This window comes from Sturnus vulgaris, chromosome 9 (assembly GCF_052056855.1).
Source record: "Sturnus vulgaris isolate bStuVul1 chromosome 9, bStuVul1.hap1, whole genome shotgun sequence".
Taxonomy (NCBI): Eukaryota; Metazoa; Chordata; class Aves; order Passeriformes; family Sturnidae; genus Sturnus; species Sturnus vulgaris.
The window spans coordinates 207,131-348,018 of NC_142251.1; the positions used below are offsets into that span (position 1 = coordinate 207,131).

A 140,888-nucleotide genomic window follows, 5' to 3' on the forward strand; every position below is an offset into this window, starting at 1 on the left:
TGAAAGGAGTGTGTCTGTCAAATGCTGAAATAAAAAACATCCGTCATTTTGAAGTGATTAACATTCTCCAGATGTTTAAATCATCAGATTTCAGGAGTTTCCCTTTGTTGTGATAATGATATAGTATCCAGAACAAGAATGTTTACTTTTTTGTAGGGGTCAAACATAGATTTTTCACAATCCTATTAAAGAAAGCAGTTTATTGTAATTGTATGTGCAGATGAAAGCATACGCAGTTATTATTATTTCCCTTAATTGTAAACTGCTGCTGGTAATTTTACTGTAAAGCTGAAACAAAAGGAACGTACTTGAAAGGACCACCACTGCCCACTTATGTAATCAATTTATAGATGTCAAGTTCGTACCAAGATGGTTATCCCTGTCCCTCGGAGCCCCGGTGACAGGCTACCACCCTGCTCGGGGCAGCCTCTGCTGCGGGGGCTGCGGGGGAGCAGCAGATGCAGCTGGAAATGGCAAGTGACAGCTCCGAGCCCCAGCCCTGCGGCGTGCTCAGCTTCGGGCTGCAGGGCGGAGTGACACTCACTGCTGCACCCCGGGGCTCAGCCGGCCAGCCCACGCGGGGCTGCAGCCACAGCAGCTCGGTGTAAGGAGAAGGAGGGGTAGGACCTTGGGAAGGGTCCATGTGACAAATGGAGCATTTCCTTTCGCTCCGTAGTCCTCGCAGAGCACCCCCAGCAATTCGTGAAAGTGGCCAAGACACAGGACGTGTGTGGGTCTGACCAGTCACCCCTGGCAAACTCCTCAGAGCTGACAAAATACAACTGGAGAGGTCTCTGAGTGGGCTGATGGGTAACAGAAACTGGCCAACCTTTCTGAGTATTTAACAGAACCTCTCATGAAATATAAATTTAGCAAAAAAAAAAAAAAAAAAAAATGGAAAAATACTAGGTAGTTGTTCCACACAAATAACGGCAGCATCTACCACAAGATTTCCACTGAGCTGAAACTTTAACTAAGGATTGTTCAGAATATAACACGTTTTCAGTTGATGGAAGGTTCTTGTCAGATGAGCAGATGTACCCTGGGGAAGTGTTGCAAAGACAGGGGCGATCTGGCCCTGTGACCATTGCTGCTCTCTGCCCCCAGTTTCCCCTCAGGGATGGTTTTGGGCACCCATCCCCTCCCTGGCACCAAATGGGCTGTTCTCAGAAGGAGACACAACCCTTTGGTTTCTTCTGTCCTTTCTTCTGTGTTCCCCCCAGAGGAGCTGCTGGTGTGGCTGATGTGATGCACTAGACCCTCCAAGCTGACACTTAGAAAAACATGTCTGAGGAGCAGGTGAGTTACAGACACGCACTGAATATCTGTTCTGTTCTGCTACATTTGCAGCTCCCAGCACCAGCAAATATGAGTTTTGTTATTTTTCCACTGCCTGTTCTTGCTCACAGTCAACAGCACTAACCTTCTAATGCAGCATCACTGGACACTGCATCACATCATCACATCATCAATGATATCACATCATCACATCATCAATGATATCACATCACATCACATCATCACATCATCAATGATATCACATCATCACATCACATCATCACATCACATCACATCATCACATCAATGACATCATCACATCACACCAATGACATCAATGACATCACATCAATGACATCACTGACATCACATCACATCAATGACATCATCACATCACATCATCACATCATCAATGATATCACATCATCACATCACATCACATCATCACATCACATCACATCATCACACCAATGACATCACTGACATCACACCAATGACATCACTGACATCACATCAATGACATCACATCACACCAATGACATCATCACATCAATGACATCACTGACATCACATCACATCAATGACATCATCACATCACATCATCACATCATCAATGATATCACATCATCACATCACATCACATCACATCACATCATCACATCAATGACATCATCACATCACACCAATGACATCACTGACATCACATCAATGACATCACATCACACCAATGACATCATCACATCACATCAATGACATCACTGCCATCGCATGGAGCATGTGACATCCCGTTCACATGGCACAGCCTGGCTCCTGTGCTCCCAGGGCCTATCACACCACGGCAGTTGGGGTTTGGTGCTTTTCCATTCACGGTGGAAATGTGTTTTCCTGGGTTAGCTCACACACAGCTCCTCCCTGCATGCTCACTTGAGGCAAACTCAGCTATTTCAGAGCAGAAGCAATTAAAGGAAGGAGGTCGGTGCCTGTGGCTTCCTGCTGCTGAGTTCCTGACCCAAAGTCTGGTGGGTTCTGTGGCTGGGCTGGAGCAGGGTGGCCCTGCTGTGGCTCTGCTGCCTTTTCTGCACCAGCTATGGGTGAACCCTGGGCTCTGCCAGGCACCAGCCCCCTCAGCTGTGCTTGACACCAGCTTGGGAGGAGCTCTAAAATACCATATGCTAGCAAAAGAGATAATTTCTGGAAATAAATGGTATAAATGCAAATTCTTGGCTAAACTCTGAGTTTCAGGCAAACTAAACTCAACCCTAGCACCCAAACACCCATCAGAGCTTCTGGCTTACTTCAGTCATTGAGCAAATTACTTCAACCCTATTTTTTGTGTAACTGCAGATCTGATATGTGCATGGAGCCAGATGACAACCAGCCAGCTTCAGCTGCCTTTTTTCAACTTCATACTTGGAACTAAAGTTCACACAATATTTTCACAGACACCACACCAATCCCCCCCACCCCACCAAAAAAAAAAAAAAAAAAAAAAAAAAAAGAAAAAAAAGAAAAAAGAGAAAAAGCAGAAAAAGCATGAGGAAGGCAATGGGAGGATAAAAGACAAACACAAAATGCAGTTCACTTAAAAATATCTCTGCTTGATGGAGGCTAAAAGGTGGCAGCTGTGCCAAAGTAGTGGACCCTAAATCGCTGAGCAAAAAAGAGCAGGGAAGACTCTGATTGCTCCCAGTACTGTGGTGAATGTGTGCTCTCAGCCACAAATCAAGCAAGCTTAAAAAAAATAAAAAAACAACCCGGAAAAAAAAAGACTCAATCAAGGCAATAATGGCCTCCACTTCACAATCAGACAAGTGCTTCTACTTCAGAAATCCTACCATTTATGGCTGATTGCTAACCCTGGCCTCATTTCTAATCTAAAGGGCGAGTAATAATTTGGAAAAGGAATTATAACAACTTCCCAACCATTTGGTAAATCATCATTACTTTAAAGGGGTGTTGGGGAGCTGTTGCTGTTTGTCAGATTTTTTTCCTGCTACTGCTCTCCTACTTCCACCACCCCTTTTCTCCTTGATCTCATACTGGAAGGGAAGGGATGGACGGTGGAAATATGTAAGAAAGAAAAGTCTGGAGGGATCCTCTGACCGTGGGACTCTGACATGTAAAAGTTTACATGAAGCACAGAGAGGTGAAAGGTTTTCCCTTTGCTGCTTTTGGTGCCCAGAGATCCATGCAGGGCCCAGTGGTGCCCCGAGCATTGCTGCCAGCCCAGGGGCTCCTGCCTGGGTTCCCTGCACTGGGAAACCTTCTGCCTTGGCAGCTGCCCGAAGGAAAGGACGAGGACCAGCCCTGCAGGTGGCTGGGTGATGCTGGGGTGCTGGTGCAGCAGGAGCCTGCTGCCACCTCCATGGAGCCACGCTGGCCCTTGGCCTCCCCTGGCCAGGGGCCACCCAGCTGGGTTCTGCTCTGCTGGCCCAGTCCTGCCTGGGCTGGCTGGGGTAGGCAGAGACACATTGACCATCTCACCCATGGGTTATCCTGATGGGAAGTTCCAGGCCTGGAACCCTGGTTCCTGAGCTGCATTTATTGCATTTGGTTCCTGGTTCAAGCAGGCAGAACCGTGTCTGTAAATATCTGGGTATTTAGATAAATATATTTTCCAACATCTTCTGCAAGTCTGTTGTGGTTTTCGCATGCACATCAGAGTTGATCTTAGAGGTTATTTCAACCAAAGCAATTCTGTGATTCTAGGGTTTTCTAGGGAGAAAACATCGAAACAGAGGACTTGGACAGTGTTCCTTCTGGCCATCACCTGTGAGGGCCACAGCTGCCCTGGACAGAATTAGGGACTTTGCCTGGTGCTGCTGTTCTCAGTGACAGAGTGTTTAAAAACAGATAAAACTCGACACAGAAAAAAAGAACCAGGGGGGACCTGTTCCAGGGGAGACCTGTGCACAGCTTCACCTGGGTTATCTATTCTAATCCTGTGGAAATCATGATGGTGTTTTGATAATAGCAGACATTTGTGATCAAAATACCTCTTATTTCAATGACTCAAGGACAAAATGGGATGCCATTGTCTCCCTGGATGAATGTGAGATGTTTATGAAAGGCACGATCAGTGTGTTTGGAGAACGACAAAATTTCCTTCCTATCTTGGGAGGTAACTGCAGCACTGGCTGTGCAGCACTGAATCCCCACTCCTGGCTTGTGCTGTGAAGGGATCTGTGTCACAGTTATTTATGTCTGCATTATAAATATGATTTGAAAAGAGACAGATTCAAAAAATTTCAATGACCCAGTGAAATCTGAACTAGTTAGAGCAAGACAAGAAGTATAATGCTTCAATCAAAATAGCAACTTGGAATGTGTTTTATTAAACAGAGTTCATTTAATACTACCCCAGAGTGCTGTGGATGTGAAAACACATTCTTGAATTTGAACTTTCATATCTAGGTAATAGAAATGAAGGGAAAATGGTCATTTTTAATATTGAATATTTTGGGCCAAATTCTGATCCCATATAGAACTACCTACAGCATTCCTGTGTGCTTTCCAAAACTGGTGTGTTCCTGTATGTCACTATGAGGTGAATATGTTACAGGAAAAACAAGTAGACCCTGCACAGAGTTCTAAGTAAAATTCTGGTAGATTTAATTTTACCTTCACTCTCTGCAGTATTTTCAAGGTGTTTCAAGTGAGAGAAAACAAAACAAGGCACAGGCTAAGTGCAGTTGAAGAAAGCTCTGAAATAAAGCACCAAGGGATGCAAAATAACAGAAAAAAGTGAATTATATGCACAAACTCCTAGTGCAATTCCCTTGTAAATATTCCTTGATTTTTGCTAGCGATGTTATGCAAAAGTATTTAAATGAGCAAATTATAAAAGAGCAGTGCTGCCCGTGTAACATGCCGAATCTATCGGGGACGAGCAGTTGGGAAGCGATGGGAACATTTATATCTCCATTAGCGGAGAATTGCTGATCATCCCGAGGAAAGCAGGTTTTTCCTTGCCAGCCGTTCGGTATTTCGGGAGTTTAAAAGGCTCCTGCTACCAGCCGGAGCGTGAGCGGGGCGAGGCTGCTGGTTCCTCTCGGGACGGGCGCCGGGCGGGCTCACGGGCACCGGCAGCGGCGGCTGCGGCCGCTCAGCCTCGCTCGGTTCCGCCGCTGGGTGCCCGCGCCGGGTCCCGGTTCCGCTCGGTGCCCATGAGGGTCCCGGTTCCCCTCGGTGCCCATGAGGGTCCCGGTTCCGCTCGGTGCCCACGCGGGTCTCGGTTCTGCTCGGTACCCATGAGGGTCCCGGTTCCCCTCGGTGCCCACGCGGGTCCCGGTTCCCCTCGGTGCCCATGAGGGTCCCGGTTCCGCTCGGTGCCCATGAGGGTCCCGGTTCCCCTCGGTGCCCATGAGGGTCCCGGTTCCCCTCGGTGCCCATGAGGGTCCCGGTTCCGCTCGGTGCCGCCGCCAGGCACCCACCGGGGCACGAAGCCGAGGAGGGACCGGCGGACCAGGGCAGGCGCGGAGAGCTACGCTGGCTGTGCAGTGATAAAATACGATAAAACAGAATTTACTTGGTCCTCATTTAGAGAAACGAAAAATCCCGTTGCGTTACACACGGAGCGATCCGCGGTGCCTGTACGGACCTGAGCCGCCGTTAGCGCGGGTCGGGCCGGCACTTCCACCTCTGCCCGAACCCCCGAATCCCCGGGAGGGTCCCACCTGCACCGAGGGGATGCGCCGAGCATCGGCTTCTGCCCGAGCAGCACCGCGGCAGAGCACGGCGGGGCGGACAGAGCCGGGAGGGTCCGGATGGGACAGAGCCGGGAGGGTCCGGATGGGACAGGGTGGGTGTCCTCTGCCAGCTGGTCCAACAACCGGGCTCTGAGCTGTCAGAATTACTCAGCAAAAATAGCAATTACAACTATAAGATCTGATTTTGAGAAAAAATATTTCTCTTTTTTCAGGATCCTGCAGAAAATGAAATCAAGCTTTTCCCGTCCAGTATAAAATTGACCAAAATGGCATTATCAGGTACCATATATAAACTGCATCCACAAAGCAGAATAAGATCTTTAATGTAATCTCTGTATGGAATTTGGGTGTCATTCTCTGATTAAAAAAAAAAGACCTGAGGATTCTCTGACCTCAATCCCAAGTAGCTGTCTGCTGTCATACCACTGGCAGCAGGACACGTTTGACAGCAATTCTTACCAGCTTTATTTTCTTCTGGTGTGAAGAAATTAAGTGAGCAGCTCAGGATAAAATATATAAATTAATAAATTTATTATTAATTTATTAGAAATTAATTTTCAAAGGTTCTCTCACAAAACACTCAGCATGTTCCCCTGGGGTAGTTTCAACTATGGGTAGATCAGAACTGAAACATTTCTCATAATATCCCACTACGTAAAAACAAATTGACAAGATATTGTAAAGTAATTGAGTATTTTCAGTAACCAAAAGTACTGAAGAGCTGCTAAGCCTCCAGTGCATGATAGATTTTATATGATAAATTAAAAAAACTTGAGACTGGTTAAATTAAAGTTAAATTGAGACTTGGTTAAATTCAAGTGAAGCCTTGGCAGGAGTGGAAGCTGAGAGCTGCAAAGCTGCCCTGGTCCAGAGAGGTTTAACCCCCTGTGAAAACACAGATTTCACTGCACTCTGCAGTGTTACTGCCACGCTCTTGTAACCATTGTAAGTACCTGAATTTCAGAGGAAGCTGTTTCAAGCCAACTCTTGTGCTCCTGCCATCTGTGATTTGCATGTACAGAACGATCCCAGCGAATCGGCCAAGTGACTTTGTGCCCAAGTGCAGGGACGAGCTGGGGAGCACAACTGGCTCAGAACCTGTGGCACAACCAGCTGGGAAAGCTGCAGTGCTGATGGGAGCCATTTCCTGGGGTGCATGTGAAATGCTGTGGGGTGAGAAATGACACTCAGCCCCGGGAGTGAATGAACCCATCAGCCTCCCCTGAAACAACTGAGTGCACAGGGAGTAAAACTGTAATTTAAAAAAAAATTAACACCGTGAGAACAAGCACAAAAATACCTTTTAGATTAATTAAGTGGCTAAGCACACTGACAAATGCTAAAGATTTGACAGTTTTCGGAATCTTGTTGCTTATCAGTGAATTTCCTTTCAGCCATAACCCCTAGAATCCCATTTCCAGGGGTGCTGCCTGCAGCTGCTATGCCTTGGGATTCTCTTTCCAATGGCTGCACATTTACAGCCCATCAGAATCCCATACAGCAGTTGGAAATAAAACACAGCTTGACAAAATTAACCTCAAAATGAGCTGATGGAACTTTTAATCATTTTTCAGGGGAATGTGGGACCATACCACACATCAGTTTCTGACAAACTGTTATTTCTCAGAGTGTAAATAGTGCAGTGCTGTTACACAGGGTGAGTCTGGCTGTTAGTGTCTGTGGTGGGTGCTGCTGGTGTCAGTCCCTCCAGCCACGTCCAACAGAGCAGCACCAGACATTTCAATAAATGTCACATGCAGAGGAGGGTTCAGACTATTCTGAACAAATTCCCTGAAATCCACAAGCAACAGCTACCTCCTCTGTGTACAAGATGTGCCCCCCAGGTGGCGAAGAGGGACGTGCAGGAACAGTGGGACTGCCAGCAGTGGGGATGGCAACAGGCACTCCCTGGGGCTTAGCTAAGGCAGCAGGCTGGGGAGGACCCTCTGCATGGAGGCAGACGTTGCTTTTCATCTACAGAAGCCCTGGGGCTTCAGTTCAGCCCAGACAGGCTCAGAGGCTCAGACTGGAGAGGAAGGTCTGTGAAAACGGTGACTGCAAAGGTGTGACACAGGCCATGTCCCCACAGCTGAGGAGCCACTGTGCCCTGCCCTGCTGTGGGACCTTGGCTGCTCCCACCAGCTGCCTGCTGCCCATGGGCTCTGGGACTCAGTTTTGTTCACACAGCTCCTGGCCAGCACTGTGAGAAATTATGTCCCTGGGTCGAGTCCTACTTTAACCAGTCTGCCCAAATGCACACAGCGTTACTTTGGAAAGTTTCTGTGCAATTTCCACCTCATGTATTGGCTGTCTCACGAGTGGATGGTCTTCAGTCTTCAGTGCTTGTCCCCAGCACCTCTCCACCTCCCTGAGGGAGGAACCTGCAGAGCCAGCTGTGGCTCTGCAAAACCCAGGAAGCTGGAAGTGAAATGCTGCCACAGAGAACGGCAAAAGGCTGCAGCAAACCAGCTCTTTCTGGGATAACTGATGGAGTACCACTTTGTTAATTCAACAGTACACTTAAAAACTCCCCAAACATTCTACAGCTTTGTTCTCTGTGTCCTGCAGCTACACCTGCTCACTGTTCTGTTAATTACCTCTTTTCTGGTCAACCTCCATGAGAGTATTACTACTTGGAGCACAGAAGTATATAAATGTCTTTAAAAAAGCATTACCAACATTTTTCAGTTCACCATTTGCTTTCAAATGTCTTAGTCTATATCATGATTTCAGCAAACAGACCAAGACTGCTTTCAGTATCATCCTGGGGTTCCAGCTCTCTGCTGGGATCAGTCTGTTCCTGAGCAGTTTGTCTCTTCCTTCTGTGCACGTACACAGAGTGGCTCTTCTCTGGCCCCTCGGGAAACAAGGTGTCTGCAGGGACAGCAGCTTCCAGAGCCAGCTCCAGGCCTTTCTGGAATCTAGGCAGAAACAATTCTGTAGTTATTGTTTTTATAGATTTGCTCAGGATCTGCAAATTACTCTGAGAAACGAATGCTTCCAGAATGTAATCAAAACATGCAAGGGGAAAAAAGTGGCTACTAATGTCTTACTTAATACTGAAGAAAAATTAGATGTCATGAACAGAACTGGTGTATTCTTACAGACCTGTCAATCCTCCTTATGTTTTCTTCCATTTTCTGATTAGCCACATGTACCAGAAATTCAATATATTCTTCAGAGACCATCAACCTCCCTTTGTGGCTCAGTGGAACTTCTAAGCAGTGAGTGCTCCGCACAGCCTGAAAACACACACATGATTTACCTGCAATAAAGTGTTTTAGTTTATGAAGGTTATTTAAATAATGTAGGGAGTTCATTACAGTAAAAAACCTGCTTATCTACACAATTGCTGTCACCCAAGGCAGCGAGCTATTTCTTTGCCATAGCATGCCCTGTGACAGCTCTCAAGCACCAGTAAGGTCTTGGCTTGCACAAAAATCAAGGTTAATGTAACAATATGACTTCATCCCTTACAGAAGCAGAGTCCTTACCATTGTAATTTTTCCTCCTCTGCCAACTGTAATACCAGAGTTCCTGAACCCAGAGTCAATAGCCACTGAATGCTGCAGAAAAAATAAATGCTTAAACATGCCTTGTACAGTTTCAGAGAAAAAAATATTTATGGATGGGTTGCAACACAACACACAATCTCGGTTTTGTAAAAAACTTATTCAAATTATCTACCCAGACTTATCTAGAAATAGTTACATTAAAATACTTTTTGTGCTCAAAGCCACAAAGGGCGGGTGGTTTTCAGAGGCCCACAGTGGATCCTGATTGCCTGAATACATCAGTGCAGAAGGGATGAAAGGTCTCTCCAGGCACTGAACTATTTTATCCCAAGCAGCTGCACCACGAGCTCCTCAGCTCTCCTGCACTAAGGACGAGGCCAGCCCAGCACACACTGCTCCCCACAGCCACGCTGGAAAGGCAGAAGGCAAAGCCATCAGTCAGTGCACTGAAAAGGGAGCCCAATGGCCTGGCTGCTAGCCAAGCACCCTCTAAAATCCATCCCTTTCAGACATGAGAGCAGCCCAGGCCCCCCAGGTGTTTCATGTGCAGTCTGCTTCAGCTCTGACTCTGCAGCTGAGTCATTTTTCTAAGTACAGTAAAACCCTCACCAAGTTCAAAGCTGTGTTTTTTCATCTGTTTACTTTACAACCCTAATTATTAAACACACAGCATACCTGGGATTGTCTCTAAGCACTACTGCTTACCCAGGAGCCAGTACTTTTATTTTTACGGGCAGGAATGTAACAGAACAATGCCACATTGTACTTGGTTTTACCAGCAGCTGTGCATCCTGCAGCTCCCGACACAGCACGTGAAGAACAAATGGTTCAAACTTGAACACAGCATCACCTGTGGCTTTCTCCAGCGCTGTCATCTGGAAAATACACCAAAATATTTAAATAAAAATCAGAGCATTTCCTCTTGTAAGAGTTAGCAACACTCTACTGCATCCCCCTTGACCTGAAATTTTCTCATAGAAATTTCAGCAAGCTTTGCTTTGCTGGAACAAATACTAGTGAAAACAAATATTCAGGAGGAGACTTTTGTGCATGTGTGAGAATGTACATGTAGGGTAAAGTGAACTATGAATTGAGTGAGAAAATGTTGACCTTGTGACTGCTTCTTTTGTGGGACAAAGCAGCGTGTGCAAAGAGTAAATTATTTTGAAAGCATACCAAAAATGAAAAACCCTGCACTATAGATGCTTTTAATTTCAAAGGATTTAATTATACTAAATTAACAATACAGTATAAGACAGTCCCTGTTACACCACTTTCAGATGTCTGTCTGCTAGCACAGCAAGCTGGGCTCAAGAGTTTTTTTAACTCAAGAATTTTAAATACGATTCCAGACAGTAAGAAATTATGTAAGTTTCTAGAATATCAGCTGCATTTATAACTATGCAGAGAATTTGATATTGAGTTTAAAAGCATTCTCTTAAAATGGGTCTGAAGAATTTATTAAGCAACACATCTAAGGAAAAGTCAATTTTGAGAGCAGAATATCAATTCATCTCAGTAGCAGAAATAAAAGCCCTTTGACACGATGTATTTTCCACGGCACCAGAAGCATTTCCACGAATAAATACAAAGGCTGTGGCACACGGTGCCCTTACCACATCGCCTTTGGCACACGGCTCATGCGTGACCAGGAGCCACGTGCAGTTCTTCTTCTGGATGCCCGTGCCGTCCGTGTCCTAGCGATGGACACAAACCACCTCAGCACCGCCGCAGGCTGAGCGGAATCCGCGGCTGCTGCAAAGACGCTCCCCGGAAATAAAGGGCGTCCCCTTGGAGGATGAGCCCGTTCACACCGCGACTGAGCTGGGCTCAGCTGGGCTGGGGCCCCAGCAGCCGGCCGGGCAAGGAAGCACCGGGAACGGCGGGAGCTCCGGACCCCAGCCCGTGCCGGCAACATCCGCGGGACGGGCGGGACCCGCATCCCGGCATCCATCCCCCGGGTGACCCTGCCACCCCGGCCCCACCGTCACGGTGACCCTCCCGGTCCCAGGTGACCCTCCCGGTCCCAGGTGACCCTGCCATCCCGGACCCAGGTGACCCTGCCATCCCGGACCCACCGTCACGGTGACCCTCCCATCCCGGTCCCAGGTGACCATCCCGGACCCAGGTGACCCTGCCATCCCGGTCCCAGGTGACCCTGCCATCCCGGACCCAGGTGACCATCCCGGTCCCAGGTGACCCTGCCATCCCGGTCCCAGGTGACCCTGCCATCCCGGACCCAGGTGACCCTGCCATCCCGGTCCCAGGTGACCCTGCCATCCCGGACCCACCGTCACGGTGACTCTCCCATCGCACGAGCTCGCGGTGCAGAAGCGCTCGCGCGCGTTCAGGATCCGCGCGAGCTCCGCGGCTCGCGCGTCCAGCGCGCGCTTCCGGCTGGGGTCGGGCCGCGCGAGCCGCTGCGCCTTGCGCCGCGCGAACGCCGCCATGGCGGGTGGACGGCGGCCCACGAGGGACCAACCTCCGCGCGCGGCCGCGGGACGGGGCGGGGCTCGGGGCTGTACGGCCCCGTCCGGCTCCTCCCCGCCCGGGTCTCAGCCCGCCCTCCTGTGCGCTCCGCCGCGGGGGCAGGTAGGCCGCAGGTAGGCGGTGGGCGCGGGGCTCCCCGGCGCTCCTCCGGTGGGGCGGGACGGGAAGGCGGCGGCTCTGCGCTACCCGTGCCGGGCTCCATAGCGACTGCGGACGCGGCCGGGCCTCAGGCGGTGACGGTGACAGGGGCGGCCCGAAGGGGCGGGGCCTGGTCGAAGGAGCGTTTCCGGGTCACGGCCGGACAGGGGGCGGATCAGGGGGCGGGGCCTGGAGGTGCGGGTGGTTTTGTGGGCGGGACCAGGCGGCGCAGGTGTGTTTGTGGGCGGGGCCTGGTGGCGCAGGTGTGTTTGTGGGCGGGGCCTGGGGCGCAGGTGTCTTTTGGGCGGGGCCTGGAGGCGCAGGTGTGTTGTGGGAGGGGTGAGAGCGTGTAACGGAGCGCATTCAGCCAGGCCCGGCGTGCCGGGGCCGCACCGTGCTGGGCACGGCCCCGAACAGTGTCACACGATCCACCCGCACTTTGACCCCGCGCTGTGTGCCGTGCTCCAGGCGGTGTCCGCAGGGCATCTGCTGGTGGCTCAGGCTCCCCGGGACCTGAACACGTAGCAGGGATCTCCTTATTTCTTTTAGCAGATCCTGTGGTCGCCATGGCAGCCACCAGGAGTGTGATGAGAGCGGTCCGAGTGCTTGAATTCGGTGGCCCTGAGGTGCTTAAACTCCAGTCAGATGTGTTAGTTCCTGTTCCAAAAGAAAACCAGGTATATGTGAGCTCTGTGAAGGGAATTAGTGATCATGAATGCTAACAGGTGCCTGCAGGACAGAATGAGTGGTACAGCCCAGAACCTTACACCTAGAGTACGTGAGTTTTGATCAGTATGCTCATACTACCTGAGATACCATGCTTAACTAATGTGGGCTGCTCTGCGGTGGGCTCTATATTCCACATCAAGATTTGCCTGAAATTAGCTTCAGTTTGACACTGGCTTGTCACAGAGGCTGATTGAGAATTCAGTAAAAATGCTACAACACCGTGCTGTGAATTCAAGGGGTAAATCTTTTTAGTTACTGCTTAAGAAGTGTCTTCTCTTTTAGGTATTAATTAAAGTGCATGCCTGTGGGGTAAATCCTGTTGAGACCTATATTCGATCTGGGACTTATGCCAGGAAACCAGCTCTACCCTACACTCCTGGCTCGGATGTGGCTGGGGTGATTGAGAGTGTTGGGGAGCACGTGACTGCATTCAAGGTATTTACACACCGGGGTGTAATTCACTACTGTTTAATGGCCCTTTTTGGCCGGTTGCTGTGCTACTGTACCTGGTTTTGTTGCTTATAATCATGTAATCTCCTCGAGGGAGGAATCCCCTGCACGGGCTGGTAAAAGCACACAATGGGATCCCATTGGCAAACCAGTCTGCTGGTGGGACTGTGAGGAATGCTGTGCCCTCCTGTAGCTCAGGAGTCTCAGAAGAGCCACTGGCATTGCAGAAAAAGTTGAGATTGAATGCTTCTTCCTGGGGGTAGTAATTTCAGGCAGAACTGAAAAATTTTCTGTAAAGTATTTGAGAAATGGAAATTGCTTACTTATAAAGCTCCATAAATTCTGTTATTTGTTGGTAAAACTGTTCAAATACTGTATTGCTCCTGTCTAGTAATTTTACTTGGATTTCTCAGTGGGGAAGTCTCAGGACAGGAGAAGGCAAATATCAATTTGCTAAAAGGTATCTATGACATCAATTCAGTTTTTAAATTGGTTCTCCCATTTAAGTCATCGTGGTCCCAAACAAACATAAAAATTGTAGGAAAAATTGGGCTGGAATTTCCTGATTTGGAATTTATGTCACAATTTTGGGATACCTGAGAGACTGGGTTATCAAAAGAGAAGAATCATCTTTGTTCATATCTTCTTGTCAGCAGTCTGCTATCTTCCATGTGTGACTTCTTGCATTGTCTGACAATTGTGATGCTCTTGGCTTGAAGAAGAGAGAGATGTCTTAGGGTGTATTAACAGGCTACATTTTCCCACATGTAAATAATTTAGAAGTGTTTCTTTTGTGTTTGTAAAAGCTTTTGAGTTTTTGCATTTGGAATCTGTGGATGGAATTCCTGACTTCAGTCCAAGTTCGTTAAGGTTCATATTAATGAGGCAGTAGGTTTGTGTGTTACACTGCAGGGTGGGGTTATAATTATGATACTTAGATGTAAGTAGAAGAAAATATACAGTTTGTGTTGCATTCGTGGTATGTATCAGCATTTATAAAAATTTCTTTGACAAATGTAACTGGTTATTTCTGACAAGAGAGCTGTCAAAATAGCCTAAACCTCTGTAAATTTCTTCTTAATGTTTATTAAGGAAGAAGTAAGGGAAATAATTGGTTTCTCTGTGTTCTCTCCCTCCATTCTAGAAAGGTGACAGAGTTTTCACCCTTGAAACGCTTTCTGGAGGATATGCAGAGTATGCAGTTGCTGCAGCCAATAGAGTGTTTCCTTTGCCAGACAAACTGGACTTCAGGCAGGGGGCAGCGATTGGAGTGCCCTACTTCACTGCCTACCGGGCCCTGTTCCAGAAGTAAGGCACCAAATCCATGCTTGTGCCCTTTAACCTTTGGTATTTACAATACCAAAGTTCATGTTTTCACTGTCCTGTAAAATGGGGAGGTTGATGAGTGGGAAATGTTTAGAAACATTACACTGATGGAATTGTCAGATAATTGTGACCTAGAAACTTGTGACTGCGTTTTCCTGTTGAGTCTTGTTTCTTGAGAGAGCCTACCTGGAAAAGCTTGATGGAATAAAATGTGTGACTCCCTTTCAGTGCTCACTGCTATTTTGTCTGAGGAAGAAAAAGGGCAGTAGTTCTAGTTTTGTCAGTAAGCAGACAGGTGCTGTGCAGCAGAACCACTGCTTTCCTGTGCCAGGCCAAAGTCCTCAGCTGAGGCTCAGTGCCAGGCTCTCACTGCCTGCTGGCTGAATTTTGCTTCAAGTCATCAATCACAGGATTTATTTTGCCTCCTTGTTCTCCCAGAAGGGCTTATGATATCTGTTTAGCCATAAATTGGAATATAATTGGAACATAAATTGGAAACAATGCTGTGTGAACAATGAGATTTGATGTCAGTGTCTGCAGCCCCACGCTCAGTCAGCATGTGCTGCAATCACAGTGCCAATATTTCTTGTGTTTTCACCTAGAGGCCGTGCCAAAGCAGGGGAAAGCGTGCTGGTTCATGGTGCTAGTGGGGGGGTAAGTATTCCAAGGAGGAAAGTGGTCTCTGGCCTTGTATCTGCTCTTGCTGGGATATGAGTTATGGTCATGTTTGAATCGAGTCCTGGCTGCACCAGGAAAGGTACTGGAATCCATAAACCTGCACCTGAATACTTCAGGAAATTGCATTTCTCGTTTTCTTTTGATTTTCATGACAAACTTATTTTAGATCTCCCACACTCTGCACTTGCTCAGTTTCTGGTGGTGTACCAAACAGCTGCTGTGAACAGGCCAAGTTTCCTGAATTCTTTGTTAGACAACAAAGAGATGAATTCGTATTTTATGATGAGATACTGGAATAGCACTTAGCATCATAAATATTTTTAAAAATTTTCATAAACTAAATGTAGTGATTCTATTCTTACTGGACTGCAAAGCTGGTAGGAGACACTGAGAATTTACTTTGTAAAGAAGTAGTGTTAATAAAATTTGTACCTGCAGATTTTCTTTGCAATGTATAATACTGGTATTAGTAGCAGATGATTCTGTGAAGAGAAGAATTTCCTTAGATTTGTATCAAAAATATATGGTCCAGCTTTGACAGATAACTCAGCATTCTACATTGATGTATGTCAAATGTTGATAGCTATTAAAGAACCTCAAAAATGAGCCATGCCTCTGTAAGTATCTTTTTTAAAGAGTATTTGGCTTTAAGATCCAAATCATTGGCTAAAAACACATTACCAGACTAGCTTTTTAAGTGGGGAAGTTCCAAGTCACTGGTAGACTATTTAAAATTTAACATTCTGAGAAAGGGGTAAAATAATTTTCTCTCTTGTTTTTGTTTTTTTTTCCTCTCCTCAGGTGGGACTAGCAGCATGTCAGATTGCCAGAGCTTGTGGTTTGAAGGTTTTGGGTACAGCAGGAACTGAGGAGGGCATGAATGTGATCCTGAGAAACGGTGCTCACCAAGCCTTTAATCACAGAGACCCGAATTACACTGAGAGAATTAAGGTAGGCATGTGTCTGGGCTCGAGAGTGCAGGTTGTGTTGTTCTTAACAAAATCTGAGCAGTTGCTTGCAGAAGACTTTAGAGTAGATTTATGTAGGAGCAATAGTGTACTGTCCATTTCTTCACAAGGAAAATCTTTCTCAGGCTGGAAGAGCTGAGCTTTCCTCACAGGCAGTGGCATTTAGAGCTCCTTACATTCAGCAGATTCCGGTGTGGGATCACATCATAAGTTAGCACAGAAAACGTGCTACAGTTCAGCTCTTAGCTGCCAGCTGCAGTGCAAAGGCTGGAGTGAAAATTTAAACAATAAGCTGTAGAATAGATACTTTCTGTAGTGTTTGAAATCAAGGGTGGTACCCAAGCACTGCAATGACATCCTGTGTCCTGTACAGGCGTGCACAGGGCCGGGGGGAGTCGATATCATCATAGAAATGCTCTCTAATGTCAACCTGGATGCTGACTTGCAGCTGCTGTCCTGTGCAGGGAGGGTGATGGTGAGTGTTTGTGTCCTGACCCAGCAGGGTGACAGTGGGTGTTTGTGTCCTTGAGCAGGGAGGTGGTGATGGGTGCTCGTGTCACTGATTTTGTGCATTCAGCCTCACTCTGAACAGCTCTGACTCGATGCTTTGGGCTCCTTTGGGCAGGTTGTGGGCTGCAGAGGACGCATCGAGATCAACCCGAGAGACACAATGAGCAAGGAGTCCAGCATCATTGGAGTGGGTCTGTTTCTTGCAACTGAGGTAAGAAACATTTCTATTTTAAAGTAAGCTTTGTTGGCTTGTTCCAGCACCCCTCTATTTACAGTTGAAATTATTTGTAGGAAAGAAAGAATAATTTCACTGTAACGAACCTGTTAGTTCATTCCTTTATGTTTTGATTCAATCTCCGAACATCATAAAATATATTCAGGTTTGGAATTTGCTTTAATTCTTGTACAAATTGTCAATACTATTCCAAAATCAAAGGCCTTGTCATAAACGCTGTGTTTGTTACATGCAGGAGGAAAGGCGTGAATGTGCCACAGCAATCCTGGATGGCATTGAAGCTGGCTGGCTGAAACCTGTTGTGGGCTTGGAATATCCCCTGGAGAAAGTAGCCCAGGCTCATGAAGACATTATTCATAGCAGTGGTGCCCGAGGGAAGATGGTGCTCCTTCTATAAAGGAGCACCTTTTTCCATTTATTTTGTAGCTGTTCTAACTGCACCTTACGTGGTTCACTGATTGTATGTTGTAAACATACCTTGGATCATGTTTGACAGTAACAGAAAATGCTCACTTAGATGAATTAGTTACATTTTTCTTTTTGTAATGAGCAGAGTTGCATTTACTGTAAAGTAATTTTGGTAGCTTTTTTGATTAATGTGGAAATAATAAATTTTCTCTGCTGGTGTGCTTTGTGCTGCAGGGGATGGTAAGGTTTGGTATCATGGTCCGTGTGAAGGCAGTGAGGCCTGTAGGTAACACAGAATGAAGTTGCTTTTTTTACAGATACACAAAACTAAATAACTCACTAGGCATGTTAATTAGAACTGTAAATTCTTTTAGCCACAAAATTTGTACTCAAATTTTGTCACATAATTTACTTGAAATAAAAGCTTTTACTGACAAAATAGTTTACTTTCCAGCTCAAAATATGGGCAGAATCTCTCAAACATGAACTGCTTGGAGCAGAGGCAGTTCTACTCGTCTGTGCCTCTAAGCTGAGGTGGCAGTGTCCTGGCTCATCCATAGGGTCTGTCACTCTGGAGCTGCATGCTGGGATTTTCCCCTTTGGAACTGATGCTCATCACCAAAGCAGCTGGATGTAAATGGCTGGTTGTGAAGATTTCAGTTCTTCCTGTGACCTGTATTAAAGTCTCCTGGATCCCTGGCTGCAGGGAGAGCAGAGGCTGCCTGGATTCTGTGGCATGGAGAGTTGCTGTGAAATTGCTGAGGAGGGCAGGGCACAGGGGGCTCGTGTGCAGGTGTCTGTGTGGGGTCACTGCCATTACCCTGGGCTCATTTCATTGTGTCTTGTTCTCAAAACCTTAAATCCATTGCACAACAGATGATGTTGCCAGGAAAGAAGATGGAATGTTCCTAGAGTTAATGATTTCAATGTAGTGTTGCAGGGAGTGGTTTCAGAAAGCTGCCTGGGGAGAGAAGGATGAGGCCAGCTCAGCTGTGGGAAGGCAGGGACCCTGTCTGCCAAGGTGCAGTGGGGTCCTTCCTCCCTCCAGGCTGCCCCAGGGGAATGAAGCTGGTTTCCTGGTTTGTAGCACTTGCCACAGGAGTAGGGAGCTGGTTTTTATGTGAAGATCTTAGTGATTCACCTGGTCTAAGTGATGTGTGTAGGCAGTGTCTGAGCTGATGATCCAGGTGAAAGGTGCTGAGTGTTTCTGTTGTCTCAAGCAGAACGTGGCCTGAGCAGTGGTGCCATGTTGGGAACCTGCTATTTCCTTGACAATGCTGTTAGAGAAAGTAAAACATCTTTTAATATCAAAGTACTAAACAGAGGTTAAAGGTAGTGATTAACAACGGATGTGATTGTGGAGATGATGTGCATATAAAATGATATATCTTTTTTCTATATTCTGTGTTCAAATATTACATGACTTTTAGTTCAGTCCTAATTTAGTAGGGGTCTGTGACATGAATGAGAGGCTGATGGTTTGCAGTGGCTCCTTTCTTGCTCAGTGCTGCCACTGCATCGTGGATGATGCTTAGAGGAGAAATTCAGAGCAGGTCTCTGGTCTGTCCTCACCGCTGCTGTCCCAAGGGCTGTAATGGAGTTTGTCACCATTCTGTGTCACCAGAAGGTGTCAGAGCAGTTCTGTGTTACCACATTGTCGCTGCTCTCTGCTAGCTGACATGGCAGAAAGGCACAGCAGGACTGGGACTGACTTGTTGGGAATATCATATAATGTTTATTCTTCTATCCATTTCCAATGTGTTCTACAAATGGAAGGGTTTTTTTTAATTTTGGAAGAAGTAGTGTGAGTAGAACTAGTGAGGTAGGAGTGAGCTGTGCCTGATTTGTGCAAGCCATCCATCTGGAGAATGTATCATCCTGGAGAGTCCCTGGTTCTGCTCTCTTTTTGGGACGAGTTGCCCCTTGGCAGTGCAGAAAAGGATGGAGGAAGAGAATGGGGCCACAGACCATTGAATTTGGCAGAATAATTCTCTCATTTTGTTGAGAATCTTCTCCTGATTTGGCTGGATGGGATTTTGGAGGCAGTGGTTCCCAGTTGCAGCCTGCTTGGTGCTGCCACGGGTGGTTGGAAGGGTTGAACAGGCTCTTGTATTTGTGCTGACTTTGGCATCGGCAGGAGAGGTTTGGGGTTCACAGTGAGTTGTGTACAATGCAAGGCTCTGGGAGCTGCTGTTCTCTGTGTTTCTAAAACAGAAAAAAGCGGATTGTTCTGAAAAGCAGCTGCTCTTTGTTATTCTCATTAGGCCCCAAATAAATGCTGCCTACCTTTTCTAGTCATTAGAAGTGTAATTGCCTCTCTGTTGTAATTGTCCTGTGCCTGTTCCTGACTTCTCCTGTGCTGCAGGATGATACAATAAGTTACTTTGAGACTTTAATTACAAAGTTGGGGAGATAAAATATCAAGAGAATAATGGTGGCCTTAGTAATTGCTCCCTTCACAGAAGGCAGATCAATATTGAGTGTGGGTGGATCATGCCACATAAAACTTGAGGATGGTGAAGTCTAACACTTGGAACAGATGCATCAGGAGGGAAGGTTGTCCCTGCTCTTCCTCACTGCAGGGATCTCTGCTCAGATCAGTCACTCTGGCCCCTGGAAGCATTACCTTGTGAGTTTGTACTTCAACTGGGACTCAAAAGAACTGCAGGAAGAAAGGAAAAACGAGCATGGAAAGGTGGTTGTATCTCCTTGATTTTAGTAAATCAGGTGTCCGTTGCCAATGCACACTTTTGGTGCTTCCTGTCATCTGGACTGGGAGATGGAAATCAGGATTGATACTGGAAGTGCATCCTGTCACTTCATTATATATTTTTATGTTCTTGGGTCTGTGTTGTATGAAAATGCCTTCTCTATAGTTCTATTTTTAACTTTCGTTTTATTTTCTTTTGTCCTCACATCTCTCTCTCCCCCCTCCCCCACATTTTTTTTTTTTTTTCATTTTTCCATCTTTCTTTTCCTTCCCCTCCCCTCCCAGTCCGGGGTTGCTGCAGCCCCAGGCCAGCCCCGCCCAGCTGGAGCCTTGTGGTCAGTTCTGGGCTCCTCAGTGCAAGACAGACGAGGAGCTGCTGCAGTGGGTCCAGCCGAGGGTCGGGAAGATGAAGATGATGATGATGATGTGTGCTGCATCTGGAGCATCTCTCTAATGCCGAGAGGCTGCCCAGGATTAGTGTGCAAAAGCGACAGCAGAGAGGGGATCGCACCAATGCATACAGATATTTCCGAGGAGCGTCAGAGAACGGTGCCAGGCTCCGTTCAGTGGTGCCCAGCGACAGGATGAGGAGCCAGGGCCACGAGCTAAAGCACAAGAAGTTCTACCCCAACGTGAGGAAGAGCTGCTTCCCATGGAGGGTGGCAGAGCTGGGAAAGAGCTGCCTGGGGACGTTGTGGAGTTTCCCTCTCTGGAGACATTGCAAACCCACCTGGATGCGTTCCTGTGTCACCTGTTCCAGGTGACCCTGCCTGGGCAAGGGCTTGGACTTGGCCTCTCCAGAGTTCCCTTCCAGCCCCAGCAATTCCGGGGTTCTGTGATTCTGGGGCGGCGGGCGGAGCACCGGCCCCCTCCCGTCCCTCCCTCTCTCCCTTGTGTGTCCCTCCCTCTCTCCCTCCCTCCCTCCCTCCCTCCGCCGTCTCCTGGCGACTCCCGGGACGCGGCAGCAGCGCCGGGAGCGCGGAGCCGCCGCTGCCATGAGCGCCCCGCAGCCGCGGTGAGTGGGGCTCCGTGTCGGCAATTCCAGCTCTGCGGGAATAGCCACAGGGTCGGGGCTGGCCGGGAGAGAGGCTCTGGGGGCCCCGAGCTGCCCGGAGACAGCCCGGGGAAGCTGCCGGGTTCGGAACGGGAGCGGTTCCTGTGGCCGGGGCTGCTCCCCGCCCGTGATCCATTCCCTGGATACCTGCCCTCCGACCGCAGCTTTGAATCCCCACTTCCTCGAGCTGATGTCACAGACAAACAGGGAGGAACAGAGAACCTCTGCGGGTGTCCATGACAAAATCCGGCACATCCTGGTATAGTGGGCAATGATCTGAGTAAGGAAACAGTGGTAGAACTTGCTCCGGGGCCACACAAGAAATGAGTAGCAGAACAATCCTTTAGCTCCTAGTTCTGTACCTGGTTGTAGGCTTGAGACTTCCTCTGGGGGGCAATGGCAGACAGGTGCCAGGTAGAGCACAGGCACCAAGATCCCCTGTGACTCTGCCAATTTATAACTGAAGCCTTGGTGCTCTCTTACATCATTCATTCGGTGGTCGCTGGTTTAATTGCACTGTGAAATATTAACTGTTAAGATTTGCTTTGCAAAACATTGGATGCCGCTGTGGCTTTGTCTTAATATCCTTCCAAATGAGTGAGAGTGTTAAGATTTTACCATGGTACACAGCTCTGGCTCTGACTGTAATGCTTTGGGTAAGCTGCCAGCTGAGAACAAATGTACTGTTAATAAATAATAGTGTCAATGGTCATAGCATCATAGAATTCTAAATAACGTCAAATTTAAAATTTGAGCAGATGACCCAAGAGTGACATGTTGTCACTGGCTGCAATGCCAGAGAAACAAACATGACACTCATCTTGAGAAGAGCTTCAGATGCACTCCAGAAATCTACAGATCAGTCAGTTTAGGTTCTGTGCCAGGAAAATTGCCTGCTATTCTAGTAAAACCCCAGCATTTTTAGAGAGAAGAATGAACAGGATAAATGGGCAGAGAAGAAGGAGTGCCAGGAATACCCAGGAAAGGGATGTGATTACTGTGACACACGGGCTATACAGAGCTGTCTGAGACTGGTGCTTTCCCTTGGCTGTGTTTTTACTAACATGGATTTTGTCAGTTATGCACTTCTGCCTGTTGCAGAGGTTTTAAAGGTGACATTTGTGTGTGGTTCTTAAATACTGGAATCTTGGACAAAGCAGCTCAGACAAGAACGTCTCTTCTCCCTTTGTTGATACCATGAGCAGGCTGAAGGGGAGCAGTGGTTGCTTTGCTGGAGTGTTCCTGGCCAGCCCCCAGGCCCTGGTCCGTGCCAGCATTGATGGCCACAATGATCAATGATCAGTGCCAGCATTGATGGCCACAGGGGCTCCCAGGGCTGGAGTGTGGCTGCTCGGGGCAGCCAGACCCCATGGACCTGCTTGCATTTAATGGGTGTTGGTTCAGGCCCAACGCTTTTCCTTATTTCCTCTAAATCCTTTCTGACCTTTGAATTTAATTCAACATTTTTGAGGGCCAGCCTATTCATAATTTAAATGAGAAAATACATGTTCTGAGACTTTGGTGAAACAGAAATTGCCACATCACTGTGTTCAAGTGAGAGCTGCATTTTAACTAGTTATATGGTCCAGGATATCTTAGATAGAAGGAAGTGAATGAAAAGGAGTTGGATTGAGTTTCTTCTCTGCCTCAACATGCAGTTGCCAGGTGATACCATAACGAGTACTTAACAAAGCTGGTGCAATCTGGTGGTTTCAAATGCAAACTCTGGAATAAAAAAAAGTAACATAGAACAGTTGCTATCATACCAGTATTTAACTAACAGGCATAAAAGGGGTAACCCACATTGTTTAAAGTTTAATTTATTGTTGGCAGCTACCTTTGAGGTTATTGTGAAACTCCACATAAAATTCCATGATTTCTTTACGTTAAAAAAATTTGTCTTTTCTTTCCTTGATTATGCTTTTGTGTAGGCAGATCAGCCTAGCAATAGACATGTAACTGAATTATCCAGCTGAAAGGGGTGTAATAGAGGCACAGTGCATTTAAATCTACAGCCAGGGAAAACAAAAGAGATCAGTGTCTTGTGTAACTGAGGCACATCCTGCCCAGAGAGCCCAGAGGTCAGGGTGGATGTTGTATGCAACATGTACCCGAGTGTGTAGACTGTGAAATATGTAAAACTGTACAAATGTGAAAGGATTTAGAGTATTACAAACTGCATCCTAGTGTCACTGACTTCTCTATTTGTCCTGTTTTCCAGGGGGTGAAGTAAGATATGGTTGTGCTAAGAGTAGTTGAAAAGTAGAGTTTTATGGATGCTTCAGTTTTTGTGTTCAACTTTCACACCTGAGGTTCAGTTTTTTGGAGCTCTGATCTTTGGTAACTGTGATGATTGGAGTGAGGGGCTGGCACAGGGTGCCCAGAGCAGCTGTGGCTGCCCCTGGATCCCTGGCAGTGCCCAAGGCCAGGTTGGACACTGGGACACCCTGGGACAGTGGAGCTCCCAGGGCTGCTGGTCCCATTGGTAGTGGCAGAACAGTTCCACACTCAGCTCTTGGCCTTAGATACAATCCACGTTTTTCTGATAGGGATTTCCAGGAGGCCACAAGATATTGCTTTTACATCATCTAATCTGCATTTATCTGACCAAATCCAGGAAGATTTACTAAAGCAGCATTTTGTGTAGTGGACTATTGGGTAGCTCTGTTTAACTTAAACTGTAATAATTCGTCAATCAAAGGGATTATAAGCATCTCCATTTTTTAAATTGCAGACTTCTTGAAACCTATAACAGTCTTACAGACAAACACCTGGTTGGATATTTCAGCAATGCCAGGATAAGACGACATCTTCAGAAATCAGGACTGGTGAGACTGAAAAGTTTCCCTCAATTCCACATTCATTTCAGAATGTTTTTATACTTTTTTTTTTGTATTTCCTTTTGCTTATTGGAGTTTTCCTCTGCAAACTGTTTCAGTTTGCAGATTTACAGCATCATATTGATTCACTCAGGGTTTTTACACTGGGAAATGTAAGCATCTTTGACTCGTTTAAGCTTCAGTGTTATTTTTCAAAAGTGTTTAATGGAAAACTGAAGGATTTGGTAAAGGTGATTATGCTGAATATTTTGTTACAAACACTGGTGCACTCCCAGGTGTGACTCTCTTTTGCACAGACGGGTGCAGTAGGGAGGCAAGTGTTTAATCCTTTCCATGCCTTTGGGCAGTGGCCTGTGAAGGGTAAGGCTGAGCCCATGGCTATCAGAAATGTGGCTGCTGCTCCTTCCCTTTGGCCAGTGGAGCTCATGGGGTCAAAGATAACGCAGTGCTGGAAGGTGAGATCCAGCACCAGGGCAGGGGCAGAGGTGGAAACGAACCGGGGGAGGAAGTGATCTTCTGGGAAAGCGAGCTGCTTTCAAACATTCTTTATTTCACCTTCTCCTTTTCAGTAACGTTCTGTTTGTGTATGGCAGATCTCCAGGAGTGGAAGAATAATACCTGAGCGAGAATACCGTCTGAATGCCACGAGGAGGGAGCAGCACAGGCGTGTCCGGGAGTGCTTGGCCGATGCCATATTCCGTAAGGTCCTCGACATGGAGGTGCGCCCTGCCGAGCACATGCCAGCCCTCTCGGGGACTTCAGCCAGGGGCTGCCAGCTTCCACTGGGCTGTCTCCATGCTTCCCTGGAATGCTCTTTCCCGCTGGGAAAAGGGACAGTCCTTGTGCAGAACATTCCCCACACAAAACCTCCGTGGGCCTGTCATTGTCAAACCGTGTGGTTGTGAGAGCAGGCACTGTCCTGGCTCCCTTTCTGCTTTTTGACAGCTCTCAGATTGTGAGATGATATTGACAGGGCTAGTGTGCTTACAAACATCCTGATAAAAGCAAACCAGTTTGAACATGTTTTTATATATTGTCTGAGTACAAAATTTGGGCACTTTCCTGTGTGGCATCAGGAATGGAATTGGTTCCTACAGCTTTACCAGTGCTCAGTTGTTCCCTTGACTATATATGATATATTATGAATATATGAAGGTGAAGTGCAAATAGATTCAGTCCACAGTAGTTTTATGACAGGGAGAAGGCATGGGACACGCAGGACAGAAGCAAGAGTTCCTGCACACACTGGCATCTCATACTGCCCAGTAATGGGATTTCTCTTTTTCTCATATTGATAGCATCATCATCAGCGGGAGATGAAAAATAATCTTGACTGTTCTGTGAGGAAAGACAGGATGCAGCCAATCAAGGTAAGGCTTGGGCACTGCTGATGGGACCTGGCACTTTTGCTGTGTTGAGTAATAGCCATGAGCCTGACCAGGGATTCACTGAGACAATGAATGCTCTGTCTCTGACACGGAAAGGTGCAAGAAACAGGCAAGTAGAGGATGATCCTGCCCCAGTTACATCTCCTCTGTCCTTTATCCAGAAGTTCAGGAGCTTCCATTTATGCATTTAATTCCTCCTGAATCTAGTTATTCTTCTACTTCTGCAGTGTTTTGGTTGGGTGATTTAATCCTGAATTGCATGAAACAGTACCTCCTTGCATTTCTGTGTAGTAATAAATGTATCTGCTGTCTGATATATCTGTATCTGCTGTTGGATGCTTGTTCTTGGTATGACAAAAATTATTAAATGTTCTCTTTTTCCAAGGCATCTGTGGTTTCACTTACATTCTTCACATTTCTTCTCAGTTTTCCAAGCTGAAGGTCCTCAGTCTGAATTTTTCTTACCTGAGCCATTCCAGGCTTCTCATTACTGTTGCTATTTTTTTTTACCTTTTCTCGTTCTACTGTTTCTGTTTTGAAATGGGGAACCGTAACAGAATGAATAATTCAAGATACATTCTCCTCACAGTAATTCTAGACCTCTCTGCTTTTGACTGCTGATGATTACTGAGCTCACATGTTTGGTTGCTTGCCTCTCCACAGGGTTTGGGCAGAACTGGCATGTGAGTAATTTAAGAGGTTTTAGGAGTCTTCATTTAGGTGTCATGTAGGTTGAACTTGACTCTGTAGTTAGAGTCACAGAAATCCCATAGAAGTCAATGGTTCTTCTCCCCATGCAATCTCCTGAATTCATAGGGGAAAAGTCATCCTCATTTTGGCAGAAACATGTTCAGCATTTTATTTCTGTATTAGAAACATGAATGCTTTGAGAAGAGTGCCTTGAGAAGGTGGTTGCTTCATTGAGCAGCAGGTAAACAATGTCAGATGTGTTAAATTGTAAAGAATACATCTATAAGCAAGTCAAGGGGTAAAGAGAGGAGGAGATTTTCCTGGAAGACACTGGTCACTGTGGAAATTGTGAAGGCTGATGGAACTCCTGTGGCAGGAAGTCACCCCATGGACTCTGGCACCCTGTCAAGGGATCCTGGGCTTGGATAATTTGGGATGTAAACCAGACCTGCTCCCTTCAGTAATCCTGCAGACACCTGATCTGTGTGTGCTGTGCTGGATGCAGGGGCCTGGCTGCAGCCAGAGCTGTAATTTAATTCTCACCTCGCCTGTTCAGTGAACTCATCCGAGCCACTGGGCTGAAAGGAAAGGAGAAAGGCAGATGGCTGAGCAAGGCAGGGTGAGAGACAAGGCAGGGTGAGAGACAGAGCTGTCTGCTTCCAGTGGGGCAGCCATCCCAGCACTGGGCTGCTGAGAGCAGGGAGTGGGGACAGCCTGCAGCCACAGCAGGGAAGGAACATTTCAAAAAGAAAGAGACCTTCAAACGAACCAAGAAGTGTGAGATACAAAGAAACAGACGTGAATTGAATCTGGCGGGTCAGCAGCTGGAAAGAGCTGCAGGAAGATGAATCAGAGGTGGGGACGAGTCTTTTTGCTTGTCCCTCACATTCTCCCATGATTTCCTTTCCTTCCTTAACCAGCTGTTCCATCGGGTCCAGGCCAGCTGATTGTCACAGATGTCCAGTGAGAGACAGACCTAACGAGACAGACATGACTGTTTTTGGATTCAGTGCCTCAGAGACACAAATTCCTTTTCTTTCAGATGGAGCCAATCAGGGAATCTATGGAAGAAATCATCCGCGTGCGTTGCCCACATCCACCCCTGGCTCCAAGGAACCATCTCGGGCTCTGCCCTTTGGTGGCAGCAGAACGAGCTGGTTGCTCTCACTGCGTGAGTTTCATCAGCTCCTGCATGGGCTGTCCTGGGAGCACAGAGCTGGAGATGTGCCCGTGGACCTGAGTGCAGAGCATTCACTGCCTGGAGCATTCTGGGCTGGGGCTCCATCCTCAGCCACTTGAGGCTGTTTCCTGCTTGCTGGGTTGTGCTAAAGAGGAATCTCCAGCAGCTAGTGTTGCAGGAATGGCACATCAGAACCTAGAAAACACCCCCAAACCATTGCTCTCTGCTAAATCTGCTTTTCCCTTTTAGCTGCCTCGTGCCCTCCGGCAGGCTGGTATCAGTGTGCTGAGCATTGTCAGTGGACACAGGGGCTATAGACAAGGTTACACCTCTTGTAAAGCCCTGAAAATGGTGCGGGTGTTTTAGAAAACACGGATGAAGGGATGGAATCAGACTGGAGCTCATTTCAGAGGGATGTGGTCTAGGACCTCTGGCTTTTGCTCTCTGTCAACAGCAGAGAGGGAATATGAATATACTCATGAAATACACTGTACTAAAGCCTCAAGTCAAAGGTCAAATATCTAGTTCAGTTTCAAGTGGTTCTCTATATCAATAATGATAATTGACACAGAAGAGAAACTTTTGAGTCCTGAGCGACTTTCTCTTCATATAGTGGGCACCTGTCCTTGGAGCTGATTGTTGCTGTGGACATTGTCTTCATCAGCACCGATGCAAGGAGTCTTCCTCCTCTAAGGTGGTGAGTTAACCTCAGCTAAACCTTTTAACTTGGTATTCTAAAGGGCATGCGAGGAAAACATGAAATAAAACAGTCTGGAAAAAGCTGAGTATTGAACAAAAATAGGTACATTTTTGTTGTGCGTTCTCTCTGGGTCTGTATGCTGAAGTACATAGCACACTGCTACAGTTTCTGTGAGTTCATTGTGTTTGCTCCAAGGCTGGGCAGTGAAGGGACAGCAGCAAACCTTGTATTTGTGGCCAGGAGTTGTTTTGGATGGTCAGTTAGAGGTGCCTAAAGGGGTCTGGCTCTTTGGAGACAGCCTAGAAAATGTCATGTCCTGTAGGTACCTGAAACCACTCATCACTTACAGATTTCTCCATCAGTGCTATTTTTTTTCTGCTCTGCACTGGAAGCTATACACTGAGATTTTGTCATTGTTTTCTTTTTCCTTTTGTAGAGTTCCTTGGCACCAAACAGAGCTCCAGGACATTTGCAGCAGCCCCCTCGCCTCCAGCCCCTGCACGGCTGGGCTGCAGCAGGGTCTGCACCCAAGGCTTCCAAACAGAAGTGCCATGCACTGGAACGTGAGCAGCAGTGTGCCCGTGGGGTGAGGCTGTACTTCATTCTGAACACAGCATCCTTTCAGGGACACTTCCACTGTACTGGTTAAATACTGCAGTTCCAGAACTGTATACCACAGGGAACATCCCTTTCAAATGGCATCAAATTTTATTTCAACTGTCCTTTTTCACTTCCCCTCAGTTTTCCAGACACTCTCTCACTGGTCTAATGCCCAGTTCTTGACCATAGTGAGGAAAAATGTGGTGGCTTACCTTTCATAGTATAAAATCTCTCTGCATATATTCTCCCTCTATGTAGATTTTCTCTAATGTAGAGAGAGGAGCAGCACCTGGTTAACTCCAGGAACTTTGGAATATTTTCACTTGCAAGTCCTACAAGTTTTCATCATCATCTACAGCTGAAAAGTAGCAAAAAGTTCCTTTTTTTTGATCATTCCTTAAACTAAATCATATTAGCGGGCTTGGAGAATGAGAACCAAACATGGTCTTGATATATTGGTGGTTACTTTCAGGTGATATCTGGACTTCTGTTCCAGAAAAACATAACGTCATTGGTTTTGTGATATGCATTTCATGGGGTGAGGGGGTTTTGGAATGGGACTGTGATCTGTCTACTCCAATTATGGGTGATTTAATGGTTTCTTTAGTGCTCAGAACTGACAAAACAGCCAAATCAGATGTAAGTTCAGAGAGCGTGATGCAGAACTCAGAGCCACAGCATGCAGCCTTTACAGAACTTGCTCTCTAGTAATGTCTTACTCTTGAGGGCCGTGGTCCTTCTCATTCTGCGAGAGGACTAAATCTCAATTCAGAGGAGGAAGCCGCGTTTTGAAGCCCATCTCGTGTAACTGATGGCAAGTGATGTTTCTGTTGGACGACTGGCTGCTCCGGGGCTGTGCCTGGCAGCTCAGGGCTGGGCAGGTTCTGTCCGGGCTGAGAGCCCTGTGGGGCTGGAGCCAGGTTTGCTGTGCCTTGCAAGTTAAAAGAAAGGGGTTTAGCACAGAAATATTTGAATGAGCAGAATTTCAGGCGCTGAGCTAAGGAGCTGTTTCAGAAGGAGTCGGACCACGCCAATCCCGTGTGCTCGGGAGCTGCTTTTGCACGAGCTGCGTCACTCGGCTGAAATGCTTTTCCAGGGGGAGAGGAGCCCGTTAAGGATCGTGAATTCCGTGGAGTACCTGGCCGTGTCACCGTACCAGCTCCCTGTCACCTGTCCGTGCGCGCTCCCGGCGCCGCCGCCGCGCCCGCGCCGGGGGGACAGGCGCGTCCCCGCGCTCGGGAGCGCGCTGCCCAACGAGAGACGCTTCCACCCCACCACGGCCTTCAACGAGCAGGTTTTGATCAGGGTAAGGGCGTGGGTTTGTGTGGTTGCTGAGCTACAGAGAGAGAGCAACGGCAGCAACACCCCCAGACCTGCCTAGGGAGAGAAGGCGTTTACCGAGAGCGCGACTCGTGTTTACAGCGTGTTCTGCAGAGCTCGGACACACAGCAGCTCCTCGGATACTTGAGAAAACGCCTCTGGGACAGCACTTCAGGATGTGTCCCACGGTCTGCACTAGGTGTTAATATAATGTCATTAAGTCTATTCTGTTTTGACCAAATTATTATCCCGGGAGAAAATCTCCCAGAGCTGACACGTTATCAGCTTGGGAATGGAGCTGAGAGAGCAGGAGAAGCTCCAGCCTGAGAATGATTTTGCAGGCTGTAATTTTCCTAGCTCTCTAACAGCGTGTCCATAGATATGGGCTCCCTGCCCAGCTACAGGTGTATTGCTTTCCTTCCTGGTGTGTTTGCTTCATGCTGAAAGATGTGCGGACCTAGAGTGCATAAAGAAAATGTATATCTATTAAAATATAGAATTGCTATGCATGTCTCTGTAAACTACAACATTTGGTGTTTTTCATCAGTTGGGGAGAAAAAAAGGTGCTGAACAAACAACCTACAGCAACTGTTATTCAAAGCCTTCCACTTGAGTCAATCTGATCGTGTCTCTGGCACTAGAATCTCAGGGGTTTGGGAAATGCCTTGGGTGTATGAACACTGCATCAGTTACACTGTCTCCAGCCAGTTTTAACTCCTGTAAATAAAGTTGCAGGAACCCAGGACTGGGAGACATGATATGGGTCATGAAACCTGGTCCCTGCAATTTGGGGCTGTTAATGCATTGGGTTTTCAGTTGGAAATATCTCCCAGATCCTCTGCACGTTACAAACACTTCCCAATTTAATCAGCTCAGTGCTTGTTATTAAAGCCTGGAAGTCTCAAGTGTGTGCTGCACAGATGTGAGCTTTGTTTTCACCCCGTGTTGGAAGCTGAAGGCATTTCTGTGCATTTTCTGCTGCAGAATACTCGAGGGTTCCCCAAGTCCCCGTTGTGCAGCAACGCCTTTGTCACCATGATCTACCTAGGAAGGAGTAAACACGTGTCTCTTGTGTGCAAGGATGAAATCAAAGTCTATCAGCAGTACTGTGGAACAGAGAACATTTGTGTCTATAGAGGCGAGCTGCTGGAAGGAGGTAAGGATGGAGTCAGTTCACTTTGATTCTGCCAAAATCTTTATTTGCTAAAACTTTGCCCTGACGTCAGAATGATTTCAGCTCAGCTTGGTCAAGATATTTCCATCCAGGGATGTTTATACCATGTGCCTCCACATTAAATCTGGATCTACTGTCCCATGATTGAAAGTGAGGTTGCAATTACTTTTGCAATGATGGTAGAAGAATTTAGAGAATTGATTTAACAAAATACTCGTGGCTTAGGTAAATTTTCTATAGAGATATATGGTTAATAGAGCAGTTGTAGCAATAATCTGCCCTTAAAAAGGGGTTATCTGACTTGCTAAAATAAATCAGTGAATGGCGCTTCTTATTCCAGAAGGAAAAGTACATAATGGGAGCCCAGTTCCCATCTCTTTTTATGTGAGTGCAGTTCCATCACAGCAGTAAAAGATGAATTGTGTTCTGGGAAACTGGGCACAGGAAATGGCTGGGAGGCTCTGGCCTTTGTCCTGCTGTAGCAGTGAGTGGCCAGACTGACCGTGTGACTGTCACTTGTCCCAGCTGTCCCACCTTAGGATTCTGGGGCTGGCAAGGGCCAGGGCTGTGTGTGAGGAGGGGTGGAGTTTAACCAGACCTGAGAGCCCCAGTGCTGTCCTCAGGGGGCTGGCTGCTGTGGTGATGCAGTTGAGATACAGCACTTGCAGCAGGCTGACACAAAGTGTAATATTTCCTCGAACCCTTTCTTTCTGTGACTGCAGATACCTTCCAGTTCATCTCCAAGAGGCACCTCGGTTTCCCGTTCAGCCTCACGTTTTTTCTCAACGAGACAGAAGTGGAGAGGCTGAGCAGCTGCTGTGAGTACAGACACCTGAGGTGCCCCCGGCTGCGGCGCAGGAACAGCTACTTCAGGATGCTCCATGTGGCAGGAGCACCCCCTTGCTACAAGTACGGGAGAGTGCGCTTGGGCACTTTGTGTCTCGTCCTCGCTCTCTCTGGCTGCACACAGCTCTGCTGTTTCCACGTGCCCCTTGGAAGGTGCAGGATGGAGCTGGGCTCACACCCATGGGACCAGCACATCCCCCGATGGGACCAGCACATCCCCTGCTGGGCTCACACCCATGGGACCGGCACATCCCCTGCTGGGCTCTGACACCCATGGGACCGGCACATCCCCTGCTGGGCTCTGACACCCGTGGGACCAGCAGATCCCCTGCTGGGCTCTCACACCCGTGGGACCAGCAGATCCCCCGATGGAGCTCACCTGCTGGGCTCTCAGGGGTTTCAGGGTGCTTCTCCTTGTGAGTCACTGTGGCAGTGCAGAGGCAGCTGGGTGCTTGGTTTCACTGCTGATAACAAGCTGAACTCGCTATGTCTGCTGCCCTCCATTGTTCAAGGGAAGAAAAGTGTAACACTTCCCAATTTTATATTTTACAGGTGCATTGTTGCAATGGGTCTGGACAGAAAGCTGAACCCTCCCAAGAGGAAGGCTAGGTCCTGTGGGATGAAGTATTTGTGTCCCTGGGAATGTGCTCTGCACTGTGAGCCATGTGAGCCATGTGAGCCATGTGACAGCAGCTTTGAGCACAAATCAAGGGAAGATTCAGCATCAGGCACCGTACGGGGAGGTGGAACAAGTACAGAAACTGTTGAGAAAGCACTGGAGACTGAAGAGGAGTCCAGCGAAGAAGAAATGGAAAACCAATCTAGTGAGGAGGGCGAAGATAATGAGGAAGACACCAGTAAAAAAGGTACAGTATTCCCAAACGTGAGCAGGGGATGAGAAGTGGGAGGGGATGATTCTGGAGAAGGTATGGGACTGTGGGCCTCCAGCCTTGGCTGGGGCATGAGAAATGTGGTGGTTCTGTGTCTGGGCAGCAGAATGTGAAGGGCTCCTCTCGGCCATGCAGCAGGATGAGGTGGCTGGTGGGAGCCAAGGAGGCTGGTGAGGCCATGCGCGGGCTCCCCAGAGCAGCTGGGCCTGCCCCATCCCTGGCAGTGTTCAGCTCCAAGGTACAGGGGCTTGGAGCAGCCTGGGATAGTGGAAGGTGCACTCAGCTCTGCAAGAGGTGTCGAGCTCAGTCTCTGCCTTTGCTTACTCCTTATTACAGTCTTCTTTTGAGGCAATCACGCTTACAGAGAGATTTTAATTCCTACTTCCTATTTTTGCTTTCACAGTTCTGCACCGTTACTACTCACCTGACATTTATTAGTCCCTCCAGATGTGTGTTTGGGATTAATGAAGCCTTTTTCCTTCAGGAGGAACTGCCCTTCTGACAGTTACCTAAGGAGACCTCACTGCCCACACTGCAACTGATTTTTAACACAGAAAAATAAATCTCCATATTCCCTTAGTTCTCATTGTCTTGCTAATTGTTTGTTTGCCTAACTGGTTCTGCATCAGGAACTCTTCATTTCTGTCCTTGGTGTTCTGTCACTTCAGTCTGTTCAAAGCCTGATGGAGGGAAAGGGGGGCAGCAATGAAATCTGTGAGGGGAGGGATGATGGCAACAGGGGACAGAGCAGGTGTGGCAGCAGTGCCAGCTCGCCAGCCTGCTGCAGGTGTGTTCCCTGTGTGCTCCCTGTGTGCTGCAGGTGTGTTCCCTACCTGCTGCAGGTGTGTTCTCTGTGTGCTCCAGGTGTGCTGCAGGTGTGTTCTCTGTGTGCTCCAGGTGTGCTGCAGGTGTGTTCCCTGTGTGCTGCAGCAGGGACAGTCTGGGCTGTAGGTGGGCTCACTGCCCGCCCTGTGCTGTGCCTGGATGTGCAGGGCACAGTTGGGAAGGGGAAGTTTGAGAAGGTGAGTCTTTAATGCCCCTGCAGGAGGAGGCTCCTCACCTGCAGAGCAATCGCTGAGAAGGGCCAGGAGCTGCACTCCAGGCTGCTGTGGATCCCTCCCAGCTGGCCAGGACAGTGCCTGGCTGAAATCCGGAATGTGGAGACAGGAGTGGATGTAATTCTGTGCAGGTTTTGTTTGTGCTGGGCTCTCCCTGGAGGAGCAGTTCGAGCAGCGTGCCCTGCAGTGCCCTTTGCTGCACTTCATTAAATTCACTGAGCTTATAGGACACTTCTTTCCTTTTAGCCATGTCAATACACGTTTCTCGTACTTTGCACTACAATGTATTTCCAGCTTTCTCAATTGCTTGTAATTTTGTTTTCATCATAACTAGTTTTTCTCCTGTAATAAGAGATTCTTACATTTAATTTCTGAGTTTGCCCAGCTCTAAGTTTTTCTAGTACTTTCCATGGCTGGTAATTTTGTTTATTTTTGTTTTAATGTATTAATCTTAGTTTCGCTGCGTTTTTGCTACTCTATGAAGAACACAGTGCTTTCCTATGATAGTATGCCCTTACAGTTCCTGTCTGTGGTCTTAGATTCTCTCCTGCCTTTAGAAAGACTGAGCAAATTCAAGAGCAAAAGGAGATTAATGACATTAACTTCTATTTTCTTAAAAAGAACTTTATTAATTGTGAATTCTGTTTCCTGTCTCACAGTACAATTCTTCTATTTTAGAATATGAGGAAGATTTTGAAGCATATGAAGAAGTTAATGAAGAGGGACAGACTGGTGATCAAATGAATGGAATGTCAGATGATAAAAACCGTAAATTAGCCTATGGAAAGGAGAGTGCAACCTCATCCCAGAAGGCACTGGGGGCCTCTGACAGGGAGAAAAACGAAAGCGATGGATATTCTGATGACAGGGACTCTGAAGATGATCTACAAGGTTAGTTTTGTAGAACATTGTGGAACTCTGTGTGTTCCTAACAAGGCTTGGAGAAGCTGACCTGATGCACATTTTACAGTTTGTGCGTGCCCAGTGTGGATGTTGAGTCTGCACAGGGAAACCTCTGCCCTTCCTACTGAAAGGTAAAAGAGAGCTGTTTAATCTGCCATGAATTCTGCCCCAGAGGCAGAGCGTGGGCCTTGGCTGAGCTGTTTGTGTGCCGAGATGGAGCTGGAGGCAGGCAGAGCTGGCTCTGAGAGCCTGGCAGCACAGCCCTGCACAACAGCGGGGAGCACAGAGAGAACAGAGAGCACAGAGAGAACAGCCCTGCACAGGTACAGAGAGCACAGAGAGCACAGCCCTGCACAACAGCGGGGAGCACAGAGAGAACAGGGAACACAGAGAGAACAGCCCTGCACAGGTACAGAGAGCACAGGGAACACAGAGAGAACAGCCCTGCACAGGTACAGAGAGAACAGGGAACACAGAGAGAACAGCCCTGCACAGGTACAGAGAGAACAGAGAGAACAGGGAACACGGCACAGCCCTGCACAACAGCGGGGAGCACAGAGAGAACAGAGAGCACAGAGAGAACAGCCCTGCACAGGTACACGGAGCACAGAGAGAACAGGGAACACGGCACAGCCCTGCACAACAGCGGGGAGCACAGGGAACACAGAGAGAACAGCCCTGCACAGGTACACGGAGCACAGCCCTGCACAGGTACACGGAGCACAGCCCTGCACAGCAGCAGGCACTCACACACGGGAGTGTGAGTGGGGAATACTCACACACGGGAATCTGTGACCCCCACACCTGAGGGCTCCCAGGAAACCTGACAGGCCACCCTGGGTTTTAAAACTGCTGTCTTTAATGGCCCTGAATATGACCCTAATTCATTGGGCTGTGCCAGACATGTAGAAATAGTTAGATGGTCTGAAGGGAAGGAAGAGGGTGCTGTACAGGGCTGGCAGTTGGACTTGATGATGCTTGTGGGTCCCTTCCAGCTCCGGTTATTCTGTGATTCTCTCATTCTGTCTGTAGAGGAACCTGCTTGGGTTTTCCTGGGATGGAGGAGTAGCACTCTGAGTGGGAATCTTGAAACTGGGGCTGTAAAGTTTCTTGGTGCAACACGTTTTTAAGAACATGCACTTCTGCATGGATTATAGTTCTGACACTTTTATTTGCTCAGTCTGACTGGATTTTTCAGCCTTGAGTTAGACCAATCTCCTCTTGAGCCCATGTAGGTTGTGGACAGCAGCAAGGCTGTGCAGGAGCCAGCTCTGCTGCTCAGCCCACTGCTAGATAAAGGATTACTATCTTTTCCCCCTCAAATTTTCCATTTATGAATTTAGTAGGATGATGTCTGTATGTATCTTTAGAGGAGACAGTGAACTTCATCTCCAGTTCAACCTGAAGGGTTTACACACGGTTTTGGAGATCTTTCTAATATTCGATGAGTTAACAGAAGGGCACTGAGGGATTGTTGTCGTGGTTGAAGTCTTTTATCAAATGAAGCTCAAGAGTGTGTTCTAAACCCTGTCTGAGCTGTATTTGGAGGTGCATTTCTGTGTGATTGATAGAACTACTCTGGTTTATTTCCATTATCAGAAAAAACCCTCCATGTTAAACATCTGAGCAATGTTCTTCTATTTACACTTACTGGAATTTTGTCCCAATATCCTCAGGTGGTGAAATTCAGAGAATGCTGTTGGATGGGATTGTGTCCCTTTGTGAGTGCCCAGTGAATGCAGAGGTTTAGTGACAAATACTAAATTTAAGTTTGCTGTTTTCAGAGAGGAAGCCTGCAGACTCTCTCTCGTCCATGGGCACTCAGTGCAGCACTGAGACTGACTCTCATGCTGAAATGATGACAGACGATGTGAATGGCAAAGAGGACTGCAATTGCAAAAGTACACCTGAAAGTGCAGCACGTGAACACTGTGGAAACGAGAATGGGGAGAAGAAACTGCTCAGAATGGAGGAAAATCAGGAGACTTCTGCACTGGAAAAGAAAGGAATAGATGAAGAAGAAAAGACAAAACCAGAAGATCTAACAGCAAGGGAAGATACTATAATTTCTCATGAAAACATAATGGCAATGCAGCATCAAAATCCTGAGGTTAATGTGGAATTCAAACAGACTGGGTCAGGAGAAAGTGACATGAATGAGGAGGAGAAATGTGCTCCAGTGTCTTGGGGAAGCAGGGTATTGAACAGGGAGGATGGCAGTGAGGAGTGTCCTGGTGAGGAAGGAGGTGAGTGCAGTCCCTCTGCACGCCTGAGCTGCTGTGTTTGCCTTTGTGCTCCTGAGTGGTGCAGCACCAACGGGAGCTGCTGGGGCTGCTGTGAGCTCAGCATCCACCCAGAACACTGCACTGCCTCAGTGTTTCTCTGCCAGTGTAAGGATTTATCCAAAAATGAATTTTAAACCATTTGAAAGCTGAGATGTTTGGATGGCTTCTACTCCCATTTTGCTCTTTAATGGTTTCTCTTTCTTGCTTCCTGTTTTCTTTGTGATAGCTTTTGAAGACTGCAAACCAGTCCAGGAGGAAATAGCAAAAGCAAGTGGAAATGATCATGCTGCGAATTCTGACCCTGAACCTGGTGATTCGTGTGTCAATGAGGAAGAAAAGAACGCAGCAAATACAGAGCGTGGTGCCAGTGGAGGTGAGATTGGCTGTCAGTCAGGGACAAGGATTAAATTACTCACCTGAAGTCTTTTAACAGAAGTGTTTGCCCTTTCCCTTTCCTTTGGCTGTCAAAATCTCCTTGTGCTTTTTTTCTTCCCTAACTTGTAAAAAATCGGGTGATGACTAGCTGGCATCTGCAGTCATGTATAATTAATGCTTTTTTGGCAGTTAAATGGTTCTAGGAGAGGAATCCAGGCCCTGAAAAAACTGTGAGTCAGGAAAATAGCTGTGGAAGGCAGGAATGTAGTGAGGTTGTACGTGCTTCCAGGTAGTGCAGCCTCCTTGGGAAATGCTCTGATTCCCAGGGGCAGGAATCAGCCCTGTGTTATTCCCTGGTGTAATTACAGAAGCCACAGGAAGCTGAATGTTCTTTCTTTGTGTGCATATTTCACATGAGCAATTTTTCAGCTATTTCTGGCTTTCTGAGTGCCACTGTCAAGCTTCCAGGTGTTGTACACACACACAGCAGGCAGAACAGGCATGAGTGGCCTTGCATCAACATTTTGACTTAAATTCTTTCTGCCAGCTGCCAGAACAGCAGCACTAAAGACCTGGTCAGAGCCCAGGGGTGTGATGAGAAGCAGCACAGCAAGTTCTCTTTGGCTGCCCAGGCTGATGTCCCTCGCTGCCAGGCAGAAGTGGCACCTTTAGCCCCAGCTAACCCTGTGGAGCACGGAACTCCGGCATGGTGCTGAGTAAAGCAATGTTTGGTTATTTCCCGTAGCCCCAGGTGGAAGTTCCTTGGCGGAAGGGAGGAGAAGCCGTGCTGTGCAGGAGGGACGAGCAGCCCGAGAAGGGCAGGGAGCAGCCCTGGGGCAGGACGCGGCTGCTGAGCCCGGACGAGAAACTGCAGGGGCCGGGGACTCGCTGGAGGAACCCGCACCTGGGGACGGCACCGCGGCACAGGAACACCCCAGAGGAACGGGAACAGGGGAGCCAGGGAGGGTGGGAACCGCGGTGTCACCTGGGCAGCAGGAGGTGACGGTGGAGGGGATGGAGAGAGAGGCGGCACTGGGAGAGCCAGCAGCTCGGGGAGAGGGGCCAGCAGCTCGGGGAGAGGGGCCAGCAGCTGGGGGAGAGGGGCCAGCAGCTGGGGGAGAGGGGCCAGCTGGAGCACTGCCAGCATGGGAGGCAGACAGAGCCGTGCCCCAGGGGCAGGAGGGGGCCGGGGGCATCACTGAGGAGGAGGAGGCTGCAGAGGAAGAGCGCACAGGAGCAGAGGAGCAGGTGGGTGAGGCAGGGCAGTCCCTAGGGCAGGCAGGGGAGGACACCGTGGTGGGTGCTGTGTCACAGGGAGAGGAGGCTGTGGAACACGCTGACATGGCAGCAGGTGGGATTGCCAGAGCTGTCGGCCCTGAAGGAGAAGAGGCTGTTGAAGAAGACATTTCTGAAGGGGGGGAGGCTGTGGGGAAGCCTGGGGCTCTCTGGGAAGCACTAGAGGATATGGAAACAGGAGAGGCAATGCCTGGAGAGGAAGGGTTTGTAAAGCCGAGTGAGTTTTCCCAGCTGAAAGCGTCAGGGGAGGAGTGGATGGAGGTGGAGAAAGCTGGAGCAGCAGCACCTGAGGGTGCTCAGGCCCGGGAGGTGGGAGGGAGCGCGCTCCAGAGAGCGGAGCACACGGTGGGAGAGTCCGTGGAGCCTGCCAAGGGTCCTGTACTGGAAGTGGCACCTGGGCTAGGGACACCGGGGGATGCTCGGGGGGATCCTGGCACCGAGGGGGCATCACAGGCGGAGAAGACGCCGGCAGAGCAGGAGGAGGAGGAGGAGGAGGAGGAAGAGGGTGCAGCAGAAACACTTCGGAGTGGAAACCCAAAGTCTGAGGGCAGCAAAGCAGAGACACAGAGAGCAGTGGAAGGAAATCCCGGAGGGGAGGTGGTGGGAGGGTCTGCAGGGGCGGCAGGAGCGGGCTCGGGAGAGGAGGAGGAGGAGGAGGAGGAGGAGGAGGGCACAGATAGAGCAGCAGGTTCAGAGGAGCCGGCAGCGGGGACACAGGGGTGGTCGAGGTGTGCAAAAAGGACAGGGCAGGGGACGTGTCCCGGGCAGCCGGGGCTGTGCGGGACCCGGGCACGGGAGCCAGGGCTGGTGGCCATCGCTGTGCTGGGCGGGCAGCCCGGGCGAGGAGCACTGGCAGTGGCCGTGGAGCCGGCAGTGGTCGTGGAATCGGCAATGGCCGTGGAGTCGACAGTGGCCGTGGGGCCGGCAATGGTCGGGGGGCCGGCAGTGGCCGTGGAATCGGCAGTGGCCGTGGGGCCGGCAGTGGCCGTGGAATCGGCAGTGGCCGTGGGGCCGGCAGTGGCCGTGGGGCCGGCAGTGGCCGTGGAATCGGCAGTGGCCGGGGCCGGCAGTGGCCGTGGAATCGGCAGTGGCCGTGGGGCCGGCAGTGGCCGTGGAATCGGCAGTGGCCGTGGGGCCGGCAGTGGCCGTGGGGCCGGCAGTGGCCGTGGAATCGGCAGTGGCCGGGGCCGGCGGGCTGGACACAGGGGCGGTGCCACAGGAGGGGGTGACAGGGGCGGTGCTGGGGGTACGGAGCGGGACAGGGACAGGGGAGCCGCTCGGGTCCCCACGGCACGGAGAGGGGCCCGGAACAGCATCCCTGGGGGAAGAGCCGAGCGCAGGAACCTCCCCGAGCAGCCCTGGCCGCGGGGATGGGGCAGTGGAAGCCGGGGGCAGAGGGTCCCCGGGGGGCGAGCGGCTGTGCCCGGGCACCGAGCCACAAAGAGCAGCTCCAGAGCCAGGCACAGCGCGGGGCACGGACGGGCGGCAGGAGGAGCAGATGGGGCCGGCAGGAGGGGAGGCCGAGGGGCAGCAGAGGAAGGACAGTGCCCTCGGAGGGAGCCCAGGTGTCCTGGCAGCCTCAGTGCCCGGCAGGTGAGTCCTGCGTGGGGCAGGCACTGTCCCGGGCTGGCTCCTGCCCGAGACACGGGATGCACCTCCCCGACCCGTTCCTTACCCGCTCCTTAAATGTCTGCTGACGGATGATAAATCCTTTTGGGTGGCGGCTCCTGCGTTGTTTCCTGTTCCCAAAATCCCGTGCAAATTAATCCCTTTGCTGTGGCATTAATTCTCGCAGCCCTTCCGGGCGGGCAGAGCAGCTCCCCCTGCTAAGCATGTCGCAGTTCTGGTGGCACTGGGTGAGCCCTGGGAGCACTCGGCTTCCCTGCTGCTCTGGCCTTTCCTTGTAGATGTCACAGCAGTTCCTCGGTCTGGGTTTGCACCATGCTACAAAACAATGACCAAACATCGCAGAAAACGTGCTGAGCTCGGAGCTACCGAGGAACTGCTGTGACATCTACAAGGATCTACTCATCATGTCCTCAGAACAGCCTCAGGATGGAGGGGAAATTCTGCTCTGAGCTTTGTCTGCAGCTCCTCAGTGTTGTGTCCTGCAACATGCACTCAGCTGGCTGTGGGTTTGTGTGCTGGGATGTCACTCCTCTGTTCCTCTGTGTTTACACAACCTCCTGTCACGTCTCACTGGAGCAGCTCCTCAGCAGAACTGAAACAAGCTGGTGTTTGCCAGCCCGGGAAACAGCCCTCCTTTGGAAGGATGAAATCACAAGGATGGTTCCACAGCTGTCTGGCTTGTTTTTCTTGAGCAGGACTTTGAGTGGATTGGTGCTGTGAGTCACTTAGATCAATCTACCTGGAGCTGGAGACTCAAATGTGATCAAGTGGTTGCTGTGTGTTTGCTCCTAGAGATGTTCCTGTACTAGAGATGTTGCATTTGTAGGTTCAGTCACACTGGGTGCTGAGGACTGTCTCAGAGGGTTGTGTTTTCTGTGTCCATACCACACCTGCATGTTCACTCAGCTCTATTAAACACCTGTACCAGTCTGTGCAGCTCCTTCAATTCGTGCCAGTAGCTGTAGGAATAACCCCTGGCAGCGCAGCAGGGCCTGAGCTTCAGTGTCAGTCTGTGCTTGCCAGCGGGCTGACTGATGTTGGGCTGAGTGTTTGTGCCACTAAAGCTGCCTTGTGCAGGTGCCCCTCCAAAGCTCATGCCCGGGGCTGCGGGCGTGGCCACACCTGGGCGGCAACTCCAGGGTTCCAGGTGAGCAAAGACAGAGAGGGATGCACGGATTTGCCTTTGCAGAGATTCCCTGGGAGCCCCTCTGGGGCTGTAGGGGGACCCAGGGCATCAGAGAAGGCCTTGATGAACAGAGCAGTGTGACTGTAAGGAACTGGAATGCATAATATAACATCTATATTATATAATAATGAATAACAGTTCATTATTTAACATTCTTCAAATATTTATAAGTGACACTTATGTGTATGGTTGTACAGCTGGGGGAAAGGATCCTGTGGTTTAGGAACACATCTGTGGACTTCCAAAACATTAGTGTCCCTGTCATTTGAGCAGGCAGAAGTTTGGTAATAAGCAAAACCGTGGATGTAGATAATTGTATAGGTTTGGAGAAGCTTCCCGTGGTCCTTTCTGCTGTCCTATATGGTGCTAATTAGTAATTAACTTCAAAGTGACAAGTAGGTTGCACTTAGGGAAAAACAAGATGTGCAGCAAAAAGAAAAAAAGACTAATTATTGAAGTGAGCATATGTGAGCAAGGCAAACTATCCAGCAGTGTTGCCACTGGCAAAACTAATTCTTGGCTCATCAGGAAGGCTTTTTAAACTCCCTGAAGTGTCAGCGATTTTCAGTTGCCTGTCACTGGCTCCGGATGGTTGTGCCTCAGATGTGTGTCACACAGCTGGAACCCGGTGACATTCCACAGCTGAAGAATGCATCTCATCAGTTCAAAACCGTGCCGGCTGTGCACTGCAGACACAGGATGGGAAAAGTTTAAAGTCCAGCTCCTGGAACTGGGCACCAAGCCCTGGCATCGCTGGCAGACCTGGTGACTCAGGCAGCACCCAGGGTGCTGAGTGTGGGCAGCATGGGCAGCTCATGGGTCTGTGAAAGGAGAGCTGCAGGGTGGCTGTCCTGGCTGGGAACTGCCTGAGTGGCTTTGGGGCTCAGCTGTACAAACCAGACATGACTGACCCCTCTGCCTGCCCATTGGGGCTGAGCCTCTCAGGTGGCCCTTCTGTGCTGTGCTAGCTGTGCTGTCCTGTGCCAGCTGTGCTGTCCTGTGCCAGATGTGCTGTCCTGTGCTGTGCCAGCTGTCCTGTGCTGTGCCGGCTGTCCTGTTTTGTTCTGTCCTGTGCTGTGCCATGCTGGCTGTCCTGTGCCATGCCGTGCTGGGAGCTGCTGCAGGGATGCCAGGCTCACTTCTGGCTGCTGTCCAAACCCTTGTCTGGTTGGATGCCAGATTGTTTTAATCTAGATCACCTATTGCTGATCTGTTAAACAATTTAAAATATCACTATAGCTGCCAGGCACTGGCAGGTCTCCAAAGCAGGGTAAGAATCCTCTTAGCATCTCATTCTTGGTAAATATTTCGGTGTGCTGGGGCTTCTCTGGAAACAGGACAGACTGCTTTGGAACATCTTCTACTTCTTTACATTTTTCAGAGTTTGTTTGTTTTACTAACTGATCACTCCTATGAAACACATATTTCCCCTGAGCCTAATTTTCTTCTATAGAGAGCAATTAACTAAGACATTGTTTCCTTCAAGGAACCAGTAATTTTAATTAGTTTTAAAATGATATGCAAGCACTTGTCTTTGTAAAGAGCTTTTAAACGAAAAAAGTTTTGCATTCTGTTTTTTTTTGTTGTTGTTGCTTCCATGTGTTCCCCTCTGACATATTCTGAGAAAGTGCTCAGGGATGACACCTGCAGCTCAGGTATCAGTGAGTACACAGAGGTATTAATGCACATAAAGTCTGCTTCCTTGCTCCACTTTTGTTTCTCTAATCCAGTTTAGTTTCTGGTTTTCAGGCCATCTCTCTAAATGCAGAGTCACTGCATGGTTAATTTAAGCAAGGGAAAAAGACAGAATGCAAAGATATTTGTAAGAAAAAAATTCCTGTTGAAAAAGAATCAGTGGTGGAACTGATTTTTCAGATCTGACAATGGACCCTTTCTGCACCATTGGTGTTTCTGGTCAATGCAAAGACCAAGGAATGAGACCTAACCTCTGTCCAGCCTCTTCCACCAGCCTGTTCTTGGCCATGTGGAGCAGATCCTCATCTGCCCAATTAGAGCCAGGGAGCAATTCTCATCAGCATCCCAGATGCAGCTTCTCCCTTCTGCTCTGCCCCCCTTCCCTCACAGCACACACACTGCCACCCTGGCTTGTACTTCTAGAAAGAATATAACAGATTTCCTTCAGCTGTACACCAATCTGGATGTTGTTTTGTTGTGGTTTGCTGGAGCTTTGTAGTTCCTCTTGTTCAGCCCCTTCCATGGGAATCTCATGACTGCAGACAGGCTCCAGCAGGTCTCCTTGTGAGCCCCATCCCAGGCTTTCCTGTGTGTTCATTCTGCCATTTCTGTTGTCCCAGCAGCCGCTGGTGTGAATGGAACTGCCCCTGAGACCCAGCCCAGTGCAGCAGTGCTAACTCCTGACTGGAACCAGGGGCAGTGGTGGCAGAGCTGTAACAGCTTCTCCCCATTCAGCTTTTCAGCAAGTGAAACAGAACAAATGGAAAACGACCTCTAAGCTTTGCTTAGTGAAATCTTCCCCATTTTTATTGCTTCAGCACTATTGAAGTAATGGCAGAAGCATTGTCAGAGCCCACCATGCAGCCACAGTTCGTGTCTGCCACCCTGCTCGAGCCTCACTGCACGGCTGCTGCAGGGATCGTGGCTGTAGAAAAACAACATCCTCAATAACATCCCAGAAACTGCCATGAAAGGGAAATATTGATCCCTGAAATACTGATATAAACTGAATACTGATACTGCTCAGCCAGGAAGGCAGCTCTACCTTGGCCACACATACAGGATTACAGATAAATCTTGTTAAGCTGTAAAAAGGCCCCAGAAAATAACAGCATGATTAACTCTGAAATTGCTTCTAGAGGAAGAGCTCAGCTCCTGCTGCCCTGCCTGTGCTCTGGTTTGTAATGCCCAGCGGCCAGAGCTGCTGCTGCAGGGCCTGTTGGTGGCACAGGGGGGTCAGCTGAGGGGATGCAAAGCAGATGCAGGACAGGGACATTTGCCATCCCAGGGTGGCACTCGGGGCTCCGTGCTGAGCTCGATGGCCGGGCAGGGGATGCTCCCTCCCTCAGCTGCTGTCCTCCAAGCTGCTGCTGCAGGGGTGGAACCTCATGGTGCTCAAGGGGTCAGACACGTACCCTGCCGGGGCAGAGAGGGTCACTGCAGCTGGCACAGGGTGCTGCAGGGCCAGCACCACAGCCTGCCCGGGCAGCACACTGTGTGTGCAGCTCACCGTTCTTGTCCACGGGGGGATACTGGAAATTCCTTCTGATGTCATCCAGAGACAGGCCCTGAGAAGGGGGCTGCCCGGGGCTGCAATTCGAACAGGATGTGCCACTGGAGGTAAGACTGATGGTGGCACATCTCCACACCGTGAGAACTTTTTCCCCAGAGTGGAAGGAAAGAACAGCACAGCCTTGTCCTTCCCTGCAGTCACCTGAGGGGACCCCCAGAGCCCCCCTGGCCACACCCCCCAGGTGCCCACACCCCCCAGGTGCCCACACCCACCCCAGGTGCCCTCACACCCACCCCAGGTGCCCTCACACCCCCCAGGTGCCCTCACACCCACCCCAGGTGCCCTCACACCCACCCCCAGGTGCCCTCACACCCACCCCAGGTGCCCTCACACCCACCCCAGGTGCCCACACCGCCCAGGTGCCCTCACACCCACCCCAGGTGCGCTCACACCCACCCCAGGTGCCCTCACACCACCCCAGGTGCCCACACCCACCCCAGGTGCCCTCACACCCACCCCAGGTGCCAGCCCCCGCAGGCTCGGGCGTTCAGGGCATACTCCAGCTCGAAGCGGCTGCGCAGGGCGGCCACGTGGCTGCGGCCGGGGCCACCACGGGCCACCAGGCAGTCCGAGGAGGACGAGGGAGACAGCGACCCGCTGCTGTTGCTGGAGGCTGGAGACATTAACTGCATTAAAAAAAAAAAAAAAAAAAAATGAAGGTACCATTTTGGCACATTCACAAGCCCTTTCTCGCCTCTCCCGTTAGTTGTATTCCAGTTTTCCGTGGCTCTTCCAGCAGCTCCAAAGCCACCGCTGTTCTCAGCTGCTGCCACTGTCCCTGTCGCAGCTGCGGGCACCCACACAGAGCTCCCGTCCTTACCTCAATATTGCACAGACACTCCTCCAGCTTGGTGACAACTTCTGAAAACTCTGGTCTCCCCTGTGAACACAAGAGGAAAAGCAGAGCTGAGTTAAACGGAAGGGGCAGATCTGACGTGGTTAGATTGGGGAAGGGAAGAGTCCCGGGCCCCTCATTCCCCTCTGAATTCCAGGCAGAGCTGTCAGTCAGGTTGGGGATCTCAAATCTGCAGCTTCAGAGCTACAACGTGAAGACGTGTGTGCTTGCAATTCATCTCCTTTTCTGTAACAGGTAGATTCGAGCTAATGCTGACTAGATCACAGGAATATTATCAATATCACAGAAACACTGTCAATACATCTCTGCTCTTCAGGCCGATTTTCTCTTTGCCCATGAACAGGACTTGAGGCACAGCACTGAGGAGCGGTGGACAAGCTCCTCCCTCCCTTGTCCATGAGAGCTGCACTGCATAAAACCAAACGTTTATTTCTTTACAGAGCTCAGCCCTAGGCCTTATGGCAAATTCTCTGGCTCTAATTAAAGATCACAAATCTTATTAGCCAATGAAAAAGGTTTCTCAGGAGATGCTGCTAATCTTCTCATCACCAGTTTGCCTTTGGAAACAACTGCTGTCAAAAGTTTCTGGGAGACAGATGCTCAAGTACCTCATAAACAGAAACAGGGACATGGCACATGGGAACTAGTTTTCAGCTGGGATGAGCTTTGAATGAAATTAAAGACAAATAAAAGGATACATTTTCTAATTTGGGGATATTTCATGGCCATCCAGCAAAACCCCTACAGGTATACTCCATTTTCTGCCTTTTTTTTTTTTTTCTGTGGAGAATTTTGACCTGTGAACACTCGTTGAGCCCCAAAACTCACCATTTTTCCACAAAAAATGGTAGAAAAAAACTTTCAGTAAAGCAAAATAGAGCCTAATAAAGAACAGTAGCAAAAAACCACGAATAAAAATAATTTGCACAAGTTTTTGCTCAAAGTCCCGGCCAACCAGGAGCTGATTGAGCCATCAATTGTTTTATAGTTCTGTCCTGAAACTGTAAAACCCTGGCAAGATGAAGTGACATTGGAGTCACAGTGATGGGTAACAAACTGCACTGGGACTCTGAAAAGATATTTTCTCCATGTAGGGGCTGAGTGGCTGTGGGAATGCTGACCAGACACAGGGACTGCACCCTTCTCACTGCTTGCTTAAGTCAGCACTTTACTATGACACCTCATTAATAAATTTAAAATGAATGTGTGCTACACACGGTCATTATCCAGGCCTTACAAAAATCTGAGAGCAGCAAGGAATTTTCTACTCATTCTGTAACAGCTCAAGTCATAATCTGCATTACGTGCTTAATTAAAGTTTTGTTGAAAGGCTAAACTTTAATTTACTTTCCTCAATTCACCAACTCTCCTGTAATTCCTGACATACCCCATTATCTGCCTGGGGGCTTTCTGCAGTGACCCTTCCCACAGAAATGTGATTTTGGGGGGGTCAGCCAGGGCGATGTGCCCATTGTCCCTCTGCTGGCTGCACTCACCTCGGGACAGGCGTTCCAGCCCCTCATCAGCAAGGCAGAGATGGGCTTGGGGATGGAGTAACCGATGGGGGGGCGGATGTGGTGATATGCCATGTCTGCTGCTGCTGCTGCTGCATGGGCCAGCAGAGACACGTGTCAGCAGCCAGGAACCAACCCAGGAACAGCCCTACCCATCCCTGAGACACCCATCAGCACCCAGGAACAGCCCTACCCACCCCTGAGACACCCATCAGCACCCAGGGACAGCCCTACCCATCCCTGAGACACCCATCAGCACCCAGGAACAGCCCTACCCATCACTGGGACACCCATCAGCACCCAGGAACAGCCCTACCCATCACTGGGACACCCATCAGCACCCAGGAACAGCCCTACCCACTGCAGAGACACCCATCAGCACCCAGGAACAGCCCTACCCACTGCAGAGACACCCATCAGCACCCAGGAACAGCCCTACCCATCACTGGGACACCCATCAGCACCCAGGAACAGCCCTACCCATCCCTGAGACACCCATCAGCACCCAGGAACAGCCCTACCCACCCCTGAGACACCCATCAGCACCCAGGAACAGCCCTACCCACTGCAGAGACACCCATCAGCACCCAGGAACAGCCCTACCCACTGCAGAGACACCCATCAGCACCCAGGAACAGCCCTACCCATCACTGGGACACCCATCAGCACCAGTCACACCAGTCCCAGACCTAGACAGGATAGTTCTGTGCCTTTCACCAAATGCAGTATCCTAGCACTTAACGCCACAATTCAGAGAGATATCAGTGCAAATGACACAGTGCAGCTGCTTCTCGAGTTTAGAGAATTTCAAACACGAATTGACTGAGCATGTTACCTGGTTTCAGGTGGGCAAATGGGATTTCCCCCGTCAGCAGCTCCCAGAGGCACAGGGCGTAGCTGAACACGTCGGCTTTGATGGTGTACCTGGTGCACTGGGTGAACACCTCCGGGGCCATCCAGCGCAGGTTCTGCCACCAGGGAACAGCACTCACACGTCAGCAGGGTTTGCCTCCTCACACAAGCACCCACTCCTCTATCCATGTTTGTTTTCCTTTGTTTCCTTATCTCCTGCCTCCATCACTCCATAAAGCCATTGGTAATCTGCCAGGAGAAGCTTCCACCTGGCTTGCCAATCCAGTCAGTGTCACTGTGCGTGACATGTAAGTGCATTATCTTGGTGCTGTCTCAGCTCCACAGAGCCAGGCTGAGCTGGCTTTAAACATCACAGTAGGCTGAGAATACAAACAGAACCTCAGGCTCTGGGATCATCACACGGTGCATGTGGCCACAGAACAGGAATTAGCCTCTGGCAGGACTGAAAGCTGCCAACAGCTGCACGGGGCTGGGGGCTGCTCTGGGGGCCCTGCTGCTCCCTGCAGACCCCCAGTTCTGGGGCTGCTGGACACGGAACTCTCCCTGGGCTGAGGGGTTCAGGTGCATTTTTAGAGTCCTTGTGCTCCTTTCTCTCCAGCCACACAGTGAGTGCCACTGCAGAGTTAAAGGGCTGGTTCCAGGGCCAGCACCACCATCCTCTGGCACTGCCACCCCATCACCCAGCCCACCCCACATCAACAGCTGCCATGATGTGAACATTCCTGGCCAGGGAGTGACACACGGGACACGCCTGGACTCAAACCCATGGAGACCAAATCTTGTAAATCTGACTGGGAGCAACAGTGAATAAAATAGGGGAGCCAGTGCTGAGGAACTAATTCCCTGCTAGAACAGGGAACCACCTGCCAACAGCAGTGACTGGGGAAAAGTGGATTAAAAATAACTCTGTAGTAAGGAATTGGGGCAGTAGAGCTCCAAAGACAGCCTTATAAAGCATTGTTTCTGCTGCAGATGTTATGCATTCCCTCATCTCTGCTATTAAAGACAGAGGAAAAAAAACCAAGACTGAGAAACACTGAGAGAGATTAAATACTACACCAGTCCATCTTTTCCAACAAACATATTTCCAATGTCTTCTTCTCCTAAACTGTGTGTGCCTGTATGTTTGATATTAATTATGTGGAACAGAGCAAGGAACAAACCCCAGGTTGTTTTGTCATGTTGTCTTCATCCAGGGATTGCAGAAATCGAGACTCTGAAACACAGAAAGAAAAATAATTACTCTCAGGCCAATGCAGACACACACCTTATTGTACTATTATATTATATATAATATAATATATACTAATATTATATTAATATCAATATATTATACTATACTTATTACATTACAGTCCTACCTTAAGTCCACAGGACCCTCTCAGTAAGCACATATTTAGTTTTAGAGAATTTGGGTTAATTTATAAGTGTTTCATAAGAACTCCTTACCTCCAAAATCAGCAACTACTGCATGACCATCCTCATACAGGAGAATATTGTGACTGGGAAAGAAAAACCAAACAAACTATAGGAATTGTTTGATAGTGTCTTACAGATGGTGAAAATGTTACAGGTTTTGGGTCAAAGGTAAACATCTGAGTTCAAATCCCCTCCTTTGGTAGCCAAATGTCCTTAGGTACATCCTGCATTTATTGTTGGAAAGCACACATTACCCCTGAGAGGGCAAGCCAGCCTTTGACTGATTTGTATGCAACAAATCCAGAGAGAGACTTCTGGAAACTGGCAACAAAAACACAGGGTTTCAAACAAAATAGAAACCTGGGGACAGACCCACAAGCTGCTTTAGCCAGGTCCCATAGCTCTGGAAATAAAGATTCCCCTGCCCAGGCACTGCACCCTCACAGCACAGGGCTCTGGAAGGGCTGAGCAAATCACAACATTAGGAATGTGGAATTCCTGCTCTCAGGATATTTATCAAATGCTGACTGAGCCAAGAAAATTCAGAAAAGTGAAAAGTGAATGAAAAACAGAAATGAAAAGGTTGGCAAGAGTTTACATGAGGAGGGGAAATGGAAGTAATATTGATTGATATTTGTCTCAACAAAAAGCACAACTTGCTCATATTAGAGCTGCAGAAACAAACAAGAACAGTCAAGTGAGGAACACAAATTTTACCAAATTACAGTTTTAGGACAGAAAAAAAAAATTAAGCTCTCCCAAGCAGGACTCCCACAAATCACTGTCTTCAAGATTTCCACCTTCACCTAAACCCAACCCTGGGGATGAAAAATTTAATCATTAAAATGTAACCTTGCCTCTCTTGATTTATATTCAATCTGATTTTAGCTCTCATATGTGCTTTCCATCAAAATATTGATGTGATTTTAGTATGACATGTGGAATTGTTTTGAGACCCACACCACATGCCAAATGAAAATATGAATCAAAGCCAAGGCTGAGCCAGGGGGGCTCCTGGGGGCTGTGCCCCAGGCTGGCTGCAGGTACACAAGCCACACAAAGCTGCACACTTTGCTGTGCTCTTTGCTCAGATTTGGCCTCTGTCAGTGGGGACAAGAATTATCACCATGTCTCAATGTGAATAAACTGCACTGAGCCCTAGCTTCAACTTCAATCTATCCCAGGACTGTGCAGACTTGAATAAATCCAACTTGACAAGTCAAGACATAATCAAGGCCTAGACTGACAGTTTTTGTGGAGAAGCAGAGAAATCAATTGAAATTCCCTTTCTCCTCATGGCATGCATCAGCCTTTCACAGAATCACACAATCTTTGAGACTGCAAAAGTCTCCAAGACCTCCAGACCACCGAGTACAACCTGTGAGCAATCCCCCCCCTGGTCCCAGCCCAGAGCCACCTGCAGGGATGGGAACTGCACACTGCCCTGGGCAGCTCCTCCAAGCCTGACCACCCTTCCAGGGAACAAATCCTCCCTGATGCCCAACCTGAACCTCCCCTGGCCCAGCACAAGCAGTGTTGGAATGCTCATCTTGGTGCTGAGTGTGCTGATGGGCATGTCTGAGAGCAGCAGGCACCTGGGCACCTCCCCAGCCACTCTGGCACCTCCAGGGAACCCTACAGCCACTGACTTCTCTTTGTCAAAGTGAAAAAATACACAGAAATAAGGCTTGGAAGGTACATCTGAAAAATGCTGCTATTGCCTCAGTGGCACTTGAAAATTTGAAAGCCTCAGATGAAACAAGTACTCTTAGGCTTGTGTTTTGAGAAATACAGTGAGAAAAATGCAAGCTGAACTGAGCTGGCAGAAGACTAATACTGAATTCAGCAGGATCAGAAATGAATTGTCTTCTGTTAAGGGCACACAGGGATGGCAGTGGTGAGAGCAGGCACTGTTCTCTTGGTGAAGCCATGGAAAGAGGAAAACGAGGAGTGTGCAATCACCCTGGCTTTGTGAAAGGCTCTGGGGAACCAGGCACGGAGGCTTCTCCCTGCCATGGCAAGTGACAGGCTCAGGTGTCCCTTTCCCAGGGATCCAGGCCATTAAAGGATCCTTCTGCCTTTAACAGGCTGTGGGTGGAATGAAAAGCAATGAATATTTTAAGATATCACAAGGGGTATTTCAACAAAGAGGAGTCACAGACTCCATCCCCATTGCCACCAGGCTGCCATCCTCTGTCTCATCTCCCTCCCCAGGCAGCTCTCAGAAATGTTCACAGGCACTCAGAGTCATCAAAAGCAGCTCAGTCACTCAAAGGCTTCCTCCAGCCACATTCAGCTGTTATGGCTCAAATTAAATGGATCCTAAAATGGTCCCTCTTTTATTAAAGTGCTGTAATCATCGTGGCTGCCATCCCTCACCATGGTGTGAGTAGTAATAAGGTGATGCATGTCACCATTTCTGATGGCTGTCAGAATGAAAAGCAAAATAAAACTCCCAATTATTCTTTAAATGGAAGGATAACCCCTTTTCCAGGGTAGAGACACGAAAGATTAATTTTCTTCTCTATTCTGTCAAGCCATATTGCAGGTTTATTTAATGCATTATGTGCAGTGCATTAGATTTCAGAACTCACAAAGGCGGTTGAGTTATGTGGAAATTTAAGGTAAAAAATATGAGGCTCCTGTGAAGCCACGGGCAAAACTTAACACAGAATTTCACTCTTAGTCTTTCTCTTAAGCTGTTGCAAAGATTTTCGTCTGGTAATTGTGCCTGTGGGTTGGCTGGGACTCACACTGCAAACGTGACTCCTGCTCTTGCACTAAACTTCCAGAAGTTGAGCTCTCAGCAGCACCAATGGCACCAACAACCCCAGAGCACGTTATCTCCTGCCCCTCACAAACCTGGCCTGTGTGAGCTCTGTGGGGCTCTCCAGGAAGACACTGCTTTGGGCTTTCTTTTGTGGAAATCATTATTTAAAATCCTTCCGTGCAGAAGTGTTCTTCTGAGAGCCACCAAAGCATGGAGCTGCCCTGGTCTGAGCCTGGCTTGCCCTGGTCTGAGCCTTTCTTGCCCTGGTCTGAGCCTTGGCTGCCCTGGTCTGAGCCTGGCTTGCCCTGGTCTGAGCCTTGGCTGTCCTGGTCTGAGCCTTTCTTGCCCTGGTCTGAGCCTTGGCTTCCCTGGTCTGAGCCTTTCTTGCCCTGGTCTGAGCCTGGCTTGCCCTGGTCTGAGCCTGGCTTGCCCTGGGGCAGTGCCAGGGGCTGCAGAGCTGGGCACGGGGCTCTTGGCTCGGAGTCAAGGCTGTCCCTTGGAACAAGGGACACAGAGCTGTCCCCTGTGGCCTGGCAGGGATGTGAAGGTATCAGAGGATGCTGGGGATGCCATTCCAGCCTGCCTGCTGCTCCCGAGGGCTGGCAGAGCTGAGGACCAAGCCTTGGCTTTACAAAAGGAACATTTCCACTCTTGCAGGCAGGGAGCGCAGGTGCTTCGTCCCCTGCTGCTGAAGCTCACACAAGATGTTTCCACAGCTGGAGAGAAAGAACAGGCTGTTCCTGCAGACACCAAGGGCTCGGTGCTCCCACTGGGACACCACCCAGGAGATGAGTGCCCAGTCCTGAGCAAGATCTCAGCTCCCAGAGGGGAGCAGTCAGAGCTGCTGCTTGCTGTAACAAACGAGCCAGGCAAAGTGAAAAACATGTGAATTCAGTGCCTGTGGGGAAATAGTTACAGTAAAAGAGACAAAGCAAAGGGACAGAGATGAAGTGATGAGGAAATGTGACCAAGTGCCCTTTGACTGCAGGGCTCAGGCTCAAACTGGGCAACAGAAAACAGAGGTTCAGAAAAACAAACAGGTGCAGGAAAACACTGCCAGTGCCTGCAGCCTTCAAGGACAATCACAGTTCAGCAATTGTGACTTGTAGGGGTTTGTATAAAACCTCTGGGATTATTCTCAATTGAGTGCTAATGAGGCACTGGGGTTGCAGGGGTGTCCCTGTGGCTCTGAGCTTCCATGTTGCCCAAATTTTTAGGTTGAAGACAGAAACTGACCTGTTCAAATCCCGATGTATGATGGGCTGTGTGAGATTGTGGAGGTACTCCATGCCCTTGGCCACATCTACAGCAATGATTAATTTAGAATGCAGATCAAGAATTCTGTATTTTGCAAAAAAAGAAAAGATTACTTGAAGTTAATAGACAGTTGAAAATTATTCTTACCTGTAAATCATGGAACGTTTAAAATGGTTTTACGTACAAAAACAATGTTACATAATCTATGTAAGGTGAATCTATGTACTGTAATGATGTAAAATCTATATACTGTGATATGATCACTTACCAGTTTACCTTGCACACCCAATAAACGGAACCAAAGCTCAGTATTTTCTAGTTTTCCTTTCTCTGAAATGAATTTTGACACCTCCACAGATCCCCTGCTCTTCCCAGCAGTGTGGCTGGTGGGGAGGGCAGTACCTCTTCTGCTCGTGGAGCAGGGAGAAGAGGGATCCCCCGGAGATGTACTGGGTGACAATGGCAAACTGGCTGGGGTCATCCAGGCAGGCTCCCACGAACTGGATGACACAGGGGTGGTTCAGGCGGCACAGGATGGAAACCTCGCGGCAGAACATGTCCACGTCCGACTTGGAGCAGTAGGTGCTGGCTCGGTAACTGGGGGTTCACAGCACAGCCGGCAGGAGGAAAAGGCATCACAAAATACGGGCTTGGTGAACGCTTCAAACCCCCTCACCCACCAGCAGCAAACTTACCGTTTGATGGCAACGATTTTATTTCTGCATCGGCCCTTATAGACTTTTCCAAAGGACCCTAAAACAGTTTAAAACAAATAACTCAAATGTGTTCGTTACGAACATCAAACATTGCAGGTGAGTGCCCCTTCAGTTCTGGTACCTGATCCGATAATCTCGTGGAACTCGATCTCAGAGAGCTGGAGGTGGAAGTGTGACGGCAAACCAGCCCGGAGGAGGAGGACATCAGCCTTTTCTGCAAGAGAAATCCCCTGGAAGCACGGGCGGGAGCCAGCACAAAAGCCCAGGAGCCGTCCCTGGGGAAGCTGATTTCACTGCTCAGCTGCCAGGGACAGGCGCATCCCCACACTCTGCCCTGGGCACCCCTGGCTTCACACCCTGAGCCCTGCCCGGGCTCCCGGCTCTGCCGGGGCTCCCTCCAGGACAATCCACTTCTCTCTGAGCAGCCGGGGCTCCCTGCGGGGGATGCTGCTCCACAGCCCCGGCTCTTGGGGACACGTGGAATCTAAACTCTGCAACTGAATTTTGTTGTCAAACGTCTCCGTCTTGTTGAGCTTTTTAGTTTATTACTATAAAGTTTATCAGAATACTTCTAAACAGAGAATTTTGATGCTGCTGTGTAAAGGATGTAAGGATTTGATTATATCCAGAGTGAACATTTAAAGTGGGAAATTGAAAGTACCAAAAAAAAAAAAAAAAAAAAAGAGGAAATATCTTGAAATACCTTAAAATATTTATCTGAATGTTTAAGCTGTATTTGTTTCAGAGTAACACAAATTATTTTTGGACAGAATTTTCCTTATAAGGATAATTCAGGCATTTCACTATGTGATTAAATAATATTTATTTGCTTTCATGGACAAGTGGGTATTTCATTAATGCTATTTCACATCACAGCCTTTTCTCAAAGAAATAAAAAAGAAATATATAATTTTAAAAGTGAATGAAAACAAGGCAAATACAGGAATTGTCATTATGCTGAGCAACAAGTAGATTGCTTCCTAAAATTATCCCAGGGAAATGGAACAATGAACCATAAAAAGTCCAGAATAATGAATCCTCTGTAGGATGTTCAGGCTGACAAACACATTGCATAAAAGGACCACAAAAGTTCACATTTTGCCTTGCCATTGCAAATACCTTTTGTCATGCTTTTAATCTTCCCTAGAGGGGATGGCACTGACACGTAGGAACCATCTGAAATAAAGAACAGAGTGAAATCAAGTCCAGTGACAATGTAAGTGATGGTGCTGATAAATCCATGAGTCAATGCTGCCAGGAAGAGTCAATAATAAAGGGTGAGAATTCAGATAAACACACCAACACATCTGCTGGGAGCTGCCTCGGGCTGGGGCACAGTTCACTTTCCTGGGCTGCTGCATGGCTGCAGCCATTCCTCAAAAGGAATTTGTGTATGGCCAGAAAATGGTGAGAGCCATGACCAGGGTTAAAGGAATTTGTGTATGGCCAGAAAATGGTGAGAGCCATGACAATGATTAAAGGAATTTGTGTAAGGCCAGAAAATGGTGAGAGCCATGACAATGATTAAAGGAATTTGTGTATGGCCAGAAAATGGTGAGTCCTGTGGCAATGATTTTATTTGTGCTGGACAGGACTGACCCAAAGCTCTCTGACATGAGTGGAGCACTTCCAGAGATTTGAGCAGCCTTTGGATCAGAGCCTTTGAATAAAATGATTGCTCAGCTCATACCTCCTCCAGGCTGGGAGTATTCATTGCAGGGGGATTCATCCTGAGGTCTCTTGTAATGCTTCAGGAGGGTCACAATTGCATCGTGGCCTAGGAAAGAAAGAGGAAACACAAGGATTTGCAGGTAACTCAAAGGACATTATTTTTTAAAAAATTAATTAATAGAAAATCAGGGGATTTAAAAAAATATAAAACATGCGTATAAAATATGCAAAGACATGGTGATGCCAATCTAAAACTACTGTGACTCTTAATGGGAGCTGCACCTGGCTGTACATGCAGGACAGTGCAACAGGAACCACGGAAGATGCCTCACTTTGCCCCATGTTTGCAAGAATTCAGGATTACTGACAGATTCCTCACGATTTCAGCAGTGAAATGAGAATTCGTGCATGGCAGAGGAGGAGCAGCCCTGGCTGCACAGGCTGTGTCTCCTGTCTCAGCAGCACAGAAACACTCCTTGAGTTTGTGCTGGATTAAAGTGGAGTTTAACAGATCTGAGAGCCAGGGCTGGGGTCTGTAACCCTTTGTGCCTTTCCCTGGGAGCTCTCTCTGCAGGCGCTGGCCTGGTTGTTTGGCAGAATTGTCTCCTTCCCATGCTGCCCTCCCCTTCCTGCACAGCCCCTGTGGGCTTTGTAGCAGCAGCTAGAAAAATGAAATACCTTTCTCATAAGCCCACATCAAACAGGTCTGCTCATCCTTTTCTCCGCTGGACCTGCTGGGATCACAAGCCACGAGGTTCATGTCAGCGCCGTTGTCCAGCAGGAACTGCACGAGGCGAATGTGGCCGTGGTAGCAGGCACAGTGCAAGCCTGGAACACCCGAGGAGAGTGGAGTGTCAGAGCATGGCAGCACTGCAGCAACAGCCCCAGGGGCAAACTCATCTCCTCCATAAATAAATATGTCGTCAAGAAAACGCCCCCGAGGCAAGAGGTGAAAATGAAACGTTAAGGCTGCAGGAACCGATCTATTGCCCCTGCACAATGTGCCACCCTTTACTCTGCCACCTGCAAACCACGTTCAACGATTGTGCATGTGAGGAAAAGCAAGTGGAAGCAGAGGCAGCTCTGTGTAGTGGGGACGGGAAGGTGTGCAGCCCTTCACACACCACGTTCCAGAAGCCCCTCTCTTTGCAGAATAATTTCTAACACCACTTAGAAGGCTCAGGATGGGAGGAACAGTTTACACCAGGTTTGGTTACTCATACACACCCTGTTGAGCCTGATACATCCTCACTGAAGTTTTATCACTTCTATGCCTCCTGTAAAAATATTTTAAGAATATTTTGTCCTCCACCTGGAAGGCACTGAGGTGCTGGAATTCCCTGGCAATCCTGATGGTGTATGGCTTCCCAATATTTTGGTGCTGCTGTACACCCTCACACACAGTAAGCACGGTGATGTTACCTGTGTGCCCATCTCTCCCCTGATGATTGATGCTTACAACATTCTGGTCAAGGAGGAACTTGACAAGTTCTATGTTCTTCCCATAGGTGCAAGCACTGCAGAAGCAAAGGTGAGTGCTATAGTCCATAAAAGAAGTGCTTTGAGTAGCCAAAAATTTACAAAGAATTACAGCGAGATAAAAATGTAGTAATAAAGGATCATTAGAACTGTGCAAATGCATGATTAATCCACCAGAGTGTGTTCATTTTTTTTTTTGTTTCAGAACCATTGTAATTATTTCTGAATCACTTAGTTTTGCACAGCTGTGCAATCTGTGTTGCAAAGTGCCTCTTAAATGGCCCTTTACAAAACTGCAGCATTCAGCCAGGCCCTGCTGTGGCCCTGGTTCCTCACTCAGGGTCCCCGGCTGAGATTTCCCTGCCTGGTTCTGCCCCTTCCTTGGTGCCCTGGATGTGTCTCATGACACAACCTCACCCTCCCTGTGTGGCTCTGTCCCTGCCCTGGCTGCTGGTGAGGAGATCACAAACTCCAATTTGTAATTTTGGGAGCTGTGTGTGGGTAAGGGGAGCTCTACTGATAATGGCATTATTCATTTTCCACCTCACCTGTGGAAAGCTGTTTCACTGAATATATTCTCTTTAGTGAGACTTTCTGTTCCCGAGTGCTGAATTATTTCCTTGACAACCTCAAACTTCCCATTGTAGCAGGCCCTGAGAGGAAGCAGAGCAGAGGTGTCAGCAGAGGCAGCCCAGGAGCCCCAGCCGTGCCCAGCGCTGCTCGGGGGCACTCACAGGTGCAGAGGTGTGTCTCCATAGATGTTCACCACGTGGGGCTGCACCTCGAAGCTGCTCTGCAGTAGGAATTTCACAATGTCGTGGTGCCCAAACCGAGAGCAGAAGTGCAGAGGAACGTGGTCTTCATTGTCCTGAGCATTCACTGTGGGTTCACCCAGAAAAAAAAAAACACAGAAAGGATTTTATCCTTAGCACAGTGTGTCTGGCACTGTTTCAGATATTTAGTAGAGTTTATGTGTTGTGTCTGTGCATTTTGAAACCTCCTGGAAAAATATTTGAGGATGTATTTGTTTGAAATTGAAATTTCTGTGATTTTTGTCACCCACGCTCTGTGATCAAGCCCACATTGCTCTGTGCCATCTGCAGAGCACTGCCGAGGTGATTTCCTGAACTTGGGGCACGACTGCTTTCTTCCAGCTCCAAACTTACTGAGTCTTTTGACAAAGCTTTCTATGAATGAATCATGAGTTATTTATAACCCTCGGAAAAAGCAATTTTGAACAGAAGTAAGATAATAAGAACACTAACAGAACTGCTGGCATGTGCCAGCAGCAGCAAAATATTGCAAGGGCAGTTGCAGGGAGTGTCCCTGGGGGATCCCTGGTCTGCAGATGGGAATGTTGGGCACTGCCAGCTGCCATGGAGTCATCCATGCCAGGAGCCTCGTCCTGCTCATGGCACGGGCAGCCCTGGGCTGGCTAGCCAGCCACGGTGTGTTAAAAGAAACAGTTCAAGTGTGTGACCCCAATTACTGCTCTGCACTGAACAGTGCCAAATTTATTCAGGTCCTTTCCCCAGCTCCTTTCATCCCTGGGCAATAAAGGCTTTTCCCTCTGCTGCTGCATTTACAGCAAGTTTCAAAGCGTGCTACTTTAAGAGCAAAAGGCTTCCTGCTTCCCGTCCCCTTTTCTTTTTTTCTGTGCTGAAGATTCTGAGTTTAAAGGAAAGGACCTGAAATGGTGCCCCAGATTCTTTCCTTTTGGAATAAACTCTCTAACAGAGAGCAAACCTCCCACTGCCTTGTCATGAAGAGAGAATGTCTCTTTTCCCCCCTTTATTATAATGATATCAGCTCGGTGCACACACATGGAGGCTGGAACACCCCGAGCTCCCTGCTGCAAACAGCACCCACAGTCCTGCCTGTGCTGCCTCCCTCCGAGCTTTTCTGCTGCATGAGAGGGTGTGGGATTGCAGGCAGGACTCACAGAGAGCACAGTGAATTATTGTATTAAAGACCAGCACCTTTCCAAGCAGTGTACTGCTACTTCCAAAAAACATTTCTGTCTCTTACTCTGAGAATAAGAAGATAATTTTTAAATAATTTGAAACCTGCTCAGTATTTCACAGAATCACAGAATGGCCTGGGTTGGAGGGGATCCTGATCTTTAAGGTCCTTTCCTGTGGGCAGGGACACCTCCCACTGTCCCAGGGTGTCCCAGTGTCCAGCCTGGCCTGGGGCACTGCCAGGGATCCAGGGACAGACAGAGCTGCTCTGTGCCCTGTGCCAGCCCTGCCCACCCTCCAGGGAAGGATTTTTCCTGTGTTTAATCAAAGCCTGTCCTCTGTCCGTGTGTCCTGTGTCATGCTCCTGTCCCAGCACTCCAGCCCCTGTAAATAATCTCTCTCCAGCTTCCCTAAAGGCTCCCTCCAGGTACAGGTGGGAATCTCTGCCCTGATCACCACCACATGCCTGAAGTGTGGCCTTGAGTCCCAACATTGGTGTGCCTTTGTGGGATGTGCACAGCATGCAGGGGCACACCTGTGGCACAGGTGACCAGCAGGGGAGCAGAAAGGCACGTTCTGTGCCTTCTGCACTCCTGAAACAGCAAAAGGAGAGGGAACACAGCAAGAGGAAGAACCCAGCAGAACCACCAGCTGCACACTGGCATCAGTCACAGGAGAAAATATTTTAAATATTATATTCATGCAGAATATAAGCATTGAAGTGCAGTGTCCCAGCCTGAGTGACATCACTGTGAGGCCACCTGGACAAAGAACTCACACCATGCCCGAAGTGTGCTGGGACATTTTGTACCTGCCCAGCCCACCCAGCCCTCACACTGGCCCCTCAGACAGAAAATGGCCCACGGGGAGGAGTGGGAAGCTTGTGGAGCACAATAAATCATGTGCTCAAAAATCCCCTTTTCTGTGGAATTTTGACTTCCATATGAATTATTTTAAATTACTTGCTGCATAATTTTGAGTTAGACCCCTTTTCCCGTACCTCATTCACAAGTTCTCTGTGCATCTGAGTCCCTCTGACTGCAGCTCCCCCCTGCATGGCCCTGTGCTCCCTCCTGGATCAATGTCTCAAAAATGAGCCACCTCTCTATATTAATCTGTATTCTGTTTTCTGCTCCTGCTTTTCACCTCTAACTTATTGCTGAAAGCAGAGTAAACGTGAGATGACAAACCAGCACACTGAACCAAGGCAAACTCTCCAGCTGCTGTTTTGTTGTTTCAGTTTCAGATGACACAGAGACACAGGTACAAAGAGAATGTGTCAGGAAGCTAAGCTAGAAAACACGGTGTTAAAGATGATTTTTAAATCTCTTTTCTTACCATCAGCTTTGCTCCCCTCCTGCACCAAAAGCTTTGTGATGTTGAGGAAGCCTTTGGCAGCAGCCAGATGGAGAGGCCTGTCCCCAACTTCACCACTCGCATTCACATCAGCTCCAAACTTCAGCAGCAGCTGCGTTACCTGAATATTCCATCGGGGTAATTAAAACACCTCATGCAAATAAAACTTGGAGAAAACCAGATACATTATTGCATTGGGTAATACTATATGGGAACATCTCTGTAAAGTTAAAACAGGGAGAAGGGATCCAATAGAAAACTCATTTTTAAGTTCCACATCTATAAAAATATTACAATTCTCAAAAGCAAGTGCACATTTACTCTGAAAAACGTTCAGTGTGGTGGATGGACACCAGGCCTGAGTGACCAGTCAGTGCAAGGAAGGAACAGCCCCAAGGCAGGGCTGGGCCTGCCCCTCTACCTGCTCGTGGCCACAGTAGGCAGCGATGTGCAGGGGGGTGAAGAACACAGCATCCTGCACGTTCACAAAGGCCCCGTGCTGCAGCAGGATATCCACAGCCTGAAAGGAACCAACAGCACAAAAATTCAATGTACATTGGGTATATCACATAGACCCCGTGCTGCAGCAGGATATCCACAGCCTGAAAGGAACCAACAGCACAAAAATTCAATATACAGTGGGTATATCACATTCATATAGACCCTGTGCTGCAGCAGGATATCCACAGCCTGAAAGGAACCAACAGCACAAAAACTCAGAAACACTGGGTGTATACATATATTTGTGTGTATGTATATATGTGCTCAGTTGGTGAAACAGGACCTTGAAACCTCATGCCTCCAGTTTAAAAAAAGTCAAACAGTCCCAAACAAACGAGTTATAAATGTGCAGAGCTGAGTACAGCATGTAAAAGTGATTGGCTTACAGTACTTGAACTGAACACTGAATGTCAGTGATGCTTTGTAAATGAGCCTGAAAATCGGTGTGCCACTAAAAAAAACCTGATTTGTGAAGTAAGAGGCACAGCAATGGCTGTCTGGATTCTCAGAACAACCTTTAATTTTCTTTTAGCCATTGTGAACAAAGAGCTGTAAACATATCAGAGTTTTCAGAAGTGAAAAAGTCACACAAAATGAAAGACCCTTTTAAATTTAAATGTGTGAAGGTAAATCCTCCAACATGGAAAATTCCTTTGTATGTTAGAAGATAAGAGCTCTTTAGCTTCAATAAATAACCCTGAGTGTTTTCTTTCAAATTTCTATTTCTTTTGGCCCTTCAGGATGCCCATGTGTTTCTGGAAAGCTGTGAACTCTCAGGAAATGCCTTTCTGCACAGCTTATCCAAAATTTAGATTCATCTAGAAGCTTTCAAGGTGGAGCTTCAAGGTGAAAAATCTGTGTTGAGTGATGTGGCTGCATCCCTGATGATGAGCATTACACCAGATGGGTTTTGACACATTTTCCAGGCTGGAGCAATGGCAGCAGTTCCTGCTGCCTTGTGATCTCCTGATAAATAGAATTTTGTGTGCTGCACTAAGCAAACTCCACTCAAGTGTAAATGATGACAGGGGTACAGAGACAGCCTTGATAGTCTCTCAGACAAGATATCTTTCTAGGAAAGAAAAAAGGAGTGTTAGAAAGCACTGGAAACTGTCATAGGCATCACAAGTAGGAGGCTGTGCTGGAGGGATGTGCAAGGATAGAAATACTTCAGAAATAAGGAGGGAAAAAAAAGAGTTTTATCCTCAGGAGACAGGCAGTGAGTGAAGGTGAAGGGGACATTCCTGAGCTGCAGGGAAAGCAGCTGGTCAGATCTGGGCTGGTGAAATTTGGGCTGGTCAAAGGTGGGCTGGTCAAAGGCAGCAGCAGCATCCCCGTGGGGCTCACACCAGCACAGCCTGGAGCTAATTCTTCCCTTCTCCTTGTACAGCCAAATGGCATTGCAAAACAACACTTTAACAACTTGTACAACAGCCTCACTTAGGAATTTTTCCTAAAATTATCTTACAAAAGGTTTATTCAGAAGTGTTTTGAACACTCAAGTCAACGATGTTCACTTCAAAAACAATTAAATAAGCCACTCTGAAGGTTAGAAGGAGACACCAAAAAAACCCTATGAGACAGATATAAGGACTTTGTGTTTTGGAAAAGAGCAAGGGATAAAAACCTCATCCTTATAAGGGGAGATTGAAAAAATTATTCCATGTTTCCATGAATATTAATGAAATTGTGGACAAAACAAGCTACTTTGTCTTGCAGAGGAACTTCAAAGCTGACTGAAAATTTCACAGCTATGTAAAGAAGGATAGCAAATAAATCCTTGGACTAAAATTCCTTGGTTCCCAGAGCAGCAGCAGAATCAAGTGAGTTATATAGAGTCCCACTCCATTGATGGAGATGCTTGTGATACAGAGCTGATCCTTCTCCCAGGGAAGAAATAAGAACTACCAGCAGTTCATTTCTTATGGAGTTAACAGACCCATCCTTGTTGGGCTGTGAGCACCCTAACCTCCCATAGCCCCAGCAGGAGCTCAATAACAATATTGTAATTATAATTAGATATTATAATAGTGGGAGCAGTAGCAGGTCTGCCTTTGGCATTTAGCAAAAGGCCCAGATGTTTTAGAAATCACCTGGAGCCCCAGAGTGCTCAGAGAAAACCTCTTTGCACTGTGCACAGAGGAGACATTAAATGCCTGAGAATGAGAGCATCCCAGTCAGGGCTCAGGTTAACAGCTCCACCATCATTCTGCACAGAACCACGGGAATCAAACAATCACCAAGGCTGGGAAAGATCTCCAAGATCTATCAAACCCAACCTTTGATCTGTGTCCTCTGTGCATGTTTGTCCAGTGTAAAAATACATGCACAGATGTGATCTTCCCGAAATGCAGAAAAAAATGAAATAAAATCCAGCTGTCCACAGCCAGTTCTAAGGCTGTTTGGAAGGAGATCAGATCAGATCCGATCCGAGCAGATCAGATCCGATCAGATCCGATCAGATCCGATCAGAGCAGATCAGATCCGATCAGATCAGATCCGAGCAGAGCAGAGCAGATCCGATCAGAGCAGATCAGATCCGATCAGATCAGATCAGAGCAGAGCAGAGCAGAGCGCCCGTGCCCGCTCTCACCCCTGCGCCCCCCGCAGCCACACGTACCTGCTGGTGGCCGGCCATGGAGGCGACGTGCAGGGCGGTCAGAGCCCCGTAGCCAACCTGCTGGATGTCAGCGCCACCGTGCAGCAGCGCCGTCAGCAGCTCTGCCTGGCCCTGGGGACAGAGCCGGCCGTGAGCCATCAATGGGACAGGGCCACACATCAATGGGACAGGGCCACACATCAATGGGACAGGGCCACACATCAATGGGACAGGGTCACACATCAATGGGACAGGGCCACACATCAATGGGACAGGGCCACACATCAATAGGACAGGGCCACACATCAATGGGACAGGGTCACACCCATCAGTGGGACAGGGTCACACATCGGTGGGACAGGGTCACACATCAATGGGACAGGGTCACCCATCAATGGGACAGGGTCACACATCAATGGGACAGGGTCACCCATCAATGGGACAGGGTCACCCATCAATGGGACAGGGCCACACATCAATGGGACAGGGCCACACATCAATGGGACAGGGTCACACATCAATGGGACAGGGCCACACATCGGTGGGACAGGGTCACACATCGGTGGGACAGGGTCACCCATCAATGGGACAGGGTCACCCATCAATGGGACAGGGCCACACATCAATGGGACAGGGTCACACATCAATGGGACAGGGTCACCCATCAATGGGACAGGGTCACCCATCAATGGGACAGGGTCACCCATCAATGGGACAGGGCCACACATCAATGGGACAGGGTCACCCATCAATGGGACAGGGTCACCCATCAATGGGACAGGGCCACACATCAATGGGACAGGGTCACACATCGGTGGGACAGGGTCACACATCGGTGGGACAGGGGCCACACGGGACAGGGGCCACACGGGACAGGGGTCACACCCATCAATGGGACAGAGATCACACACATCCCTGGCCCAGGGCTCCCATGGCCCAGGGCTCCCAGCCGAGGGCAGCAGCCCAGCCTTGGCTCTCTGGCTGTGACACCCAGAGGGACCGGGTGGGACCAGTGCCAGGAGAGGCTGGGCGAGGCTGCCCCGGGCACCAGGGGTTTCCTTTGCCACACTGAAGCCTGGATGTCAAAAAAGGCTCTATCCTGATTTTCTGGTGGCACTGGACAGCTCCTGTATCTTGAATTGCACTGGGTGCCTCCATCAGTAATTCCAAAGCAGTATCCTGGAGGACACTGCAAAAGCTGATTCCTGTGCACGGGCTCTTGATGGGGCATTTTCCTATGCACCATAAGTGTGAAATGTAGATTTTCACCAGGAATAATGACTAGAGAGCTCATCTGGACAGTTCAGACAAATCAGTGGCTCAGTTCTGATTTCCTGGCATCAATTCTGTTTCGAATAATTTACCTTATAAGCTGCCAAGTGCAGAGCTGTAAATCCATTTCTCGTTAGTCTGGATGGGCGCAGCCCTTTCAACATGAGAGTTCTGATGTGTGATTTGTTGCCTTTAGAGAGAAGAGTGGAAAAAAGTCAGTTACAGGAAAGAACATGCAGACGGGGTAAGAAGCTCCTGTGTGTGTTTGAAAGCAGAGAAATCGACTGCTGACCTGAGGCAAGTAATCAAATGCATCTTGTGAAACTTTGAAATGGTGAGGCTGATGGAAATACCTCCTTGGCCGGGACAGCTGTGGCCACAGAGCAGCTCCCTGTTCACAGCTCACAGCTCACAGCTCCCTGTTCACAGCTCCCTGTTCACAGCTCCCTGTTCACTGTTCACAGCTCACAGCTGACTGTTCACAGCTCACAGCTCCCTGTTCACAGCTCCCTGTTCACAGCTCACAGCTCCCTGTTCACAGCTCACAGCTCACTGTTCACTGCTCACAGCTCACTGTTCACAGCTCACTGTTCACAGCTCACTGTTCACAGCTCACAGCTGACTGTTCACAGCTCACAGCTCACTGTTCACTGCTCACAGCTGACTGTTCACAGCTCCCTGTTCACAGCTCCCTGTTCACAGCTCACAGCTCCCTGTTCACAGCTCACAGCTCCCTGTTCACTGCTCACAGCTCACTGTTCACAGCTCACTGTTCACAGCTCACTGTTCACAGCTCACAGCTCACAGCTCCCTGCTCACAGCTCCCTGTTCACAGCTCACAGCTCACTGTTCACTGCTCACAGCTCACTGTTCACTGCTCACAGCTCCCTGTTCACTGCTCACAGCTGACTGTTCACAGCTCCCTGTTCACAGCTCACAGCTCCCTGCTCACAGCTCACAGCTGACTGTTCACAGCTCCCTGTTCACTGCTCACAGCTCCCTGTTCACAGCTCACTGCTCACACTTTAGTGAGGATTTGGGAAGGGTGGCTGAGCTTCTGGAGAAGCAAACTCCTCCTGTAACATCCAGGCCGTGCTGCAGAGAGCTCCAGGAAGCAGAAGATGCTTCTGGAACCTCTGGCTCCTCATTCTCGGAGCTCTTTGCCATCTCAGAACTGGAGCACTGCTCTCCCTGCATGGGCATCCTCACCAGGATGGGATTTTGGGGAGTGCTCCTGTGGTCCAGGTCCATTAATGTGGTCCAGGAACGTGGCTTCGCTCTGGCCTTTTTGATGCACAGTGAATAAATACATAAATGCAATCAATTCCTCTGTTTTCTGAACACTTGTGACAGTAACCAAGGACAGGGTCAGACCTTGCAGCTCTTTGCTCTCCTCCAATGCTCGCAAACTGATAATTAGTGTGCTCGCAAACTGATAATTAGTGTGCTCACAAACTGATAATTAGTGTGCTCACAAACTGATAATTAGTGTGTGTTTTCTTAAGCCTCCTCTCAGCTACCCCGGGTGCTCTGATGTTCTCATGCCACCTTTGGATCTTGCACTCGGAAATAACAAGATCCACTCATTGTTCAGCAGGGCACTGTGGAGCCAGAAACGCTCTGTGATGAGCTTGGATTAGGGAATGCATACAGAAGCAATTTTAATATTAATACATTGTTACACTAATGAAAACGTTTATGTGTTTAAGGCCTTTTGGCCTTTTAAAAGGTAACATGAATATATGAATATGAATATTTAAACTGTAAATATGAACAAAGGCATTAGTACCATAGTAAACAAATATTAAAATAGCTATAATCCCATAAGTTAAAAAAAAAAAACCTTCTATCCCCCCCCCAAAAAAACCTCCCTGTTTTCAAATATAAAAAACCCTTTTGTTTAAATTGTTATAATCCTTAAAGTGTACCCCATAAGTTAATATAGTCCTCAGTAACAGTTGTAAAAAAACTACTAGTAAAAAAAATTTAAAAATTACATAATAATCAAATTTCCATTCTCCCAAAGGACTAATCACTAAAACATCGAGGCCACAAAAAACCCCTATTTCTTGTATAAAAATCTCCATAAACTAAAAAGAAAGTCTCCACTTCCAATTAAATTAATAAAAGACTATTTTAGAAATAGTAAACTAACGAAATTGTTTCTAAACGTGGTTGGTGCGAAAAAGAAAAAGAAGTTGTAGAGGAAAAGAAAAATCTTAAAATTTTATTCTGATTCTTATTATTTTTCCTTGTAGTTTCTAATAATAAAAGTTTTCTTTGTGCCCTTTAACGTTTAAGCCTATTTCGTCTTCCTCCTAATCCTATCTCACAACAAAAAACCAAATAAATAATTCCAGTAAGTTCACTAAATAAGTAGTATAATACAATAAATAATATAATAAAAGGAAATAATTCCAGTAAGTACACGAAATAAGTAATATAATAAATAAATATAAAAAATAAATAATTTCAGTAAGTACACTAAATAAGTAATAAATAATACAATAAAAGTAAATAATTCCAGTAACTACACTAAATAAGTAATATAATAAATAAATAATAAAAGGAAATCACTCGAGTTAGCACACTAAATAAGTAATAAATAATATAATAAAAGGAAATCATTCGAGTAAGCACACCAAATAAGTAATATAATAAATAATAAAAGGAAATCATTCGAGTAAGCACACTAAATAAGTAATAAATAAATAAATAATAAAAGGAAATCATTCGAATAAGCACACTAAATAAGTAATAAATTAATAAATAATAAAAGGAAATCATTCGAATAAGCACACTAAATAAGTAATAAATAAAAAAAATAAATAATAAAAGGAAATCACTCGAGTTAGAACACTAAATAAGTAATAAATAAATAAATAATAAAAGGTAATCACTCGAGTAAGCACACCAAATAAGTAATAAATAAATAAATAATAAAAGGAAATCACTCGAGTTAGAACACTAAATAAGTAATAAATAAATAAATAACAAAGGGAAATCACTCGAGTTATCACACCAAATAAGTAATAAATAATAAAATAAAGGGAAATCACTCGGGTTATCACACCAAATAAGTAATAAATAATAAAATAAAGGGAAATCACTCGAGTTAGCACACCAACTAAGTAATAAATAATAGAATAAAGGGAAATCACTCGGGCTAGCCCAGCAGCAGGTTAGGCAGGGTACCCGCAGCATCCCTTAGTGCGTTAATGGGGAAACGCCGCGTTGGGAGCCGCAGGTGAGGCCGGCACGAACCCCCGCAGAGGCAGCACAGGTGCAGCAGCGAGAGCCCGCTGTGCGTGCGGAAATTCAGGTTCACTCTGCAGAACGCTTCCTCCGAGCTGCAAAGGGAAACCCCCCACGCAAAAGGAATTAATTCGCTCTCGGGCACCTCCCGCACCTCCCTCCCTGCACAGCCCGGGGGACACATCCCAGACAGAAACCACGGAAATCCTCCAGGCTGCCTCTGTGCCCAGATCACAGCCTGGAAATGCAGAAACGCTTCACTGCTACGGGGTCGGGTGAAGATTTATTGCTTCCTGAGAAACCCTTATGCAATCACAGTCTATGCATTCTAAATTTATCTAAACTAGGGGAAATAAGAGGAAAGACTCTTTAAAAATATAAACAATCCATACAAACTCAGCCTCATTATTATTAATGCAATAATAACGAAGAAGTATTTTTAAAACGCGTGTATTGATTTTTAAATGGCGAGTAGGACACACACAGAGCAGGGCCCATCTTGCTCAACGAAAGGAATAACCAGGAAAATCCCACCAAAAAGTGAGTTTATACTGCCCAGATGAGATCAGGGGGACAGTGATCACTGTGCTTGCTCACAGGTGTTAAACGAGACAATACTTGGACATTCCAGCTCCCGTCCTGAGCCCTGTGGGTTTCCTTCTGCACAGGCTGATTTGTTACTGATCCATCAAACACTCGAAGTGGTTCCATTTATTGGAAACAAACTACACCTACAGTTAATATTTCTTTGGAGAATCTCGATTTTGGCTGCCCACAGAAGTTTGGGATTTCCCGTCCAGTATCAGCGCACCCTGATTGGATTTGTGTAACTATGAACCCGCCCTGAGGGAGGAGCAGCCATTTAACACATTTAACAAGGTTACAATTAAAAAAAACCCCAACGTTTCGATTGTTTCCTCAGCTCATTTGCAGTCTGAGAGCTGGGTGCTGCTGCACCCGAGCTCTGCAGGTACAAAAGGACAGGTGTTGGTTGTGAAATATTGGCATTAATCAGCAGCAGCCACTAATTCTGGAGTCTGCTCTGCCCAGCACGGTGATGATGAATTCCCAAAAATAGACAGGAGGAACAGGCATTCCATACCTGAGAAACTGTCCATGCAGAACACCTGGAACTGGAAACACTGATAGCAAAGAGCCATTGGAAAGAAATAAAAACCACTCTCAGTGTTTTACCTGAAAACACGCTTTAGCTCTGCCAGCTCCTCTTCCTTGATCTGCAGGTCGTCCTCCAAGCGCTCTGTGACCGTGGCGTAGGATTCACTGACTTTCTTCTTCCATTCATCTGCAACAACAACTCCCAGCTGATAAAACACTTCAAAGCACAACGATCACCATGTTCCAGTCACAAAACACTTGGTTTTTAAACATCCAATTGTACAATTTTGTATATGTATCTATTAAAGTTTAAAATATTACAGCTATTAAATCGTTCCTGCTGAAGCCAATACAGAAATGTATTCAAGGATTTCAGAGGCAGTGAGTATGTATGAATCCCTACCAGAAATATTTTAATATTAAAAAAATATTCAAGAGAAAACTGAAAGCTCAGGTTACCTTTGTTAGCTCTTTTTTTCCTCAACAGATACACAGCAGAAAAAGGTTGGAGATGTAAAGGTTTTTCTCACAAAGTATGAGCTCAATCAACATAGTATACAAGTTACTATGATTTTATATAATTGCCCAAACAAATTCAGTTTAGTAGCTTTTTTGGCTTGTCTTCTTTCACAGCCTGGATCTGGGTTAAGCCGAGAACAATACCTGAGCCTTGAACTCAAGAGTAAAGCAGGGATGAGTTATCTCCTGAAATACCATTTGCTCCTTGCCGATGGACGGATGGCACATCGCCTGTAAAAAAGTGACATTAGTTACCCGTGCAGGTCTGGGTTGGTCTGGATTTATAATTCCCCATTTTTCCAATGTATCTTCTTTGTTTCAGCAAAGTTCTTGCAGTAATATGAGCCTCTGTTCAGGGGCAGTGACAGTGCTGCTGAAAAATACTTGTGATAGTCTCTGGCTAAAAATAAACTCTGTGCCAACAGGAATGTCATGCAACAATGGCCTGTGCTGGACACTGGGCTGAAATCACAGGAGCAGCCCCTGAGCTCACTGAAAAACTGAGCTGAAATCACAGGAACATACACTGAGCTCACTGAAAAACTGAGCTGAAATCACAGGAACATACACTGAGCTCACTGAAAAACTGAGCTGAAATCACAGGAACAGTCCCTGAGCTCACTGAAAAACTGGGCTGAAATCACAGGAACAGCCCCTGAGCTCCAGTCACAGGAGCAGTCACTCACCTTGCTGAAAATGCTGCTGCTCGTTCCCAACCAACACCTGCCTTCATCTCCTGAACGCTCCAGCACTGGGAGGTGCTGACCCGGCAGCGAGCTGCTGGTCTGGGAGAGAAAAGGGAATTTAGGAGCTGAGTCCCGGCTGCTCTGTGAGGATCCACAAAATGTGCAGAGGGTCCCCAAGAGTGCAGGGGAGCCCCAGGGAGTGCAGAGGGTCCCCAGCTCAGAGGCCAGGGGTGGTGGCAGCTCACAGCCCATGACACGGGTGTGGCACTGGCAGCACCTGGGTATGGCACTCAGGAAGGGCAATATATAATTCAAAGTGAAATGCAAATACACGCACACAAATATTTATATTTATGTATTGAAAGTGTGGTGATTGACCTTGGCAGCTGTTCTGTGTGAGTTCTCATCCCAGTGAAGGATTTCAGACATGTTAATAGAACACACATCCCTAAACCTCCTGCACACTGCATCCCACTGCAACAACCTCGCTGCCCTGACAGCTCCTGGCACTGCAGCCTGTCCCTTCATTTGCAGAAATTCACATACAAATCCAAGGATCTATTTCACAAGAGTTTGAACTGCTGTGACAATGCATCCTGAGATACTTGACCAAGGATTCTCAGAAAAGCACCAGCCTGGGAACTGATTCCCACATCCAGTCAGCACACAACCGTGAGAGCTGAGCTTTTGAATGCCCTTCCCAGGAGGGTTTACAGGAGTAAGTCTTTTGAAATTATCTTTATTTCAAATTAATCAGAACATATCCACAATTAACATATATCCACATTTATAATTTACTTGAAGAAGCTCTAAGTTGTTCCTATAAACTTCAGTGCCATTCTGGTGACATTCAGATGTGTCCCAGGAAATGAAGAGGGTGCTAAAAGAAAAGAGGTGTTTTCAAGAGGAAAGCAGAGGAGCTCTGTGGCCCTTGGAAGGGAGTTTGCAGTGTTTGCAGATGGACAGAGTGCACACAGCACTGTGCTGTTATTTTTGCTCTCACATCTGAGAGGCCTTTCCAAAGGGGGCTCAAGTGCAGAGAGTGAAACACGAAGCTCTGGCATCAGAGAAGAGCTCTGGGAACGAGGAGAGGCTGGAGCCTGTGAGCTGGAGCAAAACCAGCCTGCAAGGCACGAACATTGCTCTGCAGACCCAGCTGATCCTCCGAGCTCACTTCCTCTGTCAGCTCCCCAAATCCTTCGGGCACAGATCCCTCTCAGCTGCTCCTTTCTATTGCAGCCGCCTTCCCCTGTGCTCTTTGTTACGTGGCCAATCTCTCCGGCTGCAGTTTCCTGCACCAGGTCACTGAAAGAAGCCTCTCAGGTTTCAGCAGGGCTAAACCTCTGCTGATCACAGTGCCTGCTCAAGGCATTCAGGGAAATCACTGCCATCATGTTCATGATGAGCCCTATTATTGTATTACACAGCAAAACTAATTCAATAAAGAAAGCTGACATGAAAAAAATCATTAACAGCTCATCTTGAGATTGTACCAGCCCGAACTGCATTTCAGGACAGATGGAGCCAGGCAATGATCTAGAGGCCATCAAACATTGCAGCCCTCTGGGGATCAACCAAAACCAAACGCGAGGTTTCAGAGATGAGTCCCACCTGGCACCCTCATGGCTGCATCCCTCACTCAGACTGCAGGAAAACCACAGGATGCTGTCCTGGTACTGGAAACCAGCAACCCCCAAACCACTGACCTTGCTGTGAAGTTGCACAAGTTTCCCAGTTTCCTTGGGACACACTTATCCCAGCTGGCTGCATGAGAAAATTGTTGTCATCTACATTAACAGCAGACTGTGAAATACAAAGATTTACCTGGAGCTGTAAATGCAATACAGATAAAATACATACACGGAGTGAATACATCAGCCTTGCATTATGGTCTGGTCTGCAGGCTTTTTGGTTTTAAAACAGAGATACTCACACTGCAGCACGACCCTTGCTGTAAGGACTGCAATTTGTCATAGCCAAAAATGTACACACTTCATAAAAAGCTGCAGTACAGAGAATTGTAGGATCAAAGAAGCATTTGGACTGAAAAAAGCCCTCCCAGACCATCAAGTCCAACATTCCCCTGGCACTGCCAAGGCCACCACAAACCTCTGTCTCCAAGTGTCACATCCATGGCTTTCAAATCCCTCCATATGGGAAAATAATTAACATAGTTCTCTAAAAATAAAAGATATATTGTCACGTTCCTCATAACATTTTACATTAAACTTGATTGCAGTTTAAAAATGAAGAATGGCACATCACCATTGCCATACCTGTGGGGTAAATCCATTAAACCTGCTGGTGTTATCCAGGGTTAATACTGACTGAAATCTGCCTCTTAATTTGAGACACAAATGTTCAGAGTAAGAGGAAAGACTGAAAGCAGTGCAATGTTTCTTACCTGGTAAATCCATGCTTATTCCATTACTACAGATTGTTTTTTTTTATTAAAACCTTTGCCTCAAGATCTCACCTGGGGGCTAGCTGTGCTAGTCCATGGCTACCACCAGGATGGCACTCCTGGATTTTTGTCTTTGAATTCACACTGCTCCCTAAGGCACAGCAGCTGCTGCTGGCCCAACCCACCACAACCTTTCCCACAAATACTTATGTGCCAGGAACAAACCCACTTCCTACTATTATCCAGTTTGCTTCCACTAATGAAATCAGTACCTGGTACTCAGGGAATTCAGAACAATGCAATTGGAAGAGTTGAAGTGGATAACCATGTTAAAAGGATCATTTCCCTGCCACCAAACACTCAGAGAACTCACCTGGCAGCACAGCAACCCTCAGCAAAGTCTGTGCCAAACAAAGTCTGTGCCCAGCTCGACATGCAAAGTCTGTGTCAAACATGCTGCTCCTAAAATCTTTGTGTAACAGCAGATGAATAAATTATGCCAACAGGATGATACAAAAATGACAACTCCATGCTCTATGACTACCTCCACTTTGTGACTTAAAGCATTTATCTGACTTGAGTGTTCCCAAACCTACTGCTGCCATTGTTTAACATTTCATACAGACTTTAAGACCCACCAATATTTATTTACTGACTTTTAGACCCTCTATTTGCTCAGAAATTTTTATTCCTTTGAAGTCAACCCCAGCAATTCCCAACCTCCATGTTTATCTTCTTTGTATTTCTTCTTGGAAGGTTTATTAATGAAGAGCAAAACCCAGTGCAGGTTAAAGCAGGGTGGGGAATGCTCAGGGGATGTTACTCTGCTGCCTCGTAGGTGGAATAACAAAGGTGCCATCTGGGATTTCAGTCAGCAGGGACACAAACATTGTCATCATGAGACACTAAATAAAACATGAAAACCCACAGAGACATTCAAGAGGAAAAGATGCACCATGTTTACAGCCAAATCACACTGATATACTGCACAGCATACTCCTAAAACCAGCAGATTTGTCTGTCTGGAGCTGGACCTTGGGCATCTAAACTGGAAGCAGGAGGACTTGAATATTAACTTTATTTGCAGAAGGGGGAGAAGGGGCAGAGTTTCTCTGAGGATACAAATTGTGGTGCCACTCACAACAAACCTCTCTGGGTTTTGCTCTGCTCAGGACAGCAAGGACTGCAACGTTCAGTTTGGAGAAACACAAAATGCTGCTTTTTGCATGGCACACATCACTCACTCCGTTTGATTCTCCATCACACTGCCAGCCTCCAACAACTACTGCTAAAAAAATAAACCAGTATGTCTTGTGGCAGGTGCTGACCCCAGTACTGAGTCACAAGGAGAAGAATAATCTCTCATGCTAATCTTTTGTCCTCTGGCAAAAAACAGGAAGGGACAAAAAAGTTACAAAACAAAAGAGAAAAATTTATTAATGCCTAAGACAACATGTCTTGAATTAAAAACACTTTTAATCATTTTACCTCTACCTAACTGAGACTGTATTGCAAAATGGCAGCATGAAAATAGAGAAACATAAACTGTATTATTTCCTGTTGCTGGAACCAATATTCTACCCTTTATAAGCTTTTAAAGCAGTTTTCAGCCAAATAGACAATTAATTTTTTCTGTATCATATCCCAATTGACAAAGACTACAAGACATAAGATGCAACCCACAAAAAGTCACCAGTGTTTTCAGATCTGAAATATTTCCCTACTTCAATCAAAAGAACAGTTTATCTGCATTTGCTGCTTTATTAATGATACTCAATTTCTTAATTTCTACTTCAATGAGATCAGAGAAAAGATCTGTGTACTTTTCCCTTAGGATTCTTACAAGCTGGGAAGTAAACAATCATCCACAAATGAAAAGAGGAGATTTGTTCAAGTACTGTTCATTCTTTTTGTCTTTGTAGGCAGATTTCATCATAAATTTGCTTCCTAAACTTCAGCATGTCTTCCACATCTTTGTAGGTGAGCATTTCTTCAACAGACAAAAGCTGAAAGCCACTCAGTTTGAAAGGTGACTTGTGCAGCACAGAATTCAGCATGTTCAGTGACATCCTAACTGATTGACTCAGAGTAGAACAGACAGGGAAAATCCTCGCAGTCCACAGCCCCAGACGTGTGTCCTCACTGGAGAAGAGCTGGTCTGAGGCCTCTACACTCCACAGGTCAAGGCATTCTGGTAAGCTGGCCCCAAAAAACTGGAGGGAGTGGATATCTGACAACAACTTCACACTCTTCTTCAAGTCGTCACCTACACCGAACACCATGGTGCCATACTTCACCTGAGCAGCGATTTTCACACTCACTGAACTCAGGAAGCAGCCTGAGGGTATGTCTACACTGAAATCCAGGCACGACCCACTAACAATGCAGCCTGTCCCCACGGAGACCCCAGGCCCAATTCTGCAGTACTCAATGACAGAGCCAGGCCCTACCACACAGCCGGGCTCGAGGATGCTCTGCATGATGCTCAGCTGCTCCGAGCTCGTGGCTGTGCCAGGGAGGATGCTAAAAGCCACGGGCTGCAAGCCCAGCTCAAATCTCAGTTTGCTCTGAGCAGTGAAATGCAGCAGATACTCCTGAGCAGTCCCGAGGTGGTAGAACTGGGAGTTGCTGAGGACGATGACGTTGAGGGCAGTGCCCTGCAGGAGGGAGTACAGCTGCTGCCTCACTGCCACCAGCCCCGAGCCCTCCCTGCAGACATTGCTGGTGTTCTCGGTGTAATCTGGAGTGGCTCCAGGCCCCAGGGCCTGCAGGAAGTCACCATATGCATCTATTTCACAGCAGAGAGTGCCCAGCTGCTTGTAGAACAGCAGCAGCTGCCTGGCAGTGCCGTGGTCCATGTAGAACACGCTGTCGGTGTACACACACTCCGAGCCCCCAGGGCTCCCAGGGCAGCTGAGCTGGGGGAGATCCCCCCTCACACACACTGCACCACTCTGCTGCATGGTCTCCACGTCAGGCTTGTGCAGGAAACGATAGCATGATCCATACTGCAGCCCCCCCTTTCCCGAAAAGCTGTTTGGGTCCAACACAAACACGCCGTGCGTGGTCCCCACTGCCAGGTCTGACGGGTGAGCCAAGGCAGTGAAGCCGGGTTTATCAAAGGTGATGGCTTCTGTCACTGCAGTGCTGTACAGCTCGATGTCATCCGAGCACGTGACGAGGACTCCTGGCCTCATGTGGCGAGGGAAGTCGATGTACATGGCCAGTTTGAGCTCCAGCATCTGGTACAGGGGCTGGCCCAAGGGCAGCGCTGTGAAGATCTTGCCCAGGGCACTGGCATTCGGCAAACGCTGGCTGTAACCACCTGGCAAAAAACTCTCAGTTACACAGACACACTGCATAGAGGTGAGCAAAAACCCACACCCAGGCAGCTATTTCACAGGTACACAAAAGCATTAAAAACCTCTTGGCCTGGGCATACACCAAGTCCCAGAGCAGATCTGACCTTGTATACAAAACCCAGCCTGCCCTATACAGCTCCTATTAAAACTGTGGTTGATTGTGTCACCTTTCTGTCTCAGAGCTATCTGTCACTGAAGTGACAGTAGCAAACAATACCTGCCTTTTGGTTGGGAGGAGAACCCCCACATTCCCAATGGGAATTTTAAGCCAGAGATGAGTCAAAAAGGCAGTGGTTCGGTCACAACACTTGATTTCTTTCTCCTCTGCAGAACTGATGTTCTTCCACATCTGGAAGGGGCCTGACTCAGTGGATAGGAAGGGGAATATTCAGCCTGCCCAGAGGTAAGAGGAGCCCAAGCCCTGAGAAAGGGTTGTGTTCTTTACACGGATGTTTCAAGGCAGAAACTCAAATCCCACCTGTGAATCACATCTTTCTCACTGACTGAGCAACTTTAGTGCTGAAAGAAATGCTGAAGTGACAATAACATCTTGCAAGCACCAACCTAATTGCAAACGATCAGAAACATGGGTTACTTTTCTCAAGGAACTCCAGTTTTAGAACTCCAGTTCCTCTGCCATTTTATTATTTTGAGGAAGAAAAAAAAAAAAAAAAGAAAGAAAAGGTATCATTTTAGAGCAAAATACATAAAACTGAATTTACCAGAATGGATTAGCAGCACAGTGAAGGAAGTCCACTGATCACCATACTGCTCTTCCAAGCACCGAAGAGCATGAAGAGTTGATCCACCATTTCCTAAAGAAAAAGAGTTTTAGTTTCTGTGAGAAGAGCTCCAGCAATACCTGTTCTGACAGGTGAGCTGTACTGGTGCCCATCCAGAGATGGGATAGTCTTTCTACTGTATCATGGCTGATAAGATCACACACAGAAGCTGATTCCAGTCCCTCTGGAAGTGTGTGCTCTCTGAGGGGATGGCATCCTGAGCAGAGAGCTCCAGGGAAAACTCTGATTATCCCTCCCAGGCACCTCTGCACAGCCTCACCATTTGAAGCATTTAATCAATTAAACAGGCCATACCTCAGCCACAAAAACCAGCTCCTGGAAGAAACAAGTCACGTAAAAGCCTAATAATGGATTCAAGGCAGTGCTCAGAAATACTTCTGACATTTACAGTACAGAAATAAGGAAGATTTGGGATCTGAGGAAATGGTTGGGGATATTTTATGTGCTCCTACTAAAACTGCCAGATTCCTGAGAATTAGCCACTGCAGATTACTCTGCACTGCAGAGAATACTGAGATTACTTACTCTGTACATCAAAGCAAACAGGAATTAAGAATTACAGGATGGTATTATGAGCAGTTTTACATCACCATTGGCTAGTGTACTAAAACATAATCAAACCGTTTAAATAACCAGGTGAAGGTAAGTGTGCGTAGTGCTATCCCACACCTCCAGGACACGCTCCGAGCCGAGCCCCGCTCCCGCAGGCACCGATCCCGGCCCGATCCCTGCCCCGCACTCACCGATCCCGATCCCGCACTCACCGATCCTGGGTCCCGGCGGGTCGGCGCACACCAGGTACCGCACACCGCCGGGCAGCTGCCCCCGCCGCAGCTTCTCCTGCAGCTGCTCCCGGAACGCGCTCGCCTGTTCCGCGTCCGCCGCCGTCAGCACCACCGCGTCCCACAGCTCGCCGGGCCGGGCGGCCGCGCCTGAGAGAACGGCCCCGCTCAGCCCCGGCCTGAGAGAACGGCCCCGGCTCAGCCCGGGCCTGAGAGAACGGCCCCGGCTCAGCCCGGGCCTGAGAGAGCGGCCCCGGCTCAGCCCCGGCCTGAGAGAACGGCCCCGGCTCAGCCCGGGCCTGAGAGAACGGCCCCGCTCAGCCCGGGCCTGAGAGAACGGCCCCGGCTCAGCCCCAGTCCCGCTCCCGCTCCCGCTCCCGCTCCCAGTCCCAGTCCAGCCCGCCCCGGCCCCGGCCCCGGCCTCAGTCCTAGTCCCAGCCCCAGCCCCAGCTCCAGCCCGGCCCGGTCCCGGTCCCATCCCCATCCCCAGTCCCGCCCGCCGCACCTCGCAGCGCCGCGAGCCGCTCCAGCCGCCGGGCCGTGTGCTCCCTCCGCGCCGCGCTGCGCTGCCCCATGGCCGCGGAGCGCCGGGCCCGGAAACCGCGGCGGGGCCGGGGCGGTGCGGAGCGATCGCGACCGCCCGGCCGGGCGGGGCTGGGAGCGGCTCTGCCGGGATGGGGGCGGGATTAGGGGCGGCTCTGCCGGGCTCCGGCCGGGGCTGGGGCGGATCTGCCGGGATGGGGGCGGGCACAGCTCGGGGGCAGCTCCGGGTCCCCGTCGGGGATGGTGACGGGTGCCCGGTGTCGGGTGCCCGGTGTGTAAATGCGGGGAGGAGCAGAGTCCGAATCGCAGCCGAACTGCCCTTGTCCCTCCTGCCCGCCCGGTGCCGCCTGCTGGGGCTTCTCTCGGCCGCACCCGCAGCGCTCGGAGCCGCGGAACCGAACCGAACTGAACCGAGCCGAGCCGAAGCGAAGCGAAGCGAAGCGAAGCAGCTCACTGCGCGCTGCTGGCCTGTCCTCCCCGTTAGCCACTGGCAGCACTCACCCCGCTGAAGGCTTTTCCAGCTGAAGGTTTTCCCCTCTGCCGTCCCTTGCCTCGGATATTGTGGGTTTTGATCTGCGGGTTCCGTTTGTGTTCAGAGTCTGGTGAGATTAAAGATACCAAGTGCAATCGGCGGGAATGAAAGAAGGCTTTGCCGTGATAAGATCTCATTATACACAAATCTTACAATAAAAAGTAGCTGTAAAAGCACAATAGGAGCTACTGAGGAAAAAAAAAAAAGGATTTATGAAGTTAAAAATAAAAGTAGGATAAATCCATAGTTTTTCGTGATCGTAAACTGCTGACAGAGAAGATGAAAGAAAAAAGGATAAATGCTTCAGTGCGCTCTGTCAGTGGAGGCTGTGATGCAGGGGATGCCAGTCCCGGCCAGAGCAATGCCCAGCACCAAGATCCGTTTGATCCTTCCCTGTGCCCTCCACTCGCCGCCCTAAGGACCGTGGCCTCTTCTGCTGGAGCCGCACCTCTGCTCTGCGCTACCGAGTGTCCAGTGCTCACAGCAGCGCTGCCCGGCAGTCCCGGCTTTCCCGGGACCTTTTCTCTGCTCAGAGCCCGGACTCCCCATCCCCTCGCCGGGCTGTGCAGGATCTCTGTCGTTCTGGTTCCGGGGAGCTGGACCAGCACCTCGGGATGTCCCCAGTCCACGGGCTGGCACCCCGCCTGTGCTGGGATCACACAGCCCCGAATCCTGGCTGCATTGGTCCCTGCAGCCCTGCCTCCACTCGCTGCTGCACTAGAGCAGTGCAGCAATAGAATAAACACCGCTGTTTGCTTCTAAACACGCTTATTCCACCAAATTCCATCAAACTGGGCGAGGAAGAGGTGTCCCTCACCTGCGCTGTGAGCAGCGGTGACCTGTGCTGCCAGTGGAGAGCCTGAGTCCCTCTGACACCCCAGATGGAAAATGCTCCAGCTCAGAATATTTATGGAAGTGCTGAGATTTGATGTCATTTTTGTAATCTAAGCTCTCACAGAGGCACAGTGAGAAACTACTTGTTCTCAGCAGTGATGGACCTGTAACACCAGACCTGCTGCTCAGCTTTGCCTGGCTTAAATGGCATCAAAAATAACTACTAAAGTAAAGTCTCTGATTTATCTGAGATTTCCTGTAATCCCACCCAGAACAGTAAATATCTGGTATTTCAAGGTGAATTAAATATGTTGGTAAATGCTGTGAATCTCTGTTCTCACTGGTCCTTTTTCTTAGAACTAGATTTTAAATTCTGCATAAAAATAGGAGGAAATGCCTACATGGTTCAGGTGGCAAAAATAAACAGGTGTGGTGCTGAGCTGTGCCCTGCAGGAAGAATTTCTTCACTGAAAGGGAGGTCAGGCCTTGGCAGGGGCTGCCAGGGAGGTGTGGAGTGCCCATCCCTGGAGGTGACACTGAGTGCTCTGGGCTGGGGACACGGTGGGGATGGGGCACAGGATGGACCTGGGGATCCTGGAGGTGTTTTCCTGTGGTTACTGAGCTGGAGAGAGAGCAATGACTGTAACACACACAGACCTCCTTAGAGAAAAGAAGGCATTTACTGAGAGCACGATTCTTACTTTTATAGTATCTTCTGCAGTGCTAGGACAGGACAGCAGCTCATTGGATAATTGGGAAAACTGGGACCATACTTCAGGATGAGTCCCACTGTCGGTACCAGGTGTTAATATAATGTTATTAATTCCATTCTATTTCGACCAAATTATCATCCTGGGAGAAAATCTCCCTACCAGAGCTGACACGTTATCAGCTTGGGAATGGAGCTGAGAGAGCAGGAGAAGCTCCAGCCTGAGAATGATTTTGCAGGCTGTAATTTTCCTGGCTCTCTAACAGCGTGTCCACATTTTGCAGTGACTCGGTGCCCAGGATCAGCAGAGCGTGGCCCTGCTCTGCTCCCATGGATGAGTTCTCCCCTCCCTCTATCCCCTCTCCTGGCACAGCCCTCGTTCCTGCCTGCCAACGCTCATTAGTGCTGTCTCTACTTGATTAGTTTCCCAGTTCTCACACAAGCAGTTACTTATGGTTTGGGTTAATTTTGCATAAATTATCTGTGTATCCGTGTCACAGTGGAAATGTCCCCACTGCATGCTGGTGGCCGGGTCAGCTCATGGAAAAATAACTTACATGTGTTGTTATTTGCATACTGCTGTATATTAACACCATATTGTTACACTGGTGGTATTATAAAAAATGGGATACAATTCAGAACATTTTCCTGGAAGTAACCTTTCCCTCCCTAAAATTAGTCTTTCTGGGTAAAAGAAATTATTTTTTTGGCAATACATAATTTGGTAAAAAAGCTTTCACAAAAATAGAGATGAAACATTTTATAAACATTTTATTAAAGTCATTTGTAAGAAAAATGTTAAATATTTTCTAGGCACATCAGCTGTGATGCCCACATATAGGTATGTGGGCTTAGTTACCTGTCAAAGGTAATGTCTGCAATTTATTGGAGACAAAGCAATTGAAACGCTTAGCAGAAGATAAATGATCTTTTTAGCTGGAGTATAGAGTCCATAATTACAGTGGGAAACAGATTAGGAAAAATAGCATTCCATCATTTCTCCTGTTTGACATTTGCAGAAGTTCAGGGTATTTATTTAATATTTAAACAGCCCGTCTCAGAAATGTTTTCAATGTTTGATGTGGTTGAGCACTTCCCTGACACCTCCATCATTCACCCAGATTATTTTGGTAGGCATACATACAATATTTTAAGATTCTGTCTTTTTATCAGCTGTGTGTTTGTACCCGGACAGTTTGTTAAACTGCTAATGAGTCCCAGGGGGCAGCATGTTCGAATTAAACAGACACCGATACGTGCTAGAAAGAAATTTAAAATGCCCAGAAGAAAAGTCTCCCTCTCCCAATGTGCGAACAGTCTGAGGCTGTGCTCTCATGGGTGGGTGTTGTTGTGGCACCTCTGTGGCACTGCGGGGCTGCTGGAGCTCTGTGCCCAGATTTGGGATCCCCAGCACAGCAAGGACCTGGAGCTGCTGGGACAAGCCCGGGGGAGGCTCCGGGGCTGGAGCCGGGCTGGGAGAGCTGGGGGTGCTCACCTGGAGAGGAGAAACTGCAGGGAGAGCTCAGAGCCCCTGCCCGTCTCTAAAGGAGCTTGGGAAAAGGAGGAGAGTGACTTTTTACATTGGCAGATAGTGATAGGACCAGGGAAATGGTTTGAAACTAAAGAGGAGAGATTTAGATTGGAGATGAGGGACAAATTGTTCCTGGCAGGGTGGGCAGGGCTGGCACAGGGTGCCCAGATCTGCCCCTGGATCCCGGGCAGTGCCCGGGGCCGGGCTGGACACTGGGACACCCTGGGACAGTGGCAGTGTCCCTGCCGGGGCAGTAGAGAGGACTGGATGAGCTTTAAGGTCCTTCCCAACTTCCCAACCCAAACCTGGCTGGGATCCTGTGAACTCTGCGTTCTGTAGGGAAGTAAAATCGAGAACACTGAACTGTTGGCGGATTAGGTTGTCCTGTCCAGGAGATGGCACCATACCTTCAGCCTTTTTTTAAAAGACCAACCCAGCCCCAACCACAGTAAAACCTTCAATGGAGGAAATGCTTGCAGAAGTCCCACGTATTATCCTTACGGTGTTGTGTACAAGTTTTTATTTCTGATATAATCACCAAATATTTGATAACTATTACTCCTGGTGCAAATCAGCCTTTGGGAAATGTCTGGTGAGAAGCAGAGTGGGGGAGTTCAGTAGGAAGACGGCAGTGGAGTGCTCGGGGAGTGGGAGGAGGGCTCTGTTTGTGACTGTAGTGTGTTCTCTGGGCCTGAGACATGAAGGAGCCAGACAGGGGTGTGGGGCTGGTGTGTTCCTGTGGGCACCCGAGTCCTGTAGCCCAGGCTGTCCTCTGACACTGATGGTGCTTCCAGTGGGATCAATAGGACTGGATCCCAGGTCCCCGATTGCAAATGTACCTGAGAAATGTTTTGCTTTTTGGTTTTGGTGGGGTTTTTATCCTTGTTTGTTTGTTTTTAAATGTTTGGGATTGTTCTTTGCTGTTGAAGCCCCCTGAGGGTCTCTCTGGCGGGGGTGGTGGTCCCGGTTCAGCCGGGCACTGGCTCAGCCCCAGCACTCGCCCTGGCCCCAGCCTGGGGACTGGCACCACCCAGGGCTGGTCCTGTGGCTTTGTACTTGTATGGAAATGAGGGGCTTGGAGCAAAAACTGCCTTTGCATTCTCCAGGTGTGCTCCCTGAACACTGATGCTGATGCAGGCAGACAGAAATGATTATTTTGTACTGCTCCTGGCAGCAGTATCAATATTCTTATTTTCTGTTCATTCCCAGCACTTTCCCTTTTCAATACTGCACTTTTTTCCCTTAACACATCGCCTTTGTTTCTGTTGCACTTATTTGTTATAAATACATTACTGTCTATTGGTTGCACAAATGTCTTTTGGGATTTTTTTCTTCAAAGGCAGAGAAGGAAACAGGGCAAGAAGAGAGATTTTCTTCTGCTTTTGGAACTGGCCAGTGCTGCTGGTCAGCCAGGGGGGCAGCTCTGCTGGAGCCTGTGTGCCATGTCCTGTGTGGGACAGATAAGCCCAGGGCTCGCTGAGCTCTTCTGGAGCAATTTCTCTAATGGATTAGGCACAAACTTTTTTTTTTTTTTTTCTTTCTTTCAGAATCAGGCATCTGTGTCTTGTCCTAATTATGTTTTTCCCCCTCTAACCCATCTTTGTTCAAGTTGTTGCCAAGGGCAGTTGTGGCAATGTTCTCCTTCCATTGCCACCACATAGATCTGCTATAACTATTGCTTAAACTGAGTTTTTCATATTTGGAAATGTTAGAACATGCATTGACCAAATGTGGTGGCTTTGGGCCAGGCTGAAATGTGGCTCTGCCTCCTGCTCATCTGCTGTCCAGGGCACGAGGGCAGCCACAAGGCAAAGTGCTGCTCGTTTCAAACTTTTTGCTGTATTGCCCATTTATTTGAAAAACAATCTTGACTCTTGTGTGACTGACAGAGGAGATGAGTCAGGCCTGTCTCAGTGGGCAGACATGTGGGAACACTTCCACAGCATCCAGTTTTCCCTTTAAAAGCAGAAAAAAGTAGAGGGAATGACAAATAATTCTTTTTCCGTCCCTGTCTTTAATAAAAGTGTAACAAAGCTGTGTTGAAATGGGTAGGTACCTGTGAGATGTGTAATTAAACCTCCCTGTGTAATCTGGGGCACTGCAAGATCGAATGAACCATGAATTTCCCTTCTGGATATACGACCTTGCTGAGAGCTCTCAGTGTTTTTTTACAGAGAAAGGCTGAAAGATGTGGGGTTTTGAAGAATGGGGAAGTTCTAGACTACAAAGCTGCCTAATACTGGCTCTGAAAGGAAAAAAGCAAAGTCTGCAAAGGGCTGTTGTTGGTTTTGTTGGTGCTGATGGGTGTGGAACCACTTCTGTGTTGTGTTGCTGTTCTGAGCCCCTTCTTACCAGCTCATCACCCAGATTTAGTCCCATAAGTGTTTCCGGTTTGCAAGAAGATGAAGAATGTTAACAATTACGTTTTGGTGCAAAAATGGGTGCTTGATTTTTTTTTTTGTCTTTATCACATCCTTAAAAGAAGAAGAAAAAGACATGAGGAGCCTTTGGCAGCCAGGGAAGGAATTGAGGCTCTGGGAAGACTTTTTAATGTGGCTCTAAAGAGATTCCAGACACTGCAAAAGAGCAAAGCACTTTCTAAAGTGCAGAGAAAAATAAATATTTTTTAAGGATTTCAGTATATTTAACATAAAACTTGTTGATTTATAAGAATCTAATTATTACAATCATTAAAAGACCATGATTATCATTAAAAGGCTATTATCAGAAATGAAATGCTGAAAATAAATGATATATATTGAATAGGATCATACATATTTCATAGAAGATATTATACTGCAAAATAAGTTGTCATGTAGCCATGGCAATGACTTTTAAGTTACCCTTTTTGATGCCTTAATGCACTGCTCTGCATGTTTTAGTGTCAAACCTCTGAACATGCCCAGCTCTCAGAAGCTCCAGCTGAGAGTGAATAAAAAGTGGAAATTACGAAGCTAACTGGTCACATGCAAGGATAAATGGTGATGGGGGCACGGGCAGGACCCTGGGAGCTGGAGGTGATGGGTTGGGGCTGGAGGTGTTGGATTGGAGCTGGAGGTGATGGACAGGAGATGGAGGTGTTGGATTGGAGCTGGAGGTGATGGATTGGGGCTGGAGGTGATGGACAGGAGCTGGAGGTGATGGACAGGAGCTGGAGGTGTTGGATTGGAGATGGAGGTGATGGACAGGAGCTGGAGGTGATGGATTGGGGCTGGAGGTGATGGATTGGAGCTGGAGGTGATGGACAGGAGCTGGAGCTGATGGATTGGAGCTGGAGGTGATGGGGGTCCCTGCAGGTGTAAGGAGCCCTGCAGGTGTGGGGAGCCCTGTGGGTGTGGGGAGTCCTGTGGGTGTGGGAAGCCCTGTGGGTGATGGGGAGCCCTGCAGGTGTGGGGAGACCTGTGGGTGATGGGGAGACCTGTGGGTGATGGGGGTCCCTGCAGGTGTGAGGATTTGGGGCTCCCCAGAGGTGGCTGTCACCCAAATCCACCTTGGAAATAATGGGGAGTCTGGCCCGGGAGAGAGCTCAGAAAGCACAGGGTGCCCAGAGCAGCTGGGGCTGCCCCTGGATCCCTGGCAGTGCTCAAGGCCAGGCTGGACATTGGGACACCCTGGGACAGTGGGAGGTGTCCCTGCCAGGGCAGGGGTGGCCCTGGGTGGGATTTGAGGCCCCTTTCAACCCAAAGCATTGATTCTATAATTTTAAGTGTATCTGGCATTTAAATAGGCAGTGTAGAAGAATATCTCAGGTTGTGTCCCCATTTTTCAGGGGGACATTAATAACGTGTTTGGGGCCCGAATTCATGTTCTGCCCCTGGGCTGCAGGCTCTGTGCTCTGGTGGGTGAGGCAGTGTTCCCCCCTGCAGCGATCACAGTGCCTGCCCACCCTGCATGGGCCAGCCCTGCAATCATGTCACCAGGGTGCCTTACACGCCGAGGTGACACTGCAGTCACTCAGAAATCACACCCAGGTGGTGCAGGGTGACATTCTTGTCGTCTTGACACAACGGTGACATTAGCATCTAATTATCTTGTAGTCAATTTAGCAGCACCAGTCACATCCTGTAGATCACTTACTGAACCACCTTGATGAACTGCATCTCCTGGGGACATTAAATGAGTTTGGATCACCAACAATCCAGGATCAAGGAAGCATTCCATGGATTCAGGGAGCGTGGCAGTGCTGAGCTGTCTCTGCAATGGTGCTTTGCTGCTGTGGGGATGCAGGGATGCAGATGGGGCAGCAGCCCTGAGAGCCGGGCAGGCAGGCCAGGGTGACAGAACCCGACTTTGCTGGGAGGACAAGCACGGCACAATTCCAGCTGACCCGAGCTGCACTGGATCAGCTGCTGCCCCTTGTCAGGGCCTCCCTAATTTCTCCTGAGCCCCGGCTGCAGTCAGGGCTGTCACAGGTTCTGTGTGAGCGGCTGAAGAGGGGACAGGTGATCGCTGCTGCCGTGCCTGGGGAGCGATGGTTCCGTGCAGACCCCCGGGACACTCCGGGCCGGCTCGGGTGACACAGGCAGCGGGGAGAGCTCGGTGCCACCTCTCACCCTGCAAGGTGAGCAGAGAACGAGCTGCGCTCCCGGCGGGGCTGCCCGGAGAGGCTGCCCCGAGCTCGGTGTGTGCCAAGGGTGGCACCAGGAGTCACCGAGCTGCCCTGAGCTCTGCACACCCCACGGCTCCTCTGCCTAACCAGCCCTTGGGAACAGAAACCGAGCCTAACCCCAGCCACCAGCACGTGCTCCTCTGTTTAATTAGATAACACTCAACATATTTCAGAAATAATATCTCTCTCTCAAGAACCATTTGTTGTAGGTGTCTACCTTTCCGTTTCTCAATTACCCCTTTTTCAGAAAGCATTTCTGGTTTTGATTGATCCTCAGTTGTTATTAATGCATTCCTGGCTGTATTATCCAGAAATGAGGACTATAAATTCATATCTCTGGAAGTAATCACACCTTTATTACAGTCCGCCACTGAATACACAACAAAAAATGAATGCAGCTTTACATCTCAGTATTATTCAAATGAGTTCTGGTGGGTTTTTTTTTTATTTTTTTTTTAATTTTTTTTTTTTAATGGGTGACCTATTTTGGGGATGGTTTTATGCATGTCTATTGTAATCACACCTAAATATTGCCTTCTTGCTTGGCATTTGAGGTCACTTCAGGTAATTGCAAAATTTCATTTTAATGACATGCATGGTTAGTAATGAACTGCATTGGCCACCCAGAGCAGTTGTCCTCACGTTATCATCACTGCTTAGATATTCACAAGGGAAATCTTATCATCTTCACAGAGACAGAGAAACAAACATTAAATTTAATTGTATGACCAAGCACCAGAGCCATAATCTTTATATGACAGCTCATGCTTTCACTACTTATCCATTCACTTATTATGTTACTCTTTGAAAAGTGAAATGTTGAACAAATAAGTAGATCTTTCTCTTCTACATATGTAAAGGCAGAGTGTGATTGAGTAAGTCTACTGAAAATTTTGATTTGATATGAATTGTTCTACTAAATCATGATGGCATCTCTGTGTCTTGTTAAATGGATGTCCCTTTCAAATTTAGGAGAAAGTTTTCATGTATTTTGTGAGGGCTGAGCTGTATTTGTTTCAGCTGAGCCCGTGGTACCTGGCTGGGCTGAGGCAGCTCCTGGAGAGAGCTCAGAGCATCCTCAGGGGCAGAGCAGATCCCTAAAGCTGGGACTGGGGCCTGGCAGGGCTCAGAGCAGATCCCTAAAGCTGGGACTGGGGCCTGGCACGGCTCAGAGCAGATCCCTAAAGCTGGGACTGGGGCCTGGCAGGGCTCAGAGCTGATCCCTAAAGCTGGGACTGGGGTCTGGCAGGGCTCAGAGCAGATCCCTAAAGCTGGGACTGGGGTCTGGCAGGGCTCAGAGCAGATCCCTAAAGCTGGGACTGGGGTCTGGCAGGGCTCAGAGCAGATCCCTAAAGCTGGGACTGGGGCCTGGCAGGGCTCAGAGCAGATCCCTAAAGCTGGGACTGGGGCCTGGCAGGGCTCAGAGCTGATCCCTAAAGCTGGGACTGGGGCCTGGCAGGGCTCAGAGCTGATCCCTAAAGCTGGGACTGGGGTGCCGCTCTGCTCTGGCAGGGTTCCTGCACCCTGACTGACAGGACACATCTGAGCACTCCCCTGTGTGCCAGCTGTATTTCGCATGTCCAAAATTATTTGTGTCTCCCAGTTCCCTCCTGGCTGCTTCCCTCGAGGCCACTTTATTAAATATCTGTTTAAATCTTTGGAAGAATGAAGTCTAAAAGGGAATCAAGGAACAGCATGAAAGTCACAGAGTCAGATTGAAATTCTGGTGCTACTTTGATGAGTTTCCCAAAGTTTTCACATACATTTGTTTTATTATGGCCAAGCTGTAGTGGCCATTCCACAACAGTGTGGTCAACGAGCTGCTCAAGTGTGAAGTGTTTAATTCCTGCACCTCCTAACGAAGGCAGCCCGGGGCTGACCTGGCCAGGTGAGCCTGGCACCCAGAGGTGTTTGTGGCTGCAGGGCCGGGGCAGTGGGTGCCCTCAGTGCAGCTTTGATTCTTGCTGGGGAAACAGCACCGAGTGCCTGCAGGGCTCTGTGTGATTCCTGGGAAGAAATGAGGTGTGGCCGTATTTTCTGCCAGGCTTTCAGGGGCGTGTGGCTGATAGAGCAAACACAAACAGGACAGACTCTCTGGGCATGCTGGGGACAGGGGCCACGCTCAGCCTCACTGTGTCATACTAACATCCTAAACCAAGATTTTCACCTTTGGTTAAAGCCAGGAGTTGATCTGTCCCCTGCAGGGGCACTGGAGATGAGCCCACCCACAGCTGGCTTCCCTCCCATTCAGGAACTCTTGCTGTGCTCCTCCACTTCAGCTCTGAACCCAAAACTCTCCAGGGGGCTCGGGCTTTAGCTGATATTTATATGATTGTAGTGCTGGCAGTAAAGCTTTCATGTGGAGCATGAAGGAGATGAACATTAGAGCAGGTTAAGTGGCGCAGTAATTGAGCCTGCTGACAAACGGGGTTTCGGTGGCTGTTGGTGTGTGTGTGCTCCGTGTGCCACGTTCAGAAGGCACACGGAAATGCAGTAATGGGCAGGGTGTCCTCTGAGCACACAGACTGCCCCTGCCCCGAGCTCAGCAATGCACACAGGGCTGTGTGCTGGGCAGAGCACGGGGAGGGAAGGAGGGAGGGAAATCCTGCCTCGGCTGTGGGATCAGCCCCAGTAAAGCCCTTTGGACTGCAAGGTGTCCTAAACCAGCAGTGGCTGAGCTGCTGCTCTGTGGCTTTCAGACACAGCACTTCAGTTCTTTCCAGGCTCCCTGGATTGTTCTGGCTGCTCTGCAGTCCCAGCATCGCCCTGAGCTGCCGGGATTGTGTCCCTGTGCTCCTGCTGCCCTTGGCACACAGCGGGTGCTCTGCTCCCCGGGGTGGTGGCTCTGGCCACCTCAGTCGGGCCAGGGTGGCACAGGGCATTCAGAGAGGAGATTCACCAGTCTGGGATGGCTCAAGCTGCTCCTGCAGGAGCTGCAGTGCAGCTCAGGAGGGAGCCCCGAGGGGATGTGGCTTTCTCAGGGTGCCTCTGCTCTGTGCCCACTGCCTGGGGACCTGCTGCCACCTCACCTCACCTTCCTGCCCTGCTGCCAGTGTCAGAACCCTGCTCCAACACACACTGCACCCACATCACAATTCCCCCTCTGATTTCTGCTCTTGGGCATTATTAAGAGCATCGTGGCCTCTCAGTGTTTGTGTTGCTGGTTCCCTCTGTGCTGTTGCTGTGTGCAAATGCTGAGATGCACAAACACCTCAGTGAAATCTCCCTCTCAGTGCAGAACTCACAGTGATTCTGTCATTTTTAATACAGCACCTAATTTACAACCCTCAGCATGCTGCCGGAGCAGCAGAACGATAACAAATTACCAAGCTGGTTTATTTTGTAGCATAGTTTGTTTTGTGGTTAGAGCAGGAGGAGGTGGCTGGTGGGGCTGGGGGGCTCTGCTGGCCGTGTGTCTGTCCCAGGAATGTCAGTGCTTCTGGCACAGCACCGAGTGCTGGCACAGCTGCTTGGATGTCTCTGGTTCATGGAGTGACACGAGCACTGAGTGCTGTGGATGGGATTAAATCTCACCTCATTCCACCCCCTGCCATGGGCAGGGACACCTTCCATTAGACTGAGCTGCTCTAAGCCTGGCCTTGCTCTGAGCCTGGCCTTGGACACTGGTTGAAAGGAGGACTGGTCATTGTGCTTCCTTCTGTGCTGCTCCATCTGGAGCCCCTGCACACCAACGGCACAGCTCATTTGGCCTCGAGGATTTAAATTGGTTTTTAAGTTGCCAGTGCAGCTGGGACCGGCCCAGCAGTGTGGATGGGGCAGGATTTTCCTCTGGACACAGCTCCCAGTGCTGTGTGATGTGACACACTGGCACTGACATTGTGTACCCACCTCTCACCTGCAGGATTCCCATCTGCCTCTCCATCATCTGTGACTTCTAGGGATGCATGGCCATGGTGCTGGGGCTTCCCTGCCTTGCTGGCATCACTCCCTGGTGCCACTGGTGCCACTGGTGCCACTGGTGCCAGTCTCCAGCCAGGATGGAGCATGAGGCTGCTGGAGGGAGCCTGTGCCCCTGCCTGAGGGAGAGCAGGAGCTGGGAAAGGGCCCAGGCTGCCAGGAAATAAAAACTGAAAATGCAGGAAGAAAAAGGCCACGTGTCTTATTTTTAACTGTTACATTTTTGAAAATGATGCTTCATATTGGATTTTTCAGCAAAATGCCTCCCTGTGCTGAATGAAATTCCAGCCTGGCCATGGTTTCAGCCTGGTTTGTGGGTGACACTAAAGGCATTGAGATTCAAAAGTTGCCACATCCTGTGTATTGCCAGTGACAATTGGGCCTAGAGAAAACACCAGCAATCCCTGCATTAATCAGCAAATGAATTTGCTCTGCCTGTTCTAATATTGATTTTTTCCTCCAGTTTTGCAAATCTTGGCTAATGAACTTCCTGGCAAGAGTGCTTGCCAAAAAAAGAAAAATTTGGTCAAATATTGTAGAATTCTGATGGCATATGAAATGAGGGTATAAATCCCAGAGTATATTTGCTAGAACCCAGTTATGAAGTTCATCTTGCCAAGAAAAACATGAACTATTATCTGACTTGCTTGCAAGCAGGCAGCAGACAAATTTTCTTCCAGGATGTATGCAGGGAATGGCTCGGAGCTCCCTGAAGGAGAGCAGTGGTCTCTGAGGCTGTGGGGCAGTTAGAGCAGCCACCCAAATAAACTGCAGTTTATTTACCCAGCTGCTGTGAAATGGGACCCAGGGACTGTGAAATGTCCCTGCAGAGCTCAGCTCAGGAGCCCCGGCTGCAGCACTCGGTGCTGGGAGGTAAGCTGAGGGAATGGTGCTGAATTCAGGGTTTAAAGAGCAGGGCTGTCTGCTCCACGGCTGGGTGATGAGGGCAGGGCAGTGTGGCCACTGTGAGCCCAGGGCCAGCTGGTCGGGTGCCCCTCATCCCCTCTCCCCTAGAAGGTTCCAGGAGCAGCCAGTGCAGCTCCTGCAGGCACTGGGAGCAGCGAGAATTTGGGATTTTGGTCTCCAGCTGCAGGACAGTCCAGGGCTGTTATCCCCATCATTCCACATGGAAGGGACAGAGCTTGTGTCCAGAGACACGGCCAGGGGCTGGAAGAGCACTTGGTGCCATGTGAGCTAATTTAATTTTAAGCTAATTTTTTGTGTTGTCAGACTCGATAGCATCAGCGTCACCCCCGCGCCTCTGCAGCGCGGTGGCCGTGGTGTCACTGCTGATCACTTCAGCCTGATATTGGAGGGATTAATTCACGGTGAAAATGACCCTCAGGAGACTTGTGCAGACGCAGGATGAATCATATTTGAAAAATTGGATGTCTCATTGTTTCAGAAGTTCTAATTAACTTTTTTTTAGCCATCAAAAGTAGCGGTTACAGGCAGATCGTGTCTGCCCATCCTTCCAACGGGATGGCTGGAGGAGCAAAGCCCTGTTGCCATCCTGTGGGAGGCAGGATGATTGCTGTGCTGTGCTGGGACCTCTCAGCCAGGCCCTTTCCATCCTGTGCACTTCCGTTGTCAAGCTAAAAGAATATGTCTTGGATAAACTTGTAGCTAAGACTTTTCATCTTTTTCTGGGAAAGCTAACAACCAAATACATCAAATAATCAAACAGAGACTCTGTTTGGGACCTGTGAGACTGGAGAACATGAGGAATTAAACCGAACTTTCATTTTAAATCTGTAACTGTCTTAGTTTTTTGATCAATAATCTGCCTTTTTTTTTCCTCAGGTTATTCTCATTTTCCTCAGCTCGGATTTCTGACTCCTGCCCTTGCCCGCAGCCCTGCCAGGCAGTGAGTGATGCTGTGCCACTGCTGCCAGCTGTGCCACCCCTGTCCCTGCTGGGTGGGACAGCACCCAGGTCTCTGCTCCACTTCTGATGTCCTGAGCATTGTGGTTGGAAGCTTCCTGATGGCTCTCGCTTGGGGCACAGATTCCTGAAGCTGCAGAACAGACAGTTCATGCATTTGGGTTCCTGGAGCAGTGCAAAGGGGAGCAAAGGGGTGAGTGAGCAAAGTGATCAGGGAACAGAGATATTAGTGAGCAAAGTGATCAGGGAACAAAGTAGTTGGGGAGCACAGATATCAGTGATTGGGGAGCACAGATATCAGGGAGCACAGGTATCAGTGATTGGGGAGCACAGGTATCAGTGATTGGGGAGCACAGGTATCAGTGATTGGGGATCACAGGTATCAGTGATCGGGGAGCACAGGTATCAGTGATTGAGGAGCACAGGTATCAGTGATTGGGGATCACAGGTATCAGTGATTGAGGAGCACAGGTATCAGTGATTGGGGAGCACAGGTATCAGTGATTGGGGAGCACAGGTATCAGTGATTGGGGATCACAGGTATCAGTGATTTGGGATCACAGGTATCAGTGATTGAGGAGCACAGGTATCAGGGATCACAGGTATCAGTGATTTGGGATCACAGGTATCAGTGATTGAGGAGCACAGGTATCAGTGATTTGGGATCACAGGTATCAGTGATTGGGGATCACAGGTATCAGTGATTGAGGAGCACAGGTATCAGTGATTGGGGATCACAGGTATCAGTGATTGAGGAGCAGGCTCATGACCAGCCCGGGCTGTTTGTCAGCAGGCAGCTCCGTGGGCAGAGCTCCGTGCAGCTGCTCAGACACAGCCCCGGCTCTGGGGCAGTTTGTGTATCGCTGCCAGGGGCTCTGCGCTGCTCTGGGGTAGCAGAGAGCCGCCTGCAGGGCTCAGCTCTGTGGGGCACGGGCACCTGTGCTGCTGAACGCCCCTTGCCCCAAAACGCCTCGGAGATCTGCTCAAAACGCCTCTGCTGGTCTGCAAGCAGCTCTCCAAGGTCCCAGTTAGTGTTTGAGCAGGGCCCATGGCTCCTTGTGCTTTCCTGCTGGCTCTAGTGCTGGGATTTACTGCTTTTCCTTCAAAAAGATCTTTGGCTGCTGCTCTCCAGCTGGAAGTGCCCACTGTGTCCCTGCTGTGCAGGGAGCAGCTGGGGCTGAGGAGCAGCACAGGGCTGGGGAGGGAGGGAAACATCCCCTGGGGAAAAGGAGCAGGGCACTGGTGGCCCTGGTGGCCCTGGGACACAGCTCCCCACCTGCTGTGTTTGAGGCTCCACACCCTGATGTCTCTCCCTGTCCTGACCCATCTGGGGGACCCTTCTGGGCCTGCACAGTCCCTGACAGGAGGGGACACACGGGGGGTCCCAGGGAACAGGGACAGGAGGAGAGGGAGCAGCCCCAGGCTGGGCCAGGGCAGCTCAGGGTGCATTTTGGGGACATTCCTCCTGGGAATGTTCCCGCCCTGGCAGCGCTGCCCAGGGCAGGGCTGGGTACCCATCCCTGTGGGATTTCAGTGCCCTGTGCATGTGGCACTTGGGGACACGGGGCAGGGGTGGCCTTGGCACTGCTGGGGATGGTTGGGCTTGGTGGTCTGGTAGGGCTTTTCCAACATAAACAATTTTGTGATTCCCAGATGTTGTGAGGGGATGGAAATGTGCTGCAGAGCTGTTTTGAATTGACAAGCCATGACAGCATGTTTATAGGTACAGTTGGGAGAAAAATCAAGCACAGAGGGAACTCAGCTTTATTTGTCATTAATTTTGAATTGCTTCAACAGATGTTTGCTGGGAGCTGCTTTAACCTGCTTAATTTGTCTCTGTGTAAAGCAAAACAGATAGCCTCAATTAAGAGACTGATTAGCAAGTTCTTTAATGACTTTCAATAGTTTTAATCATTATTGCTGATACAGAATACTGAATCCTGAATCCTGGGAGCTGGGATTTAGTTATTGTGTAAAAGCTGAAACATATTGCAGTTGTGTGTGTACAGGGCATTTTTTAAATTTTTTTTTTTTTTGGGAGGGGATGTTCCTTGGGATGTCCAGCATTACCAGGTTTAACTCTAATCCTTGGATGGCATCTCTGCCAGCAGACACATCCCCAGGGCTGGCAGGGCTGACAGCTTGGCATCTCAAAGGTGCACAAACATTCCCTGCTCTCCCGTGTGTGCAGGTGCCACAGGAGGAGCTCCTCTCCTGGATCTCACCTGGCACAGCTGATGGAGATTTCCCCTGGTGCCATCAGGCTCTCCTACACCCCAGCCCATCCCAGCCCAGCCCAGCCCAGCACACTGCACAGCAGCTGCTCTCTGCTCTCTCTGCTCTCTGTGCTCTCTCTGCTCTCTCTGCTGTCCCTGCTCTCCTGACCCCGGGCTCAGGGCACTGTTTTACCTCTGTGTTACCTGGCCCAGGCCTTGGAGCCCCGGTTTTCCCGGGAGGGGCTGGCCCAGCCAAAGTTCGGGCACGTTTAGTGGAAGTGTTCAGTAAGCCGGGAGGGGAGTGCTGGGCATTGCCCTCGGGCTCATTTAATGCACTGCAGGAGCTCTCGCTGCCCCTCTCCTGCCTGCTCTCCTTGGGCCTTTCCCTGCAGCTGCAGGGAGGGTTTGGGACCCCCTGGCTCAGCCCTGGGGCACTGGGCACGGGGTACCTGCCCCGGGATCCATCCCTCACCTGTGAGGGCCAGGCGGGAGGATTCTTCCCTGGCGGTGACAGAGAACAACTGCCCGCTCCTTCCTTGGCTCCCAGCAGGAGCTGTGACACAACTCGAGTGTTCCTGGCCTTGCAGAAATCCACGGCTGCTCCCTGCAGGGCTCTCCCGGTGCCCCTGCTGTGGACACACACATTCACAGAGCTGGGGAATTCCAGCTTGGGAATCCTTCCCAGGCCTGGATTTCTCCTGACTCTCAGCTCCATTCCCAGGCTGACAAGCTGACTGCAGCTTCAGTTAGGGAGGAGTCTCCCAGGGTGACAACACGGTGACAAACAGAGTGGAATTCATCACCAACATTAACCCCTGGTGTCTTTCCCGTGGGACACATCCTGAGGTGCTGTCCCAGGGATGTTTTTCCCAATTGTCCCATGAGCTCCTGTCCTGTCCTGGCTGCACTGACACACTTTAAATCCGGGCTGTCTGTACAATAAATTGGCCTTTTTTCCCCACAGATCCCCGTGTGTGTCTCTGTCCTTTCTCTCTCTTTGCAGCTCAGTGACCACCGTGGCACAGCAGCACTCTCAGGCTGTCCCTGCTCTGTGCTGAACATAAATTAAACACCCCACGGTTCCTGTTTGCTGGGAACGCTGCTTGCACAGAGGGGACAGCCGATTGTTTTTAAAATAAATGATTGCTTTGAGGGCCACCATTTCAAACAAACAAACAAACAAACTGAGAAGTTACATGCTGAAAAAGTTGCAAGGTGGCCACACAAAACAGCCAATCATTCCTGGAGATCTTGACCTGCAATATTTTGTCCCTGTTTGGCTCTGCTCAGCTTACACATCTTAATGCCAGGTCCTGGAGCCAATGTGAGCTTTGATCACTGAGAATTAAGTCAATAAATGAATGCAGAGAACTCAGCCAAGGGCAAGGATCAGTCTTTACAGCACCATGAAAAGGTGGGAAAATCAATTTATTTATTTATTTCTGTTGTCACTCAGAGAATGTTGCTGCAATCACATTGAAAGTAATAAACAATTTGTGGCTGAAAATTGCATTTTAGGCAGATGAGGCCAGTTTTTCTGCTAAAAAGAGAAAAATAAAGCAAACAGAGGGAAGAAGTTCTGGGAGAAGGAGCCACAGGAAAGCAGAAAATCTGCAGAACAGAAGGGCAAGGTGTGCTGTCCAAATATCTCATGAAGATTGGTGCTGAGCAGTTTATCCCTGGTGAGAGGAGGGCTGTGACACCAGGCCCTCGTGATCTGAGTGTGCAGTGAGAAATTCAGAAACTGTGATGATGATGGAGCTGCTCTGCCTGGGGAGCCCAGAGGCTGTGCTGTGGATTTTGGTTGGTTGTGCTGTGGATTTGGGTTGGTTATGCTGTGGTTTTTGGTTGGTTGTGCTGTGGTTTTTGGTTGGCTGTGCTGTGGTTTTTGGTTGGCTGTGCTGTGGTTTTTGGTTGGCTGTGCTGTGGTTTTTGGGAGGCTCCCTCAGTTTTCAAAGACAGTGTTACAGGGAAGGTGAAAGTTCTTTTTTTCAGCAGGGCAATGGGTGTTGAGGTAGTAAAAGTGGAACATGAGACCTGACAGTGATGATGGAGTACTTGGAATAACCTGATCTAATAATCCCCAGCCAGTGGTTCTAAGGGAGGGCTGGAGGTCAGAAACAAACACCCTTCAGACCCTTCAGCCCTCCAGGGATCAGCCCTGAGCCCTGGCCAGCCCTTCAGAGGGAGGGCACCTTCACCTGGGGGTGCTGCTGTGGACAGACACAGGGTCCCACCTGTGGGTGGCACCTGGACCCTTCAGCAGGGGTGGAGGAGGCTGAACAGGACAGGTAACACCAGGGAACACAGAGACACAGGCATGTCTGCTCATTACCTTTATAACTGTCCTAAAACCCCTCCGTTTTCCGTTGGAGCACAATTACAAGGATTATTTGTAGCAGTGAACGGCTCTGATGATTTTGTTTGGCTTTGCTCTGGCAGGAGCCTTCGTGAGCCCTCCCAGCAGCAGAGTGTGAGTGTGTGTGCACAGGCTGGGGCCAGGGAGCTGGGACAGGGCTGGGCCATGGGCACCTGGGCACCTGGGCCATGGGCACCTGGCCATGGGCACCTGGGCACGGCCCCACAGCCCCTGCACAGCCCAGCCCAGGGGCACCACGGCTGCGTGGGGGTGGAGCTGGAACTCCGCAGGATTTTGGGTGTTTTTCTGGTCAGTGCCAGCCTGTTGTGTGGGCAGATTGTGCCTGTCTCGAGGTATTTGGAGTGGAAAATCTGATCAGTGCCAGCCCGTTCTTGGCTGCTCTGTCCACCTGCTGACTCCCTCGTGCCACCCTTCTGCTGCTTCGTCCATCTGTCAAGAATTTACTTACAAAGTGCATTAAAATAAAGCACTGGGATTTTATGAGCACAGGGATCCTGTTTCCAGCCTCTCAAGCCCCAGTAAATAGCTGTGTCTGTATAACAGCGTTGTAAAGTCCTGCACTAGTGATTTCCAGGAGTGCTGTGGTGCCTGGGGAGCAGCCTGTTCACATTCAGATTTTGTACCTTGCTGTTGAGTAATTCAGGTTTTCAGTGCAGGTGTGAGTGCTGTTATCACAGAAATGTATTCAGGTGCAGAGCACAGCAACAGCTCCGTGGAATTATTGCCTGGCTGGAGGAGTTCACAGCTGAGACCTGGGGCTGCAGGAATTCTGCACATTCAGGTGTTTGGGACTTTCTGGGCCACTGATTGTTCAGGGGAAGAACAGGGTGACCCTGCAAGGAGTGGGGTGACTGACCCAGGCGTTAAGATCTTTGAGTGTTTATGTCCAGAGAATGAGCAATGTGGAGCAAAAAGATTTTACTGCATTCAGCACAGCCAAGCACAGCAAGACCTGAACAAAACCCTGAGGACACCAGGACAACCAGCCTAAAATATAGGTCAGTGGTTTCAAATTTGGTGTAAGTTCTTTCTGCCTAATTAATCTATATCTGCCTGTATGTTAATGAGAGGGAGAGGCAGAAAGCTGACTGCTGCTGGAAGGTCCCTGAGGCTGAAAGAAAACACCTCCAGCTTGTGGCTAATTATTTTTTTCCTCTGGAAGATAAGCAAACATGGAGTTTATTTGACCTGTGCACCTTGTGCCAGACTCTCTTTCCAAACACCGTTCTTCAAAACAGCAATTAAAATTTTGGAACCAGGGAAGGAAATGCTGCTGGAGGCACAGCAGCACGGCGAGGTGGGAAGGAGATGAGCGTGGCCTGAAATCACGGCTGCTGCAGCGGGGTGTTCGTGGCCTGTGGCTGTGCCTGGGCTGAGTTTGCAGCCTTGCTGATTCTCCCCAGCTCCCCTGACATCTGCTCCTTCCACCCTGGGAGCCCTGCAAGGCCGTGGCTGAAGGAGACTCCTCATTGCAGCACGATTGTTCTGCACGGCTGGCACCCGGTGCTGGGATTGCCTCTCCATCCTCGCCAAGGTGAGCTGCAGCCCTCAGGGAGCTGCCAGCATATCTGATTTATGCAAGAATCTGTAATAAACTGGCAACAGTTATTTCTGTAGCTAATGGGAATGTAAATTTTCAGATAACATATGTTAGTAATGATAAGCAAAACCTCTGATAAGAACATCCCCACCAGAGAAGAAAACCCTGCTCTGCCTGCTGCTGCCCCTTGCTGTCAGGAGCGTCCCTGAGGGAGGAATTCGTGGTGTGGAAGTGGCTGCTGAGACTGGAAGTGTCTGTCCTGACACAGACCCTGCTCTTCCCAAGCAGGTGGGGTGGTGGTGCCTGTGTGTGGTGCCTCTGGAATTGAGCCTGGAATGGGGCAGAGAAGGAGCCTTGATTGACATTCTGATTTGATTTACCTTGCTGATTTACCTTTCTGGTTCACCTTTCTGGTACACATTACCATTCTGATATCGAATATCACATCTTTGGGATATCAACGTGCAGCTGCAGTGCCCGGGCAGGGTGAGAGCTGTGGCACGCAGCTGCTCCCACCCACCAGTGGCTGACTGGGGCCCAAGGGCTCCAGTGGGGCTTCCATCACCCCTGGGTGGTGCTCCTGGGTGTGCCCCCTCCATCCCGAAGGCTCCGTAGCAGCTTCGTGGTCTGGCTCTTCAGAGGGGGTTAAGATGTGCCTGGCTGTGCTGCTCAGCAAATTCCTTTGCTTTGTGGTGTTTCTGTGTCGCTGCCTGGCCTGAGAGCAGTTTATATTTCATGTAATGGAGGCTATACATCCCGATGAGCATTTGTGATGCACTGGTGGAATTTGTCATAGGAGCATCCAGACCTCTTAAACACGCACTAAATTTAACTTTAAAGCAATGCTAATTCAGGGGGAAAAAACCAGTGTGCATCATCTGCCGTCAATCTGATAGTCTGTGATATGTGTAACCAATTGTTCTTATTTACATTAATTTGCATTGTGAAAAGCAATTTTACAGTTTCAGTCAGACTTAATAGGCAATTTGCAGCTCGCTGCCTAATGGCACAGTTACTTAAGCCTGCCCCGGGGTGCTTTCGAGACCTGAGAGGAGACTAAACCTTTTAAATGTTCAATTGAACAGCTTAAAAAGTCAGGAAGTGCTCAGCTGTTAGCTCTGGCTCCTGCCTGCCTTGTCATGTTTGACATTGCTGCTCAGATGCCCTTTGGTTGGGGTGTATTTACCTTAGAAATAACCCGAATTTACCCGGAATGCTGCGCTGATCCTGCACCACATCCTGGCCCCGGGCTCCCAGCCTGCAGAGCACCGAGCTCAGGGGGAGAGTGGCCCCCAAACCTCGAGCTGTGGCATTTGGGGTCACTGGCTCTGCTGCCTGTGTTTAATGACTGAGTTTGCACCGAAGCCTCTCACCTCAGTGACCCCTCCCTGCATTTATGGACACATCACCCGCCCTGGGTAGGTGTGATAAAAGCAAATTCTGCAAGAACATTGGATGAAAGCCCTTAATTTGCAGCAATTTTCCTTCAGGTTGGATGTTTGGGGGCAAATAGTAAAATAAGGTAAGCTACAAGTGGGTGAGCAGCAGAGGCTGCTGTGGTTTCAGCACTCCTGAGCATTGCCTAAGAAAGGTCTCTGCCCCATCCAGGAGATTCTCATTGTTCCAAGAGTGAGTTCGGTTCCTGCAGAGGTGTTTGGGAAAGCTGGAAGCAGATCCTGAGGGGAAGGGCTGTGCTCTGTGCATCCCACATGAGGCAGGCAGGAACAAATCCCCTCTCAAAGGTGGCAGCACCACTTCAGTCCTTGCTCTGGTGGCAGGTGAAGGTCCCGGGATGGCAGAAGCTCAGTCTGGATGAAGATGCAAAGTCCATGAGACAGGCCATGGAGCTGGCCACTGGCCACTGGCCACGGATCTTTCTCTGCCCTTTGTACGTGGGGTCTGTGAAATCACAGATCTGTCAGTGCTGGGAACGACCTTCCAGGTCATCCCATCCAACCCTGCCCCACCGCCAGAACCACCCCCAAACCAGAGCCCCAGGTGCCACCTGGCAGCTCAAACAGGAGCGAGCTTTGTAAGAATTGCACCAGAGTTGGGCTGGTCAGTCATCCTTGTCCTCAGGATGGTGAGACAGTGAGGAGCTGGGGATATCCCAATGGGAGCTGGGGATATCCCAATGGGAGCTGGGGATATCCCAATGGGAGCTGGGGATATCCCAGTGAGGAGCTGGGGATATCCCAATGGGAGCTGGGGATATCCCAATGGGAGCTGGGGATATCCCAGTGAGGAGCTGGGGATATCCCAGTGAGGAGCTGGGGATATCCCAATGGGAGCTGGGGATATCCCAGTGAGGAGCTGGGGATATCCCAATGGGAGCTGGGGATCTCCCAGTGGGGATCTGGGGATCTCCCAGTGGGGATCTGGGGATATCCCAGTGAGGAGCTGGGGATATCCCAATGGGAGCTGGGGATATCCCAGTGAGGAGCTGGGGATATCCCATTGGGAGCTGGGGATATCCCAGTGGGGAGCTGGGGATATCCCAGTGGGAGCTGGGGATATCCCAATGGGAGCTGGGGATATCCCAGTGGGGAGCTGGGGATATCCCAATGGGAGCTGGGGATATCCCAATGGGAGCTGGGGATCTCCCAATGGGAGCTGGGGATATCCCAATGGGAGCTGGGGATATCCCAATGGGAGCTGGGGATATCCCAGTGAGATGTGGGGATATCCCAGTGAGGATGTGGGGATATCCCAGTGAGGATTTGGGGATCTCCCAGAGGGATGTGGGGATCTCCCAGTGGGATGTGGGGATCTCCCAGTGGGATGTGGGGATATCCCAGTGAGGATTTGGGGATCTCCCAGTGGGATGTGGGATCTCCCAGTGGGATCTGGGATGCTCACACACCCTCGTGGCACCCTTGGCAGTGTGAGGCGCTGGGACTCGTGTCAGAGCTGTGCTGTGGCTCTGATCCTCTCAGCCGTGCTCATTCCCAGCGTCCTCCCAGATGTTGGGGTGATGATTTTGTCCCCATGCTGATGCCACATAAAGATGTGCCCCTCTGAACTAACTCAGTGCCCCCCACGCTGCTTCTTCAGGAGCTTGTTTTATTCCTGCAAGAGGGTTTTAATTCAAAAGGAGTTGGAATTCACAGGGGAGCACTGGAGAGACTCCAGAGCCCTGCCACAGCTCCCTGCTCCTGCCATATCTGCTGTTTGCAGCAGCGTGGGGAGATAGTCAGGGGAAGTTCCTGATCAAATCATCCCTGTCCTCGCTCACTCACAGAGCCCCTTATCTACAATTAGCTCAAAGGCTTTGAGGCTCTGAATATCCCTGCCCCTTTAGTGAAAAATAGCTGAAGTAGAATGATGCTTTTGTAACGTTTTGCAGCCAGATCTGGCTAGTTTGGGGCCATCTGAGCTTTGTGATGCATGGAGGTGGTGTAGGTAGCCAGGCAATCTGGCACTGACTATATTTGTACTTCAAAATAGCAGACATCCAACCGATTTTCAGTTTTAAACTTTTTTTTTTTTAGGATGGCCTTTGCTGTTGTTTCATGGATACATAATTAAAAAGCACAAAAGTTCAGAAGCCAAAGTGTGAGAGGTTGAAACCAGCTCATCTAAATGGGAGGTTTGGGACATATTTACAGCACCAGCATGAATCTTTATTGCCTTTTGGAGGTTCACTTGTAACACAGCTGGTATTTTTAGCTTTTTGCGGGAAATGGTGACAATTGGAGCTGCACACGGTGTGACCTGTGTCCCGTGGCTGCAAGCAGAGTCAGGTGGGGCAGGAAGGTGGCTGGAGCTGCTCTTGTCCCAGCAGGCTCGGCCCGGGTGTGCCCCGGTGCTGATTTATTCCCTGCAGCCCACAGGAGGCTTTGCTGCTGTCCTTCCACACCAGCTCCTCTGGCAATCCTGCTGCCCTGTCTGCCACTAAACCCGCCAGGAGCGGTGTTTATCTCAACCTGCTCTGCATTGCTCCCCTGCACTGGCCGAGAAATCCCCAGCTAGAGAAAAGGCTGTCACCTGAAACAGGGGATCCTGCTAAAGCTTGGAGCCATCCCTGCTCAGGTGTGGAGCCATCCCCGCTCAGGTGTGGAGCCATCCCCGCTCAGGTGTGGAGCCATCCCTGCTCAGGTGTGGAGCCATCCCCGCTCAGGTGTGGAGCCATTCCCTGCTCAGGTGTGGAGCCATCCCCTCTCAGGTGTGGAGCCATTCCCTGCTCAGGTGTGGAGCCATCCCCTCTCAGGTGTGGAGCCATCCCCGCTCAGGTGTGGAGACATCCCCTCTCAGGTGTGGAGCCATCCCCGCTCAGGTTTGGAGCCATCCCTGCTCAGGTGTGGAGCCATCCCCGCTCAGGTTTGGAGCCATCCCTGCTCAGGTGTGGAGCCATCCCCGCTCAGGTTTGGAGCCATCCCCGCTCAGGTTTGGAGCCATTCCCTGTTCAGGTTTGGAGCCATTTCCTGCTCAGGTGTGGAGCCATTCCCTGCTCAGGTGTGGAGCCATCCCCGCTCAGGTGTGGAGCCATCCCCGCTCAGGTTTGGAGCCATCCCCGCTCAGGTGTGGAGCCATCCCCGCTCAGGTGTGGAGCAATCCCTGTTCAGGTGTGGAGCCATCCCCGCTCAGGTGTGGAGCCATCCCCGCTCAGGTTTGGGTTGCTCCTCTCCACTCTGGGTGTTCACTCGCAGTCCCAGCTGTGCTGCTGCTGGCCACGTGTTTTAGGAGCAGGATCTGGTGGAGCTGCCACCCAGCCTGTTCTGCTGCTGGGACACCCAGCCCTCTGCACGGCTCTGTAAGGCTGCCAGGATTTGTGTTTTGGAGTCTGGAGTCTCTAAAATTCAGAGGCAGTGCTTAAGAAAAAAATCAAAATACTGCAGGGTTTGGATATAGCTGTGCTCTTTAATCTCTAAATCAAGGAGTGATGGGACAGTTTCTGGTTTGCAGCACAGAGCAGACACCAAGCCCTTGGCTCTCCTTTCATCCACAGCAGCCTGCAGACACAGGATGGCACCTTGTGGGCTCCTGCTCCTGCCCTGCTCCCTCTCAGCCTTCTGGTAATGGACACTGGGCTTTTCATCATCCATCGATTTGTGAAGATGAGTTTCATCAGCTGAGCTGCGAACCCTCTGTTCATGCTGAACCCCGAGTACATTCTCTGAAGCGTATGCAATGCTCAGGGAAGACGTGATTCCATGAATCACTGGATGTGTGATGGACAATCATTCGTGCCTGTCACTGCAGCGGAGGGGCGTGGCTGCCTGCAGGTGACACCAGACAGGGTTTGTGCCCAGCCCAGGTGAGAAGGAGACAGGCACTCTCCGGGGAGGAACAGCAGCCGTGGAGGATGGGATTGGTGTGCAGAGAACACCCCAAAAGGCAGGGCTGTGGCAGTGGGGCTGGTGCCAGCAGTGCCCAGCAGGTTGGTGCTGGCACCCAGGGCCGGGGGGTCCCTCTGTGCCTGCTCTGGCCCTGCCCTCCCTGCAGGGCTGGGGCTGTGGGCTGGGGCAGCCCTGGGAGCTCTGCAGCGGCCAGAGGAGGGGACATTGCTCTGTCAGGCACTTACACACAGAGAGGGGTCTGGCACTCAGTGCACTGAATGAAAATGGATGAAATGAATGGAATTAATGAAATTAATCCTGTCCAGATTGCACAACTATACCCTGGGCACACACAGGGTCCAGCCAGGGGCACTGGGGGCAAGACCTGTGCACTAAAACGAGCTTGGCCTCGAGCACTGGCTCACTCAGACAAGGCTGGCTGTTCCCATCTTGAGGAGGAATGCACCATAACACAGTCTGTGAGCTGTGTAGTGATAGATAAACGCTGAGGAAGTTATCCTGAGTGGTTCTGATACATTGAGAGTCTGCTCCCACTCCTTTTTCCTTTCCTTTCCTTTCCTTTCCTTTCCTTTCCTTTCCTTTCCTTTCCTTTCCTTTCCTTTCCTTTCCTTTCCTTTCCTTTCCTTTCCTTTCCTTTCCTTTCCTTTCCTTTCCTTTCCTTTCCTTTCCTTTCCTTTCCTTTCCTTTCCTTTCCTTTCCTTTCCTTTCCTTTCCTTTCCTTTCCTTTCCTTTCCTTTCCTTTCCTTTCCTTTCCTTTCCATCTTTCACAGATAACTCCAGTGTCTCCTCTGCAGTTCTTTGTTTTCCTCTTTGTTTCCTCCCTGCTAGACACTGAAACACAGAGGTGGCTCCAGCATCTCTCTTGGCAGGGCTTTGCCTGTTCTGGGAACACCCACACCCGAGCAGCTTGTCTGTGGGCTTTCAGTGAACTGCTTTGTGACAAAAGTATGATTAATGATTGCTTTTGCATGTTTCTTATAAGTGAGATGCTCTGTCACTAAATAAATACACAAATAAATGGGCTGGGTGTAAAAGAACATGTTTTTCACCAAAAAATGACATCCTCAGTTGTAAATTTTAACAGATGTCATGCAACCAAAGATATTATAATCTATTACAAAAACCCTTTGAAGTTCTATTTTAATTAACTGGCAAAGCCATCAGAACTCTTGGAGAGAAAATGATATGTGTGTGTATCTCAGGAATCTCTTGAATGTGATCAGGGGGATGTGATTGGCATGGCTGGGAGATGAAGTGCTGGGGAGTGGAAGTCAAGAGCAGGCGCTGCTGTCACAGAGCACGGTCGATACTCAGCAAAGGAGCTCTGCCATGGAGAGCAACTGGGAAAACCCTTAAACCCTTTTGTTTCACAGCAGCAGCAGGGGAAGGAGCTGCACTGGAGCCCCTCTGCAGCCAGGCCGGGCTGACAGCTCGGGGCAGCTGCAATTCAGGTCAGAGGAACAGCAGGAACATGGAAAGAGTTTGGCCAGTGAGCAATAATGGTGAGATTGTTCAGCACCCTGGAAGGAAGGGAGTGCCACAGCTGGGGCACAGCTGGAGGCTTTAATGCACTTTGGGAATGGATCCTCACACGTTCTGACCTGGGCATGAGGAATCCCCCACACCATTCCTGCCCCTGGGAAGTGCCAGCAGAGCCCTGGCCCTGGCAGTGCTGCCAGCCCCTGCTGCTGCCCTGGGCAGGGGGGACTCGGGGCTCCCCCAGACCCAGCCCTGGCTCTGCCTGGCCCTGCTCAGCCTCCCCAGGGATTCTCCATCTGCTGTCCCCGTCTGACTCGGATATTCTGAACGATGCTCTTCAGTAATTTTACTTCTAACGTTTCCCCCTTGTGTTAGAAAATGTGCTTTTTAGAGATGATTGCATCTTCTGCATGGCTGTGTCAGCTGCTCAGCTGGGAAGTGAAGTGCCCAGGAAAATGTGATCTGCAGCCTCCCAGGGAAATGGGGAAGTCCCTCCCTCCTGCTTCGAGGCCACTCTCAAAAACATGCCCAGGTTTTAGCCCTGGATTTATCTCAACAGCAGTCATTCCAAAGCTTCCCAAGCTTTTGGTACTTACAATAAATATTTCTAATGCAACTTCAGAGCGCCCAAAGTAAACATGTCGAGCTTGGCAGGCAGCTTGGATAAACCTGCTCTGTTCAATCATAAGGTCAAACGGAATAAATTCCCACCTTCTTCAAAGAAAATTGTGAGTGAATGTTGAGGCTGAAGGGATTTTAACTTCCTTGACAGGGAAGCTTTAGTTACATCAAGCAACAATGAGCAGCTGAAAGATGCAATTTTGGTTATAAAAGGACTACAGCAAGTACATATTCAAAGACAAAATAATTCTTACTATTCAGCACGCCATTATATTTAAATACAAATGGCATTTATAGAGTAAGACTTATTTCTAGAGTCAGCTGATGGCTCTGAAGCTTAGTCCCCACGCAGGCTGTCAGTTCCTCGAGCTTCCCAGGAAGAGCTGTGCAGGAAACCGATCTGTGGCAGAGCTGTCACCCTGTTCTGGAGCCTTTAGTGACAGTAAATGGAGCTCTGGTGATGGGGAGGTCGCTGCGGGCTGTTTGGAGAGGAAAGGACTATTTTGTCTCTATTTAGAGACTTTTCTCTATTTATTGCTGTGTTTCCCAGCAGCCCGGTAATGGGCCCCGGAAAAAAAGTGGTATTTAAGGAAAATAGCAGTGGTTTGGAGGGAATAACTGAATCAAAAGTTGTGGGGAGCCATGGCTGCTCCTTAGGCATTGAAATGTATCTACTGCTAAGAGCAAAGCAATTTTTTCTAATTCCAAAATCCCAGTTTGCGAGATGCTAAATCATCCTCGGGCTCAGCACAACAGTCTCTTGGCAACTGCAGATGTTATCGGGAAAAATTCGCTTTAACAACAGATTGAATCCTCAGAAAAGAGGCCAAACATAAAGATGTTAGAAATCAAAGTGAAAATCCAAAAGGATTTTGAGGCTTGATTTGGTTAGGCGTCCAAATGTTTGGGTATTTATTTGAAACTTATTCAAGCTGTTTAAATCTAAACCTGGGCATTGGGCTCTCTCCCTGCCCGGTGATGGGAGTCTTGGCACACACAGTTCCAAATTGCATTGACCTTTCAGGCTGCCAAATTCCATTGCATTTTCATGTCTAATTTACTGTCCAACCCAGCCCCAAGGTCTCCAGCTTTGCTGCTTTTCCAGGTTTCCATTTCCAGTCCCAGATGTGCTTCACCCCTTGCTTTAGGTTTCATTTCCCCCCGTGAAGTCTCATCTCGTTTCTCAGATGTTGAGGGAGTGATGCAGGAGATCAGGCTGACAATCCAGCCAATCCATCCAATCCATCCATGCCTTTTGTTAGGGCTCACAAGACACAGGAACACACAGAAATGGGTCATGGGGACCTTTACCCACAGGAAAGCTCTTGGTGTGTTTCTGTGCTGCTGCAGAGGGGTTTATATCCTCTTCCATGAAACCCTGGAATAATTGGTTCGCTTTGGCACCGATCTCCACATCCAGGTTGTTCTGAATCCTGTTAAATATTTGCTCTCAGCAATATCCACTGGCACTGAGTTGTGCAGGTTTGTTCTGGAGGGTGCTGGGCTCTCTGTGTCTACAGAGTATTTCTGTAGGGATCAGTGTCTGATGGTGCTGGTATGATTTATCCTCGCTGGTTTGCTCATTCCCCGGAGAGGTGGCACGTGTCATTGTCACTGGTGTGGTGTCACTCGTGATTGTCATTAACACGGTGTCACTCGTGATTGTCATTAACACGGCGTCACTCGTGATTGTCATTAACACGGCGTCACTCCCTCCTGGGTGCCAGGAGGCTCCTGTGCAGTGTCAGGATGCACACCATCCCTTTGAATTTTGCACAACCCCCCTGGAATTGTAAAGCACATTTGTCCAAAGTGTGTTTTAAAACACATTTAAAATTACATTGTAAAGGACGGGGAGCTGGGGTGGCTCCTTGCCAGGGGAGGGAGGTGTGGGATGGGGGTCCCTGTGCCACGGACCCTGCCCCCAGCACGGGTCCCTGGGGGTCCCTGGGGGTGCTGTGGATCCCTGTGGGTTCTGTGGGTCCCTGGGGGTCCCTGTGGGTCTCTGTGGGTTTCTGTGGGTTCTGTGGGTCCCCATGGGTGCTGTGGGGTGGGTCCTGGTGGCCATGCACTGGGATGCACTGGCCCAGGTGAGCAGTGAGTCCCTGCTCCAGGCTGGGCTTTGGTCAGAGGGACTTTGCTGTTCCCTTTTTTCATCGCCTTATTTCAGCCCCCGAGCCCTGCTGGGCTGCTGGGACCTTTGCAAATGTTCCCTTCAGCACTCCTGGCTCCCACTCCCTTCCCTTCTCTGTCTTGGGTGCTTTTGATCCGTGCACGGGATTTGCTGGTTTAATTAATCTAATCTCTGCATATCATCCTGCTAACTGAAATAATTCCTGACAATGTTTTGTTGATCCCTGTGACTGCCGAATGCCAGCCAAGTGATGTGGCAGCATATGGCAGAATTTCTTATCTGTGATGGCTCAGTTTAGCATTTTAGAGGTTTTTTTCAAGTCCTTTTCCTTTTAATCAGAGTTGTCTACTTGCTAAGAGATTAGGCAGGTTTTGTGTGTTTCCTCTTTGATAAAACTATAGGATTTAATGTCCTGTGAAATCCTCTCGTGTTCCCAGCGGCTCCTGCAGGATCCAGCTTCCCACTCCGGGTGCTGCTGCAGGGAAAGGCAGCGCTGGGGTGCCCAGGCTGGTTCGGAAGGGTTGGGAGGAGTTGATTTTAAAACGCTCGCACAAAGGATAACGCTCTTTAATTCAGCACCCGCCTGGCTCCGCCCGGGGCTGCTGCAGCACAGGAGTGCAGCGACCCCAGCCCCCAGCGCCCACCCCAGCCAAGGGAACGGCACATTCCCCCGTGGGTGTCACATCGTGGGTGTCACACTGTGGGTGTCACACTGTGGGTGTCACATCATGGGTGTCACCCCGTGGGTGTCATATCCTGGGTGTCACACCATCAGTGTCACACTGTGGGTGTCACACTATGGGTGTCACACCGAGGGTGCCACACAGTGAGTGTCACGCCGTGGGTGTCACACCGTGGGTGTCACATCATGGGTGTCACACTATGGGTGTTACACCATCAGTGTCACCCCGTGGGTGTCACACTGTGGGTGTCACACTGTGGGTGTCACACCGTGGGTGTCACACCGTGGGTATCACATCCTGGGTGTCACGCCGTGGGTGTCACACCGTGGGTATCACATCCTGGGTGTCACGCCGTGGGTGTCACATCCTGGGTGTCACACCGTGGGTGTCACACCGTGGGTGTCACACTGTGGGTGTCACATCATGGGTGTCACACCGAGGGTGTCATATCCTGGGTGTCACACCATCAGTGTCACACTGTGGGTGTCACACTATGGGTGTCACATCACGAGTGTCACCCCGTGGGTGTCACCCCGTGGCTGCTGCCCCGTGCCTGCAGCTCTGCCCCTCATCCTCACAGCTCTTCAAGTGGATTTGGTTCTGAGGAGTCGTATGGACCCCAATGAAGATCAGTAATCATTAAAATTAGCCACATGCTGATTTAATCAACATATAGCTTTGTTAATTACCAGCTCTTTCTTCATGTCCATCTGTTTTAAAGATTTTTGTGAACCTGCAGCAGATGTTCATGTAAATATAATAAGCTGGTTGCTATGTAAATATAAAATTTTCAGGAGTGTTTGTGTATCAGGCACCCAATTTATTGGTGCTGCTTTCGGGATCACGTCTTCAGGGGCTTTAACACAGAGCTGACAACTCTGTTATGATCCAGCTGGAGGCAGAGTCTGCCTGGCCTGGCCCACACCCCACTGCTGCCATCCCTGCTCCATGGCCAGCCCCTGATTTCAGCATCCCATCCCATCCCATCCCATCCCATCCCATCCCATCCCATCCCATCCCATCCCATCCCATCCCATCCCATCCCATCCCATTATCCCATCCCATTATCCCATCCCATCCCATCCCATCCCAAATCCCATCCCATTATCCCATCCCATCCCATCCCATCCCATCCCATTATCCCATCCCATTGATCCCATCCCATTATCCCATTATCCCATCCCAAATCCCATCCCATTATCCCATCCCATTGATCCCATCCCATTATCCCATTATCCCATCCCAAATCCCATCCCATTATCCCATCCCAGTCCCTGTGCTGGCTCTGGATTCCCTCTCCTTTACCTCTGCCCCTGAACACAGCTCTGCTCTCTGATTTCTGCTCTCATTTTTCAGCTCCTGAGGGAAGGGAACACAAAATTCCAGCTGCTGTGGATTCTGGGGTGTCCCAGAGCTGAGGCTGTAGCTCAAACCACGATGAGGGAGGAGCAGCAAGGTGGGCACAGACCTGACCCCTCAGCAGGGTTAAACCCATTTCAGCAACAAAAAAGGGATTTGGAGATGAGAGAAAATAGTCAGCAATGCAAGTGAGAGTTCATCTAAACCAAGATAATTAATTTTTTTACACAAAGCCACATTTCTACATCTTTGTATAATATTTGCTAATATTTCCACTGTTTATTTCTGAAAGCATGCCCTTTACTGAACACAGAAAACTCTGGAGAAGCTTTTAGTTCCCACCATAATTGTATCTTACTACATCAAATCTTTAAATTTCAAATGACAGTGTAAATTAATAGCAAGAATAAAATCTCATAATTGAAACTGAAATGAAACTAAATCTTACAGCTGGGATAGTGGCCTGAGAGCCCAAGAAATCACTGTGTGCTTTTTAATTCTTCAGTTCTTTTCCATAAATGTTTTGACGTGCTCAGAAATTTATCTTCATGATTAAGGCTGCTGATCACCACAGACTGATGAGCCCGAAGTCAAAATCTTTATTCACCATTTCCTCAGGAATAAATTTCCAGATGAAAATCCTCAGTGAGGACTGGCTGCTCCTCTTGGCCAGGCACACGAGGTGATGCTTTGCTTCACACCACGGTGCAGCTCACGCCTGGCCCGGGGCTGCTCAGGCTGCAAACTTTAATTTTTATTCTCAAGTGAGGTACCCGGTGCCTCTCACATTCCTGTAACATACATCCACTCCTGTAACATACATTGTCCTGCTTGGAAGCCCTGGTATCCGCTCATTTCTCAAGAGAATTTTTGTATTTTTATATTGATAATTAATATTTAAGCATTCATATTTATAACATTAAATATTTCAATGTCAATATCTATATTGATATTTAGGGAATAGATTCAGGACCTTTTAGCTGTTGCCTTTCCCCTGTGTGCACAGTTAGGAGATGAGCACACAGGGAGGAGAGGCCGTGGGATGGAGCAGGAGCAGCTGTGGGATTTTGGGCCTTTTCCCAGGAGAGCTGTGTGGGCTGACAGAACAGGGGGCAGGGTGGGGACGTGTCTGTGCTGCTGCTTTGGTGTCGGGGGCTCAGCCCTGGCCCCACCCTGGTGCTCCTTGCAAACTCTGCCCTGGGATCTGCTGGGATCAGGCTGAGCCTCTTCCTTTGAGAGGAATTAAAGTCACTGCAGGGCACAGACCCATCAGCATCCCCTTCTCCAGTTCGTTTATCCATGATACACTGAATTTCCTCTGGGCTCCTTGGCTGAGGAGCTCAGCTCCTTCCCCTGCTCGGGGGGGAATCATTCCCAGGAATGGTCCCGGGGAGCCCTGGGGCCTCCTGGAGCAGCTGTGCTCCAGATGTGGGACAGGGTTCTGGGATTCTGCGGTTCTGGAATTGGTTCTGGGACTGACTCTGCGATTCTGTGATTCTGGGATTGATTCTGGGATTCTGTGATTGATTCTGGGATTCTGGGATTGATTCTGGGATTCTGTGATTCTGGGATGGATTCTGTGATTGATTCTGTGTTTGATTCTGTGATTCTGGGATGGATTTTGTGACTCGGGGATTCTCTTGTTCTGGGATTCTGTGATTCTGTGATCCTGTGATTGATTCTGTGATTCTGTGATTATTTGTATCTCCTTGCTGAGTGTAGCAGCACACAGGGTGTTTGTGTTTATTCATGCTGCAAATCAGCACTAATTTCCTGAAGAACCAAATTTATTGGCTTTATTCCTTCATTTGAATAATTACTGCCAATAAATATCTCAATAAGCTGCCACTTACAAAGTCATTTTCATAAAAATTAACGTCCAGCTCCTGTGTGTGATAAACCTCCACGCACAGTGTGTGCAGGCAGCTGCCAGACCTCCCTCCCCTGGAAATGTTTAGTTACTTTCTGATCGAAGCGTTTGTTGTTTTTGCTCTTGGCTGTTTTTGCATTTTATAATGTTTAGTTATTTTCCTTTTTAGAAGTGTTTGGTTATTTTCCGGTTGTTTCACTTCTGGAAGTATTTGATCTGCAGAAAGCAGCGCGGACTCTTTGTTAGCAGAGCAAACATCGGAGGAGGATTCCAGCAAACCTCAATTGCCCCGGAGAAATCCCGTTCCTTTGTTTTGTCTGGGGAAAGATGTTCATCTCCCGGGAAGGAATTTCCACATCAAGGGGCTGTTAGAGGGGCTCCACGACTTCCCGGCTGTCCGGGGGTCACAGGGAAAAAAAACCCCAAAAACCTAAATGCATTGGGTGGCGTGGCACCATCACACCCCAAATCCATTTATTTTATCGTGTTATTTTATTGGATTTTTCGCGAAGGATGTCTGTGGACTGGAGGAGAGGGGCGTGGGTTTGGTGTGTGACATCTGGCCAGGTTTTCTCCAAACCTCTCGTGGTCCGAGCGCTCCTCTCCTCTGCCCCTCCCCGCTCTGCTGGGCTCCACCTTCCTGACCGCCAGCTTTGCTGCTTTCCCCGGCCGTCTGTCCCTCTGTCCGTCTGTCCGTCTGTCCGTCTGTCCGTCTGTCCGTCTGTCCCTCTGTCCATTTATCCATCTGTCCCTCTGTCCCTCTGTCCGTCTGTTGTGCAGATGTGCATCCCCTGTGCTGCCCTGTGGCCGGGACAAACGAACATCCGCGAATTACAAATACAAATACAAATACAAATACAAATACAAATACAAATACAAATACAAATACAAATACAAATACAAATACAAATACAAATACTGCAAATACAAATACAAATACAAATACTGCAAATACAAATACAGGCACAAATGCGGTGTCCAGGGGAAATGGCTCTTTCCATCAGCTGGCACAGGGATGAATCGGGGCACATTCCTGTGTTTGCTCTGGGAAGCAGCAATTGCCAGGCCCAGGGCTGAGCCAGGGGCAGTGATCACCATTTGCATTAAAAGAACCCCAATGGTCACCGTTTGACTTCAAATAACCCCAGTGGTCACAAATAAATAACCCCAATGGTAACAAATAACCCCCATGGTCACTGTTTATATTCAAATAACCCCAATGGTCACCGTTTGAATTCAAATAACCCGTGGGCACAGCCAAACCCCGCACTTGGAGCTTGGAATATGCAAAGAATTCCCAATTGGAAACCCAGGGAGTTACTCTAACCCTGGCTGCAGTAACTGGTGGAAGAAGCTGGTGGCTGCACAAAGAAATGCCTGTTCAGGTGCAACGGAGGTGAGAAACCATAAACGTGATGTAGAATGAAAGTGAAGGGTGTGGTTCACATCACAGACTGGGCCAGGGGCAGCTCCACCCCACCGTCCTTGGGAAAACGTTCTCAGCTCTGGGAGAAGCTCGTCTGGACCCTAAAGGGTCACCAGCACCCCTGAGAAGCCGACGTGGTGCAGGAAAATCCCCTCTGGCTGGGCAGGGTCTCACCTCCCTGGGTGTGGGTTTAGGCCGGGGCTGCCAGGACATCCAGCCTTGGCCAACCCTGCACTGCAGTGGCTGAGCTGAGCTTGGGGCTGGATTAAATACTGACATTTTAAGGGAGCAAAATAAATAAAAACTTGCTCAGTGTTTCAGCACAGGCTGAGCAGAGCCGGGCCTGCCCCTGCAGCCCAGGAATCTGAGTGCAAGGGAAGCTGTCACAGTGAGTCAAGTGGGAAATAAACCTAAAAGTCAAAGTAAGCAGAAAAATATCGGGTCTGTGTGAAAAGGAGCCCACTTTGGCAGCCTGTTTCTGCAAGAGGAGTTGATTAAAACTGACATCACGGGACCCCAGAGCCACAAAGCTCCAGCTTCCAGGGAGTTCCCATCCTGTGGCACTGAACTGTGACAGCCCCCGTGTCCCCAAGTCTGCACCAGGTGAGAGCTCTCCTCATCCCCTGCAGCTGCACCTGGGCCCTGAGACCTCTCCTCTCCTCTCCTCTCCTCTCCTCTCCTCTCCTCTCCTCTCCTCTCCTCTCCTCTCCTCTCCTCTCCTCTCCTCTCCTCTCCTCTCCTCTCCTCTCCTCTCCTCTCCTCTCCTCTCCTCTCCTCTCCTCTCCTCTCCTCTCCTCTCCTCTCCTCTCCTCTCCTCTCCTCTCCTCTCCTCTCCTCTCCTCTCCTCTCCTCTCCTCTCCTCTCCTCTCCTCTCCTCTCCTCTCCTCTCCTCTCCTCTCCTCTCCTCTCCTCTCCTCTCCTCTCCTCTCCTCTCCTCTCCAATATTTCCTTCTCACAAATGCTGAAAGAGGGAATTGCTTACTTGGGTGTGTTTTAGCTCATTACAGAAATAAAGGAGTGCATGAAATAAAGATGACATGCTATGGAATCCCAGCAGAATTCCTGATAAAATCTGTGTTTGTATTAGATTTTTCTTTTTTTCTCGCATCTTTAGATTGTGACAGATGCACATAACAAAGAAAATGGAGGATCATGCACTGCATCTCTCTCTGCTTGTATTTTAATAAGGTTTTCAATGTCCTTAAGCCCAAACCTCTCAATTCTTGAGCTGCAGTAGGGGCTGTGATCAGCTGCTTCCGAAATCATAAATCTGCAAAGTACAGCTGGGGAAGCAGCATTTGAAACGAGAAAATATTCTGCCTGTAGGACTAATTATGCTTTTGCAAACTTTATCAAAGTGCTGCTGCTGATTCCCAGTCAGCAGCACAAGGAGGGGGCAGTGAACAGCTCTGAGTGTGCACAAACACCCATTTCCTGGGGAAAGGGACAATGGAGGAGTTGAAGTGACAATTGTCAGGAATTCTGGCTGTTCCCGTCTCTGTGCCAGCACAACGGAGAATTGCAGACACTGTAAATGTGGGGGAGGCTGGAATGCTGCTCCCCAAATTCACCAGAGCCCTCTCTGGTCCCTGCGGGGCAGGCTGAGGTTTGGCTCCTGCACAGAATTTACTGAGAGCCCTGGAAAAGGGGATGCTGCTGCCAGGAGGTGAGCTAAGGAGTGAGAACCCAAAGTTCCCTCTCGGAATGAGAACCCAAAGTTCCCTCTTCTTCAGCCCTTGTAGGAAACCCCTTCAGACACCTCCTTTGACACGTGTGGGGTTCTCAGGGGTGAGGAGGAGTGCCGTGCCTCTCAGGTAGGAAGGTAAAATACTGGAATTATTCAAAGTGCTGAGTCAGGGCAGAACAACAGCAGGAGAATTCAGGGAGCAGCCCCGCAGTCCTGTGGAGGAACACCTACACCTGGAGCTACTTTTCTTGCCTAATAAGGTGGAGATGTAAAAAAACCCTTTTCTGTTTCCTGTCTGTGTCTCTGATCTCAGGCAGTGCAATCAGCTGTCGGTGGGGCTCCAGGTCCTGTTTGAATAGGAATAATCTGGGATTTACTGATGCTCTTGTCATTTACTTGGGTTTTCTGTGGCTGAGATTTCTCTTCCTGCTCTCTTGATCCCACCTTTTCCTTTTTTACAGGAGACCGTTTTTCCCTGTCCATGGATAAAGGCCCCGGGCTGTTCCCACACAGCAGATTATTGCCCAGGGCTGTGTGTATTGGCCCAGGCCACGTGTGGGGCACCCATGGGACCCCTCGGGGCCTGGCACGGGGCAGTGGGTGCCTGGTGACCCCCCCAGGGCCGAGACAGGCTCCTCCTGGCCGGGCAGGAATCCCCATCCACCCCTGGAATGCCAGGTCAGAGCTCACCTGCCCTGCCCTGCCCTCCTGTGCCAGGGCTCCGCAGCCAACGGCGCCCACAACTCGGAGACAAAGAAAACAGGATTTTATTCATGCACTCACCAGCGCTGTGATTTGACACAACTCGGAGGGAGGTGACAAGCTGTGCCCAGCTAAAGTGAGAAAACTGTGCTGGCAAATGCTTTAAAAAGCTCGAAACTATTAAATTAGAGACAGAAGATCCTTGAGAGAGGACGGTAATATCTTTATTATTTCCTCACTTAGCTGTTTTCTCGCCTCTTGCACAGACACAGTTGTAAATTAACTCTCACACTTTTCAAGGCTGTGGAAGTTTTTTGAGTCAGAAATATGTTTCGTTGTGAAGAGTTTTCACACCAGGTTAGTTCAGCTGGTGTGTGTGTCAGTCAGAGGGGGGCAGGGATGCTGGGGAGCAGGGGGGTCTGTGCTGCCCAGCCCAGGGGCTGCTCCTGCAGGACACCCGGAGGGCTGTCAGGAGCTGGGGCTCTGCTATTCCCGTTAATTCACACCATGGCACTGCCCTGCCCCAGCGCTGCCTCTGACAGAGGAGGAGAGCACATCTGCCAGGACACGTGCCACGTGCCTTTCACCACTATTTACCATCTACCATTTGCTATTATTTACCATTATTTACCATTATTTACCATTATTTACCATCTACCATTTGCTATTATTTATCATTATTTACCATTTACCACTTACCATTATTTACCATTTGCTATTATTTACCATTTATCATTCACCACTTACCATCCACCACTTACCATTTACCTTTATTTACCATTATTTACCATTTGCTATTATTTACTATTTACCACTTACCATTTACCATTGTCTTGGTTTTCACCATTTGCCATTATTTAACCATTATTTACCTTTATTTACCATTTACCTGTGGCTCTCACCTGTGCCTGTCACTGCTGCCTCTCACCTGTGCCTGTCACCTGTGCCTCCAGTGCCTGGAGCTGCTGTCTGAGGAGCTGACAGGGAACAGGAGGATTCCTGAGGAATAAATTGGAGCTGTTATGACCAGAACGAACACAGCAGAACTCCCACTGTGGGTGGTGTTTGCCTCGTCCCTGCTCTCTCTGGAGGGGAGCAGAGATGAGAAAAGGCTGAAGCAGTGACAACACGAGCCAAAGGCAGTCCCAGCCACTCTCCCCCCGGGAAATGTTTTGGTTGGACCTGATGATCTTGGAGATAATTTCCAACCTTAAGGACTGTGTGCTCCAAGGACTCTGCTGCAGCTGTAATGGAGATGTGGAAGGTGACAGAGCAGGGGGTGCCCTGCAGAGATTGGAAGGTGACAGAGCAGGGGGTGCCCTGCAGAGTTTGGAAGGTGACAGAGCATGGCATGGGAATGTTCTCCAGCAGGGTGGCACAGGAGGGAGGGGCTGTTTGCTGCGGACTGACAGTGTCCAGGTTTGCTGAGGGGACTGCAGGCAGTGACCCAGGCGTGCTGAGCAAGTGCCATGGTTTTTCTGGAGGTCACACTGTGTGAAAAGCCCCTGCTCGGAGCCCCAGAGTCAGGAAAGGATGTGCAGTGCAAACTCTGCCGTGAGGATGGGAATAGCTGCAGGAAGGGAGAAGGCAGCACACAAACACCCATGGATGGTCTCTGGGGAAAGAAAAGGGCACAAATAAGAAAATGGAAGAGAGTGAAGAAGGGAGGGAATGGAACACAGCAGTGTTCCTCCTGCTCCTTCCCCTGTCCCTGGTGTGTGTGGTCACTAAGAGCACATCCCTGGGCTGCACAATTCCTTCTTCCTCTTTTGGAAGCAGCTGAAGTATTCTCAGGCAGGTGCAGTCGTATTCTTGGTGGTGTCAACAAAGAGCATCATTAAAGCCGATTCACCTGGGAGCAGTGGCTTTGATTTCGTGTGTGCCTAACTCTGGGATTCAGACAGATTCTTGTTAGTGCCAGCGAGTGCTGTGAGAGCCTGGCTGCTGGGAAAGCAGGGAGGGGAGGGAGAGGAGCTCAGACTGCAGTCTGTAAAGCTGATTACATGACAGAATCTGCCAATCCATCCCAGGGACAGAGTCCTGGTAGCTTTTATCTGCACAGCTAATTTGGACTGCCAGATGCACGTGGGTCCCTGGGGGAGCAGAGGAGCTGCTTGTGAGCAGTGATGCTCCTTCAGCCCCAGCCTGGGACACAGCAGCTGCAGCCAGGAACAGGCAGACACACCTGGGGGTCAAAGCACATCTCTCGAGGAGGCTGTGACAAAGTTCAGGTACAGAGCTGGTGGCAGGAGCTCAGAGATGTCTCTCAATGGCTGCAAGGCCGTGCAGGATTTGGTCTTGTGCCCTAAACCACATCCTGGTGCTGAACCCGGGCCAGCTTCTCCTGAAGTCTCTCCTTTTGAAGCCATCTCATGTTTGTCACTGAGCTCAGCTCACGGTGCTCTGACTCTGGAGTGCAGCAGCAGCAGGAGGCCATGGACTCTGAGCAGGGCTGTGCTTGAGAACCAGGAACAGGAAAATGCTGCTGGGAAATGATAAAACCTCTGCTATTCCATGGACAGAGCACAGCTGTGTGTGCAGTGTCCCCTGTGACCAGTGCAGTGTCCCCTGTGACCCATACAGTGTCCCCTATGATCCTGCAGTGTCCCCTGTGACCCATACAGTGTCACCTGTGATTCCTGCAGTGTCCCCTGTGATCCTGCAGTGTCCCCTGTGATTCCTGCAGTGTCCCCTGTGATCCTGCAGTGTCCCCTGTGATCCTGCAGTGTCCCCTGTGATCCTGCAGCAGCTCACAGGGGTGGGAGCATCACTCCCCCCTGCAAAGGGCTGGATGTGGAGCAGACATTTGGGACCCTCAGCATTTCTCCTCCCAGGTGTCTGTCCCCTCCTGTGACAGTCCCAGAGATGGAAGCTGGGCAGGAGCAATAAAGCAGGAGTGAGTTCAGGACACGAGGCTGGAGAGAGCTGCTGCTGCAGGGAGGGACGTGCTGGGCTCTGACCTCCCCTGCGTGGGGGAGGAGAAGGCATTTCTCTGGTTAGAGACACTGGGCTTTATGATTTAAACTGCATAAATCCAATCTCTCCTGTGCTTTAGGGGCTCAGCCTGAGAGCATTATTTATAAAATATCCAGTTTATAGAATCATGACTCAGTTCCTGTGCACTGATGTCTTTCTGGCCCTGCAAGAGGCCAGGCTCCATCCAAAGCCTGCTGCACGTCATAGAAAATCTCCTGGTCATTTCCACAGCCTTTGGATTGGGTCCTTAGAAAGCAATTTGGGCAGTGAGGTGAGAAATTCGGGATGGCCAGCATATCAGTAACACGAGCTGCACTCTCCTCACTTCAGTTCCCAGACAGGATTCCAGTCCAAGTGAGAACAGACGAGCTCCTGTGCACTGCTGGGGTGGCTGCAGGTACCAAAACGTGCACTGGAAATGGATCTTTCACTGCATTGCTCCAGTGTGTTATTTTTGTGGATTGATTCTTAATTTCGCTGCGGATTCTGATTTTAGTTGCTGTTCTGAGATGATGCTCTGGCCATACCAACACCTGTTAGAGCCAGATTTTAATGGGATTCAGATGGGGGGACACTTCCTGCTCTACTCACCCAGCCCTGTGTTTGCTGGGAGAGGCCAGTGGAGCAGTGGGGGAACTTGATGAACTTTATTAAGAGCCCATGTGGCAGCAGGGCCCAAGTTCCTTTTTCCTTTCAATATTTCTTTCTCCAGCTCAGCATTCATGGAAAAACCCTGGCTGCTGTAGAGCAGCTGTGACCTCCTGATGGACACAGGGGATGAGCCTCATGCTCTTGGCACAGCAGAGAATCACTGAATCACTGAATCACTGAATAACAGAATCACAGAGTCACTGAATCACTGAATCACAGAATCACAGAATCACAGAATCACTGAATCATTGAATCACAGAATCACTGAATCACAGAATCACTGAATCACAGAATCACTGAATCACTGAATCACTGAATAACAGAATCATTGAATCACAGAATCACTGAATCACAGAATCACAGAATCACTGAATCACTGAATCACAGAATCACAGAATCACAGAATCACTGAATCACAGAATCACTGAATCACAGAATCACTGAATCACTGAATCACTGAATAACAGAATCATTGAATCACAGAATCACTGAATCATTGAATCACTGAATAACAGAATCACAGAATCACTGAATCACAGAATCCTGAATGGCTCCTGGGGTTGGAAGGGACCTTAGTAATTGTTTCTAATACTTTTTACTGTTGGACAGGAATTTTGTCCTACTGAAAAGTTTTGCTCTTGTGTTTGCCTTGGACAGGATGATTTCCCTGGTCAGGTGTGATTGCTGCTCTGGGAGTGCCTGGTGAGGCCAGGGCAGAAATGAGAAGAATGTGAATATCAGCTACAGGAAGGATGGTACTGGACTCCCGTGGCAATTTCCTGTGGTAATAAGCACCCAGGAGGATATTAAAAATGTCATTTGTACTCTAAAAGTAATAATAATTGAAATAGATTCTGGCATCTTTAATAACAAGAGACCCAACAATTATTACTGGGGATATTTCAAAAGAAAACAAACACATTCAATAATTGGTTAAGTGTATTGCCAATATGCTGATGCTGCTGAAATTAATCTGAAAAATACGAGGTTTGCAAGGTGGCTTTGCACAATTCTACTGGAGATAACACCTGGAGGAGCACTGGGGTGTGTTTTTCTGGAAAGCAGCCTCAGCCATGAGCCTGCAGGGCCCTGGTGGCGGGACCTGGCTGGGACCCGGAGCCCAAAGGGAGCTCGGGAATGGGGCCAGGGCAGCGCCCCCCGGGCTGGGGCTGTGCCAGCCCTGCCACACGGGCACTGAGCTGGGCTGGGGGTGCCAGCACGGCCAGAGAGCTGAGCCGAGCTGAGCTGAGCTGAGCCGAGCTGAGCTGAGCCTGGATGTGCCAGCATGGCCAGAGAGCTGAGCTGAGCCGACCTGAGCCGAGCTGAGCCGAGCTGAGCTGAGCCGAGCCGAGCAGAGCTGAGCTGAGCCGAGCCGAGCCGAGCCGAGCCGAGCCGAGCCGAGCCCTGACTGAACTGAGCCGAGCTGAGCCGAGCTGAGCCCTGACTGAACTGAGCCGAGCCGAGCCGAGCCGAGCCGAGCCGAGCTGAGCCGAGCTGAGCCCTGACTGAGCCGAGCCGAGCCGAGCCGAGCCGAGCCGAGCCGAGCCGAGCCGAGCCGAGCCGAGCCGAGCCGAGCCGAGCCGAGCCGAGCCCAGTGAATGTCTCAGAAGGACAGCAGGTCACAGAGCGCCGCTGCTGCTGCAGCCTCGGGGCTCTGCTCTCCCCGTGCCTCACAAAGAGCCATAAAACAAATCCCGCTCTTGAGATGCAGCTGGAGAACAAAGGCACTGCCCGGAAATGATGACATTCACCTGGGCAGCCAGGTGAGTGCAGTCACAGGGAACTGCACTTTTTAATGTTGCCACTGCTTGATTTTTTGGGTTCAATGAAGCACTGGCACACTTGGAGCCGAGAGCTTTCCCAGGTACCTTTGTGCTCCTAATCCTATCCTGTGTTTTTATTCACCATCAGCCCCTTGTCTCAGGGGAGTTTTATCTCCTGCTCTTCTCCCCATTCCCCAGAGCTGAGCTGGGGCTCTGCTCCTCTGCTGGGCTCGGCACAAACTGCTGCTCTGTGTGCACAAACGATGAGACACACGAGCACATTTGCTGCTCTGAGTCTGAAAACACAACCATCAGTTCTGCCTGGCACTCAGAGCAAACAAAATGTCTTTATTGCCACTCATCCAGCCACACCACTTGTCAGTTTTATGAGTTTTTAAAATAACATCTAATGTTAACTTGGCAGTGGATCTGTCTTAAGACACACAACCCACTCACATTTTAGTTCCTCTATTAAAGAAAAACATGTATGAACACTAAAGGAAAGCATGGATCAAACATTTTAGTATCCCATAGGGTACAAAGAACTAAAGGGTGGTGGAATGCTGGGCAGGTTTTCCTCTGGGCCACAGCATCCAACAAGAATTTCACCTTGATCCGGCTGCACAGTGAATGGGAACCAACACCCCATTGGGGACAGCCTTTCCATTTATTTCACCGTGTTTATTACAGAGAATGGCACTGCTTGCCTTCAAAAGCAGCTTTAGGTCGGGTGGTGATGGTTTAACATTGATGTGATTTTTGGACCTTTATTGTGCTGTTAGAACCTGATTCATGGATGACCTTCATGCATGAACCCACCCAAAGGATAGAAATGGTCCTATTGACCCGAATTTTAACACTGATTACAGGGGGTGAGGTGCTGTCAGTGTGACTAAGAGGAATTTGCAGTGTGCCCCCACTGCTCTCAGAACACAAGAACAGGATTCCAATTGCCTCTGGCTGGAAAAATCGTGATGTGAAATGGATTTTAACCACTTGTGAATAAACCGAACTCCAATTGATTTATTTTGTTCTTACTCCAAATCCACAAAAATTACATGTGCTTTTGTGTTTCTGCAGTTGAGAATGCCCCTGGTTCAGCTTAATTCTCTCCCTGAGAACCAGATTTCTGGAGTGGGTCCAACACCCACTCCTGGTGATTTTTCTCTCCATGGCTGCACACATTGTCATTCACACCAGCGACGTGTTACCCTCTCACTCGAGAAGAGATTCTTCTCTGGCACCCCGGCTGATTAGTTGTGACACAAACGATGTTATCTCTGTAATTAAGTGCCCTTGTGGGTTGGCCCGTGCTGGGAGGATGCTGTGACCCTCAAAGAGGAGAACAGGCGAGCAGAGGAGCCCGGACTGGGGGGATGTCTCCACGTCTGCTGCTTTCATCCAGCACAAGGTGCCAACAGTGCCGAGGAATTCACCCTCCCCACAGAGCTCTGCAAACATCCATTATTCCTGCAGCCCTCGGGAGGACACGAGCTGGAGATGTCACGGTGCTCCTGCCCAGGTTCACTGCGGTGTGCTGGACTAATCCTAAACCTAAACCTTAGAGCACATCTCATTCCACCCCCTGCCATGGGCACGGACACCTTTTACTAGACCAGGCTGCTCCAAGTCCCTTCCAGCCTGGCCTTGACCTTGGTCACTCCTTTGAAGGCTGAACTGTGAATCTTTTCTCTGACTGGAGGGGTCAGCAGTGCTGGGACCCTGCTGTGCATGAAACTGGGGAGGAAATCCTTGTTTTGAACACTGCTCCAGCCTTGAGCCGTGTTTGCCAGGCTTTCATGCCTGAGTGTTTGGAGGATGGGAATACAAAGCAGGGTAAACACAGCTGAAGCAAATTCATTAAACATTAACACAAATATTTGCAGAGATTTTGGTTCACAGCCTTTACAGATTTCCAGAATTACAGTAATGGAACACGGGCACGTGTTCAGCCAGCAGGGGTGAGACAAAGGAAATCAGCAGGAGCCCTGAAGGGACAGGCAGGGGTGGCAGGGAGTGACTTCTGAAGCCACTGTGGACAGGTTGTCCTGCCCCTCCCTGGGGAACATCACCCTCCTCAGCCTCGTGTTCACTGCCAACAGGAGACAGCCCTGGGAGCAGCCCAGGTTTGGAATGACAGGACACAGGGGACGGCTCCCACTGCCCCAGGGCAGGGCTGGATGGGATTTTGGGATGGAATTGTTCCCTGGCAGGGTGGGCAGGGCTGGCACAGGTGCCCAGAGCAGCCCCTGGATCCCTGGCAGTGCCCAAGGCCAGTCTGGACACTGGGACACCCTGGGACAGTGGGAGGTGTCCCTGCCATGGCAGGGCTGGGAATGGGTGAACTGGGGATGTGCTCTGGGTGAACTGGGGATGTGCTCTGGGTGAACTGGGGATGTGTTCTGGGTGAACTGGGGATGTGCTCTGGATGAACTGGGGATGTGCTCTGGGTGAACTGGGGATGTGCTCTGGGTTAACTGGGGATGTGCTCTGGATGAACTGGGGATGTGCTCTGGGTGAACTGGGGATGTGCTCTGGATGAACTGGGGATGTGTTCTGGATGAACTGGGGATGTGCTCTGGGTTAACTGGGGATGTGCTCTGGGTGAACTGGGGATGTGCTCTGGTCCCTTGCTGTGCAGCCTGGCTCTGTCACTGTTTGTTCAGGGTGCAGCTTTGGCCAGAGGCTGGAGCTCTGCAGAGCCAGGCAGGGGCACAGGAGCCAGCAGGAGTCCCCTGGGTGTGTCAGGGATGTTCTCAGAGCCTGTGCTGGGGTATTTCCCAAGTAAATCACACAAGAACAGAATTATGTATTCTGTGTTTCTAGGAGAGATGCAAATTGAGACATAAGGCTTCTCTCTGTAATATACAATAAAAATTCAATGGCTGGCAGTTGACATAAAGCTTATAAATATGTTTTCAAATAAGTACAACAGCCATGAGATCAGGACTCAGTAAGTCATAATGCATTTCAGCACAATACTGATGAACCCATTTTTCTGGCACATATGAAATAACGAGCTCATTTTAATTCTTTATAGATAACAGATAACAGCTTGAGAGACATGTGCCGTGCCATTCACTTTTATGGCTCCATCTCCTCCACACTTGATTCTCCCATGACATTGGGGTCGGGAGGAGAGGGTGGGTTCTGCATTCCTGCTTGCTTTTCTCCTCCTTGCTGCTATATCATGGCTATCAATAAAAACCCAACAAAACAAAGCAGCCATTTGGTGCATCACAGTAGCAGCTGACTGATGTGGCCACAGATTATGTTGTTAGTAACTTTTCTGGAATTTATTTCATTTATCTCTGCTTTATATCTCTGCTCTTGCTCTCTAATCATCACTCCCACAAGGCATTGTGTTCCTATTGAGGCAGCAGCTAAATGAGCTGAGAATTAGATCTATATTACATCAGCAGTGGGCACTGCAGATATTACCAACACATTAAAAGAGAAATTCAAATGAAACAAACAGGAACATGTTCTTTCCCATTCCTGAAATTGATCCTGATTCCACAGCTGAGCAGTGTTCAGGAGGAAGAGATGAGCTTTGTCACAAACAAGAGTTAGATGAGATCATTAACTGCAACAGGATTACTGCACTCTCATTTCATTTTTCCTTGTCCTTAGAAGTTTGGCTAGGCTGGGGAAGGGTGGGTGCTCTGTTGTGGTCACACTTTAAAGTTCTGAACTGGAGAAGTTTTGGCTGTGCAGGGGTTTTACCCTCGCAGGTGAGGCAGGCCAGCAGCCCCAGAGCTGGTGGGGCAGCCCCTGCTCCTGGCACATGGGGCTCTGTGCCCCTTCCCCAGGGCTGCCCCTCCCGAGGGACCTGGGGACATGTGGGGAGTGCCAGAGCAGCCACAGCCTTGGGGAGCCCTGCTGCTCCTCGGCAATCCTGCAAGGCAAGTCTGGCTTTGGGGAAATCACTTTTATTCTGATGGCTGACATTAAACCTACCCTGTGTTAAATGTCCTACAATTTGATTCAGTGGTTAACTCTGCTCATTGCTTGAAATTCAAACAAACCCCGGAGGAGACATAAATTGGAGAGCCAGTCAAAAAGTGCATTATTTTAGCTGTAAGGTATGTAAGGGTTTGGGCAGGTTTCCTGCAGCGCTGCTGGTGAGGCCCCTGCCCTGAGCTTTGGGGTTTCACAGCACTGCACCCCTGCAGGAGGACCTGGGGATCCACTGGGCTCAGCTGGGAGTGACCAGATCAGAACCGGTGTGAAGGGTGTGAATCACAACGGTGTGAGGGGCCAAACCCTCACCTCAGGCTGGGGAGGGAGCTCAGCTCCAGTGGGCACAGCTGGATGAGCAGGGCTTAGACCCAGCCTACAACACAGCACAGCTGGATGAGCAGGGCTTAGACCCAGCCTACAACACAGCACAGCTGGATGAGCAGGGCTTAGACCCAGCCTACAACACAGCACAGCTGGATGAGCAAGGCTTAGACCCAGCCTACAACACAGCACAGCTGGATGTGCAGGGCTAGACCCAGCCTACAACACAGCACAGCTGGATGAGCAGGGCTTAGACCCAGCCTACAACACAGCACAGCTGGATGTGCAGGGCTTAGACCCAGCCTACAACACAGCACAGCTGGATGTGCAGGGCTAGACCCAGCCCACTCCACAGCACAGCTGGATGTGCAGGGCTTAGACCCAGCCCACTCCATAGCACAGCTGGATGTGCTGGCTGCAGTCGGTGAAAATCACCCAAACCAGCCCCACTTCCAGGCAGGAATGTGGGAGCGAATCCAGCTCTGGATCTCACCCTGTGCAGGGAAACGGGACCAGGAAAGGGGACCAGGAAATGGGACCAGGAAATGAGATCAGGAAATGGGACCAGGAAATGGGACCAGGAAAGGGGACCAGGAAAGGGGATCAGGAAATGGGACCAGGAAAGGGGACCAGGAAAGGGGACCAGGAAATGGGACCAGGAAATGGGATCAGGAAATGGGACCAGAAAAGGGGATCAGGAAATGGGATCAGGAAATGGGATCAGGAAATGGGACCAGGAAATGGGACCAGGAATGGGGACCAGGAAAGGGGACCAGGAAAGGGGACCAGGAAATGCTGCAGGACTGCAGAGCTGGAGGAGCAGGCTCTATGCAGGGCTCCAGCAGCTGCAGGACTTCTCTGTTCTGCTGGGAAGATGCGACTTACCTGAGAAAATATACCTGTAAAAACAAAACTGGGGTGCTTTTACATAAATCATTACCATATTGTCAGAAAAACTACACTTAAGGGAAAGTGAATATTTAAAGTCTTCTGTTACTCTTGCTTTTCCTTTGTGCCAGTGCTCACCTCACCTGCCTGAGCACCTGTAACCTTTTTAACCTTTTATGTGCTGGAACAGCCCTGCCCTGTGTGGGAAAGGGGAGCTGTAGCCAGGTGGGACAAAATCTCTGCTCTGTTACTTTGCTTTTATACCTGAGAAACGCCTTTTTTTTTTTTTTTTTTTTTTTTTTTTTTTTTTTTTTTTTTTTTTTTTTTTCCCTTAGTCAGCATGCCCAGTTCCAGTGTTCCCCAGGGTACTGGGAATGTTCCAGTTCCAGTGCTCCCCAAATTACTGGGAATGTTCCAGATGTTCCAGTTCCAGTGCTCCCCAGGGCACTGGGAATGTTCCAGGCTTTCCTGGCTGTCCTTCAGCTTTTGGGAAATCATCATTTCCAGTAGGACAAATACACGATGTTCTATCTCACCCCTGAATCTCCACTTTTGAACTACAACAAAACTGTAATTTTGTTTATATTTACTGACTTTGGCAGTCAGGAAACCCTGAGAGCAGAGCATATCTTGATAAACCTAAATAGGAACCTCTGAGACTGCACAATTAATTCAGTTTTGGTGTGAATCCAGTAATGGTGTACAATAAATCTGACCTGAATGCAGCAGAAAGTAAGAGAATTCTATATTAATGTTTTATAATAGGTTTATAGTTAAATAAATTTTCTGAAAGCATAGGGGTCTCATTGTTACTCAGTCAGCTTTCCCCATAGCAATATTTTCCCATGATTAAGTTGGAGATCAGATAACCACCTTATGCAGTATATACCCAATAGCAATTTAAAAAATTCAATATCAGCTGTATTATTCTAAAGACTCATTCCATTTTCAATGCAATGTAAGTACAAAATAAAGAGATAAACTACATATAAAATGTAAAACATGGGAAAATTTATCACTTGCAAACATAAAAGCCAAAAGGATAAAAAAAGAGAACAAAAGCAAATGGAGGCCATAAAAGAATACAGAAAAAAAAAAAAAGATAAATCCGCAGCGTTACCTTTTCTCTATGCATTTGGCTGGGGTTTATTAAGGTGCATTCACTCTAGTGCAGAATATAATCACCTCTGTAATGCACTTTACTGCCACGGGCTAAATTAATTTACACCGTGCTGGGAATGTTGGGTCCTGCTGGATGGGAGGGGACAGGAGAGCCCCTGGGAGAGCAGCAGCTGAGTGGGGACAGGGCTGGGGTCAGTGACCCAGAGCATCCCATCCCAAATCTCATCCCAAATCTCATCCCATCCCAAATCCCATCCCATCGCAAATTCCATCCCAAATCCCATCCCAAATCCCATCCCATTGCAAATTCCATCCCAAATCCCATCCCATCCCATCCCGACCCAAATCCCAAATCCCAAATCCCAAATCCCAAATCCCAAATCCCAAATCCCAAATCCCAAATCCCATCCCATCCCGAATCCCATCCCATCCCTAATCCCATCCCTAATCCCATCCCATCCCATCCCATCCCATCCCATCCCACCTACTCGTGTCCCTGTCCCTGTCCCATCCCTGTCCCTGTCCCTCCCGGTGTGTCCCTATCCACTCGTGTCCCTGTCCCTATTCCTGTCCCTGTCCTGTCCTGTCCCTGTCCCCGTCCCTGTCCCTGTCCCTGTCCCTGTCCCTGTCCCTGTCCCTGTCCCTGTCCTGTCCCTGTCCCTGTCCCTGTCCCTGTCTCTGTCCCTGTCCTGTCCCTGTCTCCCCTCTCCCCCAGCAGTTCCCTCTCTATGGGGCCGCTCTGTGGGGTCTCTCCGGTGCCGGGTGGGGCTCTGGGGGTCCCATTCCAGGCTCCCCTCCCGGAGTGGTGCCCAGGCTCAGGGCTCTGCCTGTGCCACCGCTCTGGGCGCTGGCAGCAATGTCCCTGTCCCTGTCCCTGGCTCTGAGCTCTGCTCCTCAAACGCACCCCGCGAACCCCGAACGGCTTCTTCCTATCACTGCACTTAAGGTCGCGCTAACGACTCCATTATGAACGCGTTCCCAGCTCTAATTACTGGATTTCTGTGCAAAGAGCTGCCCCGAGCTGACATCGTGCAGACGTGGTTCCACCCAGGCACAGATGGTTTGTTTCTGTCCCTTTGCTAAATTGCTATTCATGTCACAATCTCCAGCCCATCGCACAGTTCATAAACACAACAACAGATTTTCCAACGGGCACTCTGGGTTCACACAGCCTTTTTCTCAGGAAATAAAAAAGCTATTTGTGGGAAAATAACCCCACCGAAACGCAGAAAACATTTGAGAGAGAAACTGGACTCCTGCATTATCCAGTGACCCTTGTTTCAAAGAGCATCATAATTTCTTTTCCAAAGTCACAAAGTTACTGACTTTTACTCTTCAGAATCTCCTGTGTCAGAAAGAAAGAGTCATGAAATGGAGGCAATGGAACGAAGTATTCACCCTAAAAATAAATGACAGGATGTAAAGCTTCTCTTGTGAACAGCAGCCTGAAAGGCGAGACTTTCCTGCAGGAGTGATAATTCCAGAGCCATGCCGAGGTTTGTACCATCGTGCTAACCCCTGAAGCCCTTGGCTCTTGTAGGAGCACACTGGAGTGGGGAAGGTCAGTGCAGCCACAGGGCAAAGCCTGGAAAGCAGCTTGGGGCCACAATTCAGGGCTCGTGGTTTCCTCTCTCTGCCTCCTGCAGTGTAGTTCCAGGTGAGATTTTGGACTCACAGGATCTACACTTGAAGGTTTTCTGAGGGGCTGCCCTGGCTGCATTAATCCAAAGGTGAGAACTAATTTTGTTTTTGGCAAGCCCCGATGGGATGGGAGGAGCTGAGTTTGGCAGAACCATTGAGGGGAGCTGGGCCTCTGTCCTGGACCAGCCTAGAACAGCTACAGGAACCTCCTGTTCCTACACAGGAACCTCCTGTTCCTGCAGGGAACCTCTCCTGTTCCTGCACAGGAACCTCTCCTGTTCCTGCAGAGGAACCTCCTGTTCCTACACAGGAACCTCTCCTGTTCCACACAGGAACCTCCTGTTCCTGCAGGGGAACCTCTCCTGTTCCTGCAGGGGAACCTCTCCTGTTCCTACACAGGAACCTCTCCTGTTCCACACAGGAACCTCTCCTGTTCCTGCAGGGGAACCTCTCCTGTTCCCCACGGGAACCTCTCCTGTTCCTACACAGGAACCTCTCCTGTTCCACACAGGAACCTCCTGTTCCTGCAGGGGAACCTCTCCTGTTCCTGCAGGGGAACCTCTCCTGTTCCTGCACAGGAACCTCCTGTTCCTGCAGGGGAACCTCTCCTGTTCCACACGGGAACCTCTCCTGTTCCACACGGGAACTTCCCACCTTTCTGTGCTGTGGCACAGCAGTGGGGATTGTGGGGCAGTCCCCGGGATTTTCCACTTTATTTTCCCGTTGGCATTTAGGGCAGTTCTGAACTGGGGCTCGTTGTCGGGGCAGATTTCCATGGATCAGAAAGGTGACACTGGAAGCAAGGCAGGAGAGCAGCACTCAGAGGAGTTTGGTTTTTCCTTGTCACCATTCCCCTCTCAGCACATCACAGAGTTTATTTCCCTGGAGGAGCCTCACCTTGCCAGCCTTGCCCTGTGCCCTTTCCTGGGATCTGCAGCTGCCCCTGACACCTGAACTGTGCCTGGGACAGGGAGAGGGGACGGGGAGAGGGGACAGGGAGAGGACAGAGAGGGGACAGGGAGAGGACAGGAAGAGGGGACAGGGAGAGGGGACAGAGAGAGGGGACAGAGAAAGGACACGGAGAGGGGACAGACACCACAGGAGATGCTGGTGGGACCCTGGGCAGGACACAGTAGGGGACATAGGCAGGACAGGCAGGACAGGGGGGACATTTGGGACCAGACCTGGCTCCGGGAGCTGGGGCACCCCTCAGCTGGGAGCTCGGTGTCACCCACCCCCCTGGGCTGCCCCCTCTGCAGCGAGCTGGGGGCTCCTTCCTCCCTGCAAATCCTAAACCTCTCCAAACACCAAGACACCTAATTGGGAACAGGTAATAAACTTAATATGCATGAAAATATGCATGAAAAGCTCTGCCCTCAACAGCAGCAGGCTTTTTCAGATTTCCATAATGCTAAGCAGTGTCTTGCTCACATACCCACGGATCGTGGTGGCTTTGTTGTCATGGATACTGGTACATACCTTGTTTTCTTTCTGAGATCTATCAAATATGTGCATTTGGATGTTCTCTGGATTTGCCTGAATGTTCTAAGCACATTTTTACACTAGTAAATAATATTAAACAGCTGTGTAATTTATGCTGGAAGACTGAACACACTCCAGCTCAGGATTTTAACACCCTTCTTTCACCCTTGAGATTTCCAACCCAAGCACTGCCCGGTGATATTCTCGTGCAGACAGAGCATGACTTGCAATAAACCGTGTTCTTTCTGTGGGGTTTCAGTCTGAAGAGCCCCTCCATGGACCAACCACTCCCCAGCCACCCACGGGCAGGGGAAGGAGTCACCAGCCTGGGTTTCAAGCATGAGCTGATTCCTTTCAAGGTAATTTGAAAGACAACCCCAGCCTACAAACAAAATCTAGAGATTTCTCTGTTGCATCTGCTTCATCTTCTCAGTGGAGACAAGAAGAATATTGCAGGCTGTGGGCCCTGTGGGGAAGTCTTGGATCAGGTTCCCATCTCTCCTCTCTGGAAAAGCAGGCACTTCACCTGAAGGCTCTGGGCACCTGAAATGGGAATTCCAATCCCAGCAATGAAGAAAACCCAAACTCTTGCTTTGCCTCATTCCTGATTCCTCAGACCACAGGAACCTTTGTGCTGCCTTTGGGCCTGGCAGCAGCTCTGTGAGCACGGGGTGCCAGCAGTGCCCATCCTCTGTGGCAGGGACAGCCACCAATAACCTGCAGAGCTGAAACCTTCCCGTTCTGGGTCTGGAGCTGGTACAAAACCCCAGGTGTTCTCAGTCTCTGTCTGCTGAGTCAGCACCTCAGTGTAAACTCTGTTTTCTGCTCAGTGACTGCACCGAGGAGGAGAGCTCAAGGAGCTCAGGCTGGGTAATGGGCTTGTGCCTATGGTTTTCAGAATTAAATTCAATTAAGTTTCATTTCTCAGCAGTAGAGAAAGAAGATGTTGAAATAATAAGACAAGGAAATGATAATATTCTTAGAAAAGGAGTAACATTTGTCACGATTAAAGAACAAAACTGCAATAGAGTCAACTCCCTATCTGCAGTTTGTGAAGTTGAGAGTACATCAAATAAACATGGGATAAATATTTGAGAAATACACGCACAAAGCCCTGCTTCAGAGAGAAAACAACATTTACCTCTGTCACTCAGTACAGGGTGCAGCTTTGCTTTCAAATTGCACCTGAGACACGGAGTGTGCTCCTTGTCCTGTGGCAAACAGCTGAGACAGGACAGCAGAGAACGTGGGACAGCCTGGGATGACCAGAGAGAGCTGGGAACCAGGGCCGGGCTCTGAGACACAGCAGGGCCAGGGCAGCACAGCGACCCCAGCTCTGTGCTTTTGTTTCCCTGAAATCCAGAAACAGCAAACCTGCACAGCAGCACGGGACTGGAGATGATCCCAAAGGTAAGAGAGTGAGCCCAGCACAGGTGTGAGATCAGGGCAGGTGTGAGCCCAGCACAGGTGTGAGCTCAGGGCAGGTGTGAGATCAGGACAGGTGTGAGCCCAGCACAGGTGTGAGCTCAGGACAGGTGTGAGCTCAGGGCAGGTGTGAGCCCAGCACAGGTGTGAGATCAGGGCAGGTGTGAGATCAGCACAGGTGTGAGATCAGGGCAGGTGTGAGATCAGCACAGGTGTGAGATCAGCACAGGTGTGACATCAGGGCAGGTGTGAGATCAGGACAGGTGTGAGCTCAGGGCAGGTGTGAGCTCAGGACAGCTGTGAGCTCAGGGCAGGTGTGAGCTCAGCACAGGTGTGAGCTCAGGACAGGTGTGAGCCCAGCACAGGTGTGAGCTCAGCACAGGTGTGAGCTCAGGGCAGGTGTGAGCTCAGGGCAGGTGTGAGCTCAGGACAGGTGTGAGCCCAGCACAGGTGTGAGCTCAGGGCAGGTGTGAGCTCAGGACAGGTGTGGGCTCAGGGCAGGTGTGAGCCCAGCACAGGTGTGAGCTCAGGGCAGGTGTGAGATCAGCACAGGTGTGAGCTCAGGGCAGGTGTGAGCTCAGGACAGGTGTGAGCCCAGCACAGGTGTGAGATCAGGGCAGGTGTGAGCTCAGGGCAGGTGTGAGCCCAGCACAGGTGTGAGCTCAGCACAGGTGTGAGCTCAGCACAGGTGTGGGCTCAGGGTACCTGTGCAGGTGAATGCCGTGTCTGGCTTGCAGCTCTGTGAGGTGTCAGGTTTGGACTCTGCTGCCTTAACAAGGCCCTTGAGGAAACTTTTCAAAGAAGATCAAAACCGAGGGAAGACAGACCCTGGTGTTCAAAGGAGGCCGAGTCTCCTCTTTCCTTTGGAGGAAAAAAAAGAGAGAGAGAGAGAGAGAGAAAAGGGAAATGTAATTCTGTTTCATTTGTGTGTGCACGAACAAATTTGTTTCAGAAGCAATTTTACAGTAATTATGACCATCTCCAATGGATTAGATTTTCAGAAATATTCACTCTAATGTCAAGATGAAAACTTTCACGTCCTGATTTTTTTATTTGATGTTCTAACAATTTAAGGGTTCCAATAATTTGTGTGCATGAGTACACTAGAACAAAACCACATTTACGACTTCTGAGTTTTGTGACACTGAAAATTTTATGGTGAAGTGATTTTGACCTTTGGAAGATATAAAAAATTCAACGGTAACATGATCTTTATCTCTCAGCACAGCGTGTTATGGTCTCTAGTTTCAGCTCCTATTCCCTGATAAAGAGGTGTCTTTGATCTTTCATTCCTCCTAATGCTTCAATTGTATCATAATTATAATTTATTTGGTAATCACTGTGATGGTGCTGATACAAGAATCCATTTAGCATTTCTGTGTCTGTGGCACTTCCTTCCACTGGGGATACACTGTGGATTTATCAAGGTAAGGTACAAAGGTTCCTAAATTTCTTTTAAGTGGAATTTAAGGCAAATAAACTTCAGGGAATTTGGGGACATCTACATGAAAGAGATCCAGTGCCCTTTTCAGTAATTTCTTGTCCACTTTTGATGGGTTTTGTGGCCAGTTTTCAGTGCCAGCCCCTCGGAACTGCTGCTTCCTGGGATGAGGCTTCGTGCCATTTGTGTGGAGAGGCTGAGTGAAGAACTGTAAACGATCCATTTCGTGTTCTGTGAGGAATCATCCATCACTGGGCGCTGCCACCGGAGTCTGGGAACATTAAAGCCGTGTTTAATAAAGCCCACATTTCAGCAGCACTGCCATAGGTCAGCACTTGCCAAACACAATTAATCACTTGTTTACTGAGGGAGTGAGGAGACTGGGAGCAAGAGAAAACAACAGGAGTAAGAGGAAGAACAAGCACGCAAAATAAAACATCACACAAACTCAGAGCAGCTACCTCTGCCTTGTCCTCCTCAAACTTTCCTGAAGGCTGTGAGCACAGGATGAAGCACGGGATTGCCAGGATGAGCCCAGGGGTGTAGGGAGGGCATTTCCCCAAGAGACAGGAGTGCTGGAACCTCCCATCACCAAACCCACGGGTCAGGCTGTGGGGTCTCCTTCCCAAAACAGCCAGGAAGACACGGGGGGTTCTGCTGAGGCTCTGCCAAAGCCTCTCTGAACCGATGGATGGGCAAGGGGAGAGTGAGCAGGTGCAAGTGTGTGTGCAAATGGGTGTAAATGGGTGTGTAAATGTGTGTGCAAGTGTGTGTGCAAATGTGTGTGTGTAAATGTGTGTGTGTGTAAATGTGTGTGTAAATGTGTGTGTGTAAATGTGTGTGTGTGTAAATGTGTGTGTGTGTAAATGTGTGTGCTGGGGGAATTCTGTGTCTACTGCGGGATTTCCCTCAGCCCTACAATGTTCCTGTGCCCTACAGTGTTCCTGTACCCTACAGTGTTCCTGTACCCTACAATGTTCCTGTGCCCTACAGTGTTCCTGTACCCTACAGTGTTCCTGTACCCTACAATGTTCCTGTACCCTACAGTGTTCCTGTACCCTACAATGTTCCTGTGCCCTACAGTGTTCCTGTACCCTACAGTGTTCCTGTACCCTACAATGTTCCTGTGCCCTACAGTGTTCCTGTACCCTACAGTGTTCCTGTACCCTACAATGTTCCTGTACCCTACAGTGTTCCTGTACCCTACAATGTTCCTGTGCCCTACAGTGTTCCTGTACCCTACAGTGTTCCTGTACCCTACAATGTTCCTGTGCCCTACAGTGTTCCTGTGCCAGGAACTCATCCACTGCCTGTTCTGAGTGGAATAACCAGCGATTAAAACCTCACTTTCTGGCTATTTGTGGTGTGACAGGAAGCCAAAGGCTTTTCTGCGAATTGTCCCGTGCCAGTCTGGGTGCAGGCTGCCCTGTCCCTTTGCCTGGGGGGGCGAGGCCAAAGCTGCAGCTCTGCTGTGCTGGCACCGACAGAGCAGAGCCTCGTCCCGTGGGGATGGGAGCTGGGCTGGGCTGGGCTGGGCTGAGCTGGGCCGAGCTGTCTCAGAGCTGTCTCAGAGCAGCCCCCAGAGCCAGGCCCTCCCAGCAGTGGGCTCCTGCTCTCTCCAGGGGTGAGCACTCTGCATTCCCAGGAATGCTTTCATCTGAATGCATCTGCAAACCCCGCAAAGGGAAATGGGGATGGGCTGGCAGGTGGCCTTTCAAATGAAAGGGCATTTGGTAAACTCTGCTTGCTGCACCCTGGAACACTGAAGGCAGCACACTGTATGCATATTCCCTTCCATTTCCCCCTTGTTCTGTCCTTTTTATTGACCATATTCCAAAAACCGAATACAATTTCCAAAGGCATGGAACAGCAAGGTGTGTTTGGGCTGGTTTATTGCAGATGTATGTTCTACTTTTGTCCTAAGGGTCCATAGCAAAACACAGCGAGGACTGCAGCCTCAGACTCATGGCTTTGTGGAATATACAAATGAGAGTCAGTCTTTATTCTCTGAGCAGGATGGGAAAGCAAAATTAGTGCTAAGTGTTAAAGCAATTACCCCCAGGTACTGTCTCTTCCTGACCACAGCAAGCTGATGCCGAATGCTGCTTCCTTTAAATTTAAACAAAGCCTCTGATCTCAGGAGCAGCCATGCCTAGACTTGAAAAAGCGTCAGACATCATCATTCATGTATTAACAATTAATTATTTAGTTATTGGCTCAAAGCAAAGCCAGCACACGGGGACTTCTGTTGTTTGCATTCCTCAGGCTCGCAGCCACGTGTGCAGGCTGGGTGTTCTGGGAGGAAAAGCCACCTGAGAATGCCCCGAGTTCTCACCGGTCCGTCCTGCACGGGCTCCCAGCAGCTCAGCCCCATGGGGAAATCCGCTGCTGGTCCTTGTCTGCAGCCTCTGTGTCTGCAGATCTGTGCCCAGAGCAGGGCCAAAGCACAGCAAAGCCTTTTCTGTGGAATCCACATCTGCGTGCAGCCTGTGCTGAGCTCAGCAAATCTCTGTAACTCCTCTCCTTGGATTTGTTTTATTTCTGACAAATTTCAGCTGTTCAGTTTCAAATGTTGTCAGTGTCTACCCCGTATTAAACATTTTCTGTGTTTTGGCAGACACAGATACATCTCTCTGAGGACGTGCACACACAATTACCAATGTGCAATTAAGGTAAATTAATGACCAGCTGACTGCATCACCACGTGCTGGCAGTGAGCTGGGGCAGCTCCTGGCGTCGCTGGGGTTGTTTGGCATTTCAGCAGCACGGAAGAGATGTGCATTGACCTCCATTGTTTCTGCTGCCTGGAATATTTGTGAGCTTTGGTGAGCGGCTGTGACACCACGGTCACAGGGTGGCTGCTCAGGGCTGGGAACGCAGAGCAGGGACTTGATCAGGAATGGCAGAAATGACCCTACAAAGGTGGTCAGGGCTGCTGTGGCACGAAGAGCTGACCCTGTTTGCTGCTCAGGTGTGAGCAGGAGGGCACGGAGAGCTCAGGTGTGCACAACTCACTGGGAACTCGGGAAAATACAGAGTTTAGTCCCACAGGCACCCTGATTCTTGCTGTGCTGTCTGGGCTCACACTGCCCATAGAATTACAGAATGGTTTGTGCTGGGAGGGATCCCAGGGGCCACTGCTCCAGCCCTCTGTGAGGAGCAGGACCCTGCTCAGAGCCCCTCGGGCTGATGCCTTCTGCAGGGCAAGCTGTGCACTGCTTTACAGGACGGGTAAATCCCAATTTACCCCATTTACCCCTTCCAATCAGAGATGCTGGCATTTCACAGACATCTCTGATTTCCTTTGGGCAAGAGTGGGATATGTTTCCAGTTCTTGGAAGCTTCTGCTTATTACATACCAGAGATTAGTTTCTGGAAAGATCTGAAGCAAGATCTGTTCCTTTTCTCCTTGCTTTGAGGCAGTCCCACCCCAGTGCACCCAGCTGGGGCTGGCCAAGGTGAGCCAAGGTGTGGGAGGACACGCACCAGGCTGTGCTGCTGCCAGGGCTGGACACGTGTGGGCTGCCGTGTAAATACATTTCAGGGGGTGATTTACTGCATGCAGCACTGTGAGACTTTTGGAGAAAGTGAATTTGTGGTCACCTTGAAGGCACACGGGCTCAGGAACCTTGACAATGTGCTTAGGAAAGGTAGTGATAATCAGGAGTACTCGGTAATGACCGAGGGTTTTACAGCCAGATCAGTTAAACTTTCCGAGCAAAGATGGCAGGAGAACATTGTTAGTGAGCTCATTAGTCCTCTGAAACTGCCAAGCAAAGCCATTAATGGGGAGAATCAGATTGGATAAGAACGGGATTTGCAAAGGCAATCTTTGAGGATATGGAAAATGCAAGCATTTGCTGGGGCCGGATTCCCAGCTGGCTGCAGAACCTGTTCAGAGGAGCCCCTGAGCCCACCTGGCACTCCCCTGTCCCTGCCTGCATCTCACTGATGAGCTCTGCCTGCTCCTGGCATTTCCTTGGGTGTCTCTTCTTCAGGTCAGCAGCGAACGAGGCACTCAGCACAAATAAATAAACAAACAAATGCTGATTCATGCCTCTCTTTCCTTCCACTGTTTATTTCCCATCCTGTTTTTATTACCTTTATTCTCTACATTTCCCTGGACCCCTATTGGCTGGGTGTGATAGAATTTTTTCCTGCTACCTCTGTCACCTCATTCTTCACTTTTACAGTGTGGTTGAGCTCTGGAGGGCTCCCTCGAGCGGGGCTTGCAGGAGCTGTGCTGGGTCCTTTTTGTGGAGACCGAGGGATTTTCCAGCAGGGCTTTGGAAGGAGCTGGAAGCGCGGGTCACACGGAGAGCACAAAGCCCTGAACAGGAGCAGGGAGCAAATCCTCGGGTGTGGGAGCCTTGTCCCGATAACCAGAGGCTGGCACTGCCCTGTCTGGGGCTGCCAGCCCATGGCCAAGGCACAGCCCAGCCCTGCAGGGGAAGCAGCTCCCGAGCAGGGGCACAGCAGAGCAGGGTAACTCGGAATTCCTCTGTGACAGACACAACGTGACATGGTGCACGCAACGAGCATCGGGAATTCCGAGTTACCCTGGGAAGGAAAGAAGCATGGGCAAAGCAAGCCATGTTTTATGAATAATTGTCCTTTTCCCAAGGTTGTAGTTCTTTTTATGTTCCATGAACAAAGCACTGTGGGCTTTTGTTCTTCCAGAAAAACACAGGATGGCAGGTGAGGAGCAGTTCAGCTTGGAAGCAGTTCAGCCCTGAAAGCCCTTTGCACTCCTGTCCCTTTGCACCCCTGTCCCTTTGCACCCCTGTCCCTTTGTATCCCTGTCCCTTTGCACTCCTGTCCCTTTGCACCCCTGTCCCTTTGCACTCCTGTCCCTTTGTATCCCTGTCCCTTTGCACTCCTGTCCCTTTGCACTCCTGTCCCTTTGCACTCCTGTCCCTTTGCACTCCTGTCCCTCTCCATCCCCTGTCCCTCTCCATCCCCTGTCCCTCTCCATCCCCTGTCCCTCTCCATCCTGTCCCTCTCCATCCTGTCCCTCTCCGTCCCCTGTCCCTCCTCCTGCCCGGGCTGTGCCTGGCTCCTCCTGCCAGCGCTCGGGGGTCTCAGGGGCGGTGAGAGGAGATTGGGAGCTTTGCTCTGGAGTTATCAGCGCTCAGCCAGAGCTGCGGGTCGTGCTGAGCTCCCTGACCCCGCGGTATCCTCACAAAACAATCTTTATGCAGGATCCAGCAGCCTCAGCAGTTCCTCTAGGATGTCATACTCAGGTACCTGGGGGTCTTCCTTTAGAAACATGTTCATTCAAACTCTTGCAAATTTGGGATTTTTTTTCCTTCCGCACTGAAGTCGGGTTTGGGCAGCACCCAGGTGTTGAATTTTTTGCAGATTTTGGTCGGTGCTTCCAGAGGAGCCCGAGGGGATGGAGACCCCGAGGGGATGGAGACCCCGAGTCCCTCCCGCATTGCTGCAGCTCCCGGCGCTGCCCAGGCTGCCCAAGGGCGGGGAGAGCCCAGGAGAGCCCCAGGAGAGCCCCAGGAACCCTCCCCGGGCACCTCGGGAAGGGCTCCGTGCCCAGGTGAGCAGAGCCCTGAGGGACAGAGCCCTGAGGGACAGAGCTGTCCCGTCCTGTCCCGTCCTGTCCTGTCCCGTCCTGTCCTGAGGGACAGAGCCCCGTGTCCCGGAGCTGCCAAACCCCTGTGCTGGGAATGGGGTTCCCAGCTCACAGCAGCCACCTCGGGAGCCCCATCACACCAGGGCGCCCTGGGAAAATAAATATTTATGAGGAAAAGCCACAAATTGCCGCAAAAAGCCAAGTTATTCTGCAAATTATCAGAGAACTGGAACACATTGTGGAAGGAAAAGGTATTTTCTGAAAAGACCTTTCAAGCACAATGCCTCATTCTCTGCAATGTTCATCTTCAAAAACCAAGAATGGGGAAGGATTAATGGTCCAGGACCCTGCGAATTCGCACTTCCCGGAACAAAGAACAAAGATGTAAAGCCTGTCTTCAAATGTCCCTGTTTTCTACAAAAGAATATAATTTTGCTTCTGTCATCATTTCAAGAAATACTTTCTCCACAATGATTTCTCTTCCAAAGTCAAAGAGTTGAAATCTTGCAGAAAAAAAAAAATAAAAAAGAAGGAGAAGAAAAAAACCTTTGCATTTTCTAGGGAAAAAAAATACCCAGCAACACAGGCTCTTATTTTGCTGGCAGAGGCAGAAATCACTTGAAACAAGAAGAAAGAAGGAGAAGCTGAACATGTTTCAATTAAAAAAACATTATTAGCTCACAAAGGAAGAGATAAAAAAGGCTTTGCTCTCCAGGAGAGCGATGGGGCTGCCTGCAGTCAGCAGTGCCCTCCCTGGGCTGGGGAATGGTGACACCAGGACAGGGCTGGGCTGGCACTGGGAGTGCCCCAGGCTGTGCCCTGGCCCTGCCCTGGCGCCCCTGCCAGGCTGGCAAAGGGAGAAATGGAATCGTTGTGTTTGCATTCGGAGTTTGACTGCAAACACCTCCCGGCTGGCAGGGGCTGCAGGGGCTGTGGGGGCCCTCAGGCAGCGGCAGGGATGGCACTGAGGGGTGGCCTTGGTGGCCTTGGTGGCCCCACAGAGGGTGGAGGCAGAGGAGAGTCTCACTGCTCACCTGTGCACAGGTGGGTGAGCCCTGAAGCCACCTGCACGCTGTGAGCCTTTGGTGTGTGGGCACAGCCAGGTGTCGGTGCCCGGCAGAGCCCCTGCCCCGTCCCTCAGTGCGTGTCCACAAACAGAACTGCTTGGGCTGAAAGGAAATTCAGATGGATCACAAAAATCCTGCAAGAAATGAATCCAAATTGTTGTTACTACTCACACCCAGAGCAAACACAGCACAAAGAAGCTGCTCTGGCAACATCATGTGGCTGATGGTCACCAGAGAGCTCATTTTTGTGAATATCTCTTAATTTCCAGGCACTTGTTGTGTGCCTATAAATAAGTGATAAGATCTCATCTGGAAATGGCATTTCCCAGCCTGTGCCATTGCTGTGCACAGAACACACTTGGAGGGCAGGGTTGTGACAAGTGAAATGCCCACGGCTGTCCTGGCTGCCCATGAACCCTGGGGCTTTTGAACTTGATTTATTATGGGTGGCACCAGGAGCCGAGTGCTCTGGGCAGCGAGGAGCTGCAGGACACAACGAGCCCGAGCTGTCACTGCTCACGTGTTCCCACAGCAGCCACCACGCTAATCCATCGGCTGGGACAGTGGCACTGGCGGGGATGGCACTGTCAGGGTGTCACTGGTGAGC

At 49.4% G+C, this 140,888-nt stretch overlaps 5 protein-coding genes and 1 long non-coding RNA gene across 11 annotated transcripts; 3 read left to right on the forward strand and 3 right to left on the reverse strand.

Annotated features, from left to right (window-relative positions):
- The first annotated feature begins 610 nt into the window (after nucleotides 1-610).
- CRYZ (crystallin zeta) lies at nucleotides 611-17,873 on the forward strand. 6 transcript variants are annotated; one of them, XM_088169553.1, is made up of 10 exons: nucleotides 611-1,299; nucleotides 6,200-6,266; nucleotides 12,680-12,807; nucleotides 13,142-13,294; nucleotides 14,454-14,617; nucleotides 15,238-15,289; nucleotides 16,115-16,264; nucleotides 16,655-16,756; nucleotides 16,907-17,002; nucleotides 17,262-17,873. In XM_088169553.1, exons 1-10 carry the CDS (start codon nucleotides 1,285-1,287, stop codon nucleotides 17,421-17,423), a joined length of 1,089 nt encoding a protein of 362 aa, XP_088025679.1. In that variant the 5' UTR covers nucleotides 611-1,284; the 3' UTR covers nucleotides 17,424-17,873. The 6 variants fall into 6 exon arrangements, with proteins under 6 accessions (XP_088025679.1, XP_088025680.1, XP_014748043.1 ...); XM_088169554.1 differs by having other exon boundaries at nucleotides 12,683-12,807; XM_014892557.2 differs by lacking the exons at nucleotides 611-1,299; nucleotides 6,200-6,266 and adding an exon at nucleotides 11,990-12,105.
- On the reverse strand, nucleotides 7,519-12,012 carry TYW3 (tRNA-yW synthesizing protein 3 homolog). The gene is made up of 6 exons (XM_014892561.2): nucleotides 11,794-12,012; nucleotides 11,119-11,199; nucleotides 10,279-10,377; nucleotides 9,482-9,553; nucleotides 9,096-9,229; nucleotides 7,519-8,908 (listed from the first exon to the last, which is right to left on the reverse strand). Exons 1-6 carry the CDS (start codon nucleotides 11,950-11,952, stop codon nucleotides 8,704-8,706), a joined length of 750 nt encoding a protein of 249 aa, XP_014748047.2. The 5' UTR covers nucleotides 11,953-12,012; the 3' UTR covers nucleotides 7,519-8,703.
- A 3,213-nt stretch (nucleotides 17,874-21,086) lies between the features above and the next one.
- Nucleotides 21,087-39,697, forward strand: ERICH3 (glutamate rich 3; the record flags this gene model as incomplete). Its single annotated transcript, XM_088169549.1, has 15 exons — nucleotides 21,087-21,159; nucleotides 23,933-24,026; nucleotides 24,632-24,757; nucleotides 25,337-25,408; nucleotides 27,159-27,287; nucleotides 27,910-27,993; nucleotides 28,433-28,582; nucleotides 29,693-29,902; nucleotides 30,901-31,072; nucleotides 31,813-31,999; nucleotides 32,489-32,802; nucleotides 34,563-34,775; nucleotides 36,572-37,033; nucleotides 37,299-37,445; nucleotides 38,193-39,697. Coding segments are annotated over exons 1-15 (3,885 nt in total), but the record flags the coding sequence as incomplete, so codon positions are not given.
- Nucleotides 39,698-39,831: 134 nt separating this feature from the next.
- LOC148222749 (uncharacterized) lies at nucleotides 39,832-47,018 on the forward strand. The gene is made up of 2 exons (XR_015805276.1): nucleotides 39,832-40,336; nucleotides 46,777-47,018. It is a non-coding gene; the product is annotated as an uncharacterized LOC148222749 (long non-coding RNA).
- TNNI3K (TNNI3 interacting kinase) lies at nucleotides 44,034-78,624 on the reverse strand. The gene is made up of 27 exons (XM_088169557.1): nucleotides 78,503-78,624; nucleotides 77,980-78,147; nucleotides 77,135-77,227; nucleotides 69,520-69,628; nucleotides 68,335-68,420; nucleotides 65,163-65,260; nucleotides 63,820-63,930; nucleotides 61,120-61,218; nucleotides 60,681-60,819; nucleotides 58,116-58,260; nucleotides 57,930-58,034; nucleotides 57,325-57,419; nucleotides 56,581-56,730; nucleotides 55,922-56,008; nucleotides 55,351-55,407; nucleotides 54,353-54,445; nucleotides 54,211-54,268; nucleotides 53,918-54,112; nucleotides 53,495-53,599; nucleotides 49,519-49,571; nucleotides 49,233-49,285; nucleotides 48,032-48,164; nucleotides 47,179-47,288; nucleotides 45,647-45,706; nucleotides 45,283-45,452; nucleotides 44,764-44,843; nucleotides 44,034-44,669 (listed from the first exon to the last, which is right to left on the reverse strand). Exons 1-27 carry the CDS (start codon nucleotides 78,570-78,572, stop codon nucleotides 44,599-44,601), a joined length of 2,793 nt encoding a protein of 930 aa, XP_088025683.1. The 5' UTR covers nucleotides 78,573-78,624; the 3' UTR covers nucleotides 44,034-44,598.
- On the reverse strand, nucleotides 74,462-77,895 carry FPGT (fucose-1-phosphate guanylyltransferase). The gene is made up of 2 exons (XM_014892551.2): nucleotides 77,135-77,895; nucleotides 74,462-76,375 (listed from the first exon to the last, which is right to left on the reverse strand). Exon 2 carries the CDS (start codon nucleotides 76,290-76,292, stop codon nucleotides 74,952-74,954), a length of 1,341 nt encoding a protein of 446 aa, XP_014748037.2. The 5' UTR covers nucleotides 76,293-76,375; nucleotides 77,135-77,895; the 3' UTR covers nucleotides 74,462-74,951.
- Nucleotides 78,625-140,888: the final 62,264 nt, after the last annotated feature.

Excerpts from the sequence above, each read along its gene's own strand:
- CRYZ (XM_088169553.1), top strand. Across the intron at positions 15,290-16,114 it reads TTCATGGTGCTAGTGGGGGG|GTGGGACTAGCAGCATGTCA; the intron begins GTAAGTATTCCA and ends TCCTCTCCTCAG. Across the intron at positions 16,265-16,654 it reads ATTACACTGAGAGAATTAAG|GCGTGCACAGGGCCGGGGGG; the intron begins GTAGGCATGTGT and ends TGTCCTGTACAG.
- TYW3 (XM_014892561.2), bottom strand. The coding sequence starts at position 11,952 with ATGGCGGCGTTCGCGCGGCGCAAGGCGCAGCGGCTCGCGCGGCCCGAC. Across the intron at positions 10,378-11,118 it reads CGTGTGCCAAAGGCGATGTG|ATGACAGCGCTGGAGAAAGC; the intron begins GTAAGGGCACCG and ends TGTATTTTCCAG. Across the intron at positions 8,909-9,095 it reads AACATAAGGAGGATTGACAG|ATTCCAGAAAGGCCTGGAGC; the intron begins GTCTGTAAGAAT and ends GTTTCTGCCTAG.
- FPGT (XM_014892551.2), bottom strand. The coding sequence starts at position 76,292 with ATGCTGGAGCTCAAACTGGCCATGTACATCGACTTCCCTCGCCACATG.
- TNNI3K (XM_088169557.1), bottom strand. The coding sequence starts at position 78,572 with ATGGGGCAGCGCAGCGCGGCGCGGAGGGAGCACACGGCCCGGCGGCTG. Across the intron at positions 77,228-77,979 it reads CCCGCCGGGACCCAGGATCG|GAAATGGTGGATCAACTCTT; the intron begins GTGAGTGCGGGA and ends CTTTTTCTTTAG. Across the intron at positions 56,009-56,580 it reads GATGTGGGCTTATGAGAAAG|GCCACGATGCAATTGTGACC; the intron begins GTATTTCATTTT and ends TTTCTTTCCTAG.